The sequence below is a fragment of the Prunus avium genome, chromosome 8 (assembly GCF_965620075.1).
Source record: "Prunus avium chromosome 8, drPruAviu1.hap1.1, whole genome shotgun sequence".
NCBI classification, from domain to species: domain Eukaryota; kingdom Viridiplantae; phylum Streptophyta; class Magnoliopsida; order Rosales; family Rosaceae; genus Prunus; species Prunus avium.
The window spans coordinates 30,121,155-30,265,333 of record NC_142291.1 but is presented as its reverse complement, the minus strand read 5'-3'; the positions used below and the strand labels follow the sequence as shown (position 1 = coordinate 30,265,333).

Below are 144,179 nucleotides of genomic sequence, written 5' to 3'. Positions count from 1 at the left end.
TATGTCCTCCACACATTTAGGAAAGAAGACGGCGTCGAGGTTCATATCAACCAGATTATAAAAATCCTGATATAAAAATGACGACCTTGTTGTTAGAATACAGAGTAGATACAACAGAGACCCTTTTCCTTAACTTTCACAACCCGTTTTACCTTTGTATGTGTGGAAGTAACTACGTAGCAAGTCCTATCAGAATATATGAATTTTTCCGAAAAATTACCCAAGGTCCCTCCAATCACCTCCTCAAATGGATTTTTCACAGGGTACTTTCTTGACCCACGGTATACACTCCGTTGCAGTATTTGTGAAATTCCAGTGGAATCCTTCCTGCATCAACAGTTAAATAAACAAGGAGGCTTTAACCAAAAAATAAAGATTAAATAGATAAACAAGGAGGCTTTTCCAATTCATTCCAAAACATTTTTTTTTTATATATATGATTCTTGAAAATGCATAAATGGGCAGCTTCATTTTACCACAAAGAAAAGGAAAGGAGACATTTTGGAAGAGCACTCACAGTGGGTTCCGGAAAATAATGCTAAAGACCTTTTCTTCATCGTCGTTGGACATAGAAATGACTTGGGCACCGGTCTTTTTGTGCCGGAAAAGCAAAGCTTTCGACTTGCACTCCCCAATGAACTCTTTGGTAACCTTCTCGAATCCCAGCTTGTCCAAAACTTCATCTTTCACCTCCGAGCACTCTGTACCCACAAGAAAAAAAATCCATTATATCGCAAAATAACAAAAAGATGGTAGCTTGGGATTTGAAAGTGGAACATAGTCATGTTATGTACCAGATGGTGGAGTGTCAGAAGAAGCGGCGAAGGCGCGTGAGGAGAGGCACCTGAAGTGGGTTGTGAGATGGGGGTGGGAGGAGGAAGGGAGTAATCTTATGTGGGCTCGGAGCAGAGAGGGTGCGGAGGGGACGTCCGGAATAGGACGGTGGCGGTGGTTTCTAGGAGCAGAAGCTGAAGAGAAAGAACAAGATGAAGATGATGGTAAGGCAAAACGAGAGATTCGGCGAGGAGAACAAAGCAGAGTAGTAGCTCCCGCCATTTTTATGGCGTCTCACTGTCTCTGAGTGAAACAGTGGGACTGGTAAGAAGGTAACAAGAAGAGGGGGAGCAAATGCAAATGTTTTCCAAAATGGGGTTTTGGGTTTCTAGAAATGGAGAGAGGTGGGTTTATATGGAGAAGCGCGACGTGCCTGTGTGATTACAGAGCTGACCGTACGGGCAGGTAGTGCTGCTGAGAACAATACAGAGCTGACCGTACGGAAAAGCACTTTCGTTTAGTCCAGCTAATTTTCGAGAGTTAACGTATGAATTTGGTGTTTGTCATTAATTTGTGTGCGCATGGGGATGGTTTTGTTTTTTGGTCTAAGGTATGGGGATGGTTTAGGGAGGGAAATATTTTGCTCAAAATTCTTGGTAGGGATGAGCCGAGCCGAGTTTGAAATATGGCTTGTTTGTTGTAGAACGAGAGTTTTAAGCTTGGCTCTCATTTGGGACGAGCCAAGCTTGAGTTCAAAGTGTGGCATAATTTAATATTAAATCATAAAAATAAAAGAAAATCTTAATTGAGAATTAGCAACAAAAAGAAATTTATATTTTTTGTTAACTCTAATAGTATTAATAGTTGAGGAAAGTAGAGTTGATACTCCATAGTTGAAACATTTCAGTCTTTCAGAATTTATTATTATATCCTCTTAGTTATCAATTGGAAATAGTAATGCCAAATTTCAATAAACTTATTAACGAGTAATATTTTCCTGCAACGTATGTGACTTCCACGTAATGAAAGAGATAGACATATAGTTATTATGAGGATACTACATCAACTAATGGTTGATAACAAATCGAAAAGCGCGTGGACAATTGACCAAACCAATATGTATTGTGTAGGCTTGTAGATTAAGAAAGCTCTTAATTAACTTATTATGGGAGTTTAACTTCAAGAATAACATACTTGAAAAAGTTTGATCCTCCTCAAATTTCTGATATTTTTTCAGAGCAAAGAATTTCCATCCAATTTTAAAATGCACTGTATTTTAGATCCTACTTTGCTCGTTCATGCTTTTAACCATTTGCATTAAGTGATGTCCATAAACATTTGGGCAGATCAACTTTCCCATCTTATGAATACCTGACTTTACTTTTTGGTCTGAACCTGTTTATGCTAAATAGGAAAGCTAGGATGGGACTGAAGCTGGGGAAATGAGACAAATAACAGCCATCTGTGGCAAGTTTCAGCCTTTCAGGCAGCTGCTGAAAACCCTGCATATCTGATACAGCCCCAGAAGGCTATTTGAAAACATTTACAAAGCTTAACATCCACGTGTCCAAGATAAGCCAAAATTCTTCAGTAGTAATTATTTATCAATTCAATTTTCTGTCAAATATCGAGTCTAAGCTGATATTTATATATGTTCAGTTCAAAATGAAACTGCGATGGCAATTTCACGAGTTTATATTACCGGCATAAAATTGATTGTAAAAGTGGATAAAGGAGACGGAAAATGAAGACTTTTAACTCACATTTAAGGGGTCAAAAGAATTGGTGGTACACTGCTTCAAAATATCTTTGCTAATCTAATATGACTGCATTGTATGTATTGCTTTGTGTAAAACGGGGTAAAAATGGAACAATAAATTGAGCGTCCCTTGCTGTATAATGGGGGAATAGTGTTTCAGGAAAGCCTATATCTGTAGCATTTTCTGGGTGGGCTTAGAGGGCTTTCTTTACTTCAAAGAAGTTGTTTTGCTCCTTTTGTGCTGCTTCAACGTCATCTGGAGATGCCACTGCAACCACAACCCCTTTGTTTTTTACCGCATCAATTGCCTCTGCAAATTCCTTGAAGTCCTTCACACTGCGGGACAAAGGAATAATGAGTAAAAATATTGGACTAGGAAAAATACTCATTACGTATAATAAAGGTAGCATCGTGTGAGCTGCCTATTGCCCAAAAATGAAAATGGAACAGCTATGAAGATGATGATACTTCGTATGGATAAATATAAGTTGTACGTTTAATCAACTAAGGCATGTTGGCTAGCAGAACATTCAAGTTTCCTTTCTATGGTTCTAATCTAGCTTTTTCGTAAGTACCCCTTGAAAATCGTTGAAAGGGCAGTTAATCAAAATGACAAAGACAGGATAACAACAATGGTTGTTTCTTCAAAAGCACAGCCTTAGTAGTGTCATATCCTTGGCGTGCCTTACAACTTGAATATCAAGTCAACTCATCAACCAATGAACAGAATATTTACCTTGTTGACAATATCTCTTCTCGTCTCCTTTGCCTTTCTTCTTCTGTGACTCCCAGTAAATGCCGCAACAAACTGCAGGAGGAATAAAAGGAGGGAGTGAGGAGAAAAGATTCATACATTTCAGGAAATAAGAAGCAAATTCAGAACCAATGTGACATCACCAACGAGCTATTGTGGCAGGTTGTGTGCAATACATTAGATGTGGAATTATGAGGGGCATACACATGATTGTTTCCAACAATAATGATTAAAAGGAAAAACATTTCCTTCCTCTTCCCGATTCCTTCTGGTTCACAATGACCCTTACATATATCTTCACTCTCCTACAAACCACGAACAGATAGATGTGTACATACCTACTATAACCTTTGGCATCAGGAAGCTGGTACGAATCAACATCGCCAATTGTCCCAATAATGGACTTTGTAAGAGTTTCATCATCCATTTCTAATTGTCGGAGAAAATCCCCAGTTCCATCATATACACCAAGTGTCTTTAACAAGTTGGGGTCGCGATAAGATAAGAAGGAGAATACTCCTACAGAAAATTTCAGAACGTTAGGTAACAACATAAGCAACTGAAACTCCATGTGAACATTTAACAGCGCAAATTTTTACCTGAGTGACTATCAAAGTCACAAAAGCCTCCATATGCCCCACCACTAACTCTAACACGATCCCACAACCATGTATTACTAATGTATTTGGAGATAACATACGCACTCCCATTAAGCTGATAACCAGTGTCGTAAACGTTAGCAGCTTTTCCAACATAATTAACCTGCAGAAGGTAACAGCTTAGAATTATTCCTTCACAAAATATGCAAAAAGGAACCATGCCAAAAAAGAATATTATTCTAACCTGAGTAGGTATAACAATGGCTTCATTTGACGAAGGTAGTCGAGCATTCCAAGTAGAAGTAGCAACGGGAGAGTTGCTAGGCAGCAAATCAAGAAATTTGCTAACAAACTTCTCAGAGTTGGTAAGATTCTTCCCTTCAGCAGTCATATTAACTATGCAACCATTCCTAGAAAGTAAGGATTTGCGAATCTCCTCGAGAGATGAAGAAATTCCATCCCAATCTTGATCAACTTTCTCTTCAAGAGCTTGTAGAAACTCCAAGTAACTAAGCAGACAGAATATACGAAGTTAAATGGCAAGGTCCTGAAATGAACCTAAATCTGCAAATCATTGTATAAGATGTATATTGAACAGCAAGAAATAAGATGTATTTAATGTTAATGTCAATGCAAGCTCAAAATCATGAATGATATTTTCATAAAATTTAATAATGAATGATATGTCCGTGTTTCTTACAGTGCACTTCACAAAGACAAGAGTATACACTGGGAAATGTAGAATATGCAAGATTAACACAAAAGACAAATCACTTGTAAATTCCAGTCCGACCTGACACCACCCATTTGTTCAGAAATCCACCCAGCGACATTTAGCTTTGCATCCATCCTTGCAGCAGCAATTCCATGACCACTACCTCTCAATCGGTTCTGAAAATGACATAACATAAACTCTACGCTCTGATAATGTAAAGGATCAGTTATGTTGAACTTGTCCAAATGAGATTTATAATATACCTCCATTCTGGCTTTGCTTTGGGAAACAAATTGCTTAAACCGCTGCTGGTCTGTAAATTGGACTTCTTGAAGAACACAGTTGAACTGCAATAACATAAAATACTTGCATGAAAACCTTAATAAATATCTGCAGTAACAACTTGAGCAATATACTACAATTAAAATACTAATATATAGGAAAAAGATAATTATACAGTCAATGGCCCCCAAATTGCGAACCTCCCTCCATGTCAAAGGGAAAAAAAAATAAGGGAAGAGTATGAGATAGGTCACTTAGTTTGTTCATAGTGAATGGAATCCTCATAAAGAAAGAATAACCGATCAAACTTTTTTTCTCTTAAAAAGATCCTAAACCTTTTATGAATTAATGCAGAACAATTGAAATTTTGCATGGGATGCATTTCAAATTAAAGTATCCGTCCTTCAAATGGCAACAAGAGATTTAATCTATAATTTTCACATCCACTAAGATATAATGTAAGAGAAAGCAATGATTCAAGTTTTCCACACTAACTTCGCCAATAGCCTCAACTAAGGAAATTCTCTTTTTTCTTTTAAAAAAAAGAAGTTATCTTATGTTTCGAATTAGGCAGGAGTTTTGCATAATTGTTAGCTTCTCACTTATGTGTTTCGCACTTGGATTGTCCTGGATGGACTCCTTGTACGCTCCTTTTGAATTTCGTTTATTTTTTCAATCAAATTCTTGTTCCCTATCTTGAAAAGGCAAAAGTAGGAAAACTTACTAAAGGCATAAAATAATAACTATAATGGGTAGGAAAATGGATATCTTCATTCATCAATCAAATTTTGTTCTTTTCAGTTATTGTCAAATTTTGTGCAGGTGTACACCTCAAGTGCATAAGAATTTACAAAATATTGTCAACTCACGGTAAACTTCATGAGAAGTTAAGAGCAATAAGTAATAACATAATAACTATTCAAACACACACAAGTACATGAAGCCCACTTCATATAAATTATTCCTTAAGTAATGAAACTAGAAATACTCATTTGCTAACTCTGAAAAGAAAAAGGAAAAAAAAAATACCAGGTGAAATAGGTCATCAGCACGTCCTGCCATGGCTTTGCCTCGAACAATTATATGGCTGCAGGGATCCTCCTTGCCACGTACAGATGATGTCATTGGATAAACTGATATTCCTCCAGTTTTCCTCCCAATCAACTGATTAAGTTGCACAAAACTCAAGTCTTTTGTACCCATCTCAAGCAATGATTGGCTGTCAAAAGAACATCATGATACAATCAAGAATACAATATAATTTGCTTTTGAAGGATCTTAATCAGAAAAATAATATTCTTAAAAGAAGCAACTTGTAAAGCTCAATTGATACTTTGAACACCATTGTTACACTATTGCTGTCAGTAAGAAGCAGTTTATTAGTGTGTGCATAATTTGCAAACCACTGTTGCTGCTGCAACAACTACTACCCCTATTGATGCTCTGCTATTAAGACTGTTATATATTACTGTCTTCCCTTTCATAAGTACAATTTGACGGCAATGAATAGTGGACATGAGCATGAGTGTCTTATTCAAAAGTCACAGGGTATTCATACGAAAATATGATATTGAAGAACAAGTAATTTGGAGAGCTTCATGTTACGTTCAGAATGAAACCAAAATAATGAAGAAATCAGGGACTCATTGGAAAGAACATCTTACCAAAAAAGAGGTACCAAAGGAAGAAGCTCTTGCTTTAGTGAACTCATATTGAACACAACTTCTGTGTACAGTACATCATTTGTAAAGAGGTCATGCTGCAAAACTTTCACGCCATTGATATCGCCAACCTACATTTAACAGACAGGTGCTTTTTTATTTACTTAGTTAAATAGAAACTAGCCCAAAAGGAAGTTCACAAAAAAATAAGTAGATAAATAAATAAAACATAAGAAACTTCATGTGATGTTTAACCTCTGTGGGAACACGAGTAGGTTCCTTAGGAATGTCTTGCAGAGAAAGGCTTGGAACACTTCTCAAAGCTTCTGGTGGATCAGGAGTTTCCTGCCTCAGTCGCAGCTCCTGTGTAGCACGTGCTAGCTCAGCAAGATCTTCTTCTGTCATACCAGCTTTAACTTTCTCCAAAATTTGTTTTTCAGCCTCCTCATCACGAGAAGCTTTTTCTGGATCAGGCTGACACGGAAGTTACTTGTTAGGAGTAATAAACAGGGCAAAAACGTTTTGGGAAAAAATAAATAATTGATTACCTGCATTTCTACCACAACTCGATGGCGATTGTTCAAAATGAATTTCTCTATTAAGGGAGAGAAAACAGCTTTAGAGCCTTCCGCTTCTATTCTGGCTTTCAGTGCCAGCAAAGGTTTCTCATACTTTAATGGCTCAAAGGGATCCATATCATATATCCATTTACCCTTTAGAAAGAAAAATTATATTAAGCTCTGATCAAGAAGAAATGGCCAAGAAAGGTGCTCTTTATTGAAATAAAAGCATAGGGATGAAAACTAGACTAAAAGAAAGATATATCATACCATGGATCGGAGCATTAGGGACAAGCCACGAGGAAATGATCCCGTGTTGTTTTCCCTGAGAGAGAACTCAATCGTATTCATGGATGCTTCTACAGCATCTGTATCAAAGCCTTCCTCCGCTAATTTTTTAAGTGTACTCATGACTACTTCTTCTACCTTTTGAATGTCATCTTCTGAAACACCCTTCAACCCAATACTAAATTGAGGTTGAAGGAGCTCATCTTCAACCCCACCACCAACTATGGCCTCTCCCAAGCCACTCTCCAGTAAGATTTTCCTCAATGGAGAAGCAGGCGTTCCCAACATAAGATGATCCAGAAACCCAAGTGTAAGCTCAGTCTCCAAGTCTAGGGGCTTGTCAGAGAGCAACCAGTTGAGGCATACCATGTTTTTCTTCCTTAAATCACCACCTTCACCAGCAGGATATTTCTCAGAAATCCTAATTGGTTCTGAAAATAGTTTTTGAGCTTGAATCCTTGATTCATTTGGAGATGAACTTGCATCAAACATATCTAGGTACTCTGAGAGTGAGAGGGGGTGAGAGAGAGAGGTAAGATACTAGACATATTTTCCACACTTTTGAACTTATATCATTTATCTGAAATTCTAAGTCATCAGAATGAAAAGTAATGACAAAAATGAAACACAAGTCATCCATGGCTTTGCTGTAACTGATGTTCATACAGTTTTCTTAAATTAGTAACCTACATTTTAGTTATTCGAAACAAAATAGATAAAAACTGAAATAGGGGATATTTGTCGATGTACAGGTTTAGCAACCTTGTTTACACAAAAGGAAAAAGTGTTAAATGTACACCACTAAAAGAAATGATAGCATACAGTGTCAGTAACAAGGTCCATTAGTTTAACTGGCATTTAATTTTCATGGTTTAAACAGTTTCTTTCTAGAACTATTGCTTCTCATAAATCGTCTTTTGGGAAAACTCACCCACCTTTTAAGGGAAAAGGCCAAAATAGTCTTACATCATAATCTAGTTCACACGAAACAAAAAGTATTCAAATGTATGTATAAGCAGATCTAAATCAATACCACTCAAAATGCGCAGGCGCTCGGTTGGATCATCATCTCCGTAAAACCAGATCCTGGCATTGCTGGGGTGGTAATATTTACGATGGAACTCCTGTAAATTTTTTTGTCAGAAAGAAAAGCCCTTTTGTTAAATATAATTTAAGATACAACTAAAGAATATTCAATATTTATAAACTGAAACACGAGAATCAGGTAACTTGGCAGGAAGATGGCCACACACATACGCATGGGAAAGAAGGGGGGGAGGGGGAGGGAGGATTGCAAAAAAGACAGTATCTATAGCATGCTGCACAAACATTTAAAAGCCTTATTACATGTGGCATATACCGCAGCACATTCTCCTTTGAAGCAAGCTGATCAGAATATTAGAGGTCAAAAAAACTTATAATGGTACTAGAAGTCACTGTGCCAGATGGACAACAACGCTCTCATAAACAACAAAAGGTTTTTGTCCAAAACCAGTTTGTATTACAACCCTAACTACTGTGCAACCAGATGACATTGGAATGCATCCCTTAAATGGCTCAGAACTTCAGATGTCGTCAGCTGACAACAGTGAAGGAAACATGCTGAAATTTTCCAGAACACTTCTTAAAAAGCTGCGCAGAATGTGCTACTATAACATGAATAATGTACTAAATTCTACAAAAGAATAAGATTCTAAGTTAACAAATAAAAAAGTTGAACTTTCATCAAACAGAAGCACCATAGAAATCAATTAGACCAAAACTTGAGAAATATATGTGCTATGGTCACAATACATAAACAATCACAACTAAGTTTATTATAGTATTCAGAAAGACTAAACAAATAGTATTCCTCCTTAGTTAACACAACAAACCTTGAATTCCTCAAATTTCAGTTTTGGAATGACTTTGGGATCACCTCCACTGTCAACACCATAGGTATTGTCTGGAAAAAGAGCCTGTAGCAAATGTACAAGAAGCAGTTACAAATGGAAACCAAATGTATTATATCAAAAGTATTCTGAAGAAAATAATTAAACAAAAAGGAGATACTTGGTAAACATAATAACCAAGTACTCTAGTCATTCAAAAAAGCTAATTGCCATTCAATGTTCAAGTACTATACGCACCCATGATAACAGATGAATGTATATCTTAACATATCAATATGGATGGCTAGGTATATACCAAGAATAAATTACCAATATACTCCAGCATTCATGACTCCAAATAGTATCACTACAAGCACACTGTTAAATAGATATGGAGCCAGAAGCAAGATAATATTGTATTAAGAAGATAACCATATATAATTGTCACTGCTAATGTTTAATGATGTACGTACACATCTGATTTTACAAAACATTTAGCTGAAACTAATGCGTTTAAACTAAAGCCCACCATGACTTTCTTCCTACCTAGTTAACACGGTTAATCTGAATTAAACCTGCTACAGTAAGTAGTTCATATTGTTATAGACTAGTACCATTAAAGAGAGGAGATAGGAGAGGGGGAATGGGGTAGAGAGAGAGAGAGAGAGAACAGTTAAGGACTATTCATTTTGGAATCAACAAGAGAAAATGAGAATTCAGCAGGAATATTTGACACATAAATCATAAGTCCATTGGGGCTAATGCAAATCATTAAGACTCCCTAGGAAAATAATTGAGTCAAATATGGGTGAAGCTATAAATGTTCCCAACTGTTAAAACATAAACATGAAACAATTGGGCAGAAAAATAAAAGAAAACTTGCCTGTTGAGAAGCCCGCCCAAGTATATTATCAGGCTGGGAATAGACCCCCTTCATCTCATTGAAAACAACTCCTGAAATTAAGAACAAAAATCATTTAAGAAGAAATAAGACATTAGCTTAATACTTTGGAATCAATGGAATTTATAACCATGATACATCATTTTATGAACTAGGCACATCTATTAAGTGGGCAACCTTTATAAGATATATCTTCGGAAGGATCATTGAGCTCATAATGCCAACCCTCCTGCTGGAAAGTCCGGAAGTCCTCCACACATTTAGGAAAGAAGACAGCATCCAGATATACATCAACAAGGTTATAGAAATCCTGATATAAAATGACAACCATGTTTTAGTTTAGAATACAGAGTAGATATAAGATCACATTGTATTTCCTTTCCAATTCACTACTCGATTTTACCTTTGTATTTGTGGAAGCAACTGGATAGCAAGTCCTATCAGGATATGTGAATGCATTCAGAAAAGTGTTCAAGCTTCCTTTCAACAATTCAACAAATGGTTCTTTCAAAGGGTACTTTCTAGACCCACACAATACACTATGTTCCAGTATGTGTGGAATCCCAGTGGAATCATTCCTGCATCAACAATTAGATAAAAGTACATTCAACATCTTGATTAACAAAGAAAAACAAACAAGGGGGCATTTGCATTCACTTCAAACAACTTGATTTATATAGATTTTTAAGTAAAACATATAATCAGGAGAAAATACAGTATCCCAATTGGTAAATGCTAAGCTCCACTACATAAAAGAGAGATTAAAAGAGAGATTTTTTGGGAAGAGTACTCACGGCGGGGTCCGGAAAACAATGCCGAACACCTTATTCTCGTCGTCGTTGGACACGGAAATGACTTGGGCACCGGTCTTTTTGTGCCTGAAAAGCAAAGCTTTGGATTTACACTCTCCAATGAACTCTTCGGAGACCTTTTCGAATCCGAGTTTCTCCACAACTTCATCCTCCACCCCAGAAAACTCTATGAATAAAAAAACCTCGATCAAAACACAAAATTACATAAAGGGTAGCTAGGGTTTTGAGACGGGAATGTACCTGAAGGAGACTGAGTGAAGGGGGTGGCGATTGCGCGTGGGGCGAGGGATGAGAAGCTTCTTCTAGCGGAGTTGGGGGCAGAGGAGGGGAGCAATCTGCTGCTGCGGCGGAGCGGGGAGCGCCTGCTGGGGTTCAAAATCCGACGGTGGCGGTGGTTTCTGATAGCAGAAGCTGAAGAAGACGACGAAGAACGAGATGAGGGTAAGGCGAAACCAGAGAGGCGGCGAGCAGAGCGGAAGGAGAAGAAGAGTCTGTTGCAGGCGAGAGAAGAGCGAAGCAGAGTTGCTCCCTCCATTTTTCTGTGGTGTCCTGAGTGTCGCTTTGCTGATAAGAGTGAGAAAATGGGTTTCGAATTTTAATGGCGTTTTTTGGTTTTTTCGATTGAGAGGGAAATATCTGTGAGGGTAAAGCGTATGGAGTTGGAGTTTGTATATCGGGTGGTGTGGGAAGTAGCAAAGTTTTTCTTCTTCCCTTTGCTTTCTTGCCTAGTAAGTTGAAAGATTATTGCTCTTCAATTTCATGGGAGAGTAAGGACCAAGAAAGGTTTTTTTTTGTTTTTTTCCTTTGTTTTCAATTTTGTTTTCTTGGTATACAAGTGAAAAAAAAATTCTACCAAAAGAAAGTGAAATGTAATTATTGTAGTTGTTGATTAAGTAAGTCTTACATTAATTTACATTTAATTTTTTAATTTTTGTTTCTTGAGTTAATAGTTGACATGCGCGTTTGAACAATTGATATAAGCGAAACTTTGGTTTATAAATTAGAACATCCACAATAGTTGTTCAATAGTTGGCATCTATTGAATGGAACTGCAGTTTTACTTTCAATTGTACAGTTTAATAGCTTCAAATCAATACATGGAAGAAAATCTTAGCCCATTGTGAGAACTCATAAATTTAAGTTAGGATGAGAAAAACCAAAAAAAGTGAAATGATTTAGCAGTTTAATTAGGTCGAGTGATTTTTTGCCCACCCCTAGTATTCTTATTATTATTTTGTTAAACCACTAATTTACCAAGTTTAATAGCTCAAGTGTGAAAATTGGCCTTTGTATATACATAGTTCAAGAAGAGTGTAGAAAACCAAAACGTTTTACAAGAGAGTAATTCAAGAGATTGAATGTGTGTGGTTTTGGGATGTATTTGATTGCTCCATAGACAATCATCTAATAATTATGGTTCATGGCGTGATATCTGTTTTACATAAAAAAAATCTTTTCATTCTTTTAATAACACCATGGGCTCTCGGTCCAATTTCAAGTGTGTTGAGTGGACCAAGTATATAATGGAAATTCAGTAAAAGCCCAAACGAAGTAATGGGCCTAATTCGTACAAGTTGAAAGACATCCATGGAGTCATTCTAGAGTGAGATCTTTAGATGAGGTCTAATTTCTTTGTCACTGGATCAAACTAACTAAATTGATCTAATAGCTAACTAATTTGATCTAACAGTTAAAATAGGGCATCATCTAAGGACCTTAGATAAAACCCTCGCTATAGAGTTCTTGGACATGCATGAATGTTTAGTTTGATTGATTTAAAAGTGCACCTATATCTATTTGGTTGGATTTTTTTTTTATAGTATACTTGTTACATTGGTTGGTTCGATTCAAAATTACACTTGTTTGGTATAAAATGAAACCAAACAATTTGAATTGATTTGATTTAGCAATGTAAATGGTTCAGGTGGTTTCTTGCCCACCCTAGCATTCTTATTTTCTTTTAAACAAGTTTAATATCTCGAGAGTGAAGTTTAACCCTTTAAATAGTAGACATAGATCAAGAAGAGGCTAGGAAACCAAAACCCTATAAGAGTAATTGAAGAGATTGAATGCGTATGCTTTTTGGATGGACAGTTGTGTAGGGTTTCTCACCCATCCATAAATATTGTGTTGTTGTCTTTTATTTTTTTTTAAATTACAATATTGTGTTGTTGTCTTTGATCATTATTTTTGAAGTACAAAATTAAACCCGAGCAAGATGCCTCAACTAGGACAAAAACTTGTGTGAAATAATGCCACATAAAAAAGTTATTCCAAGTGACAATCATCAAATTATTATTCAAAGCGTGTTACACCTATTTTACATGAATATGAAATGATTTGGCCCCGCATAGAGATAGAGAGATTATATATATATAAACATTATGATATCTGCATGAACTCAATCCATCATGCTTTTCGAATTCACTTTCTCATCATATCGTGTTAACTGTTGTTGTTGGCTCTCATATCTTGTACAATTTTTTTTAATGCATTGGTAGTCATATGATCCAGATTAAAGTACAAAGTTATAGGGATGAAAATGTTATAAACAATATCAAGATGTTGGAGGAAATTGAAAATATAGTTTAGTATTATGCATAAGGAAATTATAAATCAACATTGCCTTGAGATGATGTCTCTAATGATCAACATATCGCGATATTATCGATAAAATCGATAATATTGCGATATGAACTTTCAAAAATGAAATAATCCACTTGAACTCACGCACACAAGGGTCCAAACCGCTTCCACCCTTTCAAGTTCTGGAGCCAATCAACCACCACGCTAGTGGTCACTTTGTGATTAGTCAAATATGAAATTCATATTTATATGTCTTCCGAGCTGTCCCTCAAAATAGAAAATAATTACTTATTGTTCTATATTATTGATCAAATATTTAATTACTTAATATAATTTATGTTCTTAGTTAATTTTCAATCTTCACTAATATTTTTTAAGCATGGTAAATTGCCTAATTTTCATGACAAATCAAGTTGGTTTACATCTTTAATTATTTTTCAATTTTTGATAAATAATAAATATAAGAACATGTACCATGTTTAGCAAATAACGTGAAATAAGGTTCCTCATGTATCTTACCATGCAATTTATAAAGTGTAAAATATTGTAGTAAAAATGATAAATAAATTACTACATGGTGTTTAATTTTCTTTCATTAATTACTCCAAATTTTCTAAGTCACAGAGTTTGTTAGCTCGCAATATAATCAACTTAAATCACTCAAACCCACTATGCAATGCATTTCCTTCCAATCTTTTGTCTCAAAATAATAGATGATTGACTAAATAAACTTTTTATAAAATGTCATTAAAAATTTTCATGTATTTATCACAATTTCCGTGGTTTTTATCCAATTTTTATCGATGTCGATATTTTCCCGATATTTCCATCGATATTTCCGTATTTTTAAACCACCGATATTTCCGAAACCCTCTAATATTGCAGCAACAGTTGCTTAAGAAGTAATTCATGGGATTGGGAGGGCCACGGCCATTGCATGCCTTCATGTGGGTCCACCTCTAATGCTAATTATATGATCCTTTCCTCTATATTTTGATGGCTCAACAATAGTCTAGTAAGACTTCAGAAAAAGCATATAACAAGTAGCTGATGGGCCGAATTCATAAAAGTAGAGAACATGTCACTGTATTGAGTTTGATTTAAACAACATTAGTATGTATTAATCTTATTAATGTTCAATCTTCACATTTTAACATAATTGTAAAAGTATTATATTCAGCCACGACAAAGTTTGTAAACTTAAAAGAACGGTGTTAGCAATACAAAATAAAATTGAAAATATGTTAAGAGAGTTTGGATTTTTCAATACGTAAAATGTTGTTTGTTTGTTGTAGTTGGCTCCCAACATATAAGAGAGTCGGAAAAAGGAAAAGAAAATTCCATGCTAGAAAATTGAAGTAGTACTGACTAATTAAGATTATAAAAAAAAATTAATGACTCAGGCAGTGGATGTCCGGGAACTGTTTTTAAAAAAATTTCCTTATGTTGTTATCCTAAATTATTCCTGTTCACTTGCATCTTGCATGGAACCCAAAATCTTTCATCATAATTCTATGCTCTTGCATTCGAATTAAGGAGTAATTTTTGCATGTTTTGGATATACTCTAGTGTACTTGGAACATACAACAATTTCTATAAAATAAAATAAAAAAAGGAGACAAATAATTGATCTTACACGTAAGTTTGCCCAGGTAACAACCCAAGCAAGTCTTGCCTTTGGGCTTGTCCAGTTTTATGCGCCCACTTTTTGCCATGGCAAAAGGTGATGGGTGGAAGTTGTTTTTAAGTCTAGGCCCTCTTTTGCTATGGGAAAAGGTGATGGGTGAAGGTGCTCTTACAAAGAATCCAACGAAGTGAATAGAAAATAAAATTTTATCTTAATTAGTTAGCTTCAACAGCCTCTTGTCCCATTCAATATTTCAACAACTAGACAATGATCGACTTATCTGCATTTCGTATCATTCAATATCTCAACAATTCCGTGACTCACTTAGTGTGGTACATGACATACAGTGCTACAAAGAATTCATTCAAATTATAATAGGGCACATGTTAGGTTTCAATTCAGAATTAAAATTAAAATTAATTAAACGAATTCATGTCACGCGGTATTATCATCGCATAGACAAATAAGGGAGGCCAAAATCCTTGCATATGTTCACATTTTCAAAATTCACGTAAGAAACCATGTGGCATGTAGAACTGCTTACATGTTTCAAGTAGGGAATATAATTTTTAAGGGAAAAGGTATTGATCCTTTATAACTAGTTTGTATTGGTTCTTTGTGGCTAATAGCTTTTTTTGCATAATTATGAATGCAATCCCAAAATTTCTCAACAAAAAAAAAAATTCATAAATTATGTGAGCAACTTATGTTGTCTATATTATTGTACTGTACTGTAGCAAATAATTTCATCACATTGATATCATCTTAATATGTTGTCGATAATATCTTATTATTTCAATAGTAAATAATCTCCTATAATTTTGATATGACAATTATAAATAGTCTGTTGATACTGTCGATATTGTTAGTTTGTTACAAAAATAATGCTTTTTGAGAATTTTACTACCGTAATAGTGGTATTTAACTGTACTTCCCTAAATTATTTTCATAGTGATCATAACTTTCAAACATTTGATTACTGATAGGGCTATCAACTAACTAATGAAGAGGACAAAATTATTAGCTAATCAGTTTTGTAAGAATAATTTAGAGGAAAAAGACCGCAAATGAAATCAATGTATCCTGAAAAAGAAGACAAAAGTAGCATACATAAGCACTGAAAACGCAATCAAACCAATCAAAACTCGTCGAGAGAAAATGATATCTGAATTAAGATATGAACCTACAGTTTGGTCACTGATTGAATTTGTTTGCCGTCCTAAATAAAACTAAGAGCATCGCAAATTTCAACGTGGCAAGTTTTAACAGAAAGAAATGATATTTAAGACTTCCAATTGTGATTGTGGGAACAAATATTTTGACTTCCAATCACAAGACGCCATGTGGATAAGAATAATATCACTTAGGTCAATTAATCAAATCATTTTTTTTTATAGTATACTAGTTACATTGGTTGGTTCAGTTCAAAATTACACTTATTTGGTATAAAATCAAACCAAACAATTTGAATTGATTTGATTTAGCGACGTAAATGGTTCGGGTGGTTTCTTGCCCACCCTAGCATTCTAATTATCTTTTAAACAAGTTTAATATCTCAAGAGTGAAGTTTAACCCTTTAAATAGTAGACATTAGGGCTGCAATTCGGCCGGATCGGATCGGAAACAGCCATTCCAATTTCCGTCCAAAATCTTTCGGAATTCCTTAAACACTTTCGATTCCGATTCCGAAAAATTCCGGAATTTTTCGGAACTTTCCAATTCCGAAGTTTCAAATTCTTCAAAACAAATTCGTATAATATTGTTCCGATTCCGAAAAATTCCGAATTTTTTTGAAACTTTCTGATTCCGAAGTTTCAAATTCTTTAGAACAAATTCATATCAATATTATACGTAACTAACAAAAAAAATAATATTAAGATCCCAATTAGGCTTTCTATCAAGAAGCCCAATTAGGCATTAATTAAGAAACCCAACTAGAGACTTCATAAATACTACTAAATAATGACCTGTCGAGCCCACTTAAGATTGTAGGCTGAACTTGAAGTCTATTCAAGTACTGAATTGGGGTAAAGATATTTATAAAGAAGAAAACATCTGAAGTCTATGTTTTCAATCGATGTGGGATTCCAACAACTCTCAGAAATGGGACTCCAACAACTCCAATAACTTTCATAGAAAAAGAACACCTATGCATCCAAAACCTATGGATGGTATATCAAAACCAACTATCCTTATTTTATGCGTTTTTGGTTTCAGTCTATGATCAAAGCCTTTCTCCGTCAAATGATCAAACAATCCAATCAAATTATATCCAAAACAGTCAAATCTTCTCCTTCAAACATCATCATGCTCTGATCATGTGAATGAAAATTTATTGATTCAAATGCTAAAGATGGATTCACATTCATCAATCAATTGATGCTCAAGTTATAGTCAAGTGACCATCACGTTAGTTTTAGATTCTTGTGGGCATGAACATGTGTAAAGAGTGTTATTGCTCTAGGCAATTGGAATACTACAATTATTAAGATTCACTTAACATACTTATCTTATGTGTTGTATTTCATGTATATATAAAATAATTTTATAATTAAAATTTTAAATGAAGATAGTGTAAAATTTTAAAAATACATACATACATAGAATACAAAATATAATAGTATGATATGATACTCCCTACATTTACCATATTTGTAGTACGTTTGGATATAACAAGCACACATTATGCATATTTGCCAAATATATATTACTATGTTTAGTATATTACTATATATTACCCATAGTCTTAAAGTTATATACTACTATGTTTAGTATATTTTTTTGCCAAGCCTATGTTTAGTATGTATGAATATTTGTATGTGGGTACTAAAATATAACAAATAAGAAATGAAACATATATAAGACCTATAAACTAAAAATAATACAATTTTAATTAGAAACTCGGAATTTTTTGGAATCAAGTTGGAAAAATCGGATCGGAATGGGTTCGGAGAACTTCGGAATTTTTCGGATTGGAATTGCGGAATTTTCGGCATTTATCGGAAATATCGGATTCGGCATTTTCGGATATCGAATTTATCGGAGTCGGATTTTTTTGGAAATATTCGGACCGGAATCGGTCGGAATCGGATTTTCCAATCCAACTTACACCCCTAGTAGACATAGTTCAAGAAGAGGCTAGGAAACCAAAACCCTATAATAGTAATTGAAGAGATTGAATGCGTATGGTTTTTGGATGGACAGTTGTGTAGGGTTTCTCACCCATATAAAAATATTGTGTTTTGTCTTTTATTCAAAAAAAAAAAACAATATTTTGTTGTTGTCTTTGATCATTATTTTTTGTCCCTTTTGGATCAAAAGGTGAAGTACAAAATTAAACCCGAGCAAGATGCCTCAACCAGGGAAAATTCTACGGTGCGCCCTGCGCATGGATGCGCCACTATTATAAACCATTGGATAAGCTATTGTGGGATGTGGGGTAATCTACACCGTTGATAGTAAGTGACCGGTTAAATGGGTTGCTCCAGGTAAAAGAAAACCAAAACAAAAACAATAGAAAATAAAGAAATCTGAAACAATAACAAAACAAAAGCAAGAATGCTCAGAGACTCCTGCGACTCGCCTCTCTCTTCTTCTTCTTGGCGTTGTCAGTCTTTGTTCCATTGTTGCTCTCTCTTCTTCAGTTGGGCTTCTTGGTTCGAACAACGGCAACTATTGGATATCAATTTGTCGATCTTGAAGTCACTCTCTCGCTCTCGCTCCCTCTTGCTCTCACTCTCCGTCTCTATCTATTTGCTTCATCATTCTCTGTGCTCTGGAAATCGATCTGTCATCAGGTGAGTCTTTTCCTTCCTCTTTCTCTCTAGTTATGCTTCTATGGGTCAATTTAGGGTTCTTCAGTTTTGGAGCTAACTTTTAATCAATTGATTTGGGGTTAGGGTTAGTGGGCTTATGATCAACCTCACTTTAAAATCCTCAAATTAGGATAGAGTACTTGAATGAAAAAGCAAGAGAACCCCATCTGAGTTTAGCAAGACAACCCCATTTCAGTGAAGAATGTATTAACTATGTTGAGCAAGACAGCCCAGAGCTCATCACACTCATTCCATTCGTAACTTTTGGCCTTAGTAAACAATGGATTGGCAGAAATTAAGTCCTAGATAGGAAAATCCCTCCTTGGCATCAGAAAATCTCCTTCGTCGAGCTTCAAACCTGCACAAAAATCAGGAGCTCCATCCCCAACATAGATTAACTATTTATGTTTCTTCCCATCTGTTGCAACAGAAGCTTGAATCTTTTCCAGTATTAGACCCTGTAACAAAAGAAACCCCACAAACATACTAAACCAATATAATTAAATTTGTGATTTTGATTTTGGGGTAGCTAAATATATACAATTAGTTTAGTTTAATCACCTTGCACATGCTGGGAGGGCAAATGGTACAGCCATAAGAAGATGAGTGGAAATCATGGTAGGGTAAGATTCTAAGCCTGCCCTGTTCATCAATAATGCATGGGTTGGTGTTGATTTCTGATAAACAATCCATTAGCCCATGATGCTTCAGTATGAAAAATTCATTTGCAGCACTTAACACCCTCAGATCACACCTGCATGTGTTAGAATTAGAATTTTTCATAACAATTATAGCATAATTTGTTCTGTTTTGTCAATTCCTTGTATGTTTATAAGGAAAGGAAATTACCCAAAAGCATGGTCTGATTTGATTGCAGAGGCAAAGTTGAGCTGAGCTGCGCATATTAGTGTCATCTGACCCTTCCTCATTATTCTAATCATGGATTATTGTTGGAAAAGGTAGGTTGTGAGTACTTTCTTTTCCTCTTTTTTTGTGTTTTAAGCTCTTCTGAACTATATTTGACCGCACATTCAGCCAGAATTCCTCATGCCACATCATAAGCGTGTATCTCTCTCCCTCACCATTGCAACCCCAAAGAGTTTGTTCCATTGGACCATTTGGCAGGTCAATTTTATGTCTTTCTCTTCCATCAAGATTACTTTCTTTAATTAGCCCTTAATATGAATTAGTATAATTAATTTTGTATTTAACAAGTTGGTGGGTGTTGGTGTTGCAGAGCCTCTACTGGTGCTTGAACCGAAAGGACAACGAGGATGATTAACAACTTAGTAAGATTGCTTATGTAATGACAAAAAAGTAAGATTTCTTATGTATTTTTCAATTATGAAATATTTGGTTCACACCAAAAGAAGAAAAGAAAATTATTTCTTAATGTTTTGCTAAGGTTTTTTTAGCTTGCTATTTGTATACATGGTTTTGAAAAGAAAAAAAGGTGTTGACTTTCTGCTAATCTAATATTTTTGTTATCGAAAAAGAAAAATCCTTGTTATTGGGTGAGAATTTTGTAGGATTTGCTTCATATATGCCCAGAGAAATTAGATTTCACATATTCAATTACCTGCTTTTTGTCTGCCAATTGGATTTTGTAAATTCAATTGCATTTCAATTACCGCATGTTCATAAATGTTTGTTATTACTTGTGACTAAGATATTAACACTTGCAATGAAAGTAAAAGTTAATTGGTATGTTAATATTTATATATATTTTTAATAATAGTTCCCTTAGGTTTTGTGTGATTAGAATGGTTAAAAGCACTAAATTTTATTGTTTTAACATACTTGTTTCTTTTCAAAAAAAAAAAAAGATTAACAATTACATAGTGCATGTTTGTCAATTGGCAACATAAGGTGGCTATGTTGTCGCAAAATAAAGGAAGTATGAGCTTGACGTAAGGCATGGGGCTGAATTGAAGACGAGAGTGACGAGGGAAAGTCCTAGTCTTCAGCCATGTCAAGTTGGCAATCGACAAACAAAAACCACATAATTGCATTTTCAATTTGCAAAAACAGACTGCTTGAGTGGCAATTGTACATGGCCTTGGAGATAATGGTTGAAGTTGGTCCCAACTTTTGGCTGCTTTCTTTGCACTTTTTGTTTGATATTCAAAGCCTATAAGATTGATGATCGTTATACAATCCAAAAAAGTAGAAAAAAGAAAAAAGAAAAGAACAAATATCTACCCCAAATTGGCATATTACTTTCTGTTATTCAAATTAATTATGTTGTAGGTTTGTTCTTTTTTTGTTTACAATGATGTCTTTGTAATTGTTTTCATATTAACACATGGCTTTATGTTTCCCATTCATTTTATTTATAGTTTTGTGATTGTTTTTCAGGTTGGGGTAAAGAATTAGGCCAAGTACAAGACTAATATACTATTTTGGAGTCTATTTATTTGGCTACTTGAATTTGTAATATTTTCATTTGTATCTAGAGATTGTATTTTTTATATTATATACATAATGACTTGAGATTTTAGATTTATAATTATTGGTTATGTAAAGTGAATGTATTGAACAATACTTTCAATTAGATGAATGAAGTTTATGTTGGCTTTGATGAGGATATAGTACCATTGAGAATAAGCTTTTAAAGTAAATTTGACTGTTATATCATAGTTTATGTGCCAATTGAAACAATCGTCTCATTAGCATTGTGAATGGGCATTGTACCATAAAGTTGTATTTTGAGATTAGTGTATGCATGTTGCCATGTTATTGACAGTCTTTTTAAAAAATATATATAATTTTGACACTTCAAAAAAAAAAAAAAAAATCAAACAAAAGCTTTTGTTTGTTTCTAAACAAACCAAAGCATTATTTAGTGTTCTATGAACTAACACTTTAGTTTCTTTGAGGTAAGGATGGACATTGGAGAAGTAAATGTGGTCCTTATTCTTGTAAACACAACGGTTTACAATATCAAAGACCCTTTTTACAATTACTTGAACGTCAAGGTTCCATAAACTTATAAAGTGCATTCATAAACTACAATTTTTTGGATATAAGCGTTCCATAAACATGTAAAATGGATCCTTAATCTCGTGGATTACAAGATTTGAGTTCCAATTTACACGTTTTTGCACCAAGATTACAAACCCTGAATGACCCATTTTATACAACCAAGTACAAAGACCTTCGAGAAATTTGAACATATTTCACGTACTATATATGCAATTCTCTTCTTTAATGTTGGGCATATTGTTGATGTTGAAAAGTTTGTGACTCATTTGAAAAACATTAGATATAATTTATTAATTGTAATGCAAATGGCATGATATTTGTTGCCTTGCATTTTGGTAATGGAAATGTAAGAGGTACTTCAATATGTCATTTTGAATCCATTGGTTAGTCCTATTTTGCAATGATTGTATCCATATTGCCATGTTATTGGTAGCCTCTTACATTTTGAGAACATATGTGATTTGTGATTACAATTGATAAACAGTTACGTCTAATTGCGTTATAGTCTTGCAACTGACAAACAGAATAGTCTCTTTGCATTCTTGTCGCGCAATTGCCATTATATGTGCACAATTATGAAATGTAGAATCTCTCAGTAAGGACTAATCCTTCATAATTTAATTGTATGTTTATATTTCTACTAAATACAATTGATGTGTATCCATTTATTTTCATATTAATTATGCCATGGAAGACATGTTGCCTATTTTCAGGAAAAGGAAATAACTCAATTGACAAACAGTCAGATGGAAATTGAACAAGTATAATGCAATTGACAAACAGAGTGTAGGAAATTGAACAAGTATAATGCAATTGACAAACCATCTGTTTGAAATTAGATCTTTATACTTGTAAACACAAATGTTTACAATATTAAGGTCTCGTATTACTCTATTTTGGACATTTATGTTCCATAAGATTGTAAAATTCATCCTTAACCATTGTTTACTAGAATAAGGACCCAATTTACATCCCTAATGTCCACTATTACCACCTAATTTATGAGAACCCTAATGTTGTAAATGTGGTGCAAAAACCTGTAAATCACTACCTAAATTGTGTAACTTACAAGTTTATGGATCCTTTTTACAACGTTATGGTATCCTCGTATCCTAACCATTGTAAAATCGGCCCTTAATATTGTAAACCCTCATTTTACTACAATAAGGACCCCAATTTACATGCTCATGGTCCGGACTTGCCTATTCTTTGTAATATGGATCCATATCCTTGTAAAATAAGGATTTACTACGTTAAGGATTATGAGAACCCTAATGTTGTAAACATGGTGCAAAAACCTGTAAATCACTATCTAAATTGTGTAACTTACAAGTTTATGGATCCTTTTTACAACGTTATGGTACCCTCGTATCCCAACCATTGTAAAATCGGCCCTTAATATTGTAAACCCTCATTTTACTACAATAAGGACCCCAATTTACATCCTCATGGTCCGGACTTGCCTATTCTTTGTAATTTGGATCCATATCCTTGTAAAATAAGGATTTACAACATTAAGGATTATGAGAACCCTAATGTTGTAAACGTGGTGCAAAAACCTGTAAATCACTACCTAAATTGTGTAACTTACAAGTTTATGGATCCTTTTTACAACGTTATGGTACCCTCGTATCCCAACCATTGTAAAATCGGCCCTTAATATTGTAAACCCTCATTTTACTACAATAAGGACCCCAATTTACATCATCATGGTCCGGACTTGCCTATTCTTTGTAATTTAGATTCATATCCTTGTAAAATAAGGATTTACAACGTTAAGGATTATGAGAACCCTAATGTTGTAAACGTGGTGCAAAAACCTGTAAATCACTACCTAAATTGTGTAACATACAAGTTTATGGATCCTTTTTACAACGTTATGGTACCCTCGTATCCCAACCATTGTAAAATCGACCCTTAATATTGTAAACCCTCATTTTACTACAATAAGGACCCCAATTTACATCCTTATGGTCCGGACTTGCCTATTCTTTGTAATTTGGATCCATATCCTTGTAAAATAAGGATTTACAACATTAAGGATTATGAAAACCCTAATGTTGTAAACGTGGTGCAAAAACCTGTAAATCACTACCTAAATTGTGTAACTTACAACTTTATGGATCATTTTTACAACGTTATGGTACCCTCGTATACCAACCATTGTAAAATCGGCCCTTAATATTGTAAACCCTCATTTTACTACAATAAGGACCCCAATTTACATTCTCATGGTCCGGACTTGCCTATTCTTTGTAATTTTGATCCATATCCTTGTAAAATAAGGATTTACAACATTAAGGATTATGAGAACCCTAACGTTGTAATCGTGGTACAAAAACTTGTAAATCACTACCCAAATCGTGTAACTTACATGTTTTTGGATCCTCTTTACAAGGTTATGGTACTTGTTGCATTCCTAAAAGGACACAAATTAATGTGCAAACAACCAATTAAAAATACCCGCAAGTGCACGAATCTAATGAAGTATAGATTATGTAAGTACGGGGTCGATCCCACGAAGAACTTGTCGGTTTCCTATAAGTTCTAATTTGAGTACGTAAAGAACACTAATTTTACACAACACACAAACACAATACAAATTGGAAACTAAAAATGAAGTAAGGAAGATAAAAGAAATGAAACAACACAAGAAAACAAAGAAAAACACAAACAGCACTTTCTATCACCCGTTTATCACCATTTGGACAGATTCGTTTCTCTGTTTTTCAGTTTCGACCTCTGTCCAGTTTTTGACCTATAACTTTCCAACCGTTTATCCAAAATTCACGTTCTTTATACGGTTGGAATCAGAACAGAAAATGCAAGAACACAACGCGGACCAAAAGTCCAAAACAATTACGGAAACAAACAAAATTCAGTGACAAAGACACAAAACGTGTCAAACACGCAACTCACACACACATTGGGGGGGTTTTTTGATTTGGTTCAAGTGACCTATTTCTATTGCATGAAAGTAAATGGACTTTGAATTTAAATGTGAATGGCAGAGATGAATTATCAAAATGTGAAATTAAAATGTAACAAACACTAGGGTTTCGGAATCCACCCTAAACAATTCTACCCATGTTCATGGATACTCAAGTGATGAACTCTAAATGTATTGATGAAGATGTTCGCAATCAAGACCATGGGTCGTGGCTCAAGACGCATTGATTCTCTCTAATATACGTAAAGTGCATGGTTCGTGCTACAATACTTGTGCCCTCCTCATAACCGAACCTAGGTATGGTTCGTACTTCGATTCGATTGCAAGGAAAACCCATTAAGTTCAAAGAGAATATGAACATCACAAGAACCCTAATAGCATGGTGTTTACATTAGGTATTCAAGAAACCAATTCACATGGATGGTTCTTACTCCATCCATCTATTGCTTAGGAAAACATGAAGATACACATAATCCCAACAACCTCAAGAAGCATGCTTTCAAAGGTAATCAATCAAGGAAAACACACATCAAGGATAGATTAATTTGGTGAATTGGAATTCATCAATTGTTGTCAAGAAACCAATTCACATGATGCTCACTTAAACAAGTTCAATCATTTGTTGCTAATTAGAAATTGTGTTCTTGGTTATCTTACACAACTTCTCAACTTTAGCTACATGCATACAACCTAAGGTGATTAAGCAAAGGAAGCAAACACATATCATAAAATTCAATTAGTGAATGGGGTTCATCAACAACATCTAGAAATTCATACACTCAAGCATCAAAACAATAAGGTAATCATGTTTAGGGCTTCAACCTAAGCCCTAGCTATGGAGTTTAGTTGCTCATACTTATTCCAAATACAAACTCGAAATATAACTAGAAGGAGTTTACAGATTTGGAAATGATGAAAGCTTGAAGTCTTCAATGGTGGAAGTCTTCTCCTTTCTTCCTTGGCTGCACCTCCTTCTCCTTCCTTGCTCTTAGCTCCCCAAAAGCTGCTCTCAAGTTGTGTAGAATGTGGAATAGCCTGATTTCCCACGATCAAAAGGCTCCCAATATCAGATTGCAATTTTGACTTCTCCTCCCTCTCTCCTCCTTTCCAGCTTTTACCTTTTAATATAAAACTACCACCTTTGATAAAGCCTTAGCCCATTGTCCCCTTGCCATGATGGAGCTTTGACTTCACAAAGATGCCAAAAGCTCAGAAAATATCTATTTTACAAATGTAATTCCTTGTTACCAAGAGTTATGGTAACAAGAAGTTAAGATGACACAAGGGAGGTAAAAGCTGGCCAAATCCGGATTTCCAGAACTGTGGTAACATGATGGATTGGTTGGATAGGCAATACTTGTCCAATGGAGCTCAAATTTGGATATGTTGTAGTTAACATCCATTGGAACAAGTCTCATGAAGATCATGACCTCATCCGAGCACCAGAGCATGTTGATCCCAGGCCAAGAAGTTGACCTACGAAAATGAACAAAAACAGAATTTATAACTAATAATGCACTTTTAGCTCATTTTCATCCCAACCAAGGCAAAATCTAAGAAAACACAAAAAGGAAGTAAAAAGCTATAAAATGTCAAGAACTAACTCAAAATAGTGGGTGAATAACATGAAAAATCATGTGTAAAAATGAACCGAACAGTACTCTCGTATCCTAAAATTGTAAAATCGGCCCTTAGTGTTGTAAACCCTCATTTTACTAGAATAAGGACCTAATTTACATCCTCATGGTCTGGAGTTACCAGTTCCTTGTAATGTGGATCAATATCCTTGTAAGTGGGTATTTACAACGTTATGGATTAGGTGAACCCTAATGTTGTAATCCTGGTTCAAAAACTTGTAAATCGCTACCCAAATCTTGTAACTTATAAGTTTTAGGATCCTTTTACAATGTTATGGTACTCACATATCCAAACTATTGTAAATCACTATCCAATCATATGCCAATTGCCAAACAAGAAGGGCATAATTGCTACCCAAATCTTGTAACTTATAAGTTTTAGGATCCTCTTACAATGTTATGGTACTCTCATATCCAAACTACTGTAAATCACTATCCAATCATATGCCAATTGCCAAACAGGAAGGGCATAATTGCATGACCCTTATGCAATTGCATTTTCAAAAAGTAGAAACTTGATAACTTGTACAACCGGTAACCAATTTTTTAAAAAATCTGGGAGAATCATAAAGGACAAATGGTGCATGGGTGCACCTGGTGCACTATAGAAGGTGCCCCTCAACCAGTAGAAAAACTTGTGTGAAATAGTACCACATAAAAAAGTTATTCAAAGCATGACAATCATCAAATTATTGTTATCTAAACAATCATCAGATTATTGTTTAAGGCGCTTGACACCTGTTTTACATGAATACAAAATGATTTGGCCCCACATAGAGATAGAGAGATTATATATATAAACATTATGATATCTGCATGAAGTCAATCCATCATACTTTTTGAATTAACTTTCTCATCATATTGTGTTAACTGTTGTTGTTGGCTCTATTATCTTGTACAATATTTTTTAATGCATTGGTAGTCATATGATCCAGATTAAAGTACATAGTTATAGGGATGAAAATGTTATAAAAAAATATCAAGATGTTGGAGGAAATTGAAAACATAGTTTAGTATAAATCAACATTGCCTTGAGGTTGACGTCTAATAATCTTTCAATTTTAATGACAAGATAAACTTTCAATTAAAAATTGGTTATAAATTGGTAGCGGCACACCTCCTCTTACAACCATCAAAATTCATAATGATCAATCGACGTGCTAGTAGCCTGCCTTCCATCCACTCCAGGCAATGACTGTTGCCAAGAAGGTGAATGTTGACTGCTTTTTCTTAGGGGTTATCCACCCTTCTTATTCTCGATGAGCACATAATTATTACATTTATTATCCTTAAATTTATATTGTTAATGCTTTAGTTAATTTTATTTAAGTCTTTTTTTTTATTCTTGTTTTTAGGTGGAGCAAATGCAATTAACAAATGCAAATGGGAAGGAAGCAAGAAAGAAGAAATTGAGTTCACATGCTCGTTGAGGTGTCGTTCACTCCAATGAATCTCCAATTTAATGCCAATTAACTAATAAGAGGATGAAGTACTACAGCTGCCACAAGGAAAGAAAAAAATAGAAAAAAATTCAGCAAAGGAATTGTGGCCAGCCGCACCAACATAGGCAAGATGAAGTGGGAGTTAGGTATTGAGTTCACTTCTCTTGAGCTCTCTCTTTCGTTCCTGCAATTCTTTTAATTCCAGTTTTAAATTTCTATTTTAGTTTTTATGGGAAACTAACTCCCTAGCCTAAGCTAGGGAGAAGCTTTCAATATAAGTGTGTAATTTATTTAGTTTGATCCGAATTTAAGCTTAATGTAAATGATTTTTATTATGGTTGTCAAATAAAATTGGTAGTTTTTCTCTTTATTTAATTGATGAGTGTTTTCAATCTATTCATAGGTTCAGTTAAGTTTTTCCTATAGTTTGGTAAAAACATTCATGCTTTTGAGTGATGAGTGAACTATTAGAATAAGTAAAGATTATTTTTTGATAGTTTGTTGCCAAATGGTACAAGTTATGCTTAAAATATTTCTCAAGGAAATTAAAAAGAGTATTAAATATATGAACAATTACTTTTAGGAATTATCTGTTATGGATCAAATTAATATGAATTGCATGTTTATGTTGAAAGTGGAACCCAATGCCTTAGTATTTTAATCAATTAAATTTTCTTTAAAATTTTCAGCTCTGTTATTTTCTTTACACCACTCTCTGTGGATACAATACTTGGATTTCCAAGCTACACTGCTATAAGACACCTCCCCTTGGGTTTTGCAAGTAGTCAAACAATTCTCACACTGGGCCATTACCATAATTTCAAGTTATATTAGAACTAATATTGCAGCAACAGCTGCTTAAGAAGTAATTCATGGGATTGTTGGGGCACGGCCATTGGCATTGCCTGCCTTCATGTGGGTCCGCCTCTAATGCTAGTTATATGATCCTTTCCTCTATATTTTGATGGCTCAAAGACTTCAGAAAAAGCATATAACAAGTAGCTGATAGGCCAAATTCATACAAATAGTGAACAACATAACAAAAACATGGCAGTCAAACATCAAAGTTTATTTTCTTTTTGAATGAAAAGAAACTGTTGAGACGGACATCAAGAGAAATACAGACGAGAAATAAGCTTTGAATTATTTCAGAGAAGTAATACCAGCATCTAACAAAATAAGATTGTAAAAGATAATTTAAAAATAAAGAGTTCTTTCAGTCGTGTTGCACGGGTGATAAAAAAAAAAAAAGGTGTCACTGTATTTAGTTTGATTTAAACAACATTAGTATGTATTAATCTTATTAATTAATGTTCAGTCTTCACATTTTTACAAAATTGTAAAAGCATTATATTCAGCCACAACAAAAGTTTTTAAACTTGAAAGAACGGTGTTAGCAATACAAAATAAAATTGAAAATATGGTAGAGACTTGCACCAGATCAATAACATCCACGTTGGATTTTTCAATACGTAAAAGGTTGTTTGTTTGTTGTAGTTGGCTCCCAACTACAAAATTGAAGTAGTACTGACTAATTAAGGGGGGTGTATCCAATTCTAACTTTAAAGACTTTTTTTAAGTGAGTGACTTTTCGAGAGTTGACAGATTCTTAATGACTTTTACATACTTTATAAAGTAAAGTGACAAACTTTCATATACTTTTGTCATAGAGTTTTATAGACTTTTAAATACTTATTTTTATATTTATTTTACGAATAGCATTTATCTATGTTGAATTAACTAGTCGGCATACAATTACGTAAAAGCAAAGAATAGTTGTCCTTAACATTAGAAAATGATAAAAATGACAAAGGTTCCATTCATTTCAATGACGTTGAATAAACCATAATAAAAATTCCTTTAGAAATTCCAATGCTCATTATCGTTGAGTTGCGTTATTATCTTGCATGGCATTTCTCCACATGTCAGAAGCTATACCAACTCTCCATTCATTAGCATTCTCTCGTTGTTGTTCTTGAGTTTCAAAGACTTGTTCCACATTATCTCCTTCATTCCCTGGTCACATTTCTAACAGTTCTTACCCACGGATCATCAAATATTTGTTCTGAACATGTACAAATAATTCAATAGGTCTTAAGATGCAATGTCACATGTACAAATGATATTCTTTTTAGCCCTTAATTAACAGCAACAAAAAGGAGAAGGATCCTTCTTCAATAAATATAAAAGGGATTATCATTTTTCTAAACATATTACAGAACACCTTAATAACAAATACTGACAAGAACTCTACACTGATTTGGCTCTACACTGACAAACAATAATATATTGTATACAAACATATAAGCATATGGATGCGACTAACAGAGGGAAAGAATAATAAAAATATTCAACGACTAACCTGGAGGAAGATGACAAGATGGGAAACCAAAGTAGAGCTCTTTGAAGAAAATAGATGTCTGCGTGCTGCTAGGGTTTAGGAGACGTTTTGTTTCTATCTTCTCAGCTTCCCAATACAATATAAAGTCTTGTGTAAATTATCAAGACTTTTGGTAGTAAGAATTAGCTTTAAAAGTATTGAAAAGTCATTTATTTAACAAAGTCTTTAAAAGTCATTAACATTTTGGATACCTCAAAACTTTTAAATACTCTTTAAAACTCCCAATTGAATACAACTAAACTTTCAAAGACTATTTAAAAGTCACAATTGAATACCTCCAGACTTTTAAACTCATTAAAAGTCATTAAAAGTTAGAATTGAATACACCCCCCTAAGAGTCTCTAAACCGAGCCTAAAAAACCAAAATGAAGTTACTAAAAAAAGTACTTGAAAAAAAAAAAATTAATGACTCAGCTAGTGGATGTCCGGGAAATGTTTTTAAAAAATTTCCTTCTGTTTTTATCCTAAATTATTCCTGTTCACTTGCATCTTGCATGGAACTCAAAATCTTTCATCATAATTATGTGCTCTTGCATTCAAATTAAGGAGTAATTTTTACATGTTCTGGATATATATATTTTGGTGTACTCGGAACTAGACAATGACCGACTTATCTGCATTTTGTATCAGTCAATATCTCAACAACTCCATGAATCACTTATTGTGTGGTACATGACATATAGTGCTACAAAGAATTCATTCAAACTATAATACAACACATATTAGGTTTCAATTCAGAATTAAATTTTAAATTAATTAACTAAATTCATGTCACGCGGTATCATCATCGCATAGCCAAATAAGGGAGGCCAAAATCCTTGCATATGTTCACATTTTCTGAATATAAAAAAAAATTGCTAGGTATGTATATATAAAAATAAATAAAAATAAAAAAAAATTCTGCATTTTTCATAAAAATTTTCAATTTTTTATTTTTATTTTACATTGATGACATCGTCGCCCTCAAATTTGGTGGAGCCCACCATTTGCCTAAGATGGATTGCTGCACTGGTTTTTGAGGCCTAGGGGGTGTGGGAATCGAATTAAATCAAAATCCTAGGTCAGATAATTCCTTCAATTTGGGGATTATTTGACCTAATTGGGAATTACTCAACCTAATTGGGAGTTACTCAATTTAATTGGGGGATGTCCAATTAAATTGAGAATTACCTAATTAAGTTGAAAACTGATTTGATTCCTACCACATTTCCCAATTAAATGAGGAGTTACCTAATCATATTGTGAATTGATTGGATACCTACCACAATTAGGGATTTGATTTAAATCCATAATAAATCAAATCCGTAAATACACCAACCTCACCAATCTCACCAACCTCGTCGAGGCCCCCTGTAAATACTTGGCTACGCACAAGGATTGAGGTACGTCAGAATTACTACTAAAACTCTGTAGAGATCTTCCCCTCACAAACCCTAGCCACCACCTCTCTTTCTCTCTTTTACATAAGGCTCCAGCTGTTAGAAATGTGCCCTAAGAGCCAATACATTTGATGTGATCTCCTTAGAATACATTTCATATATGATATATAAAGGGCAAACTTAATTTGTTATCTTTTACATCGTATAAAGAAACAAATGTCCAGGGTATGCTAAATAAGAGATAAAGTAATCTAAAGAAGATTAGATTCGGGAGACCTTTAATCTCTAACTGTAGCATCCCAAAATGTTCCTAATCATAGGTTATCAAATGGGCATTGATAAACCGTCAAGATTAGCGCATATTATGTATGCTCAATTGGGAGGATGGTTAGTCTCAAACCATTTGTGTAGTTGACACTAATACAAGTATGTGGGTGCTCATTAGTGAATGAGTACACTGAACGCGATCAACTGTAGTTCTCATATGGAGTATTTGTCTACATGTCAAATGAGAACTCATAGTTGCAATAATGCAAATTAGTCCTTAGACCTGAGGCATCATGGTTGTCCTGTGATGCGTTATTGATCTTTGATAGCTCTTAAAGGCAAGCCGTAAAAGATTTGTCTTAAGTATTGTTGGGATCTCTTAATTCATCATAGGGGCATGTGAATGTACAATAAGGAATCTCTACTTTCGATAAAGAAGGAGAATGTTTCAAGATGTGATTCAATAAATCTTTGGCCAAAGTATTTTGAGCTTGATTTAGAAAGTTGTTCTTAATCATGTTCTTTTGAATCACATGAGGTTGTAAATCATATTAGGGGTTTGACATAATCAATCCGTACCCTAATAATATGATTTGAAACATTGTATAAGAGAAGGACCGTATTGCATTGCAATTCCAACTGAATAGGTTCTTCATCTATTCTGGTTAGCTTGGGTAGCCTTGATATATTGCTAGATGTCACTCTTGGCTTGTGGAAGTCCTAGGATTGATTGTGATCGATCCAAATAAAGGAAGAATTAAAAAGGGGTTTTAATTCCAGTTGGTTAGAAAGAGTTCTAATATTTTCCCACTGCCTTGCTAATTAGAACCTAATGGATCGCACACCTTAAATGGTTAACTTTGAGTAATACAAATGAGAATGAGGAAATCAATTTGATTGATTTGATGTGGATGATTTACTACGTGTAAAAACGTATTTGGGCTAAGTAATAGTTAACGGAAAGCCCAAATGGTTGGGTATCAAGCCCAAGGGCTTAAGACACCTAAATATTATGGTTTAAGTGTCATAAGGCCCAATTTTGGAAGCCCAATGAGGTTTGGCCGAAAATGCTTAAGTGAATGTGTATGGGAATTGTTTCCATAAGCTCATCAACACACAAACACAATCCAACATCAACCAAATGGGTTTGGGAGATCAAAGAGAGAAAAAGAGAGTTTTCAAGAGTGAAACACTTTCATCTTTCAAAGTGGTTTAGATTGAAACCAATCTTGAGAATCTTGCACTAGCATCCAAGTATTCTCAAGATACTTCTTCTCATCTCAAGGTTCCATTGGTGTGGAGACTTAGAAGCCATATACTTTTGTGGCTCACATGGAGGAGAAAGATCAAAGATCAAAGAGGAGATCAACAAAGAGGAAATCATCAAGAGAAGACCAAACACAAATTGGTTCATATAATTGCTTCAAGGGTAATTAGATCTTATCCTTTCTCTTGAATTTTCATTTATGAAAAACATATCAATGTTCATGGCTTAAGATACTTGGAAGAAGTTTTGTTTTTTGAATTTAAACAACCACTATAGACTTCCGCTGCGATTAATTTGATTAAATGCATGTTTAATATTCAAATGAATTTTGGAAAAATATTTTGAAAATCCTACACCAGCCGCCCAGTTTACACCATAAACATATCTCTGTACCCTATTAGCTATTGTTTTCTATAGGATTCAATTGAAATAATTTAGGCATCGGAGGGCCTTTGCCCAACACCCCCCGGGTGTGGTCCTCTTATTTGTTCTATTTTGCAGGGAGAAAGAGGCGGCGAAGAAGAAAGGGGAATCTTTCCAATCGAATATTCTCGTGGGGAAATTTGCTCCCACAGGGGGCATTTTGCCCAGGCTAGGCTGCTGGGGTGGAAATGCTCTTAATATGTTGTTGGCACTAAAACTGAACAGATAGAGATGAGTGCAACTTACAAGTGGTGAGGACGATCTAGCAGATCGATTGAGTGATAGATGTAGATTCTTCTTGTCCTTGGATGCTGATCCTGAATAGAAGAGAGTTGAGACTCGTGAGGTCTATGGAACCGGTGTGGAACCAGCCTAAGACCCTCCGATGGTAAAGTAAGTTTGTTTCTAAGAGCTCTTGCTGTTGACCATATAAAAGTATAAAAGTCAAGCTGAAAAGTCTTACCCCTGTACTGTGGTGAAGGGGCCTATTTATAAGGGGCATTTTGTGTGCTCTTAGTACTCATTTTCGATGTGGGACTCGTGAGAGGGCCCTCTGAGGTCGACACGAGTCTTTAGATATTTTGGGCGGATACTTCGAGGTTGATTCTGTACAATCGGTAAGGGATGCCGATTGTAGACGAGCTGGGCCTGTAATGGCTGTTCGCAGCTCCAAGACAATGCCATCGGTGGCCGATGCCGATTGTCCGAGGCCTTGGGTACTTGGGCGAGTTTCTAAGATCCACGTGTCGTTGTACGAGTGGAGGGTCAAATACGGTACAAACATATGTTGTTGATAATGTCTTATTATTTCAATAGCAAATAATCTCCTATATAATCTTGATATGACAATTATAAATAGTCTATAGATGCTGTTAATATTGTTAATTTGCTACATAAATAATGTTTTTTGAGAATTTACTACAGTAATAGTGGTATTTACCTGTATTTCCTTAAATTATTTTCACAGTGATCAGAACTTTCAAACATTTGATAAGTGATAGGGCTATCAACTAACTAATGAAGAGGACAAAATTATTAGCTAATAAGTTTTGTAAAAATAATTTAGAGGAAAAAGACTGCAAATGAAATCAATGTATCCTGAAAAAGAAGACAAAAGTAATCAAAACTCGTCAAGAAAGAAAATGATATCTGAATTAAGATATGAACCATGGAATTTGTTAGCCGTCCTAAATAAAACCAAGACTTCAAAATCAAATATATGAAAAGATCTATCTGCCCTTCTCTTTGCTAAAACTAGATGCATGAAATTCCAAAGGAAGGAAGACAAAAATGTCCAACACCAACCAATTTGTTTTTTAAGAAATAATTTGAAGGGTCCATAGAAACCCACGAAGGCCCTAATGAAAACATCAATTTTGCAGCTACTCTGCAGTCTGCTGTCTGCACAAGAAAGAGAGAGACTGAAACAGAGAAAGGCCTCCATACTTGTTTGTTATTATTCTCTTTTCTTCCTTCTGCAATCCAAATCATGAGCAACGAAGAAATAGCCCATGATTTCTCTAACATCATTAAAGTCTACAAAGATGGTCGAGTTGAGAGACTCCTAGGCACATCAACAGTTCCTCCATCAACACATCCAGAAAATGGCGTCCAATCAAAAGACGTTGTGATCTCACAAGAACCAGCCATATCTGCAAGGCTTTACATCCCAAAATCCGCCGCCACAATCTCACCCCAAACCAAACTCCCTCTTCTCGTTTACTTTCATGGAGGCGGCTTCTGCATGGAAAGCTCATCTTCTCCCACATATCACAACTACCTCAACACCTTAGTCTCCGAGGCCAATGTTGTTGCCGTCTCTGTTGACTACAGGCTTGCCCCGGAAAACCCTATGCCAGCTGCGTATGATGATTCATGGGCAGCTCTCAAATGGGTTGCTTCCCATTTTGATGGAAACGGCTCTGAAGATTGGCTAAACAGATTTGCAGATTTACGCGGTGTGTTTTTCGGCGGTGACAGTGCTGGAGCTAATATAGCACACAACATGGCTTTGAAATTGGGGTGTGAGGGATTGGTTGGTGTTAAGCTCATTGGGATTGTATTGATACATCCTTACTTTTGGGGCACAGAGCCAGTTGGGGAAGAGTTAACTACCCCTGCAGCTAAAAGAGAGTATATAGCTGCATTGTGGCGTTTCACTTGCCCTTTGAGTATCGGATCCGATGACCCGCTTTTCAACCCGGGAAAGGATCCAAAGTTGGGGGAATTGGGTTGTGAGAAAGTGCTGGTTTGTGTTGCTGAGAAAGATGGTTTGAAAGATAGGGGGTGGCATTATAGTGAGGTACTGAAGAAGAGTGGATGGAAAGGGGTTGTGGAGGTCATAGAAGCAAAGGGGGAGGAACATGTGTTCCATTTGTTCAATCCCACTTGTGAGAATGCTGTGGCTATGAAGAAAAAGATTGCTTCCTTCTTGAATTAGAATAATTTGCCTGAAAATCTTGGTGTACTTAACAATACAACCATAGCCTCTAAGCAAGGTTAGTGGTTTTCCATTGTTGTAATTTCTTTTGGTTTCTTTTCTTCATTTGTTTTATCCCTTGTATGTTTTCGTCCTGCAAAATCATCTTATGCCTAAGGGAAGCTACAGTAGTTGAGGGCAGGTATGTTTTCAAAGACTTTATATCTGCTACTAGGAAAGTAGAATAGTCGTATGACATCTGCTTTACATGAATACGAAATGATTTGGCCCCACATAGAGATAGAGAGATTATATATATATAAATTATGATATCTGCATGAAGTGAATCATATCGTGTTAACTGTTGTTGTTGTTGGCTCTATTATCTTGTACAATTTAGGGTAACAAAAACATATAATAAGTAGCTGATTATTTTCTTTGAATGATAACAAAAACATGGCAGTCAAACATCAAAGTTTATTTTATTTGAATGAAAAGAAACTGTTGATATGAACATCAAAAAAAAATACAGACGATAAATAAGCTTTGAATTATTTTAGGGAAGTAATACCGGCATCTAACAAAATAAGATTGTAAAAGATAATTTAAAAATAAAGAGTTCTTTCAGTCATGTAGCACGGGTGATAAAAAAAAAAAAGGTGTCACTGTATTTAGTTTGATTTAAACAACATTAAAAATTATGGTAGAGACTTGCACCAGATCAATAACATCTACGTTGGACTTTTAAATACGTAAAATGTTGTTTGTTTGTTGTAGTTGGCTCCCAACATATAAAAGAGTAGGAAAAAGGAAAAGTAAATTCCATGCTAGAAAATTGAAGTAGTACTGACTAATTAAGAGTCTCTAAACCGAGCCTTAAAAACCAAAATTAAGTTACTAAAAAAAGTACTTGAAAAAAAAAAAATTAATGACTCAAGTAGTGGATGCCCTGGAAATGTTTTAAAAAGTTTCCTTATGTTTTTATCCAAAATTATTCCTGTTCACTTGCATCTTGCATGGAACTCAAAATCTTTCATCATAATTCTGTGCCCTTGCATTCAAATCAAGGAGTAATTTTTACATGTTCTGGATATATTTTGGTATACTCGGAACATACGATAATTTCTTAAAATAAACAGGTAGACAATTAATTGATCTTACACGTTTTGTATGGTACGATTTTTCAACAACTAGACAATGACCGACTTATCTGCATTTTGTATCATCTCAACAACTCAGTGACTCACTTATTGTGTGCTACATGACATATGGTGCTAAAAAGAATTCATTCAAATTATAATAGGTTTCAATTCAGAATTAAAATTAAAATTATAATACAGCACATGTTACTATGTTAGGTTTCAATTCAGAATTAAATTTAAAATTAATTAACTAAATTCATGTCACGTGGAAGGGAGGCCAAATTCCTTGCATATGTTCACATTTTCGAAATTCACGTAAGAAACCATGTGGCATGTAGAACTGCTTACATATTTCAAGTAGGGAATATATTTTTTTAAGGGAAAACGTTTCTTGCATTTGATCAAAGATAAACGTTTCGTGCAAGTTGATGAAGGGTAGCCGCTCGTTTTACACGTATACACTTCTTAATCCAACAAGCATAAATTATTTAGAAAATTTGGCATAAGTCCAATTATGAGGAGAGATATTGGGTGCAATCCACGCAGAAGTTGTTGTTGATACAAGTCCTTTGACTTTTGCGCCACATAAGATTACATGTCTTTTTTAATTTATTGATATTTACTTTTTTTTAATTTTTAATTTTTTTGTTCCAATTATCTACCTAAAACATAAATAAGGTAAATTATGAATTTGTAAAACTGGTAAGTTATTGATTTGTAGGACATTAATTATCATATTTGATTTAAATTTAATTACAAATCTATTTATTGAATTTTGAAAATTTCCCAAGGTATACCGACATCAACATTTGTAATACGAGTTCATGAAAATTTCATACCTTAACAATAGGTAAGGTACCTATGCATACACCTCGTATGCAGGTAATTAAACCCATAAATTACCTATGGTCAAGGTAATTAAATCCATAAATTACCTCTAGTCTAGGTAGTTATACCCTCTATCCCAGGTAATTGAACTCATATAATATCTTGGTATGGATCTTTAAACTCAACTGAGATAAAAATCCATACAAAATTTCTTTGGAAAACCAAAAAAAAAACTATTACATGGAAGGAAGGTACGTAGGTATATTGTCATATTGCCTATTGCATAGGTATATATGTGTTTTTTCATATTTAGACAATAAATAATAGTATTTTACGTACATTTTTTTTTAATAGGTAACATACAATTTTATTTGTCTATTTTTGTATCTGACCTATAGGTAGTCTTCTAATTTTTGTTCTTAACTTATAGGTGGTATTCTAATTTATGTTCATGACTTATAGGTAACACGATTTATCACTAAGTTTTTTTTGTTGCTAATAAGAACACTATTTACATGTATATATTAGGTACATCATTTAATGTGGGTGCTTGCATAATTTAATGTGGGTGCTTGCCTAATTGATTAGTATAATATGTGGGCCTTTACTTTCATTGATTAATTTGTATTTTATCCATATATTAGGTAAATATTATCAATGAAAGAATTCCAAATTTAAATTCTGAAATTTAATTACAAGTAAATAATTCATTAAATTTAGATTTTCAATGTTTTCCTTATTTACCTAAAAGGGTAAAATCGACACAATAAAAAAAGTAATAAAAGTCAAAGGACCTACATCTAAAATAAAAAACGCGTGGACTAAACCCAATGATAGCTAATTGTTTTGAACCTAGATCTAAGAACCCCTAAATTATTTGAGCAACTTATGTGAAAAAAAAGATTTAAATATAACTAATGGTGAAGCAATCTTTTCAAATAGTACTATTACCATAGTAAATAATCTCATATTAATATTATCTTAGAGCACTTTCACCCATTATGCCATGGCAAATGGTAAGAGTAAGTAAGGGTAGACACTATTTATGTGAATAGTGATTACCATACCCTTTTTTATTTTGCTTTCCAACCCATTGTTGTGGCAACCCAAAGGCACTTACTATTCATATAAGATTAATTTTATTTATATACATGAGATTAATAATAATAAAAATTGCTAGGTGTGTATATAAAAAAAAATTCTGAATTTTTCATAAATTTTTTCGATTTTTGAGTTTTTTTTTTTACATTGATGACGTCATTGCCCTCAAATTTGGTAGAGCCCACCATTTGCCCGAGATGGATTGCTGCACTGGAAATGGTTTTTGAGGCTTAGGGGCCCTTTTGCCTAGGCTAGGCTGCTGGGGTGGAAATGCTCTTAATATGTTGTCGATAATGTCTTCTTATTTCAATAGCAAATAATCTCCTATAATATTGATATGATGTAGATGCTGTAAATATTGTTAATTTGCTACATAAAAAATGTTTTTTGAGAATTTACTACAGTAATAGTGGTATTTACCTGTATTTCCTTAAATTATTTTCACAGTGATCAGAACTTTCAAACATTTGATTAGTGATAGGGCATAATTTAGAGGAAAAAGACTGCAAATGAAATCAATGTATCCTGAAAAAGAAGACAAAAGTAGCACACATAAGCACTGAAAACGCAATAAAACCAATCAAAACTCGTCAAGAAAAAAAATGATATCTGGATTAAGATATGAACCATTGACTTTGTTTGCCGTCCTAAATAAAACCAAGACTTCAAAATCAAAGATATGAAAATATCAATCTGCCCTTCTCTTTGCCAAAACTAGATGCATGAAATGAAATTCCAAAGGAAGGAAGACAAAAATGTCCAACATCAACCAATTTCTTTTTTAAGAAATAATTTGAAGGGTTCATAGAAACCCACCAAGGCCCTAATAAAAACAAAAATTTTGCAGCTACTCTGCAGTCTGCAGTCTGCACAAGAAAGAGAGAAACTGAGAGAGAGAGGCCTCCATACTTGTTTGTTATTATTCTCTTTTCTTCCTTCTCGAATCCAAATCATGAGCAACGAAGAAATAGCCCATGATTTCTCTCCCATCATTAAAGTCTATAAAGATGGTCGAGTTGAGAGACTCCTAGGCACATCAACAGTTCCTCCATCAACACATCCAGAAAATGGCGTCCAATCAAAAGACGTTGTGATCTCACAAGAACCAGCCATATCTGCAAGGCTTTACATCCCAAAATCCGCCGCCACAAGCTCACCCCAAACCAAACTCCCTCTTCTCGTTTACTTTCATGGAGGCGGCTTCTGCATTGAAAGCTCATCTTCTCCCACATATCACAACTACCTCAACACCTTAGTCTCTGAGGCCAATGTTGTTGCCGTCTCCGTTGACTACAGGCTTGCCCCGGAAAACCCTATGCCGGCTGCTTATGATGATTCATGGGCTGCTCTCAAATGGGTTGCTTCCCATTTTGATGGAAACGGATCTGAAGATTGGCTAAACAGATTTGCAGATTTACGCGGTGTGTTTTTCGGCGGTGATAGTGCTGGAGCTAATATAGCACACAACATGGCTTTGAAATTGGGGTGTGAGGGATTGGTTGGTGTTAAGCTTATTGGGATTGTATTGATACATCCTTACTTTTGGGGCACAGAGCCAGTTGGGGAAGAGTTAACTACCCCTGCAGCTAAAAGAGAGTATATAGCTGCTTTGTGGCGTTTCACTTGCCCTTTGAGTATCGGATCTGATGACCCGCTTTTCAACCCGGGAAAGGATCCGAAGTTGGGGGAATTGGGTTGTGAGAAAGTGCTGGTTTGTGTTGCTGAGAAAGATGGTTTGAAAGATAGGGGGTGGCATTATAGTGTGGTACTGAAGAAGAGTGGATGGAAAGGGGTTGTGGAGGTCATAGAAGCAAAGGGGGAGGAACATGTGTTCCATTTGTTCAATCCCACTTGTGACAATGCTGTGGCCATGAAGAAAAAGATTGCTTCTTTCTTGAATTAGAGTAATTTGCCTGAAAATCTTGGGTGTACTTAATAATATGACCATACCCTCTAAGCTAGGTTAGTGGTTTTCCATTGTTGTAATTTCTATTGGTTTCTTTTCTTCATCTGTTTTATGTCTTGTATGTTTTATATATGTTTCTTTTCTTCATCTATTTTATGTCTTGTATGTTTTATATATGCTTCTTTTCTTCATCTGTTTTATCCCTCCCTTGTATGTTTTCGTTCTGCAAAATCATTTTATGCCTAAGGGAAGCTAGGTAGTCGAGGGTAGGTATGTTTTCAAAGACTATACCTACTACTAGGAAAGTAGAATAGTTGTTGGTCGTATAGACGACGGTAAATGTTCCATCTAGACAACGATGTAAAATCGTCGTCTAAGACCTTTTTTATAATAGTGATTTAAAATGAAATTGTGCACTTCACATGTCAATACAGAGTGTTTAACTAAGGGGAAAACTTAGAAAATGATCTTTACATTGTCATGTATCGCAATACTGGATTATAAGTAATAGTTAGGGATAACTGACTCCTTATCTATAAGAAAACAAGCGAAGTGTTCAATGAAATTATAATTTATAACTGCCCCCCTGCCCATGTACGATTCAGTACCAAATTTATTTTGGGAGGGGTTTTCTGTTTTTGGGTAAAGGAATAGAATAGGCCATGCCCATCAACAACACCATGGGCTCTGTTTCCAATTAACCCCGAGCAAGATCCCTCAACTAGGCCCATGGTTAACGGAATGATCTTGCTCCCTAGACAATCATGTAATTATTGTTCAAGGCATGATACCTGTTTTACATGCATACAAGATGATTTGGATCCAAACAAACAGAGATAGACATATAAACATTATGATATCTGCACGCACTCAATTCATCATACTCTTTGAATTAACTTTCTCATCATATCATCTTCTTCTTGTTGGCTCTCATCCCTTGTACAAAAAAAATTTCAATGCATTGCCAGGCATATGGTTAAGACAGAAGTACTAAAGTCAGGGATGAAAATGTTATACACAATATTGAGATGTTGGAGGAAATTAAGAATATAGTTTGGTATTATGTATTAGGAAACTGTAAATCACCTTTGTTTTTCTAAATGTTTAAGGCCTAGTGATCTTCCTAATTTTAATCGTGGGATAAGTTTTGAATTAAAAATGTAAACAAGACCTTAACAATTCATTTTTGGCCAGCAATGAGAGCATAAAGAACCTGCTTTTTATCTAAAAGAAATGGTACTCAGTGAAAGGATTCAGATTCTGAAACAAGTAGAGCTAGAAAAGGAAATAAAATAGACTCCGATCGGCGAAGTTAAAGATCTGTCTCGGAGGATTACAGAAACTTTCAAATTCTTTCATGCATTTGAAGTTTAAGGTTTCTCACTTCTTGGTTACAATACTTCTAAAACTGGATAATCTTCAGCAGCATCTTTCAAAACCTAAGTGTGAGGTTTGCAGGGAGTAGAACAAGCTCGACAAGAACACATAATCTTTTACATGCTTAGATTGATTTACAAATATATATCCAGCAGAAGTATAAGACACTTGCAAGCCTAGAAAATATGAGTTCCATGTCCTTCATTTCGAAAATTGAGCTTAAATCATAACACTTTGAACAAACTTTTCAGTATAACCAGTGAGTATTATGTCATCAACATACATCAAGAGAATTAAAATTTCTGAGTCAACATGTTTCACGAACAAACTAGGATCGGAATGGGAAGACTGAAATCCAATGACAAACAAACAACCAACAAATTTTGTATTCCAAGCTCTTGGAGCTTATTTCAATCCATATAAAGACTTCTTCTCCTCCTTCCTCTTAAAAGTTTTATCTTCTTGTGCTTCATGCAGATCCAAATCCTTCTTCAATCTATCCAAATTTCCTCCATCTAGGTATTTACATTTACATTTCATATATGTGTAGGACTTTCTCTGGCTTTTCCATATCAGATTCAATGATTTTATTATTTGGATATTATAAGGATTTTTTCTTTATGTATAAATTATACGCATAAATTACCTAATTTATATAAGCATCTCTTTTATCCTTTGCACTTATATTTGTGATCTCTTGATTCCAACAAATTAATTATATGATTTCTCTAAACCTACAGGTAAATTTGCCAAGCCTATTAGGTAAATGATTATAATATAAAAATTGCCAAGCCTTTTCGGTAAAATACTAAACCTATAGGTACAATAAACCTATATGAATAATGTACCTGCTTTTCTCTTAGAATACAACGCACCTATTTGTTCTGAATAATGTACCTATTTTTCTGTTACAAATAGTATGTCTATTTTTCTGTTACAAAGTACCTATTTTTTCCACACACAAAAAAAAAAAAATACCTGCTTTTTTTTTTTTTGAACATTTCCTATTGAGAGGGATGATAACATATTAAATTCATACACACTACATGGATACTAGAACTTAAATTCATGATAATACACTAGTGGATACTTTGCACTATACCTAATATAAGATAATATAAAAAGGAAAATTCAAATATGTGTGCGTGTGTACTTATCTAAGCACATATATAAATCATAAATGTATGATTGTGAGTGTGTACTTAGCTAGAAATAACATCTCACACACTCCAACCGATGTGTCAAAGCTGATGTGGAATGAAGGCTGAAGATTGAGATGTTATTTTTGACATCCCAAAAGTAAGATTTCAAATGAATATTTTATTGTTTTTTCTTTTCTATTCTTTTTAATTAAAAATAAATCAACACTAAAATGTAATAAAATAATAATTTAATTTGACATATCGGGTGGAGTGTAAAGCTATGTAAGATGTCAAATTGCCACATCAGCCATCAAATTTAAATTTGATGTTTGGTATTTGACATCTCCAAGGTTTGATGTTTGGTATTTGACATCTCCCTTGGAGATGCTCTAAGTTGTTTAAACAATTATATTCAATAACGTGCAAAGTTCTCTAAACTTGAAGAATAATCTTAAATCATCTTCGACGCCAACCGCCCAGCTTATTAGATCTCATTTCAACCATCTAAAAAAGCCTCCCTTTCCCAACCCAAGCCATCAAAGGGCCCACTTTGTGATATTTGGTTTGATATCCTATTATTCGAACCCAAATCTCTGTTCATAATTGAATGCGTTTACGGTAACTCTGAAAAAGAAAGGAAGGAGAATCCCCACAACACAAGGACGACATTTCACATCATACCCTATCCTCTCATCACTACTGTTATGGACAGAGTTTATTAGCTAGCGAGCAGTCTTCTTGTGTCCCATTCCATTCAATCTTTCAACAACTACAATGACTGACGGACTTATCTGATCAACTTATTGTGACGGATGATATTACGAATTTACCCAAATTTTAAAACATTAAAAATAATGAACTCACTTAAAATATAATATAGCATACGTTAGATTTAAGTTTTAGAATTTAGGGTTATAATTAATTAACTGGATCCATGGTATGTCATGCGGTGTTGTCATCGTATACGGCTGACTAACTTCAATTTTATAATGCACTGCTGGGTTCCATTTTCAAATGTGCCAAGTGATTTACCATATTTCAAATTGCACTGGTTTTTTAAAAAAATAAAAATAATAATATTTTTTGTATGTGAATATTCCACAGGTTGGCATTTTGGTCATTTGCTATAATCCGAAACGTTTCTTGCAAGTTGATAGCATCAGCCCTACGCCTTCAATTTCGCAACTGATGGGGAAGGTTTCATGCACATTAGAGAGGAAAAATTCTAGCGTCATGCATGATGCACATCACTTGGTAGAGAATAGCTTTACACGTATTTACTTTCCAATTAAATAATCATAAATGATTTTGAGTGGCTTCAACCAAAAAAGATCAACCATCAATGTTGTCTTATTATTTCGATAGCAATCAGTATCATGTAGTGTTTTGATATGATATAAATAAAGTCTAATTATTTTGTTGATATTGCCTAATTGCTACGCTAACTTCACGTTTGATATGGAAGATTAGACTGGATTAGCTAAATGATTAAGTTTCATTTGCAAGTGAAAAAGAATATGAATATTGTCTTCTAATTTGTAGGATTAGAATGGACTATTCATGAGAGGTTGTCCTTTTTAATCCCACAAAATTGCACATGAAATGTAGTTATTTAGTTAACCCAGGCTAGTTTAGTCTAATCATCCATATCAAACGAGACCTAATAGTACTATTTGACAACTTTGCTATTTAAAAACAACAATATTAACTTTCAAACATGTTATCGCCCCTCTATGTTGGATTAAACTCCATAATCCCACAATAACTTTCAAACATGTGAAGTGCACAATTCTTATTTAATCAATTTGGTAAGACTAAATTAGAGGAAAAGACTTCGCAAATGAAATCAATATAGCGTGAAAAAGACGACGGGAAAAGTAATGTTGAGTGAAGTAGCGCATGCATTAGCACGGAAAACAAAATTGAACCATTCAAATCTTGTAAAAAAGGAGAAAACTTTGAATTTAGATGTGAACTTAGACAGTTTGGCCACTGAAATTCTTTGGCGTCCTAAATAAAACTAAGACCTCAAAATCAAATATATTAAAAGACTTACCTGCCTCCCAATCCTATATGCGTGCATATACGAAGGAAGGCAAAAATTGTCAACAAGAGCAACCAATTTGTTTTTTCTAGAATTAATTTGAAGGTTCCATAAAAAGAAATAAATTATAATGTTGTATTAGATCACGGTCACACTCTACCTTAAATATGAGAAATATAAATTATGTAATCCACCCATATCATATCATAACATGTGTACCAGTTATACCGCTTCAGCTTATTGGCTACCATAAATAGAAACACTAAGACCCCAGCATAGATAGAACTTTTGGTTCTACTCTGCTGTCTGCATAAGAAAGAGAGAGAAAGGCCTCCATAGTTGCTTCTTGTTATTTTCTTCTCTTCCTTCTCCAGTCCGAACCATGAGCAACGAAGACTTAGCCCATGATTTCTCTCCAATGATTAAAGTATACAAAGATGGTCGAGTTGAGAGACTCAAAGGAACAGACAGAGTTCCTCCATCAACACAGCCAGAAAATGGCGTCCAATCAAAGGACGTCGTGATATCACAAGAACCAGCCATATCTGCAAGAATTTACATCCCCAAAACCACCACAGACTCACCCCAAACCAAACTCCCTCTTCTCATTTACTTTCATGGAGGCGGCTTCTGCATTGAAAGTCCATTTTCTCCAGCATATCACAGCTACGTCAACACCTTAGTCTCTGAGGCCAATGTTGTTGCAGTCTCTGTTGACTATAGGCTTGCTCCAGAGCACCCTCTGCCGGCTGCTTACGATGATTCATGGGTTGCTATCAAATGGGTTGCTTCCCATTTTGATGGAAACGGCTCTGAAGAATGGCTAAATAGATTTGCAGATTTACAACGTGTGTTTTTCGCTGGGGACAGCGCTGGTGCTAACATAACACACAGCATGGCTGTGAAATTGGGGTGTGAGAGATTGGTTGGTGTTAAGCTGGTTGGGATTGTTTTGGTGCATCCTTACTTTTGGGGCACAGAGCCAGTTGGGGCAGAGTTAACTACCCCTGCAGCTACAAAAGAGCGTATGGCTGGTGTGTGGCGTTTTGCTTGCCCCTCGACTAGTGGATCCGACGACCCTCTTATAAACCCGGCAAAGGATCCGAAATTGGGGAAATTGGGATGTGAGAAAGTGCTGGTTTGTGTTGCTGAGAAAGATGGGTTGAAAGATAGAGGATGGTATTATAGTGAGATACTGAAAAAGAGTGGGTGGAATGGTGTTGTGGAGGTCATAGAAGCAAAGGGGGAGGGCCATGTGTTCCATTTGTTCAATCCAATTTGTGACAACGCTGTGGCCTTGCAGAAAAAGATTGTTTCTTTCTTGAACTAGAATAATTTTTCTGAAACTTTGGTATACTTAGTAAGTTTTGGTTTCTTTTCTTCATCTGTTTCATGATTTCATCCTCTTTTTTTTGTGAGAAACAAGTTTGATTCAGTAAGAACTCATCCCTTCATCTGTTTCTTTTCCAAAGGAGATGTTAAAGTCGCACCTTCTCACTCCGACAGAAATTTTAAATTCTACGTGAAATTACATTACACTCTCTTGCTGTTATTTTTGATTGTTTTACATTGTGATGTTATTTCATTATCATATTATTATTTTTCAATTAATATGCCTTAATTGTACACCAATAAACAATATATAATAAAATAATATTTTAATTTGACATATCAAGTGAAATGTAAGCCATCAAATTCAAATTTAATATTTGACATTTGAGGGACCTAATGAGTCAATAAATCAATCATTGTCCTAAGAGGCTTGGACGCCAACGACCCAGCCTATTGGATCTCATTTTAGGAAGCTTCTATAACTAGGCAATGTTGATGGGTTATAATGAGGGAGTTCAATCCAATAGTCAAAAAATAACTCTTTTGGCATGTTTACTAATCCGGAATTGAATTAGGGGGAATTGAATTGAGGATGAATTGAATTGAGGATGAGTTGGATTGAGGAGAATTAGATTCCGGATTCCTAATGAAGTTGTTTACTAAACCATATAGATTGAGGGGAGTTAGATTCCGAATTCCTATTGAAGTTGTTTACTAAACCATATGGAATTGGGGTAAGAGTGATACTAATTACTAAAATGTCCACATTTTTTGTTTAAAGTAGATGGCATATTTGAAAATTTGAAAATTGTGTGAGGATATAATGGGTAAAAAAGATGAATTCCTAAGGGGTGAATTCTCCAGGAATTAGAATACCACTTCCAATTCCGGAATTGAATTTCTCCAAAATTAGGAATTCAATTCCTAATTTTGCGTGGGTCCCACTTACTTTTCAATTCCATTATGTGAAGTAAACGCAGGAATCCTCAAAAGTGGAATTCAATTCCTGATGAGAATTCCAATTCCGGATTAGTAAACATGCCTATTAAGGACCCCCTTATTATAACCCCTCACAATAATGCATGTGCATTTCAACATTCTATAAAGGCCTCCCATTAACAATCTAGCAATCAAAGAGCCCACTTTGTGATATTAGGTTTTATAACTTATTCCTTGGACGTCATTCACAGTTTCATGAATATGTGGGATATGAGAATTTATCAAAAATAGCCAAAACTTGATCCCCAATTTTAAAAATGTCAGTTTTTGTAAAATATTTCAAATATAGCAAAAAACTCACCTAAATAGACACAAATGCCCTCAAATTTAAAACCCACATAAACCTAAAAAATAAAACCCTATTAGATTGGGAATCTTTGTACATACGTTTGCAGACGTATTGCTACCCTAGTCAAACAGTAAGTGCAGTTCTTCCTTGGTTCTTCATTTAGTTTCTTCTTCGTCTATTGTTCTTACTATATTATATTACATGTAGGGTAGACATCCAAAAACAATTGAAAAACAAAAATTGTTTTTTTTTTGTTGTTGAATAAAATAGAAAATTGTATATAGTGAATCTGAATTGTGAAGCATAATAAGCCAGACTTTTTCCATTCACATCAAGATAAAAGTTTTCTCTGTCTATAGATTACTGCACTTTAAACTTCCTTATGGTTTTTCATTCCCTTTTATATTTAATTTGAATTTTAGGTATTAATAGGGAGTTTTAATTACAATTATGGAAGTTAATGAAATGCTTGGAATACATTATAAATAAAATATAAAGTCTGATGATAGCGATGTAAAAACATAGGAATACTATAACCGCTTATATCTTACTGGTCATTTAAGTATAAAATTGGGTTTTACACATAGATTTATAGAATTATATGTCTAGGAAGTAGAAATTGTAGGGACTTATATTGGACAAACCCTAAATTTTATTAAGAAACCACAAAAGGGCACAACAATACAACAAAAAGTAAAAATCCAACCAACTAAGCTCAGCAATAAGAATATAAATTTTTTAGTCGAAAATGTTGGGAATACTTATATCATGATTTGATTTTTCTTTGGCCTACAAATCAATTCTTTTATGTGGAAAATTCTTTTGACTTTGTCACTCAGATTTTTCTTTGGCCTACAAATCAATTCTTTTCTGTGGAAAATTATTTTGACTTTGTCACTCAAATTGAACAAATATGTTTGTGTGGCTTTTAAAAGGCAACGTGACGTGTGGGATGAGCTGCCAATTTGAACTTATTAGCTTCTTTGATAAGCCAGTGCAGCATTTATACGTGTGGGGAACACTCGGCGGATTGGTCCATCAGAGAAGACAAAATAATGGTGTCATTCAGACAGACTTGCGCAATTGATCCGGCAATGAGTCTTTCAGTCATTTGCCAAGTTGGTCCCTTCAGCCTCGTTTGTTTTGGAAGATTGTCTTGGCATGAACTATGCTCAGAAATTGTCTTGGCTTGAATTGGCTTAAGTTGAATAACACTTATCCGGTGTTTGGTGATGCTTGGATTGGGACTAAGTTTAAATTGACTAATATCAATAAATAGGATGATATATTTCAACTTCTGTTCTTCTATACAAACGTGGGTTAAAAATATTCCAATTTTTTATTTAATAAGGTTTATTTTTTAGGTTTATACGGGTTTTAAATTTGAGGGCATTTGTGTCTATTTAGGTGAGGTTTTTGCTATATTTGAAATATTTTACAAAAAATGACATTTTTGAAATTAAGGATCAAGTTTTGGCTATTTTTGATAAATTCTCGTGGGATATTAGGTAGAACCCAAGTATTCTTCCAAGTCATTAGCTCCATTGTGAATAAAAGACGTGATTAACCATCCAACAAAAAAACCTAAGCATGGGAAGGGAAAAGAAAATCCCATACTAGAAAATTGAAGAGTACTTACTAATTAAAGAGTCTCTAAGCTGCCAATGGAGTCTAGCCCAATGTGAAAGAGCATTGACTTGCAGACGAAAGATTTCATGTTCAAACTCCCATGATATCTTAGGTGTGTGTGAACTCATGTGGTTTAAATTTAAAAATAAAAATCTCTAAACTGATCCAATATGATATAACTCACATGTGACGAGCCAAATATTTTTCCTTTAAAACATGCACATTTGCACTTTTTCTTTGTTATATGCATATAAAATTATCATGACTGATATAGTGGATGATCTGGGAAATGCTTTTCGAAAATGTCCTGGTCACTTACATCTTGTATGGAACCAAATCTTCCATCATAATTCTATGCTTTGTCGGTTCACTTTGAAAGTCCAAATATATACCTCCCAATAAACAAACAAAAACAGCTGGTTAAGCATTACAGAAAATAGGGGCCATATGGTGTTACAAACATACTCAAATTATAACACATCATAATATTACAAATTCACTTAAAATATAGTAAAGCATATGCCAGATTAAGTTTTAAAATTTAGAGTTATAATTAATCAAACAAATCTGTAGTGTGTTATGTGGTGTTATCGTCACACGTACAATTGCTTACGGGTTTCAAGTAGGGAATATTTTATTTTTAAGGAATAGATCTGATCATCCATGGACCAACTTAAAGTATAAAATGCACTGCTGGGTTCCATTTTCAATTACTTTGCCATATTTTATATTGCACTGGTCCTTTGTTTTTTCTTTTCGTTTTCTCTTTTGGATGCGAATATTCCACGGGTTGGCATTTGGTCATTTGTCAATAGTTTAACAATTAGAAACTTTTCTTGATGAACATTAGCCGCACGTGTTCAATTCAAATTTGGCAACTGAGGGTGAGAAAAATTTCATTCATATGCAGAGCAGGAAAATTCTATCTTGTCTCTTAGCAGAGTAAAAGCAACCAGTCTCATTATATCAATACTATCTCGATATACTATATGTTGATATTGTTCCATTATTTTAATAGCAAACAGTCTCATATAATCTTGATATGACATAAATCATGTATTATTGTTCCGTTGTTATTGTCGATTTGTTACACTATTAACTTTGCTTTCTAAAAGCAATGATGATAACTTTCAAACATTTGATAAGTGATAATGTAAACAAATAAGATAACTAATGAAAAGGACCAAATTCTTATTTAATCAGTGTAGTAATAAGATTAGATTACAGGAAAAATATTAATAAATAACAAAAGATTAGAGGAAAAAGATTTCACAGATGACATCAATATAGCATGAAAGGGAAGCATTTTTGCTCACAGCTTTAACCCAATGTGTACTCTCACCAACCTTCTCAACATTTGACACTGTCTATTGATATAACCATGGTTGCATAAATATAAAGTAAAGAGTTAACTATGGTTATCATGGGCGGAACCAAGGCAAGGGCTGCCCTCGGCTATAACCCAGGGAAGATTTGGGGAAAAAACAAATTAAATATACATATAGCCTAATATTTTAACTATATATATACACAATTTCAACACCAATAGGCATAGTTAGAGGTCTTCCACATTTGTATTTGTTGTCAAAGTTTGTCCCAACATCAATTTTAAAAATTTTATATTAATTTGTCTCCAAAAGAGAAGCACTTTTCTAAATGAAATTCACCATTTCGTGAATAATATGGCTCTAATTTCTTTTTTTTTTTCTTCTTGTGTTTACAATTAGCTTGATATATATGATTTAATGTATACTTTTATTTATAGAAAAACTACAGAAAATGTAAGTACAAAAAAAAAATTTATCATTAGATTTTAAGCTAATAACTTTAGCTAGCCCACCCATTGAAAAATTCCTAGTTCCGCCCTTGATGGTTATGCCAAGGGACACGTGTTAAGTGTTGAAAAGGATAGTGAGAGTACACCTTGAGTTAAAGTAGTGAGTAAAAATATACCCACATGAAAGAGAAGACGATAAAAATTAAGTTGGGAGCCGAAAGCCTATAAGACAAGTAGCATGCATAATTACGGAAAACAAAATAAAACGAATCAAATTTGTTAACGAGTGTTTTAGCACGGGTAAAGGATATCCGGACAATCACACACATTACACAGATTTATAGTGGTTCACCCATGAATAGGGCTACGTCCACTGTAGAGCTTGGTGTTTATATTTCTCTATGAATGAGTATTACAGTATACATGGAGAGCCTGCTGGAGGTCTCTCATAAGTCTTGGCCATGGGAGAGCCTGCTGGAGGTCTCTCATACTATATAGCCAGAAGAGGGGAGCCATGCGTGCCCTTTGTTTAATGCGCAGCATGGGCTGTTTACATGAGGCATAGGAAGGAGGTCCATCTTGGTGCTTGCGGCATGTGGGAGACCAACTTAAGTGGTCCCCTTGCTTAGGCATGTCAGGCCAGCTAGGAGGAGGCGTGGGCCTTCCTTTTTTTTTTGGTGAACGCGTGGGCCTTCCTTTAAGTGCATGGGTTTCTTGCCTTGTCAGATGATAGGGTATATGAGACTTAACCCACGTGGGAGGCCACTATATTGGAGAAAGCACGTGAGGCCAATGATGGTATCAACAAAATTTAAAAAAAAAAATTAGATGTGAACCTAGACAGTTTGACCAGTGGCCATTGAAATTCTTTGGCGTCCTAAATATATAAAAAGATAAGCCGTTCTCTTTGCCAAAACTAGATGCATGAAGTTTCATACGAAGCAAAAATGTCCAACAACAACAACAAATTTGTTTTATTAGAATTAATTTGAAAGTTTTCATAAAAAATGAGTAATTATAATGTGGTATTGGAATACAGTCAAAAGGTATAATTCATTCGCCTACTATAATATAAAGAATATTTATTGATACTCTATCTTAGAAGTTGGAAATATTAGCCAACAGGTTTAACCGAGTGGAAAAGGCATTAACTTGTAAATTAGTGATTGTTGTTCGAACACCCATAACACGTTAATAGTGTTATGTTATGTGAGAAATCCCCTCCCCGTATCATAACAAGTGGACGGGTTTTACAGCGGGAGCGTTTTCAGCACCAAAACAAAAATTTCTCTATTAAAACCCACCAAGGCGCCAGCATAAACACAAAACAAATTTTGCTGCTACTCTTCATAAGAAAGAGAGAGAGAGAGAGAGAAGCCTCTATAGTTGTTTGTTGTTATTCTCTTATTTTCTTTCTCCAATCCAAACCATGAGCAACGAAGAATTAGCCCATGATTTCTCTCCAATGATTAAAGTATACAAAGATGGTCGAGTTGAGAGACTCGCAGGAACAGACAGAGTTCCTCCATCAACACAGCCAGAAAATGGCGTCCAATCAAAGGACGTCGTGATATCACAAGAACCAGCTATATCTGCAAGAATTTACAACCCCAAAACCACCACAGACTCACCCCAAACCAAACTCCCTCTTCTCATTTACTTTCATGGAGGCGGCTTCTGCATTGAAAGTCCATTTTCTCCAGCATATCACAGCTATGTCAACACCTTAGTCTCTGAGGCCAATGTTGTTGCAGTCTCTGTTGACTATAGGCTTGCTCCAGAGCACCCTCTGCCGGCTGCTTACGATGATTCATGGGCTGCTATCAAATGGGTTGCTTCCCATTTTGATGGAAACGGCTCTGAAGAATGGCTAAATAGATTTGCAGATTTACAACGTGTGTTTTTCGCTGGGGACAGCGCTGGTGCTAATATATCACACAACATGGCTTTGAAATTGGGGTGTGAGAGATTGGTTGGTGTTAAGCTGGTTGGGATTGTTTTGGTGCATCCTTACTTTTGGGGCACGGAGCCAGTTGGGGCAGAGTTAACTACACCTGCAGCTACAAAAGAGTATATGGCTGGTGTGTGGCGTTTTGCTTGCCCTTCGACTAGTGGATCCGACGATCCGCTTATAAACCCGGCTAAGGATCCGAAATTGGGGAAATTGGGTTGTGAGAAAGTGCTGGTTTGTGTTGCTGAGAAAGATGGGTTGAAAGATAGAGGATGGCATTATAGTGAGATACTGAAAAAGAGTGGGTGGAATGGTGCCATGGAGGTCGTAGAAGCAAAGGGGGAGGCCCATGTGTTCCATTTGTTCGATCCAATTTGTGACAACGCTGTGGCCTTGCAGAAAAAGATTGTTTCTTTCTTGAACTAGAATAATTTTTTTTCTGAAACTTGGGGGTACTTAGTAATATGACCATATACCCTATGAGCTAGGTTTGTGGTTTTGGTTTCTTTTCTTCATCTGTTTCATGATTTCATCCCTTGTATGTTTCTTGGTTGAAATAAAAGATTCTGTTTCAAAGACTATACCTTTTACTGGATTTAAAGTGAAATTGTGCAAGTACCATTACTTCAAATGTCAATACAGATTGTTTAGCATTGGATGATCAAACAAGTATGAATATGTTTTGTGTTGGTTTTCTTTCTTCTGTAAAATATTAAGTATGAGAGATCAACTGGCTTTCCATAGATTGCTTGGGTTGTTACTTTGTTATGTCTTCATTTTGAAAAATATGGGTGAGTTTTGTTTTGAAGACCAAAAAAGTGAATATGGGTGAGTTTTGTTTTGTTTTGTTTGTTTGTTTTTTTTAATAAAAACTACACAGGAACTTACATCTAATAGAAGAGAAGAAAAATTAGACCAATTTCAGCAAAGCCAACCAATACTGTCATGATTATTAGTAGTTGCTTTAAGGCCTAAAGGAGAAAGTTGATTCCAAAAGTTGTGAAGTATAGGAACAATTAGCAAATAAATGATTATATGTTTCAGGATGTTGTTGACAAAAGGGACAAATATTGGATAAATTAGAAAAGCTTCTAAGTCGATCACGAGTATTTAATCTTTTTTTTTTTTACAAAAATCCAAGTAATTTTTTTAATTTTAAGGTAATTTTAGATTCCAGATTTTTAATAAATATTAATTATTAGTGTATTATGGGGCTTGAACTGAATCACTTGTGAGCACACCAAAGACTTGGACTAATCCAATTACATTACTTGGCAATACACTATTACGTGAGTATTGGTGGATTTTGAAAACATCCTAAAAAGGTCAAGCCCTGATTGGCATCCTACTAAAAAGGAAATTAAAAAACTATGATTCTTTTTAAAAGCATGAGTTTTCAAATAATGATTTTAAGATCTAAAAACTTGTTTAGTATTGAACTACAAACTATTTTTAAGATCTACAAAAAATTGAAATTAAAAAAATCAGAAACCCTAATCCCTAAATTGAAATTAACAAAAGAAAAGGAAAAATAGGTGAGAGGTGAGGCATGATTTGTGTTGCGTAATGACTCCAACACTTCGGTGGTTTTGGTGGTTATTGGTTTGCAAAGACTAACCCGAGAGAGAGAGAGAGAGAGAGAGAGAGTATAAAACCTCATTTTTTTTGCTCTTAATAATATGGGTGTCTTTGAATTTTTTTTGGGTTTGGTTTTTAAAAATGGGCTTACCAAACAAGTTTTTGGGGCAAATTTGTTTTTTAGTTTATAAAATTGGATCCAAGTAGAATACCAAATGGGCCCTCATTTTCTAGTTTTGGTTTCATTTTTTTACCCTCCTTTCGCATCCACAAGTTCTAAATCGTCATTTGACAACAACAAAAAAACCAATTCTAAATCATCACACATACATCGAACTCTAGTCCTAACCGATATATGGAACCTTCTGACTTGGACCCGGTTGCTTGACTATGATGTTTGGTCATAAACTCAATCTTAAGACCCTCGAATTAGCCTTGAGACCTCGAAACCCAAAATTGACAAAAAATTCATCGAAAATGTTGCATACTCTTCACAACATGCACTTTCACAATTTAACCACAAGAAAAATTCCATTTCAAAGTTCCACATAAGTATCTGTTTCTTCAAAGTTACATTATAACTGAACTTAGTTAAAATTGAAATTATGATAAGTGTCTTGCGACCCTAAGTAAGGGGACCAACCTATTACCCCTTGACCACACTCCAATCACTGTCAGACTCGCACACATGGCATTAATACCCACATATGTGTTGTGTCCCCACCCCCTTCTTCATGGACCCTGGACCTGTAGAAAAACTTGTATAATACTGCTTTGTTATGTAGAAACTTTATCATGTATGACATGCCATAATTGGACGGGATATCAAAATAGTGTTATTCCAGACCCGTCGAACTCCCAACCTGCCCCTTCTAACAATCAAACCTACTCCCTTAGCCAATGCTACAAATGAAATGAGTGACTTCTTGACCAAATCAGTTACCAGTGGATCCAACCTTATAACTACCGAACCTGACCCGAAGGAAGGCAAAAATGTCCAATAACAACCAAGTCAACGACCTAACAATCAATGTTGCTCCTACTCTGCACTCTGCTATCGGCATAAGAAAGACAGAGAAGAGAAAGAGGCCTCCATAGTTGTTTGTTCTTATTCTCTTCTATTCCTTCTTCAACCCAAGTCATGAGCAACGAAGAATTAGCCTATGATTTCTCCCCAATAATTAAAGTATACAAAGATGGACGAGTTGAAAGACTCAAAGGCACAGACGTAGTTCCTCCATCAACAGATCCCAAAACTGGCGTCCAATCAAAAGACTTTGTGATCTCACAAGAACCAGCCGTATCTGCAAGGCTTTACATCCCAAAATCCACCACCGCCACCACCACCACAAGCGCACCCCAAACCAAACTCCCTCTTCTCATTTACTTTCATGGAGGCGGCTTCTGCATTGGAAGTTCATCTTCTCCCACATATCACAGCTACCTCAATGCCTTAGTCTCTGAGGCCAATGTTGTGGCTGTCTCTGTTGACTATAGGCTTGCCCCAGAGCACCCTCTGCCAGCTGCTTATGATGATTCATGGGCTGCTCTCAAATGGGTTGCTTCCCATTCTGATGGAAACGGCTCTGAAGATTGGCTAAATAGATTTGCAGATTTCCATCGTGTGTTTTTCGCTGGGGACAGCGCTGGGGCTAATATAACACACAACATGGCTGTGAAATTGGGGTGTGAGGGATTGGTTGGTGTTAAGTTGATTGGGATTGTTTTGGTGCATCCATACTTTTGGGGCACAGAGCCAGTTGGGGCAGAGTTAACTACTCCTGCAGCTGCAAGAGAGTATATGGCTGGAATTTGGAGTTTTGCTTGCACTTCGACTAGTGGATCCGACGACCCGCTTTTAAACCCGGGTAAGGATCCAAAATTGAAGCAATTGGGTTGTGTGAAAGTGCTGGTTTTTGTTGCTGAGAAAGATGTGTTGAAAGATAGAGGATGGCATTACAGTGAGACACTGAAAAGGAGTGGGTGGAATGGGGATGTGGAGGTCATAGAAGCAGAGGGGGAGGGGCATGTGTTCCATTGTATCAATCCCACTTGTGACAATGCTGTGGCCATGGAGAAAAAGATTGTTGCTTTCTTGAATTAGAATAATTTGCCTGAAACTTGGGTGTAGTTAGAGATTTGTGGTTTTCCATTGTTGTATGTTTTATTTTATATATGTTTCTTGAATAAATAAAACATTCCGATGTTAAATATGGAACTATATTTTTTGTCCTGCAAAATCAAGAAATGCATTTATGCCTAATTTAGGGTAGATTTGTTTCAAAGATTTCATACCTACTACTGGATGTAAAGTGAAATTGTGCAAGTTCTGCATAATAAGATGCCAAACTGTCACATGTCAATACATAGTGTTTAACATTGGGTTATCTTTTTTCTGGAAATGGGAAGAGATCAAAATTCACATGGGAGTTTTAAAGAAAAAAGAAAAACTTATGGTAAGTATTATACGCATGAACTCATGAATTTTACTACCATCGGACACCAATGAAATATAGTATTTTTCAGCATTCGTTTCTTTGATTTTGGTTTTTTTTTCCTTTCACAACATCAGCCATGAATTTGTTTTGGTGTGCTGCTGAGGAAGTTTATTTAGATTTAAAATATATATATACGTGAACTGTTAAATTATCGAATTTGGTTTTGATACTCAAAAAACTAAAATGACCAATCCCTTCCTAATGGAGGGCAATGCTGCTATTCCCATCTCCTTGTCTTATTTTCCCACCCACCTTATCTTCAAAATTTTAAAGGCAAATTTACCCCATTGTAAAACGATTTTTAAGAACTTAACTCTAAGTTAACACTTTTAAGTCAAGAAAATAAAAGTAAAAATAAAAACAGAAAATTAGAATAAATAAATAAAAGAGCCTAGCAAACAACCTCCAGACTACCCACCCCACCCGTTCCCATGACAACCAAACCAACCTCCCCTCCTCACCTCACCGGCAGCCACATCATCAATTGCCACCTAAACCAAATGAGTTTCTGTTGTAAGATTCCCAGTTGCCCTCCTTATGCACATAGTTTAAGCGTCCACCCAAGAAAACGTGGTATGATATTCATGAAAGAAGAGTTCCGCTGTGTGATTATTGGAAAAGCGAAAAGAGCAGTTCGCTCTTTCCTTTTTTCGGTGCTACCTTTTTCTTTCCAAGGGATTGGATTGGGATGTATAATAACCTTTTTTTTTTAGGATGCCCGGGAACAACTCCTAGGTCAATTAAGGATCAAATGTTGGAACCTCATGGGTAAGGATAAGGTGTTGCTCTGTTTCCCCAAGGATATGATTAAAAAGCTGCTCTTGCAAGAGGGTTTTTCTTTCTCTACATGCGAGGGTAGGGTGGTGCTTCTTCTTTTTTTTTTTTTTTTTTTTTTCTTTCCTACATGATGTGTGTGAGTTATTTTATTTTGTCTTTTTTTTTTCTTTTGTTGTGTTGTGTGTGAGTTCCCCCACACCCCAACTAGATGAGGTTGGTTATTTAAATTGGGTGAGCTAGGATTTTTTTTGTGTGGCCCCCCCCCCCGCCCCCTAGCCCAGGTTTGCCAAACTAAAGGTCCGTCCCTGAATTGGAGCATTTAAGTTCCCTTTGAAATAATTACGAAATGATTGCCTCATTCCAACTTAGAGGGAGAGAGACGGTCTTCTTCTTCAACTTAATTTGTACTAATTTTTTTAAAAATGTTGGTTTGTGAATTTTGATCTCTTCCCATTTCCAAGTATGGATATGATTTGTGTTGGTTTTCTTTGTTTAGTAATTTTTTTTAAAGGACTTTTTCTATTGAGATGAGCGATAGTATACTAAACTCACACACACTACAAGGATGTTAGGACTCGAACCCTGAACCTTTCTTGAGAGAGCAATTGCTCCAAACCATCCCATATAATCTTGATATGACATAAATAAAGTAGAATTATTTTGTAATTCTACGTCAAAATCAAATATTTGAAAGGACTTGTCTGTCCTTCTATTTGCCAAAACTAGATGCATTAAGGAAGGCAAAAATGTCCAACAACAACCAATTTGTATTTTTTAGAATTAATTTAAATGGTGCATAAAAGCCCATCAAGTCCTCAACGCACAACCATAAATTTTGCTCCCACTCTCCACTCTGCTATCTGCATAAGAAATACATAGAAGAGAGAGAGAGAGGCCTCCATTATTGTTTGCTCTTATACTCTTCTCTTCATTCTTCAACCGAAATCATGAGCAATGAAGAATTAGCCTACGATTTCTCTCCAATGCTTAAAGTATACAAAGATGGTCGAGTTGAAAGACTTATAGGCACAGACATAGCTCCTCCATCAACAGATCCCAAAACTGGCGTCCAATCAAAAGACGTTGTGATCTCACAAGAACCAGCCATATCTGCAAGGCTTTACATCCCAAAATCCACCACCACAAGCTCACCCCAAACCAAACTCCCTCTTCTCATTTACTTCCATGGAGGCGGCTTCTGCATTGAAAGTTCATCTTATCAGAGGATTGTAACCACTTGTACCAGTCCGTTAGTCTCTTTATTTTGAATTCATTGTACAGATAATATTAGCCCGTTAGTTTCTCCAGTTTGTATTCATTCAAATAGTTGTTCCTTAGAGTTAGGAGATAGTTTCAAACTGTTTTATCTTTTAGGATTTCAAACAAGTGTTTGTTATTCCTATGTGTATTTAATTGCTGAAAAGTGTATATGAAATTCAGAGTTGATTTCCTCAATCTGATATGGTATCAGTAGTCTAAGCCGATCCATTTCTCATCGTCTCCCCTGTTCTTCAGCACTCATGGCCACCGAGTCTGCACCTGCAACCATCCTAAACACCAATGCAACACATCAAACTCTCATCAGCATCAACGTTGCTGCTCAAGCTCCTCTCAAACTTACCTCTACCAATTACCTTTCCTGGAAACTACAATTCCAATCCCTCTTCATTGGCTATGATCTTCTTGGCTATATTGATGGCTCCAAACCATGTCCTCCAGCCACCTTGACCCAAGAAAATACCACCAGACCCAATCCCAGCTACAGTTTATGGATCCGACAGGATCAACTGATTCTCAACGCCATTATTGGCTCCCTTTCACCCACCATTATCTCCTTCATAGCTCAAGCCCAAACCTCTAAACAAGCCTGGACAACTCTAGCCAACACTTATGCTAAACCCTCTCGTGGTCGCATCAAACAAATCAAACACCAACTCAAATACACCACCAAAGGCTCCCTTAGCATCACTGAGTTTATGCAATCCATCAAAACTCGAGCCGACGATCTTGCTCTTCTTGGCGCCTCCCTTGATGAAGAAGAAATCACAGACAAAATCCTCGATGGCCTCGGTGATGAGTACAAAGAGTTAGTCCGCGCGGTCCAAGCAAGAGACACCTCTATCACCTTTGAAGAACTTCACGAAAAACTCCTCAATTTTGAAGCCTCCCTTCAAAGCATCCCACCTGAGCCACACCATTTTCCAGCTACTGCAAATCCCACATCCAGAACCAACACCAGAAACTGGCGTCCTTCTCCACCACAAGGCAACACCACCACCAATTGGCGCCCATCCTCCAACTCCACCAACCGCCCACCTGCTGCAACTCCAAATCCATCACAGGGCACTCGTCCTCCTCCCAGGCCATACCTTGGCTACTGCCAAATTTGCAGGACTCAAGGTCACACTGCCAAACGGTGTCCATCATTTCGGCTCATACCAGTTCACACTCCCCCCTCCTCCAGCTCTTCCCAACAAGGCACACCATGGCAACCACAAGCTCATCTTGCCACCCATCCTTCCACCTCATCATCCTGGCTTCTGGACAGTGGTGCATCACACCATGTCACGTCTGATCTCAACAACCTCTCCCTGCATGCTCCCTACATGGGCACTGATGACATCATGATCGGAGATGGCTCTAACCTTGCCATCACCCACACTGGTTCCACCTCTCTCAAAACTCCCCACAATAATTTTACATTAAACAATGTTCTATGTGTTCCAACTATGAAAAAGAACCTGATTTCTATTTCACAGTTTTGCACTTCTAACAATGTTTCCATTGAGTTCTTACCATCAACTTTTCTTGTGAAGGAACTTCAGACCGGGGTAACAGTGCTCAAGGGTCAGACTAAAGATGGTGTATATGAGTGGCCAACCTCCTCCCCTTTAATTGCCTTCTCTGCAACAAAGACCTCGTCCCTAGACTGGCACCATCGCTTAGGACATCCTGCTTTTCCAATTCTCAAACATATTGTTTCTAGCAATTGCTTAGGCGTCTCTTCCTCTTTGTCATCTGATTTTTCATGTAATGCGTGTCTTTGCAATAAAAGCCACAAATTGCCTTTCTCCAGCTCTGCAATTGTCTCTACTCAACCTCTTGAAATTATATTTTCAGATGTCTGGACATCTCCAATTTACTCACATAATGGCTTTAAATATTATGTAATCTTCATTGATCATTTCACTAAATATATCTGGTTTTACCCACTCAAAAACAAATCTGATGTCAAAGAAGTCTTCATAAGATTCAAAGCCATTGTAGAAAAACACTTCCATTCCACCATCAAAACACTCTACTCTGACAATGGTGGTGAGTACATTTCCCTTTCTAATTTTCTTTCCACCAATGGTATCTCTCATCTCACCACCCCCCCTCATACACCTGAACACAATGGTTACTCCGAAAGGAGGCACCTCCACATCGTTGAAACCGGCCTTGCCCTCCTCACTCATGCTTCTTTACCAATCTCCTACTGGACCTATGCCTTTGCCACAGCCGTCTACCTCATCAACAGAATGCCCACTCCCACTTTAAATCTCTCCTCCCCCTACCACAAAATCTTTCAGACAGTCCCAAACTACTCGAAATTAAAGGTCTTTGGTTGCTTATGCTACCCTTGGCTCAAACCTTACACCTCACACAAACTTGAGTCACGGTCCAAGCCGTGTGTTTTCCTTGGGTACTCTCTCACTCAAAGTGCATACTACTGTCTTGATCCTTCAACCTCCAAAATTTATGTCTCACGACATGTCAAATTTGTTGAATCACAGTTTCCTTACTCTTCACTGTCTAGTCCGTCCTCTAGTCGTCATCTCAACCCCATTGCCACTTGGATTCCTGCCCCAATTACAATTCTCTCACCCTCTTCCCAGCCGCCACTCACTATGCCATCTGAAGTCATCGTCTCTCAGCAACCTCTAAATGAAGCCCCAACATCCACTCCAGTACAGGTTCCATTCCCCAACACAAACCAGCCCCCCCACTCACACCAACCCTCCTTGACATCCTCAACCAATTCAACCCCCTCACCACAAATCCCAACGTCACCTCCTAACCCACCTGACCCTCATCCCCTTCCAACTCACTCAATGACCACCCGAGCCAAGAACCACATTCATAAACCCATCACTAAAATGAACCTTCTTACTCAACTCTCAAAATCCAACGACCTTGAACCAACCACCGTGTCTACTGCCCTTAAAGATCCAAAGTGGCGTAAAGCCATGTCTGATGAGTGTGATGCTTTAGTTAGAAACGGGACATGGGAACTTGTTCCACCTGATTCTACACAAAATGTAGTTGGATGTAAATGGGTTTTTAGAATTAAACGTAACTCTGATGGCTCTATTGACAGGTTCAAAGCACGTTTGGTCGCAAAAGGCTTTCATCAAAGACCAGGCGTCGATTATCTAGACACTTTCAGCCCTGTTGTCAAACCAACAACAGTTCGTGTTGTCCTCAGTCTTGCTGTATCTCGGGGTTGGTCTTTGCGTCAACTTGATGTCAACAATGCCTTCCTCCAAGGCCACCTCTCCGAGCACGTCCACATGCAACAACCCCCAGGTTTTGTTGATCAAGATCATCCATCTTATGTCTGCAAACTTCGAAAAGCCATCTATGGCCTCAAACAAGCACCGAGAGCATGGTATCATGAACTTCGCACTTTTCTTCTTTATTCTGGCTTCAAAAATTCCCATGCAGATACCTCTCTATTTGTTCTCACTATTGCTGGCCATCGTATGTATCTACTTGTCTATGTGGATGACTTAATCATCACTGGAGACAACACTAAGATGATTGACTCCTTTGTTGATGTTCTTGCTAATCGGTTTTCAATTAAGGATCTTGGCCAGCTGTCTTATTTTTTGGGTGTGGAGGTAATCCCCAATCAGCACGGTATTTTATTATCTCAACGGCGTTACATTTTGGACATTCTCGCTAGAACTCATATGACTGATGCCAAACCTGTGCTCACTCCCATTCCGACTAGCCCACCGTTGCTAAAGTTAGGCTCTGCCTTACCTGATCCCACCGAGTACAGAACAGTTGTTGGCAGCCTTCAATATCTCTTGATTACAAGACCAGACCTTGCATTTGCGGTTAACAAACTCGCTCAGTACATGCACACTCCAACCACCGATCATTGGAGCTTTGTTAAACGTCTCTTACGTTATCTCTGTGGCACTATTAATGAAGGTCTCCAACTACATCGTCAGTCCCCATTGAATCTCCACGCCTATTCGGACGCAGACTGGGCAGGTGACAAGAATGATTTTTCATCCACCAGTGCTTATGTCACCTATCTTGGGTCTACTCCAGTCTCCTGGAGTTCTAACAAGCAGAAATCTGTTGCAAGGTCTTCCACTGAAGCTGAGTACAGGTCAGTAGCTAATGCAGCTGCTGAGCTCAACTGGCTTTGCTATCTCCTCACTGATCTTGGTGTTCAACTGCCCTGCTGTCCCGTTATTTATTGCGACAATGTTGGAGCCACACAACTCTGTTCCAATCCCGTGTTTCACTCCAGAATGAAACATGTTGCCGTTGACTTTCACTTCATCAGGAACCAGGTACAGAACGGTGTCCTTCGGGTTGCTCATGTATCCTCCGCAGATCAGCTCGCAGATGCACTTACCAAGCCTCTGCATCGTGTTCGTTTTCTGGATCTCAAATTCAAGATTGGACTTCGATCTCGAGCTCCATCTTGAGGGGGCATATCAGAGGATTGTAACCACTTGTACCAGTCCGTTAGTCTCTTTATTTTGAATTCATTGTACAGATAATATTAGCCCGTTAGTTTCTCCAGTTTGTATTCATTCAAATAGTTGTTCCTTAGAGTTAGGAGATAGTTTCAAACTGTTTTATCTTTTAGGATTTCAAACAAGTGTTTGTTATTCCTATGTGTATTTAATTGCTGAAAAGTGTATATGAAATTCAGAGTTGATTTCCTCAATCTGATACATCTTCTCCCACATATCACAACTACCTCAACGCCTTAGTCTCCGAGGCCAATGTTGTTGCAGTCTCTGTTGACAATAGGCTTGCCCCAGAGCACCCTCTGCCGGCTGCTTACGAAGATTCATGGGCTGCTCTCAAATGGGTTGCTTCCCATTCTGATGGAAACGGCTCTTCAGATTGGCTAAACAGTTTTGCAGATTTCCAGCGTGTGTTTTTCGCTGGGGACAGTGCAGGGGGTAATTTAGCACACAACATGGCTTTGAAAGTGGGGTGTGAGGGATTGGCTGGTGGTGTTAATCTGATTGGGATTGTGTTGGTGCATCCTTACTTTTGGGGCACAGAGCCAGTTGGGGGGGAAGAGTCAACTGCCCCTGCAGCTGGAAGAGAGTTCATTTCTGCTTTGTGGCGTTTTACTTACCCTTCGACTAGTGGATCCGATGACCCGTTTTTCAATCCAGGTAAGGATTCGAAGTTGGGGGAATTGGGTTGTGTGAAAGTGCTGGTTTTTGTTGCTGAGAAAGATATCTTGAAAGATAGAGGAGTGTATTACAGTGAGATACTGAGAAAGAGTGGGTGGAAAGGAGTTGTGGAGCTCATAGAAGCAACGGGGGAGGGCCATGTGTTCCATTTGGAAGATCCAACTTGTGACAATGCTGTGGCCCTGGAGAAAAAGACTGTTGCTTTCTTGAATTAGAATAATTTGCCTGAGACTTTGGTGTGCTTAGTAGTATGACCATAGCCTCTAAGCCATGTTAGTGGTTGTACTTCTTTGTTGGGTTCTTCTTTTGTTCATCTGTTTTATGCCTTGGATTATGCTTTATGTATGGTTTTTGCTTAAATAAATAAAACATCTGATGTGAAATATGAAAGATTGGGTGACCAAACAAACAAGTATGATTATGATTGGTGTTGGTGTCGGTTTTCTTTCTTCTGTGAATATTAAGCAGGAGAGATCAAATGGTTTGGATAGATTGCTGGTTTGTACTTTGTTATGTTTATCAGAAAAAGAGGGGCTATTTTGAACATAAACTTTGTGAAAGAAAAAGGTGAGCCACACAAGTCATTCTCAGCCCCTTGGATATAATGGCGATCAGTCAAACGTGCCTGCTGGGTCTATCCATGGCCCTTGCAAAGACGTGTTTTGTATAACAGACCTGTAGGGCCCACTACTTTGGTCAAGACCTCAGTGCAATTGGCAGTAGCCCACCAACTTGATGTGAGATTATATTTGTCCCATTCATAGACTTGTATCCAGCTACACAACCCCAATAATATGCAGCAATAACATGGAGGGCTAGTACTTTCATCATTTTACAAAACTAAAATGCTATGTGAATCTTTTTAATCTGAACCTGTTAGATTATAAGTTTATGAGTTTTCTTTTTTCTTTTTTGGTATATAGGGGGGCTAAAGCTCCAAACCAAAAAGAAACTAAACACAAACTAGACGAGGTCTATCAACACCTCAAACATCAGCAGCTAATATGGCACTAAGAAAAGCCGGAGCATAAAAAAACACATGGAGGCCAGGACCAAAATTATAACTCTTCGCAGTTAGGGCATCCGCAACACAGTTTTGATCACGGAAATATGAGTTTTCTTTTTTATTCTAGTTTTTTGATTGAATTAAGTTGGATTGTTTCTGAGAAGAATGAGATTAATTATTGTTTATTGCAAATTTTATTGAGGAGAGAGAATGATTTTTATTGGCATATTAAAGTTACCTAGAAAAATGGGGAGTTTAACAACAACAAAAAAAGAAAAGTGAGGAGTTCTATATTTTATTATTCATCAATTTGTAAGTTAAATAGTTGTCTGCCGCGCAAATCTCACGGCCTGGAGTTCCGGGCCGAGGGGATGTGCGTTAACACGCGGTTTCCTGCTTTTGGGTGCGGTGCGGTTGTGCGCGGGCGTGCCAGCACGATCTATCGTGCGTCGATGTGTTGATGAGTGTTGGATGAATAAGTGGTGCGCCTGTTTGATCTGTCTTCCTAGTCAAACGATTGTAGCCGAGAGAGGAACTGGTCTCGGCTGTTAGGTTCACGGCCTGAACTACAAGGCCGTTGAGTGATGGTGTTGGTGGTGGGTTTTGGGCGGTGCTCCGACGCGCTGCTCAGGGAGCGACGGTCGTGTGATATATGGGGTGAGTGAACGAACAACAAGGATGGTGCTCCGGCGCCTTGAAAATCAAGGGTCGTATGATATATTGATGAATGGATTTTCCTTACAATCTACCACTACTCCTAGAAAAGCAAGTAAAGATATTGAAAGTGCATTACAGGAAAAAATAAGTTGCTCCGTGGGAGGCTTTGCTTTGGTGTTGAACCCTTTGAATGTAGCTCGAGTCTTGTATTTATAGGAAGAGTCCCTGGATGAGTAATCGAGGCTGAATTTACGCATAGTGGAGTCTGATTAGCGCAAGTGGGCAGTCCAATCGACATTTGGGATCGTGAAGTATGGTGGTGTGACCCCAGAAATCCCGGTGAATCTCGACCGCCGCTCTTGATCGTGGGTTCTGAGCCTCTGGCCGTGGAGACGCATTTATGGCCTGGATAGCTGGTGAACCAATATCTCAGGCTGTCAGAATTCTTGTGAGAATGTCCATGTCTAATCACTCTGATCCTCATCACCAAATCCTGACTTCAGTCACTTCCCACCTTCCCTCATGCATTAAATGCTTCTTTGTGGCCAATGGGTTTGCTGCATTAAACAGGCACTACTTTATTAAATGAAGCCTGGGACCCTGCTGTCACGTGATGATTTGCCTTTAATGCCTTGACCGTGATTTTGTTCGGCCTGGGCCTGGGCCTGCGCTTGAGGCCGAGATGATAATGCCTTAGCATTTCTTCTTTTATCTTTTAGGAAGGCGAAGTACCCTGGCGAAACGCTGCGTTTCAGTTTTTACGAACAAGTGCCAGGGCCGAGAGAAAGGGCTCCTTCGGCCAGCTTATGGCCGTGATTCATCAGGCACAAACAATAGTGAAATCACATGTAATCTTAACCGTTGAAAGTGCTTGCATCCAAATATTATAAAATTGTGTCAAAACTTGTATCAAAAACATAGTACCACGGATCCGTCTCATATATATATATATATATATATATATATATATATATATTGATTCATCTATATTTATTACTTTAATCATTTATGTATTTAATTGTATATTCTTTTTTTGGTGAGAAAAAAGGTGGCAAAGGAGTCACCTCTCCGAGCCGGGCATGGGTGAAGGGAAAGCTCTCCCCATGGAGTTTATTTACACACCTTTGTGTGTGGTGCAGCCCATTCGAATTCTTTTTCATATAGTCTAAACTACAACATTTGGACTATATATATATATTGATTCATCTATATTTATTACTTTAATCATTTATGTATTTAATTGTATATTCTTTTTCATATAGTCTAAACTACAACATTTGGACTTTTAGATATAAGACGCATTTATTTGCTTCTTGAAAAGGCCTTTAATCTTTAATTTGATACTTATTTTTCTTTTCCTTTTCCTAATCCATCTATATGTAGTAAAGCACTATTCTAAGGGGGGTGTATTCAATTAGGATTCTAGAGCGTTTAAAAAGATTTTGTTTAAGTGCCAACTTTCATAGAACTTGATGGAACTTTAGAATTCGTATAGAACTTGATAGACTTTCAGAAGACTTATATATAATTTTTTAATTAACTTTCTTAAGATTTGTATGGCTTTTATTCCAGACTTCAAATTCAGAAATAGATAGAAGAAAAACAAATGGGAAAAGATCAGCTGACTGCCAGAGGAAAAAAAACTCAAATGTTTCATGTGTGAGACTTTTTTTGCCATCTTTGCCAAAGAAGTGCTCAAGTAGGCCTCCGTCTTCTACAGAAACTTTGAGCCTGTGGCCATCCTTGTTTTTTTTTTTGCTTTGAGATCTCATCAAAGCCATGACTTTATTAAACTCCTCCCTAACAATGTCTCTGTTAATAATACACGTAACAAATTATAAATAAAAAAAATAGATGGAAAGTATAAAAAGTAAAATTATTTTATATAGTAGCATTGCTGTCAATGTATCTAATGGTGATCCAATTTCAAGAGATGTTCTGATACTTGATTTGTACCAACATGAAATAAAAAGCCAAATTCATAATATCTTTTCCTCCAACAACATGAAATAAAATTATGTTTAACGAAAACCCTAGTAACGAGCATAAACTCTAACCCCAAACTATACCCTAATAACAAGAAAAACACGATGAAGAAAAATCATGGAAAAAGAAAACCCAACGAGGTATTGATCGAAGAAAAAATAGGGAGCATACCTTCACAGATGAAGGAAGGAAGCTATTCGTCATTTGTTGCAGAGAGAAAAGCTAGGGCGAGAGAAAAATGTCTAATGAAATACTTAGGGAAGAGGTTGGATTTATTATGGCCTTTGTTATTTATAGCTCTCCCCTTAAAACCTACGAAAATTTATCACTTAATGAAATCCTTCCAAATATATGACCTTTTGAATACACCTAGATTTGATTCAACTTTTTTATAATCCTAATTGAATACACCCATATTTGAATGGACTTTTTAAAAGTTCGTACAAGTCGGAATTGAATACACCCAGACTTGTAAAACCTCTTTTTAAACGCTTTATAATCCTAATTGAATACAACCCCCCTAACTTAACATCGAGTAGCGTACAAAATTTCTTAATAGTTAGTCATACCATGCGTTGCGTGCGGGTTTATATTGATTTAGTGTGCTTAGTTGGATTTGTCGTGTTGTTAACCTCGACCACACATATGGGTGGGCATTGGGAGCGGAAAATAGGAACACCAAACTAGATCGGATTAAAAAAAGGGAAAAAAAATTGGTTGACCAAAAAAGTCAACAAACTGAGTCCAAATTGGACCGAATCGGTTCAAACTGGTTTCAAATTTGATTTCACATAGCACCAAACCGAATCGGTTGTGTATAATTTTTTTTTATTACAAAATTATTTAAATCCAATGCTCCATTTTTAATTTTATAACTAATATTTTTCCAAGTCCAACTTCAAAACATCTCTCTTTGTATGAATTGGATCATTTGTTAATTTTTAAGCCAAAATAATAATTTTTTTTGTTAGCATTTGTATTTAAAAAATAATAATAATACAGTTCAAAACCAGAATCGATGAGAACCAAACAAGCCAATTTTTTTTAAAATTACACTAAGTAGTACCAATTTCAATTTGAGATGAGAACCGGACCGTACCCACCCCTACCCACACATGCTGGCAATGGCATGCATGATAGTTTTCATTTCAAAACCCTTAGAGATCATTTGTGGTTTGAAAATGAAAATCATAATTGCAAAAGTATTTCAAAGAACCAAGCTTTTTCATCCCAAATTCCTTGAACAAATAGTCATGCAATCTTTTCGTTCTTTTGGATAATTTCCTATCACAAATAGTCCTGTAATGCTTTTCGTTCTTCTGAAACATTTAAAATAAGAGAAATGTCCTTTTTTAATAAGGGAATTTTCCTTAATAAATGCAAATATTAAGAATTAAAATAATTAATCAAATATAAATAATAAGATAAATTTATACTTTTTTTTATTAAAAATTAAAAACAAATCAGATAATGGTCATATTTTTACCAAGGGACTAGTTATATATAATCATCCAAAACAAAATTTTTAAAAAAAAAAAAAAAAAAAGGGCCCAAGAATATAATGGGATATGGCCCTCGGGTCGTAGTCCAGGTCATGAAACGGAGCCCAGAGAAAGTTAGTATAAAACACGCCGAAGAAAACCTAGATGACAAAGAAAACCTTTCGCGTTGGAACTTGCAAATTGCAATACAGGTCTGTTCCCCAATGTGAAACCCTTAAATTTATGTATCGTATGTATATTTTATGATTCTTTGCCTACAATAATTTTCTCCCCTTCAATTGATTTTGACCCTCTGTTCTTTAATGTTCTTAACCAATCAATTCATCAATTCCCCAAACCCTAATCGATCCTTTGCATGTTAACTTTTCGTAAAAACCATCCAAGTCACAACGCATATCTTGATCTACTGGCTGGTGTTCGATGTTGTTTGTTGTTTCTAATTTGCAGAGATCAGTCGTAGTGAGAGTTTCGCCATGGCCGAAAGCTCTTGCAAGCTTGAAAATCATCTGGGTTTGTTTTCTTGTCTTTTTGTTTTTTGGGTTAATGATATAGGTTTTGCAATACCCATATGCCGATATCATGCATGGCCTTTTCATCTGTTTTCTTCTTTTGGCTTTGGATATTTTAGAAACGATGCGAGCAGAAGAGAACATTTCAGATCCAGCCCCAGTAAGAATTTTACTGAATCATATATGTTTACTTCCTTCTAGGCAGGCATTCAGTGGAATTTTATGTTCTAATTTGAGTCTTTATGCAGATGGTTGTGAAGAATGCTGCCGCTGCTGCTTCCCTGAGTGTCATTCCTGACATTAATAAGAAGAAGAAGAAGTTTGCTACTAATTCCTCTTGTGCTTTAATTCTCTTGATTCGTATTGCCACAATAATGGAACAAGAATATTGTTCGCCTTTTCATTTATTTATTTTTTAAGTTCAGGAAACCGTCAATAAAAACATCTCCGGTTAGAGCTATACTTTTAGACTATTGGAATATTAGTTACTTGGCGAAGCATGCGGTGAGAATTTCATTGAATTAAGTAGTTTTACTGCCTATGGCTATGTCATTCAGTGGAAATATATACTATGTTCTAACTTGAGCCTCATGCATCTGATTGTGCAGAAGGCTGCAAGCAATGAAATTCCTGGCTCTGATGGGAGGAAGTTAGTTGCAATTCCCTTGTGGTTTGATTATCTTTTTTTTTTTGGTACGGCTGTAGTGGAATAGGATTATGTCTTTTTCGCTTATGCTTTTGATTTATGTTCAGGGATCTGAGGGCTAGTACTGAAAAACATATAGACCCTTGGCGTTTGAGGGAGACGGACCCAGATTGGGTACCAGTAAGAATTTCACTGCATTAAATATGTTTACTTTGTATGGATGCATTCGATGGTTATACTTCGTTTTAATTTGAGCTTCCGTGCAGGTGGCTGTGGAGAAGGATGCAAGGAGTGATATTGCTGAGATTGACGTGAAGAAGTTAGTTGCCAATTCAATTCCCTTGTACTTTTAAGTATATCTTGATTTGATTTATTGCTACCATACCATGGAATAGAAATGTTCTCTTTTTGTTTGTGCTTTTGACACACACACACACACACACATATATATATATATATATATATGTATGTTTAGAAATCGTTCAGGAAAAACAGAAGATGTATATATGCTGTTGTGTTTTTGTTGTTGTGCATTTTAAAGTGTGCATGTAATTTATGCTTACATAGATTATAGATACGATGTATTCATGTGTTAAATTTGTGCATTTAGACGTACTTACGTTATTACCACAAAGTCAAACTACAAGTTCAATTTGTGTTGGTTATTAACGTTATCTCAATTGAAGATTTTGTTTATCTGACGGCAGGTACCTTGTCCCCAAGGATGCACTTCTTGGAGATTTTATTGCTTATGTTCGGATGTGGATCTTTCTAAGTAAAAAAAAACCTATATTTGTCTTCTTCAAAAACACTGTACCTCCCACAGGTGAGATGCGCATGCAACTCTTTTTTTAAAATAGGCATATATATATATATATATATATATAGTATCTTCGTTCCCAACTCTCCTTGTCTTTCAATGAATGTTACAGGTGCCTCTATGGGTTTAGTTGATGAGGAAAATAAGGATGATGATGGATTTCTTCACATGACCTACAGTGGGAATGATAACTTCAGCTACAGTGGGGACGTTGTGACCTGTTGATTATTTATAGTTTATCCTCTTGTGGGTTTAGGGTTGTTCAAATGGATCCTTTGCCCTCCATTACTGTTTTAATCAAGAAGAATTTTCAATTGATGGGGATCTTAACTTTGTTTTTAATAATTATTTTTAAATAGGAGATGGGGATCTTAATATAAATGAGTTTTACGCATAAATTTATCAAAGGTAGCTCCTGCGATAGGAGAAATTATATAATACTACGTTAGTATGGCCATGTGGTAGTTGTTTGTTTAATAACTCTACTTCAAATTTAAATCAATATATATGAAATTACTTGTCTTGTCCGTCCTTTTTGACAAGAATGTCCAACAACCAATTTATTGTAAAATGAATGGTATATGAGGAAATATTGAGCCGCATGTAAAGTAAATGAGACACAATATTTAACGAGGTTTAGTCATGCCTACGTCTTCGGAGAGCAGCTACAATAACTTTTGAGATTTTCTATTTAAAACTCGTACTACTCTTTGTTCACCCCAATACTTAAATCATTAAGCTGTAAGTTTTATTATGGAAAAAGACAAAAAAGGTCATCCAACTTAATAATTAGCCCTAGTACATCTATACAGACACCCCACCACTCTTCATATTAAGTTTTAGAAAAATACAATCTCATCTACATCCTATTTAAATTGGATCAGGACATAGGTAAAGTATAAATTGGATCAAATCAGGACAAACTCTTCTACAAACTCCTCTACTTGGAGAGAGGTAAAGTTGTTCTTTTACTCTAGAAAGTATTAAATTTCGGGTTTGGGGTTTCATTTGTTTGTTTTTTTTTTCTGCTGGGAACAAAGAAAATTGTGGGGTTTAAATAGAAAATCTCTTTTATTTCTTATTTTTTCAGTTTGGGATGTATTTAAGGATAGTTTGGGAAGATAGTGGGGTTTTCTTAGAAATTGTGAAAATTTAAATTAAAAGATGGGGTGAACTAAGAGAAGTGTGAAGTTTAAATAGAAAATCTCTAACTTTTCTACTATGTAAAATAATAGGGCTACATCTTTAGTGTTTACAATCTTTGTGGCTAACTGATTTTTCTCTTTGCTCTCTTTTCTCTCCTTTCATTGTTCTTTCTTTCTCCCTTCCTCTCTGTCTGGGCTCTCACTTTCTTCTCTAATGGTTGGTGTCGAATTACAATGAAGGGAGGAAGTCCATTTATAGGCGAAGCCTCCTGTGGATGTGCAATTATTTCTTCCAATATATGGACTCCACTTCTACAACACCTTCATCATCACTTTACCCAACAAGTCTTCAAATGAATAGTTAGTGGGCTCCATCACATTCTTTACAACACAATTTGTTTTGTCAGAACAAATTTAAGTGGTGCATTAAAGCCCTTCAAGTCCCCAACATCATAACCGTAAATTTTGCTCCTGCTCTGAACTCTGCAATCTGCATAAGAAAAACAGAGAAGAGACAGAGGCCTTCATAGTTGCTTGTTCTTATTCTTTTCTCTTCCTTGTTCAACTCAAATCATGAGCAACGAAGAATTAGCCTATGATTTCTCTCCACTGATTAAAGTATACAAAGATGGTCGAGTTGAAAGACTCAGAGGCACAGACATAGTTCCTCCATCAACAGATCCCAAAACTGGCGTCCAATCAAAAGACGTTGTGATCTCACAAGAACCAGCCATATCTGCAAGGCTTTACATCCCAAAATCCAGCACCGCCACCACCACCAAAAGCGCATCCCAAACCAAACTCCCTCTTCTCATTTACTTTCATGGAGGCGGCTTCTGCATTCGAAGTTCATCTTCTCCCACACATCACAACTACCTCAACGCCTTAGTCTCTGACGCCAATGTTGTTGCCGTCTCTGTTGACTATAGGCTTGTCCCAGAGCACCCTCTGCCGGCTGCTTATGATGATTCATGGGCTGCTCTCAAATGGGTTGCCTCCCATTCCGATGGAAACGGCTCTGAAGATTGGATAAATAGATTTGCAGATTTCCAACGAGTGTTTTTCGCTGGGAACAGTGCCGGGGCTAATATAACGCACAACATGGCTGTGAAATTGGGGTGTGAGGGATTGGTTGGTGTTAAGTTGATTGGGATTGTTTTGGTGCATCCATACTTTTGGGGCACAGAGCCGGTTGGGGCAGAGTTAACTACTCCGGCAGCTGCAAGAGAGTATATGGCTGGTGTGTGGCGTTTTGCCTGCCCTTCGACTAGTGGATCCGACGACCCGCTTATAAACCCGGCTAAGGATCCGAAATTGGGTAAATTGGGTTGTGAGAAAGTGCTGGTTTGTGTTGCTGAGAAAGATGTGTTGAAAGATAGAGGATGGCATTATAGTGAGACACTGAAAAAGAGTGGGTGGAATGGGGCTGTGGAGGTCATAGAAGCAGCGGGGGAGGGGCATTCGTTCCATTTGGAAGATCCAACTTGTGACAATGCTGTGGCCATGGAGAAAAAGATTGTTGCTTTCTTGAATTAGAATAATTTGCCTGAAACTTTGGTGTGCTTAGTAATATGACCATAGCCTCTAAGCCAGGTTAGTAGTTGTACTTCTTTGTTGTGTTCTTTTCTTCATCTGGTTTATGCCTTTATGTTTTATGTATGTTTCTTGCTTAAAAAAAATAAAACAGCTGATGTGAAATATGAATTTCTTTTTCTTTTTTTTTCCTGCAAAACCGTTTTATACCTAATTTAGAGAAGCTAGGTGTTATGATATGCACCAAAAAAAGATTGGGTGATCAAACAAGTATGATTATGATTGGTGTTGTTTTTCTTTCTTCTGTAAATTTAAGTATGTGGGATCTGACTTGCTTGGATAGATTGCACTTTGTCATGTTTATCAGAGAAAGAGGGGATATTTTGAACTCTCAAACTTTAATGTAAGAAAGAGGTGAACCACACAAATCATTCTCACCTCCTAGGATATAAGAGCATCTCCAGCAGACTCTCTATCCTCTCATTCCTAGCTATTTTGGCTAAAAAGAAGGAAAATCCTCCTTTAAGCAGACTCCATACTGGGCTCTCTATTTTGGAGAACCAACTTTTGGCTCTTTATCTAGCAAGGAGGAGAGAGAAAAAGAGGGAGAGAGATAGAGACATTTGGGAGGTTGGTGGGGTTGGGTCTCTACTTTTATTTTTTATTATTATTTTTTTGATCAAATAGAAAGATTCATTCAACCGTAGCACCAACCAATGATAACGTTTACAAATGAATGGAGAGCGTTAGTGTGGCCTCATTAAAACATTGCCATCCAAAACCCCCAATGGGGGAAAATCCGGTCAAGGAAAAAGAGTACCACCGCATCTCAAAAACAAACAATGAATTACACCATAGCTATATCCTTATCTAAAAGAATGCTTAACCATGGAGGAGCACGGTCTTTCCAAAAAAGGCGAGATCTCACTCTCAACCCATGCTGAGAAACATTGCTGAAGGAAACACCTTTTAAGTGGTTTGCTATAATAACTTTCTAGCTATTTTAACTAAAATTTGGAGACTTTCCTGGAGATGTTCTAATGGCGATCAGTCAAATGTGCCTACTGGCTTTTGCAAACACGTGTTTTGTGTAAGACCTATAAGGGCCACTACTTTGGCCAGGATTGCACCAATATTGTTAAAAGCTTAACCAGGTTCGTTAAGACCATCGAACCTTTTTGGGGTGAGATTTTAACTCAAAAAGGCATAAGTAAAATTAGTAGTAATTACCTATTTTTAAGTTGTAAATTTTTGTGACACCCCATCCATAACTTGTATCGAGCAACATAACGCCCAAGATATGCAACAGTAGTGTGATCATACAATAAATAATCTCCGTAGATACGTTGTGGGTAGTCAACCTTGTGATATGTTTGGAATTTCTGCATTGTCAAGTATTGATGAAGCATACGAAATCTAAACAAAGGGGAACTTTCAAGTTTTAGTTTGCTACTCAAACACAAAATCTCTATGTTCGGAAATGGGGTTACATTGACAACACATTATCTTAAAAGATAAAAGAAAAAAATGAAATAATATAGGAAATACGCATTCAGTTTAACCAAATCAAGTTCTTCTTCTTCGCATTGGCTCTCTGCATTTCAAGAACCTAAACAACAATGGCAACAAGATCAACAATATTAAAAAAGTTGTATATATCTATACTAAAGAACTCAGTGATTCAAGGCTCAAACTGCACTACTTTAGTAATTTTTCTTTGGCCTAGATAGATCCAATGATTCCTTCTAGCACCCTTTTTTTTTTTACTTCCAATTTTTATAAATATGCTTTTATATACTTTGTTTTCTTATTTGGGAAAAGAGACCAATTGTATTCTCTGATCTTAGGTGTGATACATATTGTGCCAAACATATGAGAATTGAGATGAGCAAGAAAAACTTGATACGCCACCCATTCGTACAGAGAAAACCTTTACTTCCTTTTCAACTATTCTCAAAGGTTGTTTTTGTTCTCTCTTTTATTATGTGGCAAGTCATGGGAAATCTTTTACAATCTTTTATTCATTGAGCATTTAAGTTCCGTTTGAAATAATTAAGAAATGATTGCCTCATTCCAACTTAGAGGGAGAGAGACAGTCTTCCTCTTCAACTTAATTGGTACTCATTTAAGAAAACAAAGTTGGTTTGTGAATTTTGATCTCTTCTCATTTCCAAGTATGGATATGATTTGTGTTGGTTTTCTTTGTTTAGTAATTTTTTTTTAAAGGATTTTTTTTTATTATTGAGAATGGTGATAGTATACTAAACTCACATATACTACAAGGATGTTAGGACTCGAACCCTGAACCTTTCCTGAGAGAGCAATTACTCCAAACCACTACATTAGTGAATTCTTTGTCTTTCTTTACGTATGAGAGATCAACTAGATTGCTGGTTTGTAACTTTGGTACTCGATAGCAAACAATCTCATATAATCTTGATATGACATAAATAAAGCTCTACGTCAAAATCAAATATCTGAAAGGACTTCTCTGTCCTTCTATTTGCCAAAACTAGATGCATTAAGGAAGGCAAAAATGTCCAACAACAACCAATTTGTATTTTTTAGAATTAATTTAAATGGTGCATAAAAGCCCATCAAGTCCTCAACGCACAACCATGGTCTTAAATATCGATAATATCCCCGATATTATCCCGATAATATCTGATTTTTGGGGGTCCGATATTTTAACAACTAACCATATAGTTATCGTCAATATATCGATATTATCCCGATAATATCGGAAAGATATTTTCAACACTTTTATGAATGATTTGGTCAATATATCGAGATATTATCGATAATATCCCGATAATATCCCGATATGAAACTCAAAAAATGTAGAGAATTGAAGTAGCTCATTGAACTGATTTGGGCACTCTACGGAAAGCATGTCTCCTAGAGTAATACAAAAGTAGCTCATTGAGCTAATAAACAAAGCATGTCTAGCCGACAGAATGCTCACATGCTTTTACAAAATGGATAAAATATAAAACTTAGCTTTGGATTCCTGGCTTGGTTTACAAAATGGATAAAATATAAAACTCACCAACGTTTTTTCAACTTACATTACTTACCCTACCATTCAACCACTCACCTGCTTTTACGGGCAGGACCAGGAATTGGTGCCATAGGGAAGAACTATACTCGTAGAGAAAGAGGCAAGGGGACATTGTCAAGTCAAGAAGATGACTCGTTATCTATAACTTCGGACTCTGTTGGAGTAGGAAGTAGTAACTATGGTTATACTCATAACCAACCATTTCCCTACCCTTCATATCCCATTCCTGTTGGGATGGAATCAAGTGACACATGGAAAGAATTCGAGACTCAATCTTCAAATGATTTTGCTTATGGACAACGTCAACCAATCTCGGATCCATATGGGTGGCATGTTAACAATTATATGGAAAACTATTTTGGGGATTTATCATTTGATGACTACTCTTCAAAATATACTTACTCTACACATAGAGATGATGAAGATAGTGAAAATTTTGAACCTCATAGGAACTCTATGTGGTACTAAGTCACTCATGTATCTTACCATGCAATGTATAAAGTGTAAAATATTGTAGTAATTCATTATATATAAATGATTATGGTGTGTTTAATCTTCTTTCATTAATTACTACATATTTCTACACTTACGGTGTTTGCCAGTTTGCTATATAATCAACTTAAATCAATTAAATCCATCATGCAATGCATTTCCTTCCAATTTTTTGTGATAAACTAATAGATAATTGACTAAATAAACATCCTACAAAGTTTCAATAAAAATTTCCAAGTTTTTCTTACAATTTCCGTGGTTTTTATTCAATTTTTTCCGATACCGATAATATCCCGATATTTCCTGCGATATTTCCGTATTTTTTGACTTCCGATACTTCCGATACCTCCGATATTTAAGACCATGCGCACAACCATACATTTTGCTACGACTCTCCACTCTGCTATCTGCATAAGAAATACAGAGAGAGAGAGAGAGAGAGAGAGAGAGAGAGAGAGAGAGAGAGAGAGAGAGAGAGAGAGAGAGAGAGAGAGAGAGAGAGAGAGAGAGAGAGAGAGAGAGAGAGAGAGAGAGAGAGAGAGGCCTCCATTATTGTTTGCTCTTATACTCTTCTCTTCATTCTTCAACCGAAATCATGAGCAATGAAGAATTAGCCTACGATTTCTCTCCAGCGCTTAAAGTATACAAAGATGGTCGAGTTGAAAGACTTAGAGGCACAGACATAGCTCCTCCATCAACAGATCCCAAAACTGGCGTCCAATCAAAAGACGTTGTGATCTCACAAGAACCAGCCATATCTGCAAGGCTTTACATCCCAAAATCCACCACCACAAGCTCACCCCAAACCAAACTCCCTCTTCTCGTTTACTTCCATGGAGGCGCCTTCTGCATTGAAAGTTCATCTTCTCCCACATATCACAACTACCTCAACGCCTTAGTCTCCGAGGCCAATGTTGTTGCAGTCTCTGTTGACTATAGGCTTGCCCCAGAGCACCCTCTGCCTGCTGCTTACGAAGATTCATGGGCTGCTCTCAAATGGGTTGCTTCCCATTCTGATGGAAACGGCTCTGATGATTGGCTAAACAGTTTTGCAGATTTCCAGCGTGTGTTTTTCGCTGGGGACAGTGCAGGGGGTAATTTAGCACACAACATGGCTTTGAAAGTGGGGTGTGAGGGATTGGCTGGTGTTAATCTGATTGGGATAGTGTTGGTGCATCCTTACTTTTGGGGCACAGAGCCAGTTGGGGAAGAGTCAACTGCCCCTGCAGCTGGAAGAGAGTTCATTTCTGCTTTGTGGCGTTTTACTTACCCTTCAACTAGGGGATCCGATGACCCCTTTTTCAACCCGGGTAAGGATTCGAAGTTGGGGGAATTGGGTTGTGTGAAAGTGCTGGTTTTTGTTGCTGAGAAAGATATCTTGAAAGATAGAGGAGTGTATTACAGTGAGATACTGAGAAAGAGTGGGTGGAAAGGTGTTGTGGAGCTCATAGAAGCAACGGGGGAGGGCCATGTGTTCCATTTGGAAGATCCAACTTGTGACAATGCTGTGGCCCTGGAGAAAAAGATTCTTGCTTTCTTGAATTAGAATAATTTGCCTGAGACTTTGGTGTGCTTAGTAATATGACCATAGCCTCTAAGCCAGGTTTGTGGTTGTACTTCTTTGTTTTTTTTTTTTTTGGTCGAAGGTTGTACTTCTTTGTTGGGTTCTTCTTTTCTTCATCTGTTTTATGCCTTGGATTATGCTTTATGTATGGTTTTTGCTTAAATAAATAAAACATCTGATGTGAAATATGATTGGTGTTGGTGTTGGTTTTCTTTCTTCTGTAAATATTAAGCATGAGAGATCAAATGGTTTGGATAGATTGCTGGTTGTACTTTGTTATGTTTATCAGAAAAAGAGGGGCTATTTTGAACATAAACTTTATGAAAGAAAAAGGTGAGCCACACAAGTCATTCTCAGCCCCTTGGATATACTGGCGATCAGTCAAACGTGCCTGCTGGGTATATCCATGGCCCTTGCAAAAACGTGTTTTGTATAACAGACCTGTAGGGCCCACTAATTTGGTCAAGACCTCAGTGCAATTGGCAGTAGCCCACGTACTTGATGTGAGATTATATTTGTCCATTCATGACTTGTATCCAGCTACACAACTCCAATAATATGCAGCAATAGCATGATCATATCTGTGTTCGGAAATGGGTTTGTTCAAATGGATCCTTTGCCCTCCATGACCTCCACAGCCCCCTGCTCAGTGCAATACGATCCCGTTTGCTTCGACACATCCTGCTCAGCAACACGAGAACCAGAACTCTCTCTCAGCCGTCCCATGGAACCTCAAGTCATTATGTCTAAAGTTTCTATTCGAAATTATTTCACAACCACATATATACACATTTCAAGTAGGATATTTCTTATAAGATAAAAACTAAATTAGAGATCCATAGACCATATAATTAGAATATTAAACGCAGACCTTATGGAACAAATACAGAGTGTTTAACATTATGGAACAAATATAATACCAGTAAAAAAGAAAACTACACATTGTATTAAACCTATATAACCATGCATGTGAATAAGTACTTCAATTTTATATTTTGTTTTTGTTTTACGATTTGAATCAAATCTCTGCTCAATTTTCTTTGAACAAGTTTTGCTCAAAACTAATAAGAATCCCTCTAGGTCTCATAGGTTTCTCTTTTTTTCTCTTTTTTGTCGATGCAATCTTTGGAACTCTTCTTCCTCTAGGCATAACTGTTTTAATCAAGAAGAATTTTCAATTGATGGGGATCTTAACTTATTTATTTATTATTTTTTTTTAAAGTAAGAGATGGGGATATTAACTTAGATGAGTTTTATTCATATATATTTATTAAAGGTAGCTCCTACGATAAGAGAAATTATATAATACTACAGTAGTATGACCACGTGGTAGTATTTTGTTTAATAATTTACTTCAAATTAAAATCAATATATCTGAAATGACTTGTCTTGTCTGTCCTTTTTGACAAAAATGTCCAACAACAACCAATTTTTTGAGCTGTTGTAAAGTAAATGAGACATAATATTTAACGAGGTTCAGTCATGCCTACGTCCTCTGAGAGCAGCAGTAGTAACTTTTTCACTATGTAAAATAATAGGACTACAACTTTAGTGTTTACAATCTTTGTGGCTAACTGATCTCTCTTTTCTTCTTCCTTCCTTCCACCCCATTCTTTACAACACAATTTGTTTTGTTAGAACAAATTTAAGTGGTGCATTAAAGCCCTTCAAGTCCCCAACATAACCGTAAATTTTGCTCCTGCTCTGAACTCTGCAATCTGCATAAGAAAAACAGAGAAGAAATAAGAGGCCTCCATAGTTGCTTGTTCTTACTCTCTTCTCTTCCTTGTTCAACTCAAATCATGAGCAACGAAGAATTAGCCTATGATTTCTCTCCGATGATTAAAGTATACAAAGATGGTCGAGTTGAAAGACTCAAAGACACAGACAGAGTTCCTCCATCAACAGATCCCAAAACTGGCGTTCAATCAAAAGACGTTGTGATCTCACAAGAACTAGCCGTATCTGCAAGGCTTTACATCCCAAAATCCACCACAAGCGCACCCCAAACCAAACTCGCTCTTCTCATTTACTTTCATGGAGGCGGCTTCTGCGTTCGAAGTTCATCTTCTCGCACACATCACAACTACCTCAACGCCTTAGTCTCTGAGGCCAATGTTGTTGCCGTCTCTGTTGACTATAGGCTTGTCCCAGAGCACCCTCTGCCGGCTGCTTACGATGATTCATGGGCTGCTCTCAAATGGGTTGCCTCCCATTCCGATGGAAACGGCTCTGAAGATTGGCTAAATAGATTTGCAGATTTCCAACGAGTGTTTTTCGCTGGGAACAGTGCTGGGGCTAATATAACGCACAACATGGCTGTGAAATTGGGGTGTGAGGAATTGGTTGGTGTTAAGTTGATTGGGATTGTTTTGGTGCATCCGTACTTTTGGGGCACAGAGCCAGTTGGGGAAGAGTTAACTATTCCTGCAGCTACAAGAGAGTATATGGCTGCTGTGTGGCGTTTTGCTTGCCCTTCGACTAGTGGATCCGACGACCCGCTTATAAACCCAGGTAAGGATCCGAAATTGGGGAAATTGGGTTGTGAGAAAGTGCTGGTTTGTGTTGCTGAGAAAGATGGGTTGAAAGATAGAGGATGGCATTATAGTGAGACACTGAAAAAGAGTGGGTGGAATGGGGCTGTGGAGGTCATAGAAGCAGCGGGGGAGGGGCATTCGTTCCATTTGGAAGATCCAACTTGTGACAATGCTGTGGCCATGGAGAAAAAGATTGTTGCTTTCTTGAATTAGAATAATTTGCCTGAAACTTTGGTGTGCTTAGTAATATGACCATACCCTCTAAGCCAGGTTAGTGGTTCTTCTTCTTTGTTGTGTTCTTCTTTTCTTCATCTGTTTTATGCCTTGTATTATGTTTTATGTATGTTTCTTGCTTAAAAAAAATAAAACATCTGATGTGAAATATGAATTTTTATTTTTATTTTCCTGCAAAACCATTTTATACCTAATTTAGAGAAGCTAGGTATTATGATATGCACCAAAAAAAGATTGGGTGATCAAACAAGTATGATTATGATTTTTGTTCTTTTCCTTTCTTCTGTAAATTTAAGTATGTGTGATCTGACTGGCTTGGATAGATTGCACTTTGTCATGTTTATCAGAGAAAGAGGGGATATTTTGAACTCTCAAACTTTAATGTAAGAAAGAGGTGAACCACACAAGTCATTCTCACCTCCTAGGATATAAGAGCATCTCCAGCAGACTCTCTATCCTCTCATTCCTAACTACTTTGGCTAAAAAGAAGGAAAATCCTCCTTCCAACTCTATTTTGGAGAACCAACTTTTGGCTCTTTACATCTAGCAAGGTGGAGAGAGAATTTGGCTAGGAGGAGACAGATAGAGACATTTGGGAGGTTGGTGGGGGTTGAGTTTCTACTTTTATTTTTAATATATTTGATTTGCAAGAGAAAGAGAAAACAATATAAAAAAATTCAGATTAGACAAAATAGAGGATATTGCTGTCAGATTTGCTGTGAGAGAAAGCAGTTTGGCGTTTGGTAAACTTTTTGTTAAAAGTGTTGTTGGTATTGATTCCCGTATAATCAAAAAATGATTGCCACATAATCATCAAACCCAGGGCCTCTTCGAAATTGATTCCTGCATAATCAGAATATGAAAGCACCTCATTAGCTGCTTTCCCTTATAGCTTTCTCTCACAGCAATTTTTAACACTAAGTGATTTTCTCATAGTTTACCAAACGGGCTGGGCTTCCCAATTTTTTTTAAAAATCACTTATCACCCCAAATAAGCAATGCTAAACTAGCACTAAGGGCCAGTTTGGCATTGCTGTGTTGTGAAAATAATCGCTGTCAGACTTGCTGTGAGAGAAATCAGCTATGAAAGAAAGCAGTTTGGCGTTTGGTAAACTTTTTGTTAAGAGTGTTGTTGGTACTAATTCCCGTATAATCATTAAACCTAGCGCCTCTTCGAAACTGATTCCTGCATAATCAGAAAATGAAAGCACCTCATTAGCTGCTTTCCCTTATAGCTTTCTCTCACATGAATTTTTAACAATAAGTGATTTTCTCATAGTTTACCAAACAGGCTGGGCTTCTCAAAATTTAAAAAAAATCACTTATTACCCCAAATAAGCAATGCCAAACTAAGTGGTTTGCTATAATAGCTTTCTAGCTTCTTTTTTTTCTTTTTTTTTGTTATGGTCAAAGTGAAATTCATTAGATAAGAAAATTATGGTAGATAACCAAATGACATAGGATCAGAAACACAATCCCACGGCAAAAGCCCAACCACACACAATAAACAAGATCCAACAAAATGAAAAAAGTAACAAAAGCCCACGCCAGAGCAAACAAAAGCCCAACAAAACAAACAAACTAGGGCCAACAAAATAACAAACAAACCTAAAAAAACCCTAGCCGCCACCATATGGAGGGAGAACCACCAATCTGCACCAGCACCGAAGTAACCCAGCAACTCCACCATCAAGATAGCACCAAGAACAAAGAACATAGGAACTCGGAGAGATGTCTTGGGAGGATGTATACAGCCTCCAGCGACCGATAAGCGACAAAAGCGCTTTAAGGAGATTCCAAAATCACACTCCAACAGATGCCAACATGGAGCCATGGATCTGAAGAGGATGACACAGTAGAGCGGAAGAGGTTGCGAGAATTCGAGCCGAGGAGGGAGCGATCCAAGATCTGAGTTTTGGGACAAGGAAAGGAAGAGGAGATGGGGAAAAAAGAGGAAAACAACACTGGCTATGGAAAAGGACGGATAAGAACCACCAGATATGAGCATAAAGCCCAAGCAAAATCACCAACAGAGGGTGAGGAGACTCTCAAACAGAGAGGGTGCAAACCAAAACGCAAGAGAGAGGGCAGAGAGAAAAGTCGACCCTCATTACAAGAGTTTATTTATTCATATAATAAAGGCAGTAACTCTGAGTTGCAAGTGCTGCAATATCCTCCCATCCCACTGGGACTGGCTCTCTATTTGCGGCGGAGGTCTCTGAAATAAGCTTTTGGGTTAGCCTGAAAATCACCCCTTAAGATTTGGTCACCTCTGCCCGGAGCTTTCATCGTCTTCCTCCTCTGCCCTGAAGCTGAAACAAGTCCATATAAAACATAGGCCAGCAGAGCCATTCCTGCCACAGCGGCAGCTGCAATTACACCATTGGACACTTCCTTGATGCTCCAAGAGCCTTCCCTGCTTTCATTAGCTCCCATTTTTTTACTTCAAATTTCAAACTAGGTGATTTTGTAACTTCGTTTGGGGACGGTGCGTGGCTATAGATATAAAGAATGGAAAGCAGCTTATGCAAAGTCTTGCTTTTCGTACAAATCCCAATCAGTCAAATGTGCCTATTGGCTTTTGCAAACACGCATTTTGTGTAAGACCTGTACGGGCCACTACTGTGGCCAGGATTGCACCGATATTGTCAAAAGCTTAACTAGGTTCGTTAAGACCATCGAACCTATTCAGGGTGAGATTTTAACTCAAAAAGGCATTTTTATCAAAAATAGCCAAAATTTACCCTTTACTTTCAAAAATGCCAGTTTTTATAAAATCTTTCAAATATAGCCAAAAACTTACATAAATAGACACAAATGCCCTTAAAAATTAAAACCCATGTAAACTTAAAAAGAAAGCTCATGTACAAGTTAGCAGTTTGCTATTGGACCTTTCAGCAGTAGGGACCATGAAGAATATGATATTTCCTGTACTTACTGCAATTCACTATTGGATATTAGAAGTAATTGTTCTTTTCTCTAATGATTTTAAACAGGATGTTGAGTTTGAATATGCTAATGGAAAAAAACAAGTCTGTGGATCAACATCTACAAAGACATCCCATGCTGTCGAGGTCCACAATCTCTCTGAGAGGGTCCGTACTTTAGCTTGAACTATAGCTTCGCTGATAAAACAAGTTGTTCACCTTCCTTCTCAGATGACGTTATTTCTCTTGAATCTATGTGCAGAGACGTCGAGATAGGATAAATGAAAAGATATGTTATCAAAGTATTGAATCTATGTGCAAAGATTTTAACCTCACATGGGCCAAACCAAAAGCGTTGCATCGCTACTATATATCATCTCAAATCTACAAAAATTGTGAGGGAAAGCATGCTTTATTCCTCATCTTCAAAAGTTTACACCAGAAAGTTTAAGAAAATTATAAAATTAAATATTCATCCATTGCTCATACTAATTCATAAATTTAAATAGTAAAATATTACACCTATCTACGAGGTAGGATGAAGTGCAATCGGATTCTTGCAAGTTTGTCGATAATGACCAGTTGAACCACATCTTGAACACTTACGAGTTGATGGCTCTTCTCCGCGTGATGGGATTCTCTTTTCCTTGCGCTTGCCGTACCTTTTTCGTGTAATTGGTGATAGGACAATTCTATTTCGTACGTCATTAGGTACCACCCAATCTGTCTGATCCCCAACTGGCCACATAGGTTTTGCATACGTAATGACCAATGAGTTTGTAGTATAATATTGTGAACACATTGGGTAACATGAAATTTGTCGATGCCTACATGCAGCACAAGCATGTGCACATGGTAGTTGGTCAAGATCAAACTCTCGGCATGTGCAACACTTCCTCTCTAAATTTACAACTTCAACACGACATCCATCATATACATGAAATGAGTAAACCTCAATGGGAGAAACCTGCATATTTAAGAAATAAGAAATATATTTATAATACTCCGCAATTATTTTATTTGAAATATCTTCAAAAGATCTGTAGAATATTATCATGCATGTATTCCTTAAATAAAATAACAAATAAAAATATCAGCACAAACTACAAAATAAAATGTCTGCCCACTCTGTCAAATGTCTGCATATATTCCTTAACTTGCAACAAAATAAAATTTAATGAATTTGAAATACTTGCAATGACAACCCTTTCTTGTTGTTTTCTTGCACCAAATTGTCTGCCCACTCGGTCAAATGTGAATCCATTTTGGCTGCCTTAGTTCGACGGTCATGGAACCACTTTTGAAGTATATTCATTCTTAAATACTCCATAAAATTGGTAATAGGTAGTTTACGAGCATCTCTGGTGATTGAGTTGAGACATTCAGCAATATTTGTTGTCATTAGGTTGTACTACTTCCCATTAAAGTGTGCATGAGCCCACTTTTCATATCCAGCCGCATTAAGATAATCACCCACTTTGGAATCAACATTAAATATTTGCACCATAACACGATCAAATTCATGAACAAGATATGCTTTAGTAGCTCTAAAATACAGTGAATGCGCTTTCTCGTGCTTAAAATGGTTCTTAAGATTCTGACTTATATGGAATATGCATGCCCCATGATGAGCATTCGGAAATATAGTGGAGATAGCCTTACGAATGCTTTCATGTCTATCATAAATGAAAACTAAGTCATTAATATCCCCAATAGCTCCTCGTAATTTTGTCAAAAACCAATTCCAAGATGCATCATTCTCTGAATCTCCAACTCCAAATGCAACAGGGTATGTTTGGTTATTTCCGTCCTTGCATGTGGCAACAAACAATGTCCCATGATATTTACCTTTTAAAAGTGTTCCGTCAAGTGCAATTACTGCCCTGATAACAGTGCGAAATCCTCTGATGCAAGGTCCAAGTGACATGAAAAAATACATAAAATGATTATTACTGTTAGTTTCAATATGAGTTATCGTACCAGGATTTTTGGCTTCTAACATAGCACAATATGATGGAAGCATCGCATAAGATTCCTCTGGCAATCCCCTAACCAACTCCAGTGCATGTTCCCTAGCACTCCAAGCCTTCACATAACTTATACTCACACCCATGTCCTTTCGCATATCCTCCATGATGTCGTGGGGTCTATGTACTCGTGATACACCCTCGTACTTAGATTTTATGCATTGGCCAATAAGAGAACTACTTGCCTGTCGATGATGGCGATGGATAACATCCAATGAGCACAAGTGTTTTGTAAAATATTTTTGGGTAAATTACTCAAATGATCCCCAAATTTGTACGCGATTTACATTTTGGGGCCTGAATTAAATTTTTCGTTCAAATGGTCCATCAACTCTATATTAATTACTCAAATGGTCCCACCGTATAATTTTCTATTAAATTTAACGAAATTTTAGGGTAAATAATGACCAATTTGCCCTCATATTTAACGGAAATATTGACATAATATAACGGTGGGACCATTTGAGTAATTAATATAGAGTTGATGGACCATTTGAACGAAAAATTTAATTCAGGCCCCAAAATGTAAATCGTGTATAAATTTGGGGACCATTTGAGTAATTAACCCAAATATTTTTTCACCGTGAAATATGAGGATTTTCGTAACTTGGATGCACGCAGTTTCAACATGCATCGATCATCAACACAACTAACTTCAAATCTTTCTTTATTGGATCTCTTCACTTTGAACTCATAATTTTTCGTCATAGCATCAAGACCCAACTTCATTTTTATATCCTCAGTCTCATACACTTGACATGCAATTATATCTCCACTTGCATTGCATAGCTCTATCATGTCAGATCCATGTACATTGTTTTTATCCTTGTTCCGAGCATTTGGTTTGTTGGACTTGGGCTCATTAGAGTGCACATTGATAGTTGGAACATCATCACATATATATATATATATATATATATATATATATATATATATATATATATATATATATATATATATATAGACTTTTTATCACAAATGGTCCTTGACGTTTACGAAATTATCATGAATGGTCCTTGAGGTTTTTTTGTGACACTAATAGTCCTTAACGTTTGGACTTTTTATCACAAATGGTCCCTGCTGTTAGAAATTCTGTTAAGTGCATAATGTGTAAGATAAGTGGAGCTCACATGTCCCATCACATCGTGACATGTGGATTAAATAAATAAAAAAATATTTTTTTTAAAATGAAAATCCATTAAAAAGACCATTTAGCCACTCTCTCTCTCTCTCTCTCTCCAACTTGTATTCATTTTTGGTATAACAGTTTCTTTGGACTGGAGATGATCCACATAAAAAATTCTTACCTCTATGAAATGTTTTTGTCATCTTTGGACAGGTAGGCAATCACTAATGGAGAATAGGTATGGTCTAATAAGGCAGGGCAGTGGAGTTTGGAGGGCCTTGAGAGATGGAGACTTTGAGGAAGAGGATGTTTGGGAGGTTCTAAAAGATAGGAATAGTTCTAGTAACAAAGGATGTTTAAGGGAGAGGGAGAGCAGAAGGGGAGAGAGAATAGAGGGCGAGGGCAGAGGGAAAGAGAGAGAGGCTAGAGGGAGGAGAGAGAGGACATCAGGAGAGAGAGATTGAGTATAGAGAGGGGATGAGAAGTTGCACAAAAACATGGATTTTTATTATTAAAAAATATTTATTTATTTATTTAATCCACATGTCATAATGTGATTGGACATGTGAGCTCCACTTATCTTCCACATCAGACACTTAACAGAATTTTTGATGGCAGGGACCATTTGTGATAAAAAGTCCAAACGTTAAGGACTATTAGTGTCACAAAAAAACCTCAAGGACCATTCGTGATAATTTCGTAAATGTCAAGGACCATTTGTGATAAAAAGCCATATATATATATAAGACTACAAGATATTAATTAAATTAAAGAAGTTGGGGAAAAAACAAAAGTAATGAAACTAATTTTATATTTGTATAAAATAAAAAATAAAAAATATAACATAAACACTTCTCCCGATGAAATTACGTCGGCATAGGTCTATGCCGGCAAATATTCGTCGGATTAGGTTTCTCCCGACAAAAAAACCTCTGCCGACGAAATTTCGTCGGGAGAGGTGTTTAAAAAAAATATATATATATAAACTTAGGATGTTTAGGTTAATTAATTATTTTTAAATTTTATTTTTAGTAATTAAATAATATATTTGACTGATTTGATTAGTTAAATTAGTAATGATATTTTAATTATTATTTATTTAGTGAATAATTAGTATTAAATATGTTAATTAACGTCATGAATTATATTACTTAATAAATAGTAGTTCAATTTTTCTTTTTCTTTTTCTTTTTTTCCTTTTATATTCACTAAGTAAATAATAACTAAAACTTAATTACTAATCAAAGTAATTAAAAAAGAGAAATATATATTATGCTACTTAAAGGGTTTGTAAAATAGTATAGCATGTTTTTAAAAAAATGAAAAAAACTTAGTATAGCCGTTCGGCTGTACTATTTTTACATGTAAAAAAAAGAGGAGCCTAGTCATTAGGCGCCACGTGTCAAGACAACTCTACTTTTTAAAAAAATTAAAAACATAAAGTATAGCCGACCGGCTGTACTCATTTTTATTTTATTTTTTAAAAAGCACCCTCTAGCTATTAGACGCCACGTGTCACTATACTATTTTTGAAGCAAAAAAATCATAGTATAGGCGCACGGTTATGCTATTCTAGAAGGTCTATCTATACTATTTAATATATAAATTTAAAAAATAAAAGAGGACCCTCCAAGTTTCATTAGTTTGTATTTTATTGATATTAATTCGCTAGTTTCAACATATCCAAAGTATATATTAATAAGCCGCTATATAATGTTTTAGTATAACTTTTATAACATATATTATTGGTATTCAATAATATACGAGAATTATATGTATAATACGTGAACTTTGTGTGAATTATTGAAAATTTTGAAAAACATATGGATATTAAGCATTAGAAATGCGTATGTACATGTACAATACGACTATTGTACGTTTGCTTTTTAAAAGTTAGTAGACATGTATAGAAAACAAATGTATTATTGAAAAATACATACATACATATATACTTATATATATATATATATATATATATATATGTATAAAAGACTATAAGATATTAATTAAATTAAAGAAGTTGGGGAAAAAACAAAAGTAATGAAACTAATTTTATATTTGTATAAAAAAAAAAAATTAAGTAACATAACACTTCTCCCAACGAAATTTCGTCGGCATAGGTCTATGCCGGCAAATATCCATCGGATTAGGTTTCTACCGACAAAAAAACCTCTGGCGACGAAATTTCGTCGGGAGAGGTCTTTAAAAAAAAAAATATATATATAAACTTAGGATGTTTAGGTTAATTAATTTTTTAAAATTTTATTTTTTGTAATTAAATAATATATTTGACTGATTTGATTAGTTAAATTTGTAATGATATTTTAATTATTATTTATTTAGTGAATAATTAGTATTAAATATGTTAATTAACGTCATGAATTATGTTACTTAATAAATAGTAGTTCAATTTTTCTTTTTCTTTTTTTCCTTTTATATTCACTAAGTAAATAATAACTAAAACTTAATTACTAATCAAAGTAATTAAAAAAGAGAAATATATATTATGCTACTTAAAGGGTTTGTAAAATAGTATAGCCTGTTTTTAAAAAAATGAAAAAAAAACTTAGTATAGCCGTTCGGCTGTACTATTTTTACATGTAAAAAAAAGAGGAGCCTAGTCATTAGGCGCCACGTGTCAAGACAACTCTACTTTTTAAAAAAATTAAAAACACAGAGTATAGCCGCCCGGCTGTACTCATTTTTATTTTATTTTTTAAAAAGGACCCTCTAGCTATTAGACGCCACGTGTCACTATACTATTTTTGAAGAAAAAAAATCATAGTATAGGCGCACGGTTATGCTATTCTAGAAGGTCTATTTATACTATTTAATATATAAATTTAAAAAATAAAAGAGGACCCTCCAAGTTTCATTAGTTTGTACTTTATTGATATTAATTCGCTAGTTTCAACATATCCAAAGTATATATTAATAAGCCGCTATATAATGTTTTAGTATAACTTTTATAACATATATTATTGGTATTCAATAATATACGAGAATTATATGTATAATACGTGAACTTTGTGTGAATTATTGAAAATTTTGAAAAACATATGGGTATTAAGCATTAGAAATGCGTATGTACATGTACAATACGACTATTGTACGTTTGCTTTTTAAAAGTTAGTAGACATGTATAGAAAATGAATGTATTATTGAAAAATACATACGTACATATATACTTATATATATATATATATGTATAAAAGACTATAAGATATTAATTAAATTAAAGAAGTTGGGGAAAAAACAAAAGTAATGAAACTAATTTTATATTTGTATAAATTTTTTTTTTTTAAGTAACATAACACTTCTCCCGACGAAATTTCGTCGGCATAGGTCTATGCCGGGAAATATCCATCGGATTAGGTTTCTCCCGACAAAAAAACCTCTGCCGACGAAATTTCGTCGGGAAAGGTGTTTAAAAAAAATATATATATAAACTTAGGATGTTTAGGTTAATTAATTTTTTTAATTTTTTTTTTAGTAATTAAATATTATATTTGACTGATTTGATTAGTTAAATTAGTAATGATATTTTAATTATTATTTATTTAGTGAATAATTAGTATTAAATATGTTAATTAACGTCATGAATTATATTACTTAATAAATATTAATTCAATTTTTCTTTTCCTTTGTTTTCCCTTAATATTCACTAAGTAAATAATAACTAAAACATAATTACTAATCAACGTAATTAAAAAAGAGAAATACATATTATGCTACTTAAAGGGTTTGTAAAATCGTATAGCCGTGCGGCTCTAATGTTTTTAAAAAAATGAAAAAAACTGAGTATAGCCGTTCGGCTGTACTATTTTTACATGTGAAAAAAAGAGGAGCCCAGTCATTAGGCGCCACGTGTCAAGACAACTCTACTTTTAAAAAAAATTAAAAACACAGAGTATAGCCGCCCGGATGTACTCATTTTTATTTTATTTTTTAAAAAGGACCCTCTAGCTATTAGACGCCACGTGTCACTATACTATTTTTGAAGAAAAAAAATCATAGTATAGGCGCACGGTTATACTATTCTAGAAGGTCTATCTATACTATTTAATATATAAATTTAAAAAATAAAAGAGGACCCTCCAAGTTTCATTAGTTTGTACTTTATTGATATTAATTCGCTAGTTTCAACATATCCAAAGTATATATTAATAAGCCGCTATATAATGTTTTAGTATAACTTTTATAACATATATTATTGGTATTCAATAATATACGAGAATTATATGTATAATACGTGAACTTTGTGTGAATTATTGAAAATTTTGAAAAACATATGGGTATTAAGCATTAGAAATGCGTATGTACATGTACAATACGACTATTGTACGTTTGCTTTTTAAAAGTTAGTAGACATGTATAGAAAACGAATGTATTATTGAAAAATACATACGTACATATATACTTATATATATATATATATGTATAAAAGACTATAAGATATTAATTAAATTAAAGAAGTTGGGGAAAAAACAAAAGTAATGAAACTAATTTTATATTTGTATAAAAAAAAAAATTTAAGTAACATAACACTTCTCCCGACGAAATTTCGTCGACATAGGTCTATGCCGGCAAATATCCATCGGATTAGGTTTTTCTTGACAAAAAAACCTCTTCCGACGAAATTTCGTCGGGAGAGGTCTTTAAAAAAAAAATATATATATATATATAAACTTAGGATGTTTAGGTTAATTAATTTTTTAAAATTTTATTTTTTGTAATTAAATAATATATTTGACTGATTTGATTAGTTAAATTTGTAATGATATTTTAATTATTATTTATTTAGTGAATAATTAGTATTAAATATGTTAATTAACGTCATGAATTATATTACTTAATAAATAGTAATTCAATTTTTCTTTCTCTTTTTTCCCTTTAATGTAAATAATAACTAAAACATAATTACTAATCAAAGTAATTAAAAAAGAGAAATACATATTATGCTACTTAAAGGGTTTGTAAAATAGTATAGCCGTTCGGCTATACTGTTGTTAAAAAAATTAAAAAACTTAGTATAGCCGTTCGGCTGTACTATTTTTACATGTTAAAAAAGAGGCGCACAATCACTAGGCGCCACGTGTCAAGACAACTGTACTTTTAAAAAAAAGTTAAAAACACAGAGTATAGCCAAGCGGCGGTACTCATTTTTATTTAAAAAAAAAAAAGAGGACCCTCCAGCGATTAGACGCCACGTGTCACTATACTATTCTTGAAAAAAAAAATCGTATTATAGCCGCACGGCTATACTATTTTTGAAAAAAAAAATCGTTATATAGCCGCACGGCTATACTATTCTAGAGGGTCTATCTATACTATTTAATATATAAATTAAAAAAAGAAAAGAGGACCCTCCAAGTTTCATTAGTTTGTACTGTATTGATATTAATTTGCTAGTTTCAACATATCCAAAGTAGATATTAATAAGCCACTGTATAATGTTTTAGTATCACTTTTATAACATATATTATTGGTATTCAATAATATACGAGAACTATTTGTATAATACGTGAACTTTATGTGAATTATTGAAAATTTTGTAAAAAATATGGGTATTAAGCATTAGAAATGCGTATGTACATGTACAATACGACTATTGTACGTTTGCTTTTTTAAAAACTAGTAGACATGTATAGAATACGAATGTATTATTGAAAAATACATACGTACATATATACTTATATATATATCCCATGTTTTCACGAGGCAAGTCATTGAATTCAACATTATCTTGGAACACATTATCAACCTCTGCATGTGGCATATCCTCAAATTGCATGTTCTCACAAAGCAACTCATCTAGCTGTGTTGTATTGTTTTCCTCTTCATATTTTGAGTCCTCAATTTCTGCATTTCCCAAGTCATTTTCTGAATCATGATATTGATCATTGTCTTCTAAACCAGCTTGAGTACCCAAGTTGAGGTTCGTTGGCATTGGTTGATTGCTTCCACTTCCATAAGAAAATATTTTACGCTTCAATGTAATGCACAATGGAATCTTGTAAGTCCTTGAAAGAATTTCAAAAAAATAAAGCTCTCATATCATCATCATCAACTATTTCTGCGGGCCATGCACTTTTCATTGCATCGTATATGACTTTCATAGTTATCTCATACTCATTTCGGTCCACATTTACAATGTCATATACCTTATTCCGAAGCTCCTCAATTGTAATTTTATCTGAAACAAGTAATCCTTTAGTTTTGCAATTTTTGTTCGTTGAGTTAACCCACTTTCCATCGTAGTTAATCAAAATTGTCAAACTAGACATTATCCTGAAAGGTAAACCAACATAATAAATAATACAATACACATTAAGAAAACAATGTTCAAACCATATATATATTTTTGTCAGAATAACAAATATATATGATTTGTATATTTTGCTGTCAGAATAGCAAATCAGTAATCATGTGCAATTTGGGTCTACCATAGGAGAAACACTCACAACACCCACGAAACACAAGAAACCGATTTACAGAGAGGAAATTTCCAATTATTTTTGCTAGGGGTTGGATTTGCCTGGATCATTGTAAAGTACTTTCTACTCTCTTGCCAATCCCAATGGGCAACACATCTGTATAGCCTCAACACTCCCTAATTCAACTTACAATGATCCCAGCATACCCAAATTGAAAATATTTTATTCATCCAAATCGAAAAAGAAATACAATTAATAAGTTCTTTATCTTCAAATCAAATCCAACAAACAAAATTAATAAGTTGAATAAACTATTTCAAGTGGCCAATAAAAAAACCATGGAATTAAAACAAAGATGGAAGGAGAGAGAGAAAGAAAAACAAACCTGGGATTACATGGATTACAGATCAGTAAGTTGAATTTGGGAGTGTTGGAATTGCTTCAGACCAAGGATACAGACGTTCGTGCTCAACAGTAGTTCGACCAAAGGATACAGACATGCGTGTGAATCCAAAATTTGTGTAGTAGGGTTTTGCTTTTTAGGTTTATGTGGATTTTAATTTTTAAGGGCATTTGTGTCTATTTATGTGAGTTTTTGGTTATATCTGAAAGATTTTATAAAAACTGACATTTTTGAAAGTGGGGGGTAAATTTTGGCTATTTTTGATAAAAACTCTAAGTGATTAGAGCATCTCCAAAGGAGATGTCAAATCCTATGTGGCGCTTTTAACGGATAAAAATAACAGCTGAAATTTACTCCAACCTCTGCTGTCAAAATTGCCGTCAAGTGCTAGAGACCTCTTTTGATTAATTTATTATTTCTTTGCCCATCTGGTTGTGGCTTTATCATTTCATTTAATACTTATCTTTTTTTTTCTTGTTGTTGTTATTTCATGTATCTGCTGTCATTATATGCTTTCATTATTATTTTTCTTTTTAATTCTTTTCCTTTGTTATCGTCACTTGACACCACTATATTATTGAATTTTTTACTGTTGAAAATTTATGTTGATCTTTTTTATGTTCTTTTCATCAACCAACGTGGAGATGGATGATTTTTTTTGTTTAATTATATTTATGTACATTTTATAATTAATTTATAAGTATTTTAACTTGATTAATGAATTACTCTTAATACTAAAATATAAAAATACATTCATTTAAGAAAGTAATAAATAAATCAACATTAATGTAATAAAATAATATTTTAATTTGACATATCGGTGGGGAGTAAAACTATGCAGGATGTCAAATTGCCACATCAGCCATCAAATTTAAATTTGATGTTTGGTATTTGACATCTCCCTTGACATCTCCCTTAGTAGTAATTACCAATTTTTAAGTTGTAAATTATTGTGACACCCCAACCATAACTTGTATCGAGCAACATAACCCCAAACGATATGCAACAGTAGTGTGATCATACGATAAATAATCTTCGGAGATACGTTGTGGGTAGTCAACCTTGTGATATGTTTGGAATTTCTGCACTGTCAAGTTTTAGTTTTAGTTTGCTACTCAAACACAAAATCTCTATGTTCGGAAATGGGGTTTCATTGACAACACATTATCTTAAAAGATAAAAGAAAAACATGAAATAATATAGGAAATACGCATTCAGTTTAACCAAATCAAGTTCTTCTTCTTCGCATTGGCTCTCTGTATTTCAAGAACCCAAACAACAATGGCAACAAGATCAACAATATCAAAAAAATTGTATATATCTATACTAAAGAACTCAGTGATTCAAGGCTCAAACTGCACTACTTTAGTAATTTGTCTTTGGCCTAGATAGATCCTATGATTCCTTCTAGCACCCTTATTTTTTTACTTCCAATTTTTATCAATATGCTTTTATATACCTTGTTTTCTTATTTGAGAAAAGAGACGAATTGTATTCTCTGATCTTAGGTGTGATACATATTGTGCCAAACATATGAGAATTGAGATGAGCAAGAAAAACTTGATACGCCACCCATTCGTACAGAGAAAACCTTTACTTCCTTTTCAACTATTCTCAAAGGTTGTTTTTGTTCTCTCTTTTATTATGTGGCAAGTTATGGGAAATCTTTTATTCATTGAGGTTAAATTTGTCATTTGCTTAAGATTTTTTTTAATGAATCCTTAGTTTTTGGACGAACAATAACGATAAGGGGTTTTGTGAAAACAATTTGAAATCTAAGGGGGTGTTCGTACAATTTCTGAAACCTAAACGAGTTTTGTAAATAACTCTTTCAAGTGTCAAATGCTTCAACATATTCCGTCCTCCCCTAAAACAGTTTCATGTAACCAAGAAAGACACAACGCAACAAAATAAGTTACGTGGTACAAGACATGAAAGAGACTAAGAAAATAAGCGATTGGAAATTACAGCAGATTTGATTTTACATATATCTGAACATGTGCAAGACTATATTCACTAATCTTTGATCTACATGCCTTGCCCATCTCTTCGCAATGTCGACATGAAGGTTTGTACCAATGCAACTTCATAATTTTCTTCATTGCAAAGGTTGATGATATGTCTGGAATTGATGTATAGTCATGCAGCTTGGTACAAGACTCTGGGGTATAATTATAGTTATGTGGTCCAGGCACAAATTGTAAGGGGGAAGAAGATAAACTGAGGTCTAAAATCTCACTCGGTGGGTCATCATAAAAGTAAGATATTTCAAAACCAACAGTCGGAGGAGACTCAACCAAAAAAAGGGTCGGAGGAGACTCAACCAAAAAAGGGGTCGGAGGAGACTCAACCAAAAAAGGGGTCGGAGGAGAGTCCATCATCTTGCTCCATCCGCAAAGTGGGAGGATAATACTACATGGTATTTAAAGATAGTGAGTAAAATTAGCTTTTATTAATATATACAACAAATTCTTAAAATCTATATATATGACAGAGATTGTTTTCCCTTAATGTTGCCAATAGATGCATGCCAAGAAAGAAAAATGCCTACAATGTTATCCATAATTGTGTTCATTGTTCTCTTCTCTTCCATGGCTCCAACCATGAGCCAGGGCGTTGCCCTTGATTTATCTCCTCCCATGAGCCATGCCGTTGCCTTTGATTTCTCTCCTCTCATGAAAATATATGTAAACGGGACGATCGAGAGGCTCATAGGAAAATCAAGCGTTCCTCCATCGCTTGATCCTAAAACTGGCGTTCAATCTAAAGACGTTGCAATCTCTCGAAAAAGGGGCATATCTGCAAGGCTTTACCTCCCCAACACCATCACCAACTCCACCACCAACTCAACCCAAGGTAAACTCCCTCTTCTTGTTTACTTTCATGGAGGTGGCTTCTGTGTTGAACATGCCTCTTCTCCCACATATCACAACTACCTCAACTCCCTAGTCGCCGCGGCCAACGTTGTTGCTGTCTCTGTTGACTACAGACTAGCCCCAGAGCACCCTCTGCCTATTGCTTACCAAGATTCATGGGCTGCTCTCAATTGGGTTTCTTCTCATTTTGATGGTGGAAACCGCTCCGAGGAGTGGCTTAGTAGATATGCAGATCCACAGCGTGTGTTTTTCTCTGGTGACAGCGCTGGGGCTAATATAGCACACCAGATGGCTCTGACATTAGGCTCCGAGAGATTGAATGGTTTTAAGCTGAATGGAATTGTGTTGGTGCATCCATTTTTTTGGGGGTCACAGCCAGTTGGGGCAGAGGCAACTCTGCCTGTAGTTGTGAGCTTGTATATGACTGCGTTGTGGCGTTTTGTGAACCCTTCGAGTTTTGGACCCGATGACCCGCTTTTCAACCCGGCTATGGATCCGAAATTGAGGGAGTTGGGGTGTGGGAAAGTTCTGGTTTTTGTTGCTGGGAAAGATGCGTTGAAAGATAGGGGATTGTACTATGGTGACGTACTAAAAAAGAGTGGATGGAAAGGGGTTGTGGAGGTCATTGAAACAAAGGGGGAGGGCCATGTATTCCATTTGTTCAATCCCTCTAATAAGAATTCTGAGGCCATGCTTGAGAAGATTGTTTCCTTCTTGCATCAATCTTGATTTCCATAGTCTCCAAAGCGAAAACATCTTCGGTGTAATCAGGTGTATATAACTGGTGGCTTCACCTCTTTCTTATTTGTTTTGTGCAAGTACCCTCTAGTTTTGTAAATAATGTTTCCCTGCAGAGTGTTTACCATTCTGTAAGTTAGGAGGATACTTGTGTGTCACTTCATATGCCAACACAAGAGTGTTTTACATTTTGTAAGGAAATAAGAATGTACTTCATATATGATTTTTTGTTGATTTGGGAAGATTGTTGGTTTGTTACTATACTATGTTTATAAGAAAAAATTGAAAAGAAAAGAAATCAATAGGATATTTAAAGTCTTATAACGAGTTGAGATCTTCTGTTCCGATTTGCCTATCTCCTCCCTATCCCCTACGTATTTGAGTGACACTAGTCCCAAATTATTATGAAAGAAACACCCTATTTTTAAGTTCTCATTTTCCTATTTTTGGGGCTTCAGCTCCCTTGTTACCTAAAAATAATGGAGTCATGCCTTACATAACCACACATTTAATTACGATTAATTCTAATTAATTATAATGTGACACGTAACACTCAAAAATTTCTCCACATTGAGTGCGATTTGTAATGCAACACCATAAGGTGGTGAGCAAAATTGAATTCTCCACACAATTTTTTTTTACTCTCTGCATTAGAAAGAGAAACCCTTTCCAATCTCCATACTTGTGTTTCGTATTCTCTTCTCATTTTTATTATTTTGTAATTTTCATTAAGTAAATAAACTTGTCTTCATTGAATCCAAGCATGAGCAATGAACTAGCTCATGACTTTTCTCCTCTCATCAAAATATACAAAGATGGTCGAATTGAGCGGCTCACAGGCACAACAACCCTTCCTCCATCCTTAGATCCCCAAACCCGCGTCGAATCGAAAGACGTTGTGATCTCAAAAGAACCAGCATTATCTGTCAGGCTTTACCTCCCCACAAAATCCACCACCAACTTCCCCAACAAAAAGCTCCCTCTTCTTGTTTACATCCATGGAGGCGGCTTCGTGGTCGAACACGCCTCTTCTCCCATTTACCACAACTACCTTAACGCCTTAGTCGCGGAGACCAACATTGTTGCTGTCTCTGTTGAGTATAGGCTAGCCCCAGAGCACTCTCTGCCTGCCGCTTACGATGATGCATGGGGTTCTCTCAAATGGGTTGCTTCCCATTCTGATGGAAAGGGCTCTGAAGATTGGCTAAATCGCCATGTAGATTTCCAACGTGTGTTTATTGCTGGGGACAGTGCCGGGGCTAACATAGCAAACAACGTGGGCTTGAGAGTAGGCTCTGAGGGGTTGGGTGGTGTTAAGCCAAAAGGGATTGTGTTGGTGCATCCATATTTTTGGGGCAGTGAAGCCATTGGGGCAGAGCAAGCTCTGCCCCCAGTGGTAAGAGAGTACATGGTTGGTTTGTGGCGTTTGGCTTACCCTTCGACTAGTGGATCCGATGACCCGCTTTTCAACCCAGGCAAGGATCCGAAACTCGGGGGATTGGGGTGTGAGAAAGTGCTGGTTTGTGTTGCTGAGAAAGATGCTTTGAAAGATAGGGGATGGCATTATAGTGAGGTACTAAAGAAGAGTGGATGGAAAGGGGCTGTGGATGTGATTGAATCAAAGGGGGAGAACCATGTGTTCCATTTGTTCAATCCCACTTGTGACAATGCTGTGGCCTTGTTAAAAAAAATGGTTTCTTTTATTAATTAGTTTTATTTTTTCCATTGTTGTAATTTCTATCAGCTTCTTCTTTTCTTCATCTGTTTTATGCCTTGTACTGCTACTATGTTCTATGTTTCTTCGTCAAATAAAGCAAACTGCCTTGAGGATGGATGGGATTAATGATTGTTTACTAAATCTAAAACACAAACTAATTTTCCACAAATCATGCATCAACTCACTTCAAATCAAATTAAATGAAGACTTGTTGAAATTAATGCACATCTGTACCAAAAAATACATAGAAAAATCTAGAAGCTTGAAGAAAATGTAAGTCGGCTACTCATCAATCTCTAAGAAAGATGAAGTTTCCAGATGCAAGACACATATGGCTAAAGACAAATATCAATGGAGGAATTCTCTAGAGCAAGACTACATTAACTAGATATTATATTAGAATAATGTAGTTAAGCCTAGAAAGTTGTATATGCTAGTGGCTGTAAATGAAGAAGCCAAGTCGGTGGAACTTGGGCTATGTCGGTTAAGTTTCCTATATATAGGCTTGATGCCTATACAAAAAAGTAATCAAGTGAAAGCTAAAGCTATAGCTTGTCTAACTCCCAGCTAACTCTTGTATCCAATTCTAAAGCCTTGTACCCTTCTTAATAAAATAAAATTATCTTGTTACCCTTTCAAAAAGCCTTTTATTCCACATAAACAATATTGTCCTAAATAGTAAACCAACTATTCTCTAAGCCTCTCTTCTCCCTTCAACTAACAGTGGTATCAGAGCTTGTTCCGATCAATCTTGGGCGTTGGTTCACTGGTCCTCCATCATGTCTACCACTAGCCAAAACTCTGACCCTCTTCCTATTTTCACAGGAGAAAACTATGACTTCTGGAGTATTAAAATGAAGACCTATTTTATGTCTCATGATTTATGGGACATTGTTGATAGTGGCTTCAATAATCCAGAAAATCCAACTGTGGAACAGTTGAGGCAACTGAAGAAGGATCAACAAAAAGATGCAAAGGCCTTATATGCCCTGCAACAAGCCTTGCATGATACGATTTTTCCAAGGATCATGGGAGCCACAACTGCAAGGGAAGCATGAAATACCTTAAAGGAGGAATTTCAAGGCAATGTCAAGGTACGTGCTGTTAAACTACAAACTTTGAGAAGAGAGTTTGAAAACATTAAAATGAAGGATTCTGAGACCACACAAGACTATTATGCTAAAATAAAAATAATAATCAATCAATTGAGAGCCTATGGAGAAAATATTAATGATTCAAGAATTGTAGAAAAAATACTTATAAGTCTTCCTGATAAGTATGATCCTTTAGTTACTGCCATTGAACAGACAAAAGATTTAACTAGTCTGTCAGTGACAGAACTAATGGGCTCTCTTGAAGCTTATGAGAAAAGACTGAGTAGGCGAAATGAAAATTCAGTTGAAAGTGCCTTTCAGTCAAAACTAAATTTAAGGTCTCAGAAAACTAAAGAAGGGGAAAGGAAATTTGGAGAAAGTTCTAGAAGAGAAAATTATAAATCCAATAAGAATTGGGAAAATAAAAATGAAATAAAGGAAAGAAAAATCTATCCTCCCTGCGGGGTGTGTAAAAACACAAACCATCTAGAAAAATATTGTTGGTTCCGTGGCAAGCCCAAATGTCGAAATTGTAAAAAATTTGGGCACATAGAAAAAGACTGTCGGACCAAGAACTATCAAGCCAATTACTCAGAAAAAAGTGAGAAGAACGAGCATATGTTTTATGCTCATCAAGCCACACCAGAAGGAACCAACAAGAAATGGTATATTGATAGCGGTTGTAGTAACCACATGACTGGAGATGAAAGCATCTTCTCCAACATAGACAAGTCCGTAAAATCCCACGTAAAACTGGGAAATGGAACACTGGTGGAGACAAAAGGAAAAGGTACAATCTCTATCCAAACTAATAAAGGAACTAAATATATAAAAGATGTTCTATTAGTACCTAGCCTGGAGCATAATCTATTAAGTGTTGGACAAATGATTGAAAATGGTTACTCTCTGCACTTTTCTGGAGACTCCTGCACAATATTCGATAAAATAAATAAAAATCACATAATAACTAAAGTAAGGATGGAAAATAGAAATTTTCCTATCCACTGGCAATTTGTAAAAGCCACAGCCATGAAAGCAGAAGTAGAAGATTCATGGTTATGGCATAAAAGATTTGGCCACTTTAATTTTTATGCACTAAAAACTCTTTATCAAAAGAATATGATGAGAGATTTTCCAAACATAAAAGAGATCCATGATGTCTGTAAAAGTTGCCAACTTGGCAAACAACATCGACAAGCATTTCCATCTGGAAAGGCTTGGAGAGCCAAGGCCTTGTTGGAACTTGTTCACACAGACGTTTGTGGACCCATGAGGACTCCATCTCATGATAATAACAGGTATTTTATCCTGTTCATAGATGACTATACTAGAATGACGTGGGTTTATTTTCTGCGAGAAAGATCAGAAGTATTTAATATCTTCAAAAAATTCAAAACCCGTGTTGAAAAACAAAGTGGCCACTATATTAAAATTCTAAGAAGTGATAGAGGAAAAGAATATACCTCTAAAGAATTCAACAAATTTTGTGAAGATGAAGGAGTAGAGCATCAACTAACAGTTGGCTATGCTCCTGAACAAAATGGAGTCTCATAAAGAAAAAATAGAACCGTCATGGAGATGGCAAGATCAATGATATTTGAAAAAGGTTTACCAAACACATTCTGGGCAGAAGCTGTGTATACAGCAGTATACTTACTAAATAGATGTCCAACAAAAGCTTTACAAAATAAGACTCCTATTGAGGCTTGGAGCAATATTAAGCCATCAGCAAAGCATCTCAAAGTATTTGGATGCATTTGCTATGTGCACATTCCTAAGGAGAAAAGACACAAGCTAGAAGAAAAATCTGAAGTAGGCATATTCCTGGGATACAGTTCCCAATCTAAAGGCTATAGAGTCTACAATCCTAGAACTAAAAAGTTCATGATAAGCCGAGATGTTGAGTTCGATGAATCAGCATCATGGAACTGGGAGGAAGAAAAAGTTGAAAAGAAGAGTGTTACTATAACACAACCGTGCAGAGAGGAAATTGAAGAAACTCCAGGTACGACTCCACCACCCACAACTCCTCCATTTATACAACATGAAGGCTCTCCACAACAAAGAACTAGATCACTCCAAGATATATATGAAACTTGCAACTTCATAACTATAGAACCAGAAAGTTTTGAAGTTGCAGTAAAAGAAGAAATCTGGAGAAAAGCTATGGAAGAAGAAATTAAAACAATTGAGAAAAACAAAACATGGGAACTCGTTGATCGCCCACAAGACAAAGAGATCATTGGGGTTAAATGGGTCTATAAGACAAAATTTAATCCTGATGGATCGATACAAAAGCATAAGGCAAGGCTAGTAGCTAAAGGCTACTCGCAGCAGCCGGGCGTAGATTATAACGAGACATTTGCACCAGTTGCAAGACTTGATACTATAAGAGCACTGATAGCATTAGCAGCTCAAAAGAAATGGAGAATTTATCAGCTAGACGTAAAGTCTGCATTTCTAAACGGAGAGCTTGAAGAAGAAATATATGTGGAGCAACCACAAGGATTTATGAAGCAAGGAGGAGAAGATAAAGCACTCAAGCTAAATAAAGCCTTGTACGGACTCAAGCAAGCACCACGAGCATGGAACAGCCGCATTGACAAATACTTCATCAACGCAGGCTTCAGGAGGAGCAAAAGCGAGCCCACTCTCTACACCAAAACTCAAGGTAAGTCCAATATCTTAATCGTCTCTCTATATGTGGATGACCTCATCTACACAGGAAACAATGAAGAAATAATTCAAGAGTTCAAAAAAGATATGATGAAAACATTTGAGATGAGTGACCTTGGGTTGATGCACTATTTTTTGGGCATCGAAATAAACCAAGAAGAAGATGGAATCTTCATATGCCAGAAAAAGTACACTGAGAATCTTTTGAAAAAGTTCAAAATGTACGGGTGCAAGACTGTAGCTACTCCACTTATCACCAATGAGAAATTCAGAAAGAAAGATGGATCAAGAAAAGCTAATGAATCAGTTTACAGAAGTCTCATTGGGAGCTTACTATACTTAACAACAACAAGACCTGACATCATGTACGCGACAAGCCTACTATCAAGATTTATGCAAAATCCAAGTCAAATACACTATGGAGCAACAAAAAGAATATTAAGATACTTGCAAGGCACAATTGACTATGGCATATGGTATAAGCCTACTACAGATCCAAGACTATTTGGCTACACAGACAGTGATTGGGCTGGATCAGTGGATGACATGAAAAGCACATCAGGCTATGCATTTACAATTGGATCAGGAATATTTTCATGGTCTTCAAAGAAACAAGAGACAGTGGCTCAATCATCAGCAGAAGCCGAGTACGTAGCAGCAGCAAGTTCAGCATGTCAAGCTATTTGGCTCAGAAGAATATTTAAAGATATGGGAGAGTGCCAAACAAAAGCTACTAAAATACTTTGCGACAATAAGTCTACTATAGCAATGGCGAAGAATCCAGTATTCCACAGCAGGACAAAGCATATTGCCATCAAGCATCACTTCCTACGAGAAGTCTCAGCAAACAAAGAAGTTGAGCTCAAGTATTGCAAGACAGAGGAGCAAATTGCAGACATCTTCACTAAGGCACTTCCAAGACCAAAATTCGAACTGCTACGAAGCATGCTTGGAGTAACACAAATGTGCATTAAGAAGGAGTGTTGAAATTAATGCACATCTGTACCAAAAAATACATAGAAAAATCTAGAAGCTTGAAGAAAATGTAAGTCGGCTACTCATCAATCTCTAAGAAAGATGAAGTTTCCAGATGCAAGACACATATGGCTAAAGACAAATATCAATGGAGGAATTCTCTAGAGCAAGACTACATTAACTAGATATTATATTAGAATAATGTAGTTAAGCCTAGAAAGTTGTATATGCTAGTGGCTGTAAATGAAGAAGCCAAGTCGGTGGAACTTGGGCTATGTCGGTTAAGTTTCCTATATATAGGCTTGATGCCTATACAAAAAAGTAATCAAGTGAAAGCTAAAGCTATAGCTTGTCTAACTCCCAGCTAACTCTTGTATCCAATTCTAAAGCCTTGTACCCTTCTTAATAAAATAAAATTATCTTGTTACCCTTTCAAAAAGCCTTTTATTCCACATAAACAATATTGTCCTAAATAGTAAACCAACTATTCTCTAAGCCTCTCTTCTCCCTTCAACTAACAAGACTATTTCGAAAAGTCCAATTTTGTCATACAAGTCGTTCTCCTGCATTTTGAGTACTTTTTCATCATCTTCCCTATTTTATTTCTAAACCTTGAAAAAAAACACAGAAACGTACATATTATAGTACCAAATTCCCAATGAATCAAGATTGGGATCCCAATATAAACATTGGGTTTGATCACTCTGAATTACAGGGCATGAATTGATGAATACAGCAAGTTCAAGTTGAATGCTTGCTTATAATAGAACTAAAGACTTATTGAGATTACCATCAATTTAGAAACAGAGAACCCAATTTCAGGCATTTATATATCCTGATTGATGAAGGAAGCAATCTTCTTGAGCAGAGCCACAGCATTCTCTCCAGTTGGGTTGTTCAAATGGAACACATGATCCTCCTCTTTTGCCTCCACAACCTCCACAGCCCCACCCCACTCACTTTTCTTCAACAGCTCACTATAATACCACCCTCTTTGCCTCAGCACATCCTGCTCAGCCACACAAACCAAGACCCTATCAGCCACCAATTTCGCCAGTTTCGGATCCTTACCCGGGTTTATAAGAGGGTCATCGGCTCCACTAGTACTTGGACAAGCAAATCTCCATATACCCTCTGCCCTTGCTCTCGCTTCAACCACATGAGTCTCCCCTTCAATTGGTTCTGACCCCCAAAAATATGGATGCACCAAAGCAATCCCTTTAAGCTTCACACCAACCAAACCTTCATGCCCCAATCTCAAGGCCATGTGATGAGCAATGTTTGCCCCAGCACTGTCACCAGCAAAAAACACTCTTTCAAAATCAGCATATGAATTGAGCCACTCTTCAGGGCCTTGCCCTTCAAAATGAGATTGAACCCAATTGAGAGCAGCCCATGAATCATCCAACCCTAGAGGCAGAGGGTTCTCTGGGGCCTTCCTATAATCAACAGACACAGCAACAACATTTGTCTCAGCAACTAAAGATGTCAGATAGCTATGGTAATAGGCACAAAAAGGTGACCCCATGCAAAAGCCACCTCCATGAAAGTACACAAGGAGAGGAAGCTTTGTTGGGTTTGTGGTGATTTTGGTTTTGGGGATGTAGAGCCTGGCTGATACCCCGGTGTCAGGTGAGATCACGGCGTCTTTGGATTCAACACCGGTTTGTGGATCGAGCGAGGTGGGAACAATATCAGTGCCTGAAAGTCTCTCCACTCTACCATCTTTGTATATTTTGAGGTAGGGAGAGAAGTCTTTGGCTACTTCATTGCTCAAGCTTGCATCCATGGAGGTAGAGGAGGATGAGTACAAGCGGATATTGCAGGACTTTCTGTGGGGAAGAGAGAGATGTGTGAACAATGAAGAGGGCAGATTCAATTTGAGGTTCCCAATGCATGTGGGACTTTTTGGTTTTGGCCATAAAGACGGGGTTAGGACACAACATGTTGCCATCGATCTCTCCATTCCAACCAACCAGCAAATGATAAAAGGTCACAACAATATCTCCAACATCTAGATTTTTCTGCTAGCCAGTGAAAATGTCTTCTGTGGCTATGGAAATTTACATTAGAGGTTCCTTTATAGTTTGGAAATGTAACAATTTTGGCTTTATATTGGACTTCTACAGATTGGATTTGACAATTGGTTGGTTGAACCCATGTTTTTTATGGTCTGAAAAATGACTGGACTTGTTACAAATAAACTTAAATAATAATCCAGAATAACGTGAGATAAGCCAACTTCAGTCCATCATCCTAAGTTCATAGTGATTTGTCTCGCATTTTAACATCGGGCATATGTTTAACACCACATTAGTATGTCACGGGATGTTACGGGTGTACTACCACATTAATATGTCATCGGATGTTACGAGTGTACTGATACATCAAATAATTTCTCAAAAAGAACCCACATTGTCTTTACATGTATAAAAATCTCAGAATTATATGGTTGTACCTGGCATCCGCTTACCATAATTTTTTATTATTGCAATTATTTTTGTTTGGTCGAAGTTTCAATTCATTGGAATCCCCAAAAAGGACAGAGAAGAATACAAACAAAGCCTGCAATTGATTGGCTGAGACAAGAGCCAAAACTTGAGATATCTGGTCCTATGAAAATCATCTTAGAAGAAAGCCAAAATTTCCGACAAAATTTACGGAAATAATCAAGGGGACCATATACTTTGATTGGTCCCAAGGACCACTTCAATGTCACTGAATTATTACTTTAGTTTGCACATGGTATCACTGAAATAAGTCATGTGCAAAAATTATAAATGGATTGTCATTAAAAACTCATGTTAGTAATCGAATTTCGTTACTCAACCGTGTTAATCGAATCTATTTAGTAATCGTGACGTGTTCAGAATCTAGGCATACTAATCAAACAAAATTGAATAATACTCGAGTAAAGTCTGATTTTTCTTAAATTTATCTCCAAAGTTCACATTATAGTTGTTCCTGGTTAGTGAACAAAGCATGTATGAGAATCAGAGACAGCATTATACCAAGCAAGCAAGGTAAAGTAAATGGATGTGATTTTTTTTGGACGAAAGTAAATGGATGTGATTACAACTTACAATGCATGTTGAAAATTTCAACTTGTTTCTTTTACCTGCCTACTTTTGGTTAATAAAGGAACCAAATTTCTTGATCAAATTTGTAGCCTTCTCGCAATCGGGCTTCATCAGATGAAACACGTGGCTCTCACCTTGATGCTCCACCACCTCAACACTCCCACCCCACTCACTCTTCGCCAGCTCATCATAGTACCACTGGCCCACCTCCCTCAGATGGTCTTCAGCAGCAAAAAATATCAACACCCTCCCACACCCAATCCCTGCCAGATCCTCCGCGGGCGGTTTCAGTCTACGATCCTGCAACCCACCGTTCTCCGGACACATGTAAAGCCACATTTCATCATCCTCCTCCAAACCCCCAAAGAACGGATGCACCAGAACAATCCCGTTAACTTTCACACCCGATAACCCATCAGGCCCGACCCGAACCGCCAAATGGTGCGATATGTTCGCTCCAGCGCTGTCCCCACTTATAAAAAGCCGGTCAAAGTCAGCGTACTCATTCAACCATGGCTCAGGTCCATTCCTGGCCGAATGGGACACGACCCATTTGAGAGCGGCCCATGAATCTTCGTAGCAAGCGGGTATGGGTCGATCCGGATACAACCCGTATTCGATAGAGACCGCAACAACTCGGGCTTCAGTGACCAGTGAGGCAACGTGGTTGTGGTAGAGCGGGGAGAATGCGGACTCGAAGCAAAACCCGCCGCCGTGGATGTAGAAGAGGACGGAGAGTTTCCGGGTCGGATCATGGATCTTGGGTAGGAAGATACGGGCGGAAATAGCGGGTTCGGATGAGATTATGATGTCTTTGGATTGGACCCCAGTGATGGGGTCGTTAGAAGGTGGGATTCTGTGGGTTGTGTAGAACTTTTCGACGTGACCATTTTTGTATGTCCTGAAAAATCGAAATTCACGATCGATTTCATTGCTGGTTGGCTCCATTTTCAGAGATGAGAGGAATTTGAGAGAGTGGGAGGGAGAAGATGGTGGAGCAGAGACTAAGACAATTTAGCGTGGATTTTGATCTAAGGAAGAAAAAGCAGAAACTTAAAAAGAAAACAAAGTGAGTGGACCGACCTTTTCTTTTGGTCCTTCTTTTGGTCGTGCGTAATTGATTATTTTAAACTTTAATAAAGGCACTTTTTTTTTTTTTGGGGGTAAAAAGGAGTGGCAAAAGCCCAACAACAGAGAGACTACAAAAGAAGAAGGCGTGGTCTGGAGGTGCCAGTGGCATCAGCAGCCAGAGTGTCAATAAGAGACGTCGGAGGCAGATCAAGAATTTGAATGCCAGGAGCCAAATCAGCACACATTGCAGCCAAGGCATCCGCAGCAGTATTCATCTCACAGTAGATATGATGGACAACACAGTTCCAATCACCATGAATCTTTAGTTTGCAACAATTGATGATGTTAGAGAGAGGATGGTTGGCTCCAGTCTGGTTATTAATTAAGTCCACAGCAACACTGGAATCACACTCAATCTCCACAACCCGAATCCCAGCATCCCAAGCTAAAGAGAGCCCCCAGAAAATGCCCCATAATTTTGCCTCAAGGATAGAACCCACTCCCAATTTTCCAGTAAATCCCTTGAGCCAAGCACCATTAGCATCTCTTAATAATCCACCAGCACCAATCACTCCAGTAGTATTATTTCGACTCCCATCAGTGTTGACCTTGCAAGTTCCAAGCATAGGTGCTTGCCAATGAAGATGAGTAACAGTCTGTATACAGGAGCTAGAGGAAGGTCTAATTAAAGGCACTTTTTCATGAAACAAATTAATGATTTTTTTTTTCTTTCTCAAATGTTATGTTACACGTGGGTTTGGTCTAATGTTGAATGGCATTCATTGTTATGTTACTTGCTATTTCATTTGTGTATTTTGTGTATGAATTCTTCATTGTTCATAATTTTATGTAATTGGATACTATATGAAGTTCAAAAGCCATAAGTAATGATATGATGAATGTGTTGTTCAAGCTTGATCATAATTTTTTTTTCTTTTTGTCGGAAAATATATTGTATTGAACAAATATTATAAGATGCGTACAATGGATAACAAAACTAATTAATCTACAACCCAATTGTAACGATAGAAAACAAGAGCAGAATCTTAGTTAAAAGATTCATGAATTGATCAGAAATCTTCAACTATTAATAGAATTACTTATTACACTTGAAGTTAGGTCAAGGTCATATGACATTTCTTATTTTATTATATAAAGAGGGATATTCAAATTTAAGATCTCTTCTAATATTCAAAAGAAAAACACTATTAGGCAAATAATTTAGTCGATTGATATACTGACACTTGAAATTATTGGACCGCATGTTGATCATATTATATGAAAACATATTAACTTTCTGTAGCATGTATGAGAATGAGATCATACACACCAAAGAAAATGGATGAAATTAAGATGTTCCAACTTTATTTTTTATTTTGTTGATGAAGGATCCAAATTTCTTGACCATCTCTCTAGTCTTCTCACATTCTGGTTTGAACAAGTGAAACACGTGGCACTCACCCTCATGCTCCACCACCTCAACACTCCCGCCCCACTCACTCTTTTTCAGGTCATCATAATACATCTGCCCAGCCTCTCTCAGATGGTTGTCCGCAGCCAAAAATATCAACACCTTCCCGCAAGAAAGTGGAAGGAGAGACTACCAAGAGTAAATGTTGATTTTGATTTTGATTTTTTTGGTGATAATGTTAATATTGAGCATTCAATGAATTCCATTATGATGTAATCATAATCTTTAAACCCTAAACTCTAAACTCATTCAAATATGGTGTAAAAAATATGTTGAGCCAGCATATAAAAATAAAGGTGCTACTAATTCAGCTTTGCAAATATAACATGCTCATATTCTATTACACAAGTCATTGAAATTACAAACTCACCTAAACACAAGCCCAAGCTAGTCCTGATTTATGAAACAAACCACCTTTTTGACCAAACCCACAGCTTTGTCACAGCTTGGGTTGAACAAATGGAACACATGGTCCTCCCCTTCACTCTCCAAAATCTCAACCATCCCACCCCACCCGCTCTTTTTCAATGCCTCATAGTAAGCCCAGGCTCTGTCCCTCAAAAAGTCCTTCTCAGCCACAAAAACCAACACCCTCCCACACCCAATCTCCCCCAATTTCGGATCCTTCCCCGGGTTCACTCTCGGGTCGTCCAGCCCATTACACTCCGGAAAAACAACCTCTAGCAGCTTATCGGGCTTTCCGTTCCCAAAAAAGGGGTGAAACAAAATCATCCCAACTATCTTCGCCCCGCTCAGCCCATGGACTCCGGCCCGATGCACCACGTGGTGCGTAAGGGTGGCCCCGGCGCTGTCCCCGCCCACGAAAACACGGTCAAAGTCAACATAATCGTTGAGCCAGATTTCGGGCCCATTACGATTCGAATGGGCCGCGGCCCATTGGAGTGCTTCCCATGAGTCTTCATACGCAACAGGGAGTGGGTGCTCGGGGGCACGCCTATAGTTCACAGACAAGACAACGACGTTTGCTTCGGATGTTAGCAAAGCGGCGTGGTTGTGGTATAGAGGAGAGTAGGGGGACTCGATGACGAAAGCGCCGCCGTGGATGAAAACAAGGAGGGGGAGCTTCCGGGTCGGGTCTGTGAGTTTGGGTAGGAAGATGCGGGCGGAGAGTCCGGATTCGGGCGAGAGGACGACGTCTTTCGATCGGACCCCGGTTTCCGGGTCGGTGGAAGGCGGGACGGTTTCGGTGCCTTTAAGTCTTTCGACGCGGCCGTCTTTGTAGATTCTGAAGATCGTCGGGAACTCGACTGATATTTCGGTTGAGGAGGATTTTGGGTCCATCAGAGATAAGAAATGAGAATTGTTGTGTAAAACTGAAAGACTTGTGATTTTTGTTTTGGGTTTTATGAAAGAGAATTATTGCCTATTAAATACTTTGATATTTTATTTGGGGTTGTTGGAACAGCTGAAAGCAATAATTACTTTCGTCTCAAACACGTCCACCAATCTAACGGGTTGAGCCTTGAATATGCCTTCAGTATTCAATGGTCATGATTTTTCGTAATCTTATTCATGATTTTTCAATGGTCATGATTTCGTAATCTTATTCATGATTTTTCAACGGTATTTGGGGTTGTTGACTCTATCGACGGTTTGAACGGTATTGGTTTGCCTTGAATATGCCTTTTCAATGGTCATGATTTTTTGTAATCTTATTCATGTATTCTACGGTAGATTAGGGTCTATAATATGAGAGTGTGCTTGAGCATGATTCTAAAGGATTTATTAGATGACCCAATAGCTGAACAATTAATATTTTCAAATGAATTTGGATTTGACCATCCCATTCCCATGGGTGGTATCATAATCCCCTGTAGCTCTATTATATAGTGAATCACCAAATGGCAGCAGATTTGTACAAGAATTGAAGTATAATTGCTTAATATATCATTTTTATTTTTATTTATATATATTTTATAAATGATGGCTCATACAAGTTGGGATCTTGAATTAGACCACATTTTGAATTTTGATATTCCAGCCTCTCAGAATAAATTCTTGTGGGGGGTGGAAAATGAACAATTATGAAATTGGTGAAGCATGTATAGTATCCTGCCACACAAAATTTTACAATTATTGAAAGAAAAAGAAAAGAAGAAATGAACGTAAGAGTGAATGTGACAACATAGAAAAATTTCCTGTCACAGTGATTCTATTGTCAGCATCCATATCAGTATCCTAAACCAATCCAATTCTAACTGCTGACCACAGCCCATCAACTCCAGCTCATTGCACTACGTATCTTCTGAGAAGGTCAACCATTCTAGTACTACTTTTTTAGTACTCTCAAATATTTATGGATGAGTTGGTGGTATATTGTAATACGTTTTTTCCACAGTTTTTATTTTTTATATACAAACGATATTCTATTTTAATATAATCTAAACTAAGACGGGGAAAATTCGAATTTGGGTGCAGAATGAGAATATATCTGATCTAGCTAACTTGGCCAAGTCAATGGTTGACATTTTCTCTTTCCACTGAAGGTTCACTGCAGGTAGGCTCACAGGGCTTCGTTTCCTCTTTTTGTTACAAAAAGAAGTCATGGTTCTTTGGTTTGTTGCCAATTTTCAACACGGTACGCGGTATAATTATTTCACATGGCGAGGTATAATTATTTCAACAATGGTGTCCTTAATTTACACTCTCCACTGAAGCTTCACTGCAGGTAGCAGGAAACTACGACTAAGCAAGAGGCCGCCATGAGAAAGTTGATTAGTACCCTTTATATAGAGATAGAGTTCCCAACTCTTGACAGAGTTTTTTGACATTTGCTTCGATTTTATCAGTCAAGAGCAAATGTGAGGTTAAGCAAGAGCCGCATCCAATTATCAAACAATATGGATTACAATATCACCACTGAACCAGCAGCCTCTTCCTCTTCTCCTTCCTCTCATCAATGGGAATATGATTCTGCTTTCACCCGTCAATGGGGATATGAATTACCTTCCTCCAATCAATGGGATCCTCCTTCCTCCCATCAATGGATATATGATGTCTTTCTTAGTTTTAGAGGTGCGGATACACGCGTCAGCTTTACAGACCATCTGCTCACTAGTTTGGAACAAAGGGGAATTTACACCTTCACGGATGATAACTTTCGAATGCAAGGAGGTGCGGATACATCAGACGCGATTTTTTATGCAATTGAAAAGTCAAGGATTTCTCTCATCATATTCTCTACAAACTATGCCTCCTCAACTAGGTGCCTGGACGAGCTTGCTAAGATCCTTGAATGTACGAAATCACAGCAGCAAATTGTTCTGCCGATTTATTACGACGTGGAACCCTCAGATGTAAGACACCAAAGCAGCACTTTTGGTGAAGCATTTGATGGCCTTGCATACAAATACAAGGATGATTTGGAGAAGGTGGGGCGATGGAGGACGGCTCTTAGGAAAGCAGCAGATTTGGCTGGGATGGAATTAAACAAATTTGGGTATTTTTCTAACGACTTATTAGCTATATATGTTGTCTATTGATAAATTTAAATGAAAATACTTCTCTCCTTATCTATAAACTCTGTAAATCATCCCCTCCATTAATCGGACTGCCCTACGTGAATTTTTATTTTATTTTATGCAGACCTACGTGAAAAAATGTACGTCCCACTTTTATGGTTATGAGGCTTTCATGTAAGTAAAAAATAGTTAAAAATTTAGAATTTCTCTTAGACAATTACAAATAAATATAAATTTTTGTATTAAAAAAGGTAATTATTAGAAAGAAACAAAGGGTTAATCATTTTATTAGTCCTTGAACTTAGACCCGATTTGCATTTGAGTACCTCAATTTCCAAAATGGTTTCCGTGGTCCTTCAACTTCAATTTCATTAGGACAAATGGTCCTGCCGTTAGTTTTGTTAACTTTTCTGTTAAATGCAGAGGCAAAATTGTATTTTTGTATCCTAAACCCTGAACCCAATCTTTCAAAAGTTGGCAAAAATCAACGAATGCCATATGGACAAACTAATAAGAACTTCTTTTTAGAGAAAAACGTAACCTTCTAGATATAGGTAGGTCATCTTTTTAATCGAGCAAATCCTCCATTTTTTTGTGGGATTATATGTTCTTTGCCTTATTTAAACATTTATATTGCAAAATTCTATTTCATGTATTGATTAAGATGTTTTTAAACTGGCAGGTATGATGAATCCAAATTTATTTATGCAATCATTGAAAAGATTTCACGACAATTAAACCGTGCCTATTTGACATATGAGACGAACGATCTAGTTGGAATAGACTCTCGCATGCGAGAAATGAATGATCTTTTAGGTGTTGGACATGCTGATGTTCGCATGGTAGGTATATGGGGGATTGGTGGAATGGGTAAGACAACACTTGCTAAAGCTGTTTATAATTCAGTTGCCCATAAGTTTAAAGCTTCCTGCTTTTTGGGAAATGTTAGACAAATTTCTGAGGCACCAGGAGGCTTAGTCCAACTACAAAAGACTCTTCTTTATACCATTCTCGGGCTGAATATACCGAGAGTCACAAATGTTGATTCAGGAGTCAATATCATTAAGAGTAGGTTGCGCGACAAAAAGATTCTCCTAATTATTGATGATGTGGATCAATTGGATCCGTTGAAATACTTAGCTGGAAGCTCTGATTGGTTTGGTGCCGGCAGTAGAATTATCATATCAACAAGGGATGAGCATTTGCTTCTTGCTCATAAAATTGAGTTCATATACCAAGTGAAGGAGTTAGAACTTGATGACGCTATGGAGCTCTTCCATTCTAAAGCCTTCCCAAAAAGTAGAATTCCGAATGATTATCTAGAACCCGCAAGTAGAGTCGTAGGCTATGCTCAAGGGAATCCATTTGCCCTCATAGATATGGGTTCACTTTTATGTGGGAAAAGTATAGATGAATGGCACTCTATGTTAGAAAGGTACAAAAGAGCTCCTGCCTCAAATATTCAAGAAATCCTCAAAATAACTAAAAAGGAGCATGACTTGCAAAGCAAGGTACGCACAACATGTATTGTCTTTTCAATATTTGACTGGAGAAACCTTTTTGACTTTTTTATATATTAGTTTGTTAATGCAATTTCTTTTTCAAACAATAGATATTAGATGAAGCTGAAAAATTACTTGAAGATGAAGAAGATGTGAGTTGTATATATTAATTCACCAGTATTAACGATGTGACAGTGAGTTTTCTCACAATTGTTTTTCCATAAAATAGGGACTAAACGAAGTTGGAAGCCTTGAAAGGCCTGAAGCTGACAAGTCTGAAGTTGACCACGTCGACGTAAGTACAATACATTTGTATATACACACACATGAATGTCTTATTCAATTTGATAACCATATTATTTTACCTATTTTATATTAATTTATTAATGCAATTGCTTTTCATACAATAGGGAGTAAAAGCAACCGAAACCAACAAAGGCTCTCCTGGAGGAGATGAGATCAGCCCCGATACTCTAAAACAGGACCAACTTGGCGATGTTACAGTGAGTATATATTAGTTACACTTACACATACAGGTAGATAGTCTACTTTTATTGTTGGGGACATCTGTAGGGTGCACCAAGTCTTTATTCAAAATTCATTCTTAAAAAAAAAAAAAAAGAGATAAATTGAAATTGTTAGACATTTAGTTGTAAGCTATGACCAACAACATAAATGAACACAATGTTTAAGAAAACATTGACATACAATGCAAAATAAGAGTCTCGGGCTGAAAATATCGAGTCTCACAAATGTTGATTCAGGAGTCAATATCATTAAGAGTAGGTTGCGCCACAAAAGACTTCTCCTAATTATAGATGATGTGGATCAATTGGATCCGTTAAAATACTTAGCTTGAAGCTCTGATTGGTTTGGTGCCCGGCAGTAGAATTATCATACCAACAAGGGTTGAGCATTTGCTTCTTGCTCATAAAGTTGACTTCACCTACCAAGTGAAGGAGTTAGAACTTGATGAAGCTATGGAGCTCTTCCATTCTAAATAGAGGTGTCAAACGGGCCGTGCCGGGTCGGCTCGTCCCATTTAAACTCGTGCTTTTAACATTTTCGTGCTGTGTCGGTCGGCCCATTTAATTTATCGGGCCGTTCCGTGCTGGCCCATTTAATAAAATCATTGATCCCGTCCCGGCCCAAAGCCCATATCCACATTGAAACAGGCCGGGTCGGGCTCGTGCCGTGTCTGGGCTCGTGCTCGTGCCATACTCCGGCCCAAGAACCAACCCATTTAATTTGAATATTTTTCACTTGATTTTTTTTTTCACAAGATAATTCAAATTATAAACATTAAAAATATAATTAGAGGCAAAAAATGATGAACTATTTGAAAACATTAATCAATCAAACATCCAAACAATATGAAGGGGCGGAGGGCAAAAAGTGTCCAACTCCACAGAGTCCACTTCAACTTTTCATCTTTAAACAACTTATTATTTTATATGTGAAGAAATGTCTTGCTTTGATTATAGGAGAAGCGTATATGTCATATGTATTGATTAGATATCAAGTCCAATGTTGTTTAATTAATTTGTAATTAATATGTTTAATTAATTAAGGACCCAAGTAATTTCCCTAAAATGAAAGACATCAAATATATGTTTATGATTAAAATAAAAACATATAAACAATGACATTAGATGTCAAATTATTGCATTTTGACTTTTTGAGAAGGAAAAAAAAAAGCTAAATGGGCCGGGCTTGGGCCGTGTTTGAAGCGGCTCGGGCCAAGCCCGGCCCATGTCGGGCTATGGGCCGGCCTCCATTGGACCTATTTTTTTTAATCCCAATTCGGCCTAAGTTTTCGTGCCGAACTGAGCATGGCCCATTAATATTCGTGCTCGTATCATGCCGTGTCTCATTTAAACGGGCTGGGCTCGTATCGTGCCGTGCCTCATTTAAACGGGATGGGCTCGTGTCGTGCTGGGCCGGCCCATCCCGTTTGACACCTCTAATTCTAAAGCCTTCCCAACAAGTAGAATTCCGAATGATTATCTAGAACTCGCAAGTAGAGTCGTAGGCTATGCTCAAGGGAATCCATTAGCCCTCACAACTATGGGTTCAATTTTATATAGGAAAAGTATAGATGAATGGCACTCAAATATTCATGAAATCCTCAAAATAACTAAAAAGGAGCGTGACTTGCAAAGCACGGTACGCACAACATGTATTGTCTTATCAATTTGACTGGCGAAACCTTTTTTCCTCTTTTATATATTAGTTTGTTAATGCAATTTCTTTTTCAAACAATAGAGATTAAATGAAGCTGAAAAGTTACTTGAAAATGAAGAAGATGTGAGTTGTTTATATTAATTCTCCAGTATTGACGATGTGACTGTGAGTTGTATATATTAAGTTTTCTCACAATTGTTTTTCCATAAAATAGGGACTAAACGAAGTTGGAAGCCTTGAAACGCCTTATTCAATTTGACAACCATATTCTTTTACCTATTTTTATATTAATTTATTAATGCAATTGCTTTTCAATATGTTGCCAAGAAACAAATGAGTTTGCCTTGCAGTTACCTGAAAGCACTTTCATTTTATTTGATAAGGAACTTGCATTTGTTAATAGCTTAGTTGCTAGCTTTTTCATACCAGGGAACAATTGGAATTCAACGCCAGGAAAGTTTGCCTGAGCAACCAGATGGGATATGGTCTAGTGCTAAAAGCTCCTTAAATAAGGTGCAAACTCTTCTTGCAAGATATATCTCTTAAATTTTCTAAGCACCTCTCGATCAGTTGCTTATAATTTTTTCTTGCAAGATATATCTCTTAAACTTTAATTGAACTACTAATTTCTTTTGTAGGCATTTTCAGCGGAGTGGATGTTTTTAATCGTTAGCCTGATGCTAGAGATCTTTTCAGCTATATGTGATCAGCTTTCCTCCCCAAGAAAGCCCCTCTATGCACTCTTTGGTATGGGGCTGGCTATTATGGCTCTAGCCACTTGCATCTGGGAATTCATTCACAAAGGCAGAAGAGGAAAAGTTGAATTTGGCAAGTGCGGAAAATTTCTGTGGTGGTTTTATTGTCCATGTTCAGGCACCCTTTTTGGTACTTTCCCTGAGATTTGTGGATTAATTTATGCAATCACTCAGTGGGCTTCCTCCATGGTTCAGCTTGTGTGCGTGCTTCGGCATAAGGACAATCCTTTCAAAGTAAACATTTTGCCTGTCCTCTTTCTTGTGTGTTTGGTTGTTTCAAAATTAATTCGGAATGCAAGGGGCAGAACAAGAGAGGAGACCAGTGAGACGGAATTGGAATCCATTGCTGTTGACCCTTGAGCTGGACTACGAACTTGCAATGGCTTTGTAACTTTGCAGCTTAAAAGATTGTGTTTGTCATGCCCAGCAAAATTTTGACATGCATGCAGTTTAGCCAAAAATTAAAATATATACGACTCAAAATTGTGAAATTGATGTTTTCCCAGCAAATAAAACTCAAGGCGCTACTAATTCAGCTTTGCAAATATGCTCATATTCTTTTATAATGACAAATCTTAAGATGACATTGAAATTTCAAAACACACCCAAGCCTAAGCCCAACCTAGTCCTGATTTATGAAAGAAACCACCTTTTTGACCATCTCCATAGCCTTGTCACAACTTGGGTTGAACAAATGGAATACATGGTCCATTTCAATGGTCATGATTTTTCGCACTTGAATATGCCTTTTCAATGGTCATGATTTTTTGTAATCTTATTCATGTATTCTACGGTGGATTAGAGTCCATAATATGAGAGTGTGCTGGAGTATGCTTGAGCATGATTCTAAAGGATTTATTAGATGACCCAATAGCTGAACAATTAATATTTTCAAATGAATTTGGATTTGACCATCCCATGGGTGGTATCATTTAAAACCTTATCCATCCTTGTCTTATACTTTTCATTATCTTCTTGTAGCTCTGTTATATAGTGAATCATCAAATGGCAGCAGATTTGTACAAGAATTGAAGTATAATTGCTTAATATATCATTTTTATTTATTATATATATATATATATATTTTTTATTATAAATGGTGGCTCATACAAGTTGGGATCTTGAATTAGACCACATTTTGATATTCCAGCCTCTCAGAATAAATTCTTGTGGGTCTTTTCCCTATAAGATATCTGCAGATACAGTCATATATATGAACTACAAAAGATTGGCATGGGTGGGGGTTTTGGAAAATGAACAATTATGAAATTGGTGAAGCATGTTTAGGATCTTGCCACACAAAATTTTACAATTATTGAAAGAAAAAGAAAAGAAGAAACCAACGTAAGAGTGAATTTGACAACATAGAAAAACTTCCATGTCACAGTGATTTCACTGTCAGCATCCACATCAGTATCCCAAACTAATCCAATTCTGATAGCTGGCCACAACCCATCAACTCCAATTCAATGCACCACGTATCTTCCGAGGATGTCACCCCTTCTAGCAATACCTTTTTAGTACTCTCAAATATTTATGGATGAGTTGGTGATATATTGTAATAATTTTTCTCCATAGTTTTTATTTTTATTTATATATAAGCGATATTCTATTTTAATATAATCTAAACTATGACGAGGAAGATTAGAACTTGGGTGCTGAGTGAGAACATATATGATTTAGCTAACTTGACCAAGTCAATGTCTGACGTTTTCTCTACAGTTTAGTACAATATGTTTGCTATATATGGCATGTTGATTATCCTAATTCTCATTCGTTTGGCCATGTCAAGATTAAATAAAGAAGTGAAGGTACATCACATATGGATGAGAACCTTGGACATAATGCATAGACAGAGACTAATTAATTGTGAGTCAACATGGTCTTTTTGAAATAAATATGAGGGATGGTTTGAGGAAAGCCTATGCTGTACGTAGTAGACATGAGCAGTCGTGTCTCCTGACTCGTGACTCGTGAGCGGGAGGGTCGGTGGAGGTGTAGGGGAAAGTCATGGGACTGAAAAAAATCTATGATCCAAAGGTAAAACAGGGTTACAATCCTCATAGAGGAGGAGATCTTGAAGTAAGTCAGGGGGTTCGTCAAGCCAATCCTGATTCACACTTAAAGTAAGCAAAATGAGAGAGCCTACTGGCCACTCTATCACAAGTTTTTGGAACATGGGCCACAGTGGCCGAAAGGAAATGGGATAAGAGGGCCCCGCAGTCAGCAAAGAGGACACCCAAAGGAGAGTCGTAAGGCCATCCCCAATGGTTGGGGCTCTAAAAAGGGTTTATAGAGCCCCATTTAGAGCTCCGATGGAATCTTTGGGGCTCTAAAGGAATCTCTCCCACAATGGGGGGGCTCTATATTCATGACAGGCTCTATATTTTTTTTATGATGTAATTTGATTTACATGGTTTTTTTTTTTTTGTTAACTATTTTACTTTAATGTTTATTCATGTTATGTTAGTTTTTTTTTTGTGAACATTTCAACCAAAAAAAATCAAAATTTGGACAAGATTTGGAAATCAACATTTATTTCATGGATACAATGGTCATCCCAAAGTTGGATATGGATCCCTTGCAAAGAACGTGCAAAGAACGTGGGCCAGCATGCAAATCAACAATCAACTTTGCAAAGTTGTTTTATATGGGCCAACATGCAAAGAACGTGGGCCAGCAGCAAATCAACAATCAAATTGAAGGCAAGTATGCCTTGTACAGTCGCAGGCAAGTGAGAAATAACACAAAAGTGGGCTGCAGCTTTTTCAATTGGTGGGTCCCACTCAGTTTCAGGGGCTTCAACCAAGGTCATACATTTAGCTACTACTCCGGCTGGGCTTTAAGTTTTAGAGCCCCAAATTTGCACCATTGGGGATGCCTTTTTAAAGAGGGTTTGTATATATTGGAGCCTTGTGGTGGTTGAGCCCCATATAGAGCCCCCATTGGGGATGGCCTAAGAGCTGACCTTCATTAGTGTTTATTAAATGAGTTGTTCTAATATCAAGTTTGGTTAATTATATATTAAACACAAATTTGTCTCATAAGAGAGAGAGAGTGGAGTAGATTAGATCAATGTGGCAAATAAAAATGATAAAAATATACAAAGTAGGAGTACTTTTTAAGTAAAGGAACATGAAACTTTCTGTTTTCTATTCTTTTGATGCAAAAAATAGGAATGATGAAAGACCTGCAGGGAAAATTCTACGGTGCGCCCTGCGCATGGATGCGCCATTATTATAGACCATTGGATAAGCTATTGTGGGATGTGGGGTAATCTACACCGTTGATAGTAAGTGACCGGTTAAATGGGTTGCTCCAGGTAAAAGAAAACCAAAACAAAAACAATAGAAAATAAAGAAATCTGAAACAATAACAAAACGAAAGCAAGAATGCTCAGAGACTCCTGCGACTCCCCTATCTCTTCTTCTTCTTGGCGCTGTCAGTCTTTGTTCCATTGTTGCTCTCTCTTCTTCAGTTGGGCTTCTTGGTTCGAACAACGGCAACTATTGGATATCAATTTGTCGATCTTGAAGTCACTCTCTCACTCTCGCTCCCTCTTGCTCTCACTCTCCGTCTCTATCTATTCGCTTCATCATTCTCTGTGCTCTGGAAATCGATCTGTCATCAGGTGAGTCTTTTCCTTCCTCTTTCTCTCTAGTTATGCTTCTATGGGTCAATTTAGGGTTCTTCAGTTTTGGAGCTAACTTTTAATCAATTGATTTGGGGTTAGGGTTAGTGAGCTTATGATCAACCTCACTTTAAAATCCTCAAATTAGGATTGAGTACTTGAATGAAAGCAAGAGAACCCCATCTGAGTTTAGCAAGACAACCCCATTTCAGTGAAGAATGTATTAACTGTGTTGAGCAAGACAGCCCAGAGCTCATCACACTCATTCCATTCGTAAATTTTTGCCTTGGTAAACAATGGATTGGCAGAAATTAAGTCCTAGATAGGGAAATCCCTCCTTGGCATCAGAAAATCTCCTTCGTCAAGCTTCAAACCTGCACAAAAATCAGGAGCTCCATCCCCAACATAAATTAACTGTTTATGTTTCTTCCCATCTGTTGCAACAGAAGCTTGAATCTTTTCCATTATTAGACCCTGTAACAAAAGAAACCCCACAAACATACTAAACCAGTGTAATTAAATTTGTGATTTTGATTTTGGGGTACTTAAATATATGCAATTAGTTTAGTTTAATCAACTTGCACATGCTGGGAGGGTAAATGGTACAGCCATGAGAAGATGAGTGGAAATCATGGTAGGGTAAGATTCTAAGCCTGCCTTGTTCATCAATAATGCATGGGTTGGTGTTGATTTCTGAGAAACAATCCATTAGCCCATGATGCTTCAATATTGTGTTGAAAAATTCATTTGCAGCACTTAACACCCTCAGATCACACCTGCATGTGTTACAATTAGAATTTTTCATAACAATTATAGCATAATTTGTTATGTTTTGTCAATTCCTGGTATGTTTATAAGGAAAGGAAATTACCCAAAAGCATGGGCTGATTTGATTGCAAAGGCAAAGTTGAGCTGAGCTGCGCATAATAGTGTCATCTAACCCTTTCTCATTATTCTAATCATGGATTATTGTTGGAAAAGGTAGGTTGTGAGTATTTTCTTTTCCCTTTTTTTTGTGTTTTAAGCTCTTCTGAACTATATTTGACCGCACATTCAGCCACAATTCCTCATGCCACATCATAAGCGTGTATCTCTCTCCCTCACCATTGCAACCCCAAAGAGTTTGTTCCATTGGACCATTTGGGAGGTCAATTTTATGTCTTTCTCTTCCATCAAGATTACTTTCTTTAATTAGCCCTTAATATGAATTAGTATAATTGATTTTGTATTTAACAAGTTGGTGGGTGCTGGTGTTGCAGAGCCTCTATTGGTGCTTGAACCCAAAGGACTACGAGAATAATTAACAACTTAGTAAAATTGCTTATGTAATGACAAAAAAGTAAGATTTCTTATGTATTTTTCAATTATGAAATATTTGGTTTACACCAAAAGAAGAAAAGAAAATTATTTCTTAATGTTTTGCTAAGGTTTTTTTAGCTTGCTGTTTGTATACATGGTTTTGAAAAGAAAAAAAGGTGTTGACTTTCTGCTAATCTGATATTTTTGTTATTGAAAAAGAAAAATCTTTGTTATTGGGTGAGAATTTTGTAGGATTTGCTTCATATATGCCCAGAGAAATTAGATTTCATATATTCAATTACCTGCTTTCTGTCTGCCAATTGGATTTTGTAAATTCAATTGCATTTCAATTACCGCATGTTCATCAATGTTTGTTATTTACTTGTGACTAAGATATTAACACTTGCAATGAAAGTAAAAGTTAATTGATATGTTAATATTTATATATATTTTTAATAATATTTTCCTTAGGTTTTGTGTGATTAGAATGGTTAAAAGCACTAAATTTAATTGTTTTAACATATTTGTTTCTTTATAAAAAAAAAAATTTAAAAAAAGGATTAACAATTACATAGTGCATGTTTGTCAATTGGCAACATAAGGCGGCTATGTTGTCGCAAAATAAAGGAAGTATGAGCTTGACTTAAGGCATGGGGCAGAATTGAAGACAAGAGTGACGAGGGAAAGTCCTAGTCTTTTTCTTTCTGTAGTGAATTGCAGTTCAGTTTTCTTTTCTTTCTATTTCTATTGTTGTTATTCTTCAGCCATGTCAAGTTGCGAAAACAGAATGCCTGAGTGGCAATTGTACATGGCCTTGGAGATAATGGTTGAAGCTGGTCTCAACTTTTGGTTGCTTTCTTTGCACTTTTTGTTGGATATTCAAAGCCTATAAGATTGATGATCGTTATACAATCCAAAAAAGTAAAAAAAGAAAAAAGAAAAGAACAAATCTCTACCCCAAATTGGCATATTACTTTATGTTATTCAAGTTAATTATGTTGCAGGTTTGTTCTTTTTTTGTTTACAATGATGACTTTGTAATTGTTTTCATATTAACACATTGCTTTATGTTTCCCATTCATTTTATTTATAGCTTTGTGATTGTTTTTCAAGTTGGGGTAAAGAATTAGGCCAAGTACAAGACTAATATATACTATTTTGGAGTCTATTTATTTGGCTACTTGAATTTGTAATATTTTCATTGTATCTGGAGATTGTATTTTTTTTATTATATACATAATGACTTGAGATTTTAGATTTATAATTATTGGTTATGTTGTATGTGTTTTTAGCACAGCCAACAATGAGGCTTCAGCAGGGCTGAGACCTCCTTTATAGTACGGGTCCACCTGCACACAAGAAACAGAGGACCACCGTGAAGGGCACCGGTGTGGTACCGGCCAAACCCTCTCCGATGCTTAAGTTAGTGAACTTGTGGTAGTGAATATTTATGAGTGATTGTATGAATGAGCCTCTCCCTCTAGGCATGCCTGAGGGGCACATGAATGTCGGGAAGGAATTTGGGTTGGGTCCTGTCAATACATATGTATATACACACACATGAATGTCTTATTCAATTTGACAACCATATTCTTTTACCTATTTTTATATTAATTTATTAATGCAATTGCTTTTCAATATGTTGCCAAGAAACAAATGAGTTTGCCTTGCAGTTACCTGAAAGCACTTTCATTTTATTTGATAAGGAACTTGCATTTGTTAATAGCTTAGTTGCTAACTTTTTCATACCAGGGAACAATTGGAATTCAACGCCAAGAAAGTTTGCCTGAGCAACCAGATGGATATGATCTAGTGCTAAAAGCTTCTTAAGTGAGGTGCAAACTCTACAACTTTCTAAGCACCTCTCGATCAGTTGCTTATAATTTTTTCTTGCAAGATATATCTCTTAAACTTTAATTGAACTACTAATTTCTTTTGTAGGTATTTACAGCGGAGTGGATGTTTTTAATCGTTAGCCTGATGCTAGAGATCTTTTCAGCTATATGTGATCAGCTTTCCTCCCCAAGAAAGCCCCTCTATGCACTCTTTGGTATGGGGCTGGCTATTATGGCTCTAGCCACTTGCATCTGGGAATTCATTCACAAAGGCAGAGGAAAAGTTCAATTTGGCAAGTGCGGAAAATTTCTGTGGTGGTTTTATTGTCCATGTTCAGGCACCCTTTTTGGTACTTTCCCTGAGGTTTGTGGATTAATTTATGCAATCACTCAGTGGGCTTCCTCCATGGTTCAGCTTGCGTGCGTGCTTCGGCATAAGGACAATCCTTTCAAAGTAAACATTTTGCCTGTCCTCTTTCTTGTGTGTTTAGTTGTTTCAAAATTAATTCGGAATGCGAGGGGCAGTACAACCAGTGAGACGGAATTGGAAGCCATCGCTGTTGACCCTTGAGCTGGACTACGAACTTGTAATGTCTTTGTAACTTTGCAGCTTAAAAGATTGTGTTTGTCATGCCCAGCAAAATTTTGACGTGCATGCAGTTTAGCCAGAAATTATAATATACTAAAACTGAATCCATGATTTCATTGTTCCTAGACTGTAGATTATGAATAGTGAAGTGATGGTTTTGCCCCTCATTTTACTGTTGTTACATGCTTTGTTTTCTCTTCCTCACAGTGAATTTCCGAATATGCCCTCCACTTAATCTTTTCTGCTCTTCCTTTTTGCCCCTTCTCCTTCAGCCTTTCTTCCCCAACGAACGATGCGTTCACTCAGCAGCAGGAGTTCATCGTTGATTTCGAACTAGCTGGTTGGGGGGCAGTGATGGAAGATTTCTGTTCTCTCTTGGAGATGCTTTGGAGGCCGTTGATTTTCTTCTGGGGAGGCGAGCTGCGAATCCAACGGCTCTTACGGTTTATGAAATTGTCTGTTCGTTGTGATATTTTTCACAGATTCTTTTACAACCTTCAGGCATCTTCTATCTCTCTTGGCTGCGAATTCTTGCATCCTTTGTCTTCGGGTATGCATCACCTCACCTTTTTAGCGCATCTTTTAGTCTTTATTTCATCAATTAACAGACATATTTTGAGAATTGAAATTTTTGGAGTTTAGCTGAGAATTTTCAAATCTTTGATGACAACAATCATGTAAATATAGTTCTTTTGTGATTTTAATTGTTTAGGGTGACTTTTGATTGTTTAGCCAGGTTTTGGAAAAAAACAAAAAAAAGGTTAAAATTGATGAATATTTCAATTGTTGGTTATATTTATTATTTGAGCCGATTGGGAGTAGGCTGACAGCTTCTTTCAACATCATTTGGGACTAATAAAGAGGTCTAAATATTAAGTAAAAATCTGAAATTCGCTTTAAGTCAACATCCTTTGGGACTGAAATTCTCTTTTGATCTTCCTTTTTAATTGTTTTTGTTGATTGATATAGTGATTGTTTTTCATCTTTTTTATTTTATTTTATTGTTTTGGGTTGTGTTTGATTTATGTTCAAAAGAATTGCCCCCAATAGAATCAATAACCCTACTCTGACACCTGCACATAATTGAAAATCACAACTAAGTTTGATTTATTGGTTATACAGATCGAACCACCACTTTATTGGTTATACAGTTTGAACCACCACTTTATTTAATTCATTACAAGCTACTTCTCTTCCCACTTGGCTGTTGTATCACTTAAATAGAGAAAATAATTTGGCTATCAAATTAGAAAGTAGACCACCGCTAACACTCATATCTGTTTCCTTATCCCATGGGAATAGATCCTCTGATTTGGTTGCTTCCAAAAAATGTTTGATTGAGTTGTTAAGACAAAGAGAATGTAAATTTAGATCAACTCTTACAGAAAATTAAAGTTATATATTGAAGTTTTTGGTTTACAGAATCAGAGAGGCTGAGAAAACAGAAATCATGCTACAATATACCTGGAATGAAGATTTTTGCTGCCTCCTTCAAGGAAACTAAATCTGTTATGTCTTTGGCCTGTCCAAGTTATCATATATTAGATAAACTGTACATAAGTATTTATCAAGCAGTTTAGAAAGTGTCACGTTATAAACATGGCCAAATCCTCCCTCTCCCAGTTTATTTGCTACATTGAAGTTGTTTGTTGCAGCTAAAACTCTTTTTAAATTGAAGAGTGGTGGTTCTGCATTATTTTTCGCAGCTTCAACTCTCGCTTTACTTATAGTCTCACTCATACTGCCTTCCATGCTCCCTGTTTCATTCTTATTATTAGAGCATCGGTTGTTTGGAACACTAGAATATATGTGTTTGTGTGAGTGAGAAAGAGAAAGAGAAAGAGAAAGACAAGGGTGGTAGCACTATACCTTCCATTCCCAAGTATTTCTTCCACAAGAAATAGCCAAGAACTAATGTAATCAAACTTTTTAGAACAGTCAGAAATAACTTTGAAAATCACATTATTGGGTAGGCAGCCCAATGATAATAAACAATACGAAAAGCCAACATGTGATGAAATTGATGGTTTGATTGTGGGAGATATAGGGCTTTTTTATTCAAATAGAGATATTGTTATAGATGTATACATTTTTATATTTTTTTATATTAATTTTCATACATAGATGTGTACATTTTTATACTAACAAAATATATATTTTATTTTCAGCTTTATGATACAATGAGTTTCGTTCACATCCATGATTTACATCCGTTTCAATTTAACAAGAAGATTAAAGTCCGTGTATGCAGAATGTGGAGACCAAAACTTATTGGATATGATGATCAATTCGGTGGTTTACAGTGTATATTGGTTGATCAAATGGTAAGAAAATCTCTTTATTATTCATATTATTTCAGTTTAGTTATCACAGCTTCTTCACTTGCAAACAATTAAATTCAACTAGAATGAATTTTGCTGATGTATTTTCTACTCCAATTTTAAAGTCAACTAATACATTTCCTAAAACAACATTCATTTTTAATTCAAGGTGGTTAGTTCATGATTTACTTTAAAAATCTACAATGCTCATCATCTTGCGTTGAACTTTTATTTATTTATTTATTGAAAACCCAGTTAAACACTCTTGATAAAATCAGCATTTATTTGATGAAAATGGCTTTGAGGGAGGAATATAATATTACTTTGTGTTTGCATCACTAATTCCCAATTAGAGGAACTTCAAGATCATTGCTTTAAGATTTCCAGCATCATTCTTTTTCTTACAATTAGACAGTTTGTACTTTCATACAACTTTTCACACCAAATTATAAGTTTGTCGAGCGTTCACAGATTCATGATTCCAATTTTCAAATAGAGCTTCTCATGTATGTTGCTTACTTTTTTCTTGATGATATTAACTTGGTTTAATATTCTAACCAATTTTTAGGTTTAGATTTAAGGCATCATGTGAACCTGGTATTATGGTGGCTTCGGATTATTGACTTATTTATTGTGGTGCTAATTAATTAAACTCAAGTTATTTGTGCCTAATGAACCAACTGTAATAATTTTAGTTGTAATATATGTGTTTGTGTGCCTATTTGTTTTTTGGTATATAAGCAGACCGCTGTCTTGCATTCTACATGCTGAGGCTGATAGATAATTTTGATGAATTAGAACTTTATGATAACTTGAAGAAGACTGGTTTGGGAAATATGTGGGATTTGAAAATCCAACTTCATGTGGGTTTGATTTACCAAGCAGATTTTTGCTGATTTTTGCGTTGAATGGAGACTTAAGGAACTCAATTACATACATTTTCCTTGTGGTTTTTTTCCATACAGATTTTGGTCAAGCTAATTTTTTGGTTTAATGAAAAGATTGTGCATGCATAAAATACTCAAGCTAATTTCTTCTCCGATTTTTCTGTTTTTTCTTCCTTTTTTTTTTTTAAAATTATAAAAAAACCATGTTTTCTTTTGATATTTTGCAGGTGGTCTTTCGTTGCTTTGGATAGAGCGGTTTGGTCGGTGTTTTCAGTTCTGTTAAGCAAGGGGTGAGTTTCTAGAGTGAAATTTCAATTAATTGTTTTAAGTTTTGTGAATAGAGCATAGGAATTCGCTAATGGCATCAATTGACAATTGGTTGGTGTTAATTTGTTGTTGTAATGATAGGTTCAGATGATTACAATATTTGAACATGTTGGTAAATCCTTTGAGTATTTTGGCAATTGGGTAGTTGATATGTTCCCTGTCTATTTTCATCGCTTTATACATATTTTACGCAATTTTAAAACCCGCAGCATCGCGCGGGCATCTTTTGCTAGTTAAAACATATAGGACTCAAAGTTGTGAAATTGATGTTTTCCCAGCAAATAAAAATCAAGGCGCTACTAATTCAGCTTTGCAAATATGCTCGTATTCTATTACAACGACAAATCTTTAGATGACATAGAAATTTCAAAACACACCCAAGCCCAACCCCTAGTCCTGATTTATGAAAGAAACCACCTTTTTTACCATCTCCACAGCCTTGTCACAACTTGGGTTGAACAAATGGAACACATGTTCCTCCCCTTCACTCTCCACAATCTCAACCACCCCATCCCACCCACTCTTTTTCAATGCTTCATAGTAAGCCCAAGCCCTGTCCCTGAAAAAGTCCTTCTCAGCCACAAAAACCAACACCCTCCCACACCCAATCTCCCCCAATTTCGGATCCTTGCCCGGGTTCACTCTCAGGTCATTCAACCCACCACACGCCGGAAAAATAACCTAAAGCAGCTTTTTGGGCTTTTCGTTCCCAAAATACGGGTGAAACAAAATTATCCCAACTATCTTCGCCCCACTCAGCCCATGGACTCCGGCCTGATGTACCACATGGTTCATAAGGGTGGCCCCGGCATTGTCCCCGCCCACGAAAACACGGTCAAAGTCAACATAATCGTTGAGCCAGGTTTCGGGCCCATTACAATTAGAATGGGCCGCAGCCCATTGGAGTGCTTCCCATGAATCTTCATACGCAACAGGGAGTGGGTGCTTAGGGGCCCGCCTATAGTGCACAGACAAAACGACGACGTTTGCTTCGGATGTTAGCAAAACGGCGTGGTTGTGGTAGAGAGGAGAGTAGGGGGATGCCCCGCACTACTCACATTCCATTCAAGCCCAATTTCGGGGCTTGGTGGTGGCACGCCCCGCACTCAAAAAAGAAGGACCAAAAACTCCTTCAATCGGCCTACCCGGCCGAAAAGAGGGAAACATGAGGATTTTGGGTCCATCGAAGATGAGAAATGAGAATTGTTGTGTAAAACTGAAAGACTTGTGATTTTTGTTTTGGGTTTTATGAAAGAGAATACTTTGATATTTTATGAAATTAACCAACCATTTCTTGGCAGCTAAGGCCAGAGGCTTATGTCGGTATTTGGGGTTGTTGAGCAGCTGAAAGCAACAATTATATATCTTCTTTCGTCTCAAACACGTCCACCAATCTAACGGGTTGAGCCTTGAATATGCCTTGAATATTCAACGGTCATGATTTTTCAATGGTCATGATTTCATAATCTTATTCATGATTTTTCAACGGTATTTGGGATTGTTTACTCTATTGACGGTTTGAACGGTATTGGTTTGCCTTGATTATGCCTTTTCAATGGTCATGATTTTTTGTAATCTTATTCATGTATTCTACGGTGGATTAGAGTCTATAATATGAGAGTGTGCTAGAGTATGCTCGAGCATGATTCTAAAGGATTTATTAGATGACCCAATAGCTGAGCAATTAATATTTTCAAATGAATTTGGATATGACCATCCCATTTCCCATAATCCCCTTGGCATATACTTTAAAACCTTATCCATCCTTGTCTTATACTTTTCATTATCTTCTTGTAGCTCTGTTATATAGTGAATCACCAAATAGCAGCAGATTTGTACAAGAATTGAAGTATAATTGCTTAATATATAATTTTTATTTTTTTAATTATTTATAAATGGTGGCTCATACAAGTTTGGGTCTTGAATTAGACCACATTTTGATATTCCTCTCAGAATATATAAATTATTGTTGGTCTTTTCCCACATAAGATATCTGCACATACAGTCATATATATGAACTACAAAAGATTGGAATGGGTGGGGGGTTGGAAAATGAACAATAATGAAATTGGTGAACCATGTTTAGGATCTGGCCACACAAAATTTTACAATTATTGAAAGAAAAAGAAAAGAAGAAACGAACGTAAGAGTGAATGTGACAACATAGAAAAACTTCATGTCACAATGATTCCACTGTCAACATCTACATCAGTATCCCACACCAATCCAATTCTAACAGCTGGTCACAGCCCATCAACTCTAGCTCAATGCACCAAGCATCTTCCGAGGAGGTCACCCATTCTAATACTACCTTTTTGGTACCCTACTCAAATCTTTATGGATGAGTTGGTGATATATTGTAATACGTTTTCTCCACAGTTTTTATTTTTTATATACAAGCGATATTCTATTTTAATAAAATCTAAATTACAATGAGGGAGACGAAGTGTAGTTCGTCTCGTAAAGTATTTTCAAAAATAAATTAAATAAAAATTTATTTTTTAAAATCTATGCATGACTTTGCGCGACGAAAGACAAAAATTCGGTGCACAAAGTCTTGCGCGACGAATTCTCGTTCGTCTCTCAAAGTGTTTACAAAAATAAATAAAATAAAAAATTATTTTTAAAATTTTTTGGATGACTTTGCGCGACGAAATAATAATCTTCGTCTCGCAAAGTCTTTACAAAAATAAATAAAATAAATAAATTATTTTGTTAGAAAAATATATTATTCTAGTTCGGATTGGGTTTTTGTTAGAAAATATATATTTTAAATTGACGATCGAATTGGTTCATTGTATTCATATAGGGTGAAGGACTGTAGCTGTAAAAAATCATTAAAATCGAAATTGAAATAACCGTTAAATCGTGATTTTTTGTTTATAACCGTCGAAAAGTTTTGTCCTATTACTTGATCTCTGAATGTTTATTTTTTCCGATTTTTGGCATATATGATCTCGAAGTATAAACAAACAAGTTTGACGGTTGGATCGTTGAAACTAATTTCGTAGAATGCGTATGCCATCAAAATAATATATTCACTAACAATTAAGAGTTTATTTATACTTTCATTAAATACAACATAAGATTTTGTGGTATCCACTAGTGTAAATATTTTAAATTGAAGATCAAATTGAGTCATTGTATTCATATAGGGTCAAGGAGTGTAGCTGTAAAAAAATCATCAAAATCGGAGTTAAAATAACCGTTAAATCATGATTTTTGTTTATAACCATCGAAAAGTTTTGTCCCATTACGTAATCTCGGAATGTTTATTTTTTCTTATTTTTGGGGTATATGATCTCGAAGTATAAACAAACAAATTTGACAGTTGGATCGTTGAAACTAGTTTCATAGAATACATATGCCATCAAAACAATATATTCACTAACAATTAAGAGTTTATTTATACTTTTGTTAAATATAATATAAGATTTTGTGGTATCCACTAGTGTAAATATTTTAAATTGACGATCGAATTGGTTCATTGTATTCATATAGGGTCAAGGAGTGTAGTTGTAAAAAATCATCAAAATCAGAGTTGAATTAACCGTTAAATCATGATTTTTTGTTTATAACCGTCGAAAAGTTTTGTCCTATTACTTGATCTCTGAATGTTTATTTTTTCCGATTTTTGGCGTATATGATCTTGAAGTGTAAACAAACAAGTTTGACAGTTGGATTGTTGAAACCAGTTTCGTAGAATGTGTTCGTACCACTTTTACAAAAATCAAAGGAGATAGTATCGTATAGTAGTGTAGCTCGGAAGTCCGAGTGTCGTATCCACAGAGAGCAGTGTAAAGAAAATAACAGAGATGAAAAAGAACAAGTGTGATTGAGAGGTAGATTTATGCAAGATTTGATTTAGAGAAAATTTAATTGATTAAAACACTAAGGCATTGGGTTTCCACTTTTAACATAAGCATGCAACTCTTAATAATTTGATCCACAAAATATTTTCCAATGTAGTTGTTCAAAATAATTAAAGCTCTTTTTAATTTCCTTTAGAAGTATTCTAAGCATAACTTGTACCATTGGCAACAAACTATCAAAAAAATAATCTTCATCAAAATTCTATTAATCTTTAGTAATTCTCTTCTCTTTTAAAAGCATGAAAGTTTTTACTACACAATGGGAAAAACATGATTGAACCCATGAAATAGATTATCAAACATTCATCAATTAATTAAAAAGAAAACTACAAATTCCATTTGAACAAAAACTACAAATTCACATTAAAGCTTAAGTTTGGATCAAACTAATAAAAATTACACACTTATATTAAAAGTTTTCTCCCTAGCCCTAGCTAGGGAGTTAGTTCCCCATAATAAAATAAAACTAAAAACAGAATTTAAGACTTAGAAATATGGAGGGAAAAGAGAAAAAGCTCAAGATTGTGGAGCTTGGTGTAGTTTTACAATGCCGTAGCTCCATCTATTTATAGGAGGATGGGAGCAATATTCATGATTTTAATATGTCTTCCACTTGCCATCAAACCAATTGCCAAGTTGCTTCCTTTAATTAATTCATTGTGATGATGACTCCTTATCTAAATTCTTCAAAACTTTCTTCCACTTGAACACTTTGTCATGCATTTCCATACTTTCCTTCTTCTCATTGTCGGGTATCACTCTTGAATTTCTCCACACCACTCTCCACTTGCTTTTTTACTCCAAGCTTTTATCATTTCAAATAAGTACCCATCATTTTCAAATATATTCCTTAATCTTGGCCTAGTTCCTTGACTTTGGTTTTCACAAAGATCTTTGAGTCTTCTTATCAATTGCTCCACTTGCTCATCTATCGTATCTTCTCATAAAAACTGCAGCAACTTTCCTCAAATTGTAGCTAGATAACAACTCAAGCATCATCATTCTTCTTTGCATTCATTGGTTGCAAGTAGTCAATTTGAACTTCTCCTTCATTGTTTATTCATTCTTTCTTTATTTCTTCAATGATGGAAGCTTTGCATGCATGTCCTAGAGTATATTCAGGCAATTGATTGCTTCTTCTTTTCATTTGTTTTATCTTCAATTGCATTTGCTGCTGCACAAGTTGTCTCGAGCAAATTTCCTTGGCTTTGGCTGCACATATTTCTTCTCATCCTTTACTTTCTTCTTGCAACACATTACTTACTTCTTTTCCTCAACATGCTATTGGTGGAAGACACTTAATATCTACAAACAACCACTCATTAAATATAAAAACAAAGATTGGAAAGAAACAATAAAAATACTTTAATAGATTTATATAAAACAAAAGAAAATACTAACAAATATAAATTTAAGGATAAAACTTGTATTAATTTTGTGCTCATCAGAATGCATATGCCATCAAAACAATATATTCACTAACAATTAAGAGTTTATTTATACTTTCATTAAATACAACATAAGATTTTGTGGTATCACTAGTGAAAATATTTTAAATTGAAGATCAAATTGAGTCATTGTATTCATATAGGGTCAAGGAGTGTAACTGTAAAAAATCATCAAAATCGGAGTTAAAATAATCGTTAACTTGTGATTTTTGTTTATAACCATCGAAAAGTTTTGTCCCATAACGTGATCTCTGAATGTTTATTTTTTCTGATTTTTGGGGTATACGATCTCGAAGTATAAACAAACAAATTTGACGGTTAGATAGTTGAAACTAGTTTCATAGAATACATATCCCATCAAAACAATATATTCACTAATAATTAAGAGTTTATTTATACTTTTATTAAATATAACATAAGATTTTGTGGTATCTACTAGTGTAAATATTTTAAATTGACGATCGAATGCAGTCATTGTATTCATATAGGGTCAAGGAGTGTAGCTGTAAAAAATCATCAAAATCAGAGTTGAAATAACCGTTAAATCTTCATTTTTCTTTTATAACCGTCGAAATATTTTGTCCCATTAATTGATCTCTTAATGTTTATTTTTTCTGAATTTTAGCGTAAATGATCTCGAAGTATAAATAAAGAAGTTTGACGGTTGGATCGTTGAGTAGCTTTAAATTTGTTTATTTTGTATGTATAACACTTAAGAAATTGAATAGTATATATATTTATTAGTAGCTTAAAATTTTTTTAAAGACTTTGCGCGACCAATATATAGTATTTCGTCGCGCAAAGTATACTCTAAAAATTTGGGCGGGTACCAAAAATGGGAATTTTTTAAATAAAAAAAAAATTACGACTTTGCGCGACCAATATATAGTATTTCGTCGCGCAAAGTATAGTCGAAAAATTTGGCGGGTACCAAAAATGGGTATTTTTTTTATAAAAAAAAAATTTACGACTTTGCGGGACCAATATATAGTACTTCGTCGCGCAAAGTATACTCTAAAAATTTGGGCGAGTACCAAAAATGGGTATTTTTTTAAAAGAAAAATTTACGACTTTGCGAGACCAATATATAGTATTTCGTCGCGCAAAGTATACTCGAAAAATTTGGGCGGGTACCAAAAATGGGAATTTTTTAAAAAAAAATTTACGATTTTGCGCGACCAATATATAGTATTTCGTCGCGCAAAGTATACTCGAAAAATTTGGGTGGGTACCAAAAATGGGAATTTTTTTATAAAAAAATTTACAACTTTGCGCGACCAATATATATTATTTCGTCGCGCAAAGTGTACTTGAAAAATTTGGGCGGGTACCGAAAATGGGAATTTTAAAAAAAAAAAATTACGACTTTGCGCGACCAATATATATTATTTCGTCGCGCAAAGTGTACTCGAAAAATTTGGCGGGTACCAAAAATGGGACGCGGGAATATTTTGGTCGCGCAAAACTTTGAGCGACCAAAATTTCGTCTCGCAAAACCCTAAAAATTTGGGCGGGCACCAAAAATGGGAAATTTTTTTAAAAGACTTTGCGCGACCAATATATTATTTCGTCGCGCAAAGTAATCCGGTTTTTAAAACCAACATAACTCCTCCACCATTTTCTCAATATTTTCTACTCTTCTTACCTCTCCTCTCACTTTCCCTCTCCCCAAATCCTATCCTTTCTCTCACACTCACTCCTCTCACTTAATCTCTCATCTCTTTCTTCACTATCTCTCACCAAATCCTACCATTTCTCTCACACTCACTCCTCTCACTTAATCTCTCATCTCTTTCTTCACTATCTCTCACTCTCACTCACTCTCTTATCTCTCTTTTCATCATCTCTCACTCTCACTCACTCTTTCATCTCTCTCTCACTATCTTCTCTAATTCTCTCACACTCACTTCTCCCTCTCATTCTCACTCACTCAAAATCTTGTCAAATAGTATATTCTCTCCAAATGTTAAAATTTTTTCAATAATATGTGTTTTTAGAGTTAGTTTTGAGTTTATGCCAATTTTTTGTTATTATTTTATGTTATTTTTTTTTTATATTTGACAATATTTGTTTTTTTTTTTTGTAGGGAATTGTCGAGACTTTGACGGCTAAAGTCGAAAAACATATCCTCCGCCACTACCATCACAATAGGCTTGTAGATTTTATTATTGTACTTTGTTAATTTATGTGTACATTTGAATATTATATATATTGGATAATTTGACCACTATTTTTCATATATAATTTTATTTTAAATATGTCAATTTAAATTAAAGTAATTAAAAAAATAAAATCATACAATTAAATTAAATTTTAAAAGTAAAAATTTGAAAAAATTAATATAATGAAATTGATATAAGAGAAATAATAAAACAAAATGTCAAAATCCTTGCGCAACAAAATATTTCGTCGCGCAAACTAACTAGTTTATTTTTAATTAAATTTTTTTAAAAATAAATAAATATTTCGTCGTGCAAAGTTTTGCGCGACATTAGGATTCGTCGCGCAAAGTAAATAATATTCGTCGCTCAAAGTAGATAATATTCGTCACGCAAAGTGGTACTATTCGGCGCGCAAGGTTGCTATCATTCGTCGCGCAAAGTGTCTTTGAGCGACGTTAGTGTTCGACGTGCAAAGTTATTATCGTTCGTCGCGCAAATATACTTTGCGCAACGAATAATAATTTTCGTCGCGCAAACTTGCGCGAGACGGGTTTTGCGCGACAGAACTTGCTCGACCAAAAGTTCGTCGCGCAAAGTTTGCGCGACGAAATTGTACTTTGCGCAACAAACATATTTCGTCGCGCAAAGTATTTTTTGTAGTTGTGTTTATTGTGAGTCAACATGGTCTTTTGAGATAAATACGAGGGATGGTTCTTTGAGAAAAGCCTATGGGTGTATGCATCAAGATGGGAAAGAGGAGTTGAAAAAATATTTCCATAATTATAAGGTAAGATAAGCTTAACTTCATATTTATGAAAGGCCAAACATCAAAATCTTTATTATATGTGTATCACAGCACACTTCCTTGATGACGAGTGGAGACTATATAAAAGAATTATTTCATTTATTAGGGTTGAAAAGAACCACACAGGTGTAGAAGTAGGAGATCTTATAGCATCTGAATAAGTTAAGTGGGGTATACGTGATAAAATTTTCTCAATAACTTTAGATAATGCATCTAGTAATGCCGTGGTACAAAACTATCTTAAAGCAATTTTACTGGAGCTCCCATTTAAGGGTAAATTATTGCATGGTTGTTGTGTTCATATTTTAAATTTAATTGTGCAAGGTGGTTTGAAAACAATTAATCAATCTATACCAAAAATTAGAAGTAAAAAAAGAAGAAGAAAGAGAAGGAGAAAAAAGGAAAAAAGAAGAAGAAATATATAAATTTACAAAAATGCTCCTGAGCTTCGAGGGTTAACAGGCATTTGCAAATTTACACGACACGACACATTAACTTAATGTGTGGTTAATGGGTCAACACGATAACTCGGACCCGAATACTGAAATTTTCGTACGAATTCGTGTCGTGTTAACAGGTCGTATACAATATTGTCAGGTCTACTGAGCAGATACTTTAGCTTGGGCCCTACCGGATGCTAAATTTTAGCTTACAGGATATTTCTTTCCCTTTTTTTTTTAGGGAGTTTCACTAAAACACCCAAAATGGGGGCTGAAATTATAAAAAAACCCAACACCCAAAACACTTTATAAACACACCCAAAACCCATCATTACACACACTCAAAACCCATTTATAAACACACCCAAAAAATATACAATTGTTGATTTTGGAGTTGATTTTGGGTGTGTTTCTATGTTTAAATAGTATGGGTTTTTTTATAAATACATGTCTAGGATTGGGTTTATTTATAATAATCTATGTTTGGGAATCCTGGAATTGGTGTTTTCGTTTTTTAGTGTTTATTAAATGAGGTGTTCTAATATCAATCAAGTTTGGGTAATTATATATTGTACACTGTGTACTTTTTAAGCAAAGGAAGAGGAATTTTCTGTTTTCTTTTCTTTTGTTGCAAAAAATAGGAATGAAAACAAAAATTAAAGACCTGCAGAGCGCTGGGAAAGAAAAGCGATAGATTCTCTTTCGGTTGGTGGACCAGGCGATCTGAAGAATCCAAGTCCACCTTTCGTCTTGTTGAATTATGTCACAGAGTGACGGTACGCGGTATAATTATTTCAGCAATACCGTTACTCTCTCCACTGAAGGTATGCTCACATGGCTTTGTTTCCTCTTTTTGGCCGAAAGGCCATCACAACATTTTCTCTTTTCTTTTTTTGTTACAAAAAAAAAAGTAATGGTTCTTTGGTTTGTTGCCAATTTTCAACACGGTACGCGGTATAATTATTTCACACGGCGAGGTATAATTATTTCAACAATGCTGGTCTTCACAGAGCTTCAGCTTGGTTTTGTAAACCCACTTGACTTCTCAGTTGGTCTGTCAACCAATTCCCATGTACCATTTTTTAAAATCATTTGGAGTTCATCTACCATAGCTTTTAGCCATGAACTATCTTGAGCTGCCTCTGCATATTTCTCTGGTTCAATGATACATAGATTGCACTGTGCAAGCACATCATCTGGTCTTCTCCATTTCAATGGTGAGTGATCATAAGCTTGAGTGTTCCTTTCTTCACTGCTTATATCACTTGAGATGTGTTGAGTTGATATTTGAGACAGAAAAGGACTCCTTTCTTGTTGAACTTGAATCTGAGGAGATATGGCAGCATCCTCATCTTCATTTTCCACACCAGACTTATGCTCATCTTGGATTCCATTTCTGAAGAGAGAGACAGTAGAGTTGATTAGATTGATGTGGCAAATGGAGATGATAAAAATATACACTGTGTACTTTTAAGTAAAGGAAGAGGAATTTTCTGTTTTCTTTTCTTTTGTTGCAAAAAATAGGAATGAAAACAAAATTGAAAGACCTGCAGAGCACTGGAAAAGAAAAGCGATAGAGTCTCTTTCGGTTGGTGGACCAGGCCATCTTCAGAATCCGAAGAATCCAAGTCCACCTTTCGTCTTGTTGAATTATTTCACACAGTGATGGTACGCGGTATAATAATTTCAGCAATACTGTCCTTAATTTACTCTCTCCACTGAAGGTTCACTGCAGGTAGGCTCACATGGCTTTGTTTCCTCTTTTTGTTACAAAAAGAAGTAATGGTTCTTTGGTTTGTTGCCAATTTTCAACACGGTACGCGGTATAATTATTTCACACGGCGAGGTATAATTATTTCAACAATGGTGTCCTTAATTTACACTCTCCACTGAAGGTTCACTGCAGGTAGCAGGAAACTACGACTAAGCAAGAGGCCGGCATGAGAAAGTTGATTAGTCCCCTTTATATAGAGTTCCCAACTCTCGACAGAGTTTTTGACATTTGCTTGGATTTTATCAGTCGAGAGCAAATGTGAGGTTAAGCAAGAGGCGCATCCAATTATCAAACAACATGGATTACAATATCACTACTGAACCAGCAGCCTCTTCCTCTTCCTCTTCTCCTTCCACCCGTCAATGGGAATATGATGTCTTTCTTAGTTTTATATATATATATATTTTTTTTTATAAATGTTGGCTCTCATACAAGTTGGCATGGAGAACCCTTTCAAAGTAAACCTTCTGCCCGTCGGTGGAGGTTTAGGGGAGAGTAACGGGACTGAAAAGGACAAGAGAAGAGGTTTAAAGTGTGGGATGTACCAGATGTAGCTTGGGCCCTACCGGATGCTAGATTTTTTTTTTTTTTTTTTTTTTTTTTGGGTCTAAACCATGAGGTGGTCCTGGATGAGCCCCAACTATGGGTGACACCTTTAAGCCTTAACCACAACCCAAACTAATCCTCACTCACACCGGGTCGGCCCGTAAGGGGTAAAGTGTTGGCCAAAGTGGTGACTCCGTACGAGAGCAGGGATCGAACCCCTGACCTCTCTTAAGGAATGAGAGTGCCGAACCACTTACACCAACCACCTTGGTTGATGCTAGATTTTAGCTTACGGGATATTTCTTCCTTTTTAAATATATATATATATATATATATATATATATATTCATATATTTTCTGAAATTGGTGTTTTCGTTTTTTAGTGTTTATTAAGTGAGGTGTTCTAATATCAAGTTTGGTTAATTATATATTGAACACAAATTTGTCTCATACGAGAGAGACAGTGGAGTAGATTAGATTGATGTGGCAAATGGAGATGATAAAAATATACACTCTGTACTTTTTAAGTAAAGGAAGAGGAATTTTCTCTTTTCTTTTATTTTGTTGCAAAAAATAGGAATGAAAACAAAAATTAAAGACCTGATCTAAATTTCAAATTTCATTTTTGGTATTTTGCAAAAATTGCCTCGCATCGCCAATAATTGCTTCCTCCATCTTGTCTGAATTTATGATTATGCCACTGACTTTGTTTGAATTCACAATAGTGCCACTGAGTTTGCTTGGCAGATATCTTGTTTGCATGCATTAATTCTCAAAAGCCTGTATTGATGCATGATGCACTGAAGGAGAGACAGGGGCTTGTTTGGCACATTGGCAAAATTCTGTTTCCCTCTTCTTCTTTTTTCTTTTTCTTTTTTTTTTAATTTAAATTTTTTGCATTGGATGCTTTCACATGGGTTGCTCCCCACCTTTTATCTTTCTGCAGTGTGTGGGCTGGCTGCATTTCTCTTTCTCATTTTCTTCTCTCTCTTTCTTCTCCTCTTTCTTCTTGTTCTTCTTCAAGACCCAAACCCGAGGTCAATTCAGAAGTCCCATTTCGGAAGCTCCGATCAGAAAACTTTCTTCTTGTTCCCAACTCTTGACAGAGTTTTTGACATTTGCTTCGATTTTATCAGTCGAGAGCAAATGTGAGGTTAAGGAAGAGGCGCATCCAATTATCAAACAATACGGATTACCATATCACCACTGAACCAGCAGCCTCTTTGCATATATGCATGTTTATATATTAGTCTGCAGCATCTTTCTTGATCTGGAGGACTATCTGTCTCTAACTTAATTACTAGCTCTCTTATACTTATTTGTGGAGATTTTTTGGACCTAGCGTTATTTGCATATATGCATGTTTTGACAGGTTTGCAGGTTTTGGATAGGGATATGGATTCTTCTTCTTCTTCTTCTTCTTCTTCTTCTTCTTCTTCTCTTCCTTTTCCTGCTCCCCTTCAAGAAAAGTTCGCTGTGTTTCTTAGTTTCAAAGGTGAGGACACATGCGAAGCTGTTACCAGCCATCTTCATGCGGCTTTACTTCGGAAGCAAATTGAGACCTACATAGATAACAGACTTGAGAAAGGAGACGACATTGGACCTTCCCTTAAAGAAGCAATCAAGAAATCGAAAATTGCACTAGTCATTTTTTGTCGCATAGATCCATCAGATGTACGAAAACAGCAGGGAACTTATGCACTTGAAGATCATCCAGTTAAGCGCAGTAGGGATGAGGTGGCCAACTGGAGGGCTACTTTGGAGGAGGCAGCTAATATGTCTGGGTTTCATTATTCAAGCAAAACAGGGTATACTGAATCTCTAGCTTGTATCAATTTCTACTTATTATCATTTGATGCATACTTACTATTGTTTGTCTTTCATAACGATATTTGCCTGCAGGACAGAGGCCGATTTTGTTGAGAAAGTTGTTCAAGATGTTTTGACCAAATTGAATAACAAATCGTCAAGTGATTTAAAGGGTCTAGTTGGAATTGAAAAGAAAATTGAAGCTGAACGCCTTGAAAAGTCACTTGAAGATCTGACAGTGAGTTGTATATATTAATTCTCTAGTATTGACGATGTGACAGTGAGTTGTATATATTAAGTTTTCTCACAATTGTTTTTCCATAAAATAGGGACTAAACGAAATTGGAAGCCTTGAAATAACTAAAGCTGACGAGTCTGAAGCTAACGACGGCGATGTAAGTATAATACACACACATGGATGTCTTATTCAATTTGACAACCATATTCTTTTACCTATTTTTATATTAATTTATTAATGCAATTGCTTTTCATACAATAGGGAGTAGAAGCAACCGAAACCAATAAAGGCTCTCCTGGAGGAGATGAGATCAGCCCCGATACTCAAAAAAAGGACCAACTTGGCGATGTTACTGTGAGTATATATTTAGTTACACTTACACATATCGGTAGATATAGTCTACTTTAATTGATTAGTACCCTTTATATAGAGTTCCCAACTCTTGATAGAGTTTTTGACATTTGCTTCAATTTTATCAGTCGAGAGCAAATGTGGATGACAATATCACCACTGAACCAGCAGCCTCTTCCTCTTCTCCTGCCACTCGTCAATGGAGACATCTCACGACAATTAAACCGTGCCTATTTGACGTATGAGACGAACTATCTAGTTGGAATAGACTCTCACATACAATAAATGAATGATCTTTTAGGTGTAGGAGCAGCTGATGTTCGCATGGTAGGTATATGGGGGATGGGTGGAATAGGTAAGACAACACTTAGTAAAGCTGTTTATAATTCAGTTGCCCGTAAGTTTGCAGGTTCCTGCTTTTTGGGAAATGTTAGAGAAAATTCAGAGGCACCAGGAGGCTTAGTCCAACTACAAAAGACTCTTCTTCATGACATTCTCGGGCTGAAAATATCGAGTCTCACAAATGCTGATTCATGAGTCAATATCAGTAAGAGTAGGTTGCGCCACAAAAGGGTTCTCCTAATTATTGATGATGTGGATCAATTGGACCAGTTAAAATACTTAGCTG

General features: G+C 36.0%; 8 protein-coding genes, 1 long non-coding RNA gene and 13 pseudogenes across 13 annotated transcripts in view; 15 read left to right on the top strand and 7 right to left on the bottom strand.

The window, feature by feature from the left end:
* The window catches only part of LOC110772523 (presequence protease 1, chloroplastic/mitochondrial-like), an 8,102-nt gene extending 6,936 nt beyond the window's left edge, over positions 1 to 1,166 (bottom strand). Inside the window, exons 1-4 of the mRNA XM_021976958.2 lie at positions 795 to 1,166; positions 518 to 701; positions 153 to 327; positions 1 to 66 (exon numbers count right to left, since the gene is read on the bottom strand). The exon at positions 1 to 66 is cut by the window's left edge and continues 67 nt beyond it. Coding sequence (XP_021832650.1) covers positions 1 to 66; positions 153 to 327; positions 518 to 701; positions 795 to 1,056 — 687 coding nt within the window. The 5' untranslated portion in view covers positions 1,057 to 1,166. The remainder of the gene's footprint in view (positions 67 to 152; positions 328 to 517; positions 702 to 794) is intronic.
* Positions 1,167 to 2,510: 1,344 nt separating this feature from the next.
* Positions 2,511 to 11,689, bottom strand: LOC110772540 (presequence protease 1, chloroplastic/mitochondrial). Its single transcript, XM_021976978.2, has 19 exons — positions 11,217 to 11,689; positions 10,959 to 11,142; positions 10,568 to 10,742; positions 10,342 to 10,474; positions 10,147 to 10,217; positions 9,267 to 9,350; positions 8,426 to 8,516; positions 7,375 to 7,895; positions 7,093 to 7,257; positions 6,800 to 7,018; positions 6,548 to 6,675; positions 5,913 to 6,102; positions 4,865 to 4,948; positions 4,680 to 4,777; positions 4,131 to 4,395; positions 3,887 to 4,049; positions 3,626 to 3,806; positions 3,270 to 3,341; positions 2,511 to 2,869 (listed from the first exon to the last, which is right to left on the bottom strand). Exons 1-19 carry the CDS (start codon positions 11,509 to 11,511, stop codon positions 2,728 to 2,730), a joined length of 3,261 nt encoding a protein of 1,086 aa, XP_021832670.1. The 5' UTR covers positions 11,512 to 11,689; the 3' UTR covers positions 2,511 to 2,727.
* Positions 11,690 to 18,606: 6,917 nt separating this feature from the next.
* On the top strand, positions 18,607 to 21,543 carry LOC148292521 (uncharacterized). The gene is made up of 5 exons (XR_015826210.1): positions 18,607 to 18,986; positions 19,882 to 19,963; positions 20,040 to 20,129; positions 20,242 to 20,321; positions 21,363 to 21,543. It is a non-coding gene; the product is annotated as an uncharacterized LOC148292521 (long non-coding RNA).
* Positions 21,544 to 35,111: 13,568 nt separating this feature from the next.
* LOC110772549 (putative carboxylesterase 12 pseudogene) lies at positions 35,112 to 36,515 on the top strand (annotated as a pseudogene).
* A 3,476-nt stretch (positions 36,516 to 39,991) lies between these two features.
* On the top strand, positions 39,992 to 41,298 carry LOC110772532 (putative carboxylesterase 12). The gene has a single exon (XM_021976969.2). The coding sequence runs from the start codon at positions 40,198 to 40,200 to the stop codon at positions 41,146 to 41,148; it is 951 nt and encodes a 316-aa protein (XP_021832661.1). The 5' UTR covers positions 39,992 to 40,197; the 3' UTR covers positions 41,149 to 41,298.
* Positions 41,299 to 45,928: 4,630 nt separating this feature from the next.
* LOC110772538 (putative carboxylesterase 12 pseudogene) lies at positions 45,929 to 47,267 on the top strand (annotated as a pseudogene).
* Positions 47,268 to 53,035: 5,768 nt separating this feature from the next.
* Positions 53,036 to 54,315, top strand: LOC110772529 (putative carboxylesterase 12 pseudogene; annotated as a pseudogene).
* Positions 54,316 to 56,061: 1,746 nt separating this feature from the next.
* On the top strand, positions 56,062 to 57,595 carry LOC110767911 (putative carboxylesterase 12 pseudogene; annotated as a pseudogene).
* Positions 57,596 to 59,362: 1,767 nt separating this feature from the next.
* LOC110767912 (putative carboxylesterase 12) lies at positions 59,363 to 65,374 on the top strand. Its single transcript, XM_088244959.1, has 2 exons — positions 59,363 to 59,757; positions 64,509 to 65,374. The coding sequence occupies exons 1-2, from the start codon at positions 59,492 to 59,494 to the stop codon at positions 65,197 to 65,199; spliced, it is 957 nt and encodes a 318-aa protein (XP_088101085.1). The 5' UTR covers positions 59,363 to 59,491; the 3' UTR covers positions 65,200 to 65,374.
* Positions 65,375 to 70,238: 4,864 nt separating this feature from the next.
* LOC110767886 (autophagy-related protein 8-like) lies at positions 70,239 to 72,625 on the top strand. Of its 2 annotated transcripts, none has more exons than XM_021971553.2 (10): positions 70,239 to 70,326; positions 70,583 to 70,645; positions 70,764 to 70,804; positions 70,893 to 70,963; positions 71,070 to 71,148; positions 71,253 to 71,293; positions 71,398 to 71,464; positions 71,557 to 71,609; positions 71,998 to 72,116; positions 72,223 to 72,625. In XM_021971553.2, the coding sequence occupies exons 2-10, from the start codon at positions 70,609 to 70,611 to the stop codon at positions 72,333 to 72,335; spliced, it is 621 nt and encodes a 206-aa protein (XP_021827245.1). In that variant the 5' UTR covers positions 70,239 to 70,326; positions 70,583 to 70,608; the 3' UTR covers positions 72,336 to 72,625. The 2 variants fall into 2 exon arrangements, with proteins under 2 accessions (XP_021827245.1, XP_021827244.1); XM_021971552.2 differs by having other exon boundaries at positions 71,398 to 71,470; positions 72,223 to 72,620.
* Positions 72,626 to 73,511: 886 nt separating this feature from the next.
* LOC110767885 (putative carboxylesterase 13 pseudogene) lies at positions 73,512 to 74,971 on the top strand (annotated as a pseudogene).
* A 3,845-nt stretch (positions 74,972 to 78,816) lies between these two features.
* On the top strand, positions 78,817 to 80,104 carry LOC110767900 (putative carboxylesterase 12 pseudogene; annotated as a pseudogene).
* Positions 80,105 to 81,470: 1,366 nt separating this feature from the next.
* LOC110767901 (putative carboxylesterase 13 pseudogene) lies at positions 81,471 to 85,901 on the top strand (annotated as a pseudogene). Of its 2 annotated transcripts, XR_015826338.1 has the most exons (2): positions 81,471 to 82,712; positions 85,673 to 85,901. The product of XR_015826338.1 is annotated as a putative carboxylesterase 13 pseudogene, transcript variant X2 (transcript). The 2 variants fall into 2 exon arrangements; XR_015826337.1 differs by lacking the exon at positions 85,673 to 85,901 and having other exon boundaries at positions 81,471 to 84,612.
* A 228-nt stretch (positions 85,902 to 86,129) lies between these two features.
* Positions 86,130 to 88,428, bottom strand: LOC110767898 (uncharacterized; annotated as a pseudogene).
* Positions 88,429 to 98,030: 9,602 nt separating this feature from the next.
* LOC110767903 (putative carboxylesterase 12 pseudogene) lies at positions 98,031 to 99,484 on the top strand (annotated as a pseudogene).
* Positions 99,485 to 99,875: 391 nt separating this feature from the next.
* On the top strand, positions 99,876 to 101,040 carry LOC110767915 (putative carboxylesterase 12 pseudogene; annotated as a pseudogene).
* A 5,244-nt stretch (positions 101,041 to 106,284) lies between these two features.
* On the bottom strand, positions 106,285 to 107,740 carry LOC110767902 (putative carboxylesterase 12). The gene has a single exon (XM_021971568.2). The coding sequence runs from the start codon at positions 107,636 to 107,638 to the stop codon at positions 106,499 to 106,501; it is 1,140 nt and encodes a 379-aa protein (XP_021827260.2). The 5' UTR covers positions 107,639 to 107,740; the 3' UTR covers positions 106,285 to 106,498.
* An 854-nt stretch (positions 107,741 to 108,594) lies between these two features.
* Positions 108,595 to 109,859, bottom strand: LOC110767899 (2-hydroxyisoflavanone dehydratase pseudogene; annotated as a pseudogene). Its single transcript, XR_015826327.1, has 2 exons — positions 108,747 to 109,859; positions 108,595 to 108,716 (listed from the first exon to the last, which is right to left on the bottom strand). The product of XR_015826327.1 is annotated as a 2-hydroxyisoflavanone dehydratase pseudogene (transcript).
* A 1,720-nt stretch (positions 109,860 to 111,579) lies between these two features.
* Positions 111,580 to 112,675, bottom strand: LOC110767917 (putative carboxylesterase 5 pseudogene; annotated as a pseudogene).
* Positions 112,676 to 114,083: 1,408 nt separating this feature from the next.
* On the top strand, positions 114,084 to 119,695 carry LOC110767897 (disease resistance protein RPV1-like). The gene is made up of 7 exons (XM_088245848.1): positions 114,084 to 114,754; positions 115,459 to 116,287; positions 116,508 to 116,573; positions 116,689 to 116,795; positions 117,165 to 117,231; positions 118,871 to 118,975; positions 119,101 to 119,695. The coding sequence occupies exons 1-7, from the start codon at positions 114,156 to 114,158 to the stop codon at positions 119,575 to 119,577; spliced, it is 2,250 nt and encodes a 749-aa protein (XP_088101974.1). The 5' UTR covers positions 114,084 to 114,155; the 3' UTR covers positions 119,578 to 119,695.
* Positions 119,696 to 130,111: 10,416 nt separating this feature from the next.
* On the bottom strand, positions 130,112 to 131,290 carry LOC110767896 (putative carboxylesterase 12 pseudogene; annotated as a pseudogene).
* A 10,181-nt stretch (positions 131,291 to 141,471) lies between these two features.
* LOC110767889 (disease resistance-like protein DSC1) lies at positions 141,472 to 143,821 on the top strand. The gene is made up of 5 exons (XM_021971557.2): positions 141,472 to 142,961; positions 143,056 to 143,200; positions 143,292 to 143,357; positions 143,462 to 143,554; positions 143,680 to 143,821. The coding sequence occupies exons 1-5, from the start codon at positions 142,510 to 142,512 to the stop codon at positions 143,794 to 143,796; spliced, it is 873 nt and encodes a 290-aa protein (XP_021827249.2). The 5' UTR covers positions 141,472 to 142,509; the 3' UTR covers positions 143,797 to 143,821.
* Positions 143,822 to 144,179: the final 358 nt, after the last annotated feature.

Excerpts from the sequence above, each read along its gene's own strand:
- LOC110767897 (XM_088245848.1), top strand. The coding sequence starts at position 114,156 with ATGGATTACAATATCACCACTGAACCAGCAGCCTCTTCCTCTTCTCCT. Across the intron at positions 117,232-118,870 it reads AAGTTGACTTCACCTACCAA|TTGCTAGCTTTTTCATACCA; the intron begins GTGAAGGAGTTA and ends TTAATAGCTTAG. Across the intron at positions 118,976-119,100 it reads CTAAAAGCTCCTTAAATAAG|GCATTTTCAGCGGAGTGGAT; the intron begins GTGCAAACTCTT and ends TTTCTTTTGTAG.
- LOC110767886 (XM_021971552.2), top strand. The coding sequence starts at position 70,609 with ATGGCCGAAAGCTCTTGCAAGCTTGAAAATCATCTGG. Across the intron at positions 71,149-71,252 it reads GTTACTTGGCGAAGCATGCG|AAGGCTGCAAGCAATGAAAT; the intron begins GTGAGAATTTCA and ends CTGATTGTGCAG. Across the intron at positions 72,117-72,222 it reads AAACACTGTACCTCCCACAG|GTGCCTCTATGGGTTTAGTT; the intron begins GTGAGATGCGCA and ends TGAATGTTACAG.
- LOC110767902 (XM_021971568.2), bottom strand. The coding sequence starts at position 107,638 with ATGGAGAGATCGATGGCAACATGTTGTGTCCTAACCCCGTCTTTATGG.
- LOC110767889 (XM_021971557.2), top strand. The coding sequence starts at position 142,510 with ATGCATGTTTTGACAGGTTTGCAGGTTTTGGATAGGGATATGGATTCT. Across the intron at positions 143,201-143,291 it reads AGTCACTTGAAGATCTGACA|GGACTAAACGAAATTGGAAG; the intron begins GTGAGTTGTATA and ends TCCATAAAATAG. Across the intron at positions 143,358-143,461 it reads CTGAAGCTAACGACGGCGAT|GGAGTAGAAGCAACCGAAAC; the intron begins GTAAGTATAATA and ends TTCATACAATAG.
- LOC110767912 (XM_088244959.1), top strand. The coding sequence starts at position 59,492 with ATGAGCAATGAAGAATTAGCCTACGATTTCTCTCCAATGCTTAAAGTA. Across the intron at positions 59,758-64,508 it reads GGCTTCTGCATTGAAAGTTC|ATCTTCTCCCACATATCACA; the intron begins ATCTTATCAGAG and ends TCAATCTGATAC.
- LOC110772532 (XM_021976969.2), top strand. The coding sequence starts at position 40,198 with ATGAGCAACGAAGAAATAGCCCATGATTTCTCTCCCATCATTAAAGTC.
- LOC110772540 (XM_021976978.2), bottom strand. The coding sequence starts at position 11,511 with ATGGAGGGAGCAACTCTGCTTCGCTCTTCTCTCGCCTGCAACAGACTC. Across the intron at positions 6,103-6,547 it reads CCTTTGGTACCTCTTTTTTG|CCAATCATTGCTTGAGATGG; the intron begins GTAAGATGTTCT and ends TTCTTTTGACAG. Across the intron at positions 4,778-4,864 it reads AAAGCAAAGCCAGAATGGAG|AACCGATTGAGAGGTAGTGG; the intron begins GTATATTATAAA and ends TGTCATTTTCAG.